General features: G+C 45.3%; 1 long non-coding RNA gene across 1 annotated transcript; it reads right to left on the reverse strand.

Moving 5' to 3' along the window:
- Positions 1 to 21,130: 21,130 nt before the first annotated feature.
- LOC131582044 (uncharacterized) lies at positions 21,131 to 96,046 on the reverse strand. Its single transcript, XR_009278256.1, has 3 exons — positions 95,933 to 96,046; positions 56,179 to 56,566; positions 21,131 to 21,338 (listed from the first exon to the last, which is right to left on the reverse strand). It is a non-coding gene; the product is annotated as an uncharacterized LOC131582044 (long non-coding RNA).
- Positions 96,047 to 144,179: the final 48,133 nt, after the last annotated feature.

Genomic DNA, 144,179 nt, shown 5'->3' on the forward strand with positions numbered 1-144,179 from the left:
TTACTTGGGGTTTACATGGCATTTACTACACCATGGCACCGTTTCTAGGAATTCGTCTTCAGTGATAACAATAATATTCTTGGATTTTTCTTTTTTTTCTCTAAACACAGTGCCCACACACAACTCAAAGCAGTACAAAACTGAGGAACACACCAAACAAGGCTGGTTTAAAGAAAATCAGCAGATTGTTTTTAAATTTACAAATGCTTCAATGGCCAAAAGCCTGAAACAGTCTCAAGTGGAAGAAGATTTTTATGGAAAGTACACAAGATCTTTCATGCTCATGCATAATAAATGGGTTGCACCCAAACAAATCCTGTCAGACCTAAAGATCAAATGTTGAATCATCCCTTTCAGAACCCTGAACCTACAATTTGGTCCTTGAAGGTCTACCTCTTTTCCAGCTGAAGCTTTGCTTAAACACAAAGTTGCAATAAGGCCATTTTAGATTCTACTCTAGTTCTACATCCTTACAAATTCCTGCCCTGTTCAGAACTAGGAATTTAATTTGCCTAATCACAAAATTTCAAGCCAGACATAATATTTGGAAGTAGTAACAGGCAAGGATGTCCCCAAAGAGGAAGCTGGCCAACTTGTGGCTTTGATTCAGAGCCACGTCTCATTGTAGTTGGCATTAGAGCAAGGAGTAACTGCTCAGCACCTCAAATCCTTGTGCATGAAAATGAATCCATAACTCTGGATTCACAATCCCTAAGAGCACTAAAGAATGTAATTTGAGAAGCTTGAGATCTGCAGAGTCAAACAAACAAGGGGCACGCAGGAGCATCCTATCTGGGAGATGCTGGGTTCTGCTGTGGAGCCAAGTTGTCACCCTCACCCTGGCATTACAGATTACAGTCAAGAACCTTTCCTGTTACATAAAGAGTAAGCAGATGTTGTATGTCCTAGTCCAAAACCTGCTTCTTAGTCCTGTCTTACAGATGTCATACTTTCAACCACGTAGCCAACGGTGTGGTGGCTGAAAGACCAATTTTTTGCTGGAGACCAGCAAAATCCACAAAAGATATGCACAGTTGGAAATGCAGGTATGTCATTGTTCATAAAACAACTTCTGAGGGGGCTTCAGAGGACAGGGCAGGAGGGGAGGAGAATCTGCAACAGATGGTAGCATCTGGCTCATGGGATATTGAAGTGGAAAAACTTCACTTTCTGACAAAAATCAAAGGCTAGCTTGGTGCCTTGACCAGCAGCCACACCAAGTCACCAAAACCTATGGCCATGCCAAGACTAAAACAAAGACATAAGAAAAATTATCCTATGTCTAGACATATTTTAATAGTAGTCCTCTTGAAATAGATTTAAATTGAGCCTACCAGTCTCTAGACAACCTAGACCCAGCCTAAATGCCCAGTTTTCTCCAGGGGGACAGTCAGTAAATAAACCCCATGGTGTCAGGGAGCAGTGGAAGATTCTGCCAGGCCAGATGGAGTTTTCCAAAAGGCTTCTGACTTGACGATGTTAGCACAAAGAAAGCCCAGATGTTTGTAACTGTTCATGGGCCGGAAACTCACAGAACAGCCCTCCCAGACAGATCTTCAAATATATAAATGCTCAGCCATCACAGTACTTTTGAATGTGCTGGATCACAACAACTGGCTGGACTGCCAGCAAATAATTCCCATCACTTTATAAAGCACATTAGGCTGCCCAAACAGGAGTACTGCTCTGTGCTACAGCAGCTTTAATCCTGTTGAATATCACACATGACTCCTGTTAAGACGGGCTGCAAGGACTTCCATTTTCCTCCTCCCCTGCAAATGCCCATAATGTTCTTGAATTTTCTGAGCTGCAGCTTTTCACACTGCTTTCTCTGCCAGCATTGGCTTTCATTATTTTTTTTAAATATAAACTTGGAGCAAAACCTCTTCAGATGTTTCAAGTTACAAATGGGTGGAAAAAATATAATTTTCTACATTAAAAAGAAAGTTTTGTGTGCAATGTGAGGGAGACACACAGAAGGAAAGAAGCAGGGAATAGCTCAAAAATGGCTATACTTTGAAACCTGAAACTTGGCATGGGAACAGTTCCTGACAAAGTGTATGCTCTGCTAAGTTTAGAAAAAATTGTGGTTGTAAAATAAAGCGACGAACGCTTGAGTACACCCTGGTGCACAGACAGCAGAGGACACTGTTTGGATTTAGCCATTAACCCTAAGGACCATTCTCTGCATCATAAGCAGCAATCACAGAAAAAAAGAACCCTCCAGGTCTAAAGCAAGAATGTCTCAGAGTTTAAAAAAATAAAAATAAAAAAAAAAAAAAAAAGAAAATAAGATAAAATAACATGCCAATGGCCTATCCTTGCAGTGCATACTAAGATATTTGAGCAATTTGGAGTGAACTAAACCAGACAGCAAAGCCTTGAGTTTGGGCCACTGAACCACTAATTGCTAATTAATGGCTCCTGAACAAAGAAGCTAATGCCTCTTTCTCTTAAAAGATGAAAACTGAATCCAGTCCCACCACTCTGATCCACCATGCCACAGCATGGCTCTGTTGGCAGCTGGTGGGAGCAGCCAGCCTGTCCAACAAGAGCAGAGCTTGTCCTTACACAGTGCTGGTGAAAGCTGTGCTCACACTTGGGTCTGACCTCTCACACTGCACAGAGGGTGAGCAAGAGGCTCTCAGTTCCAGTGGCTGTCCAGCAGCCAGCTCCCCAGCACATCAACCTGGTGTTTGCACAAAGTGCTGACTCCCAGCAGTGCTCTTCATTCCCAGATCTCACAGTACTGTCACAAGGAAAGCAGGTAGGAAAAAAAGTAGATTTTTCCCTGTTTTAGCAGCTCTGAGATTCCAGCTGAGCACTGCTCATTGCTACTGGTACCTGTGATCCAGCCTCAAAATGTCCCAAACTGCAGAGGAGCCTTGCATGCAAGAATATTCCCATGAAAATTAGAAAAACAGCAGCCTCACGTTTTTGTATTCAAAATTTGCCCACAGGCCTCTCACAGGACTCTGACAGCCTCCCTCAAATCTAACATAGGAGACTTCATGGGAGGAGTGAGTCTGGAAAGACCCCCCCCAGCTCCTGTCCTGCTTACTGACATTTCCAACAAAAGGTTCAATTTGTGTAATTTGGGAGAAGAGCTTTCTATTTAAAATTTGGACTACAGCAATCAAAGCCATTTCATTGGGGAAATTCTGTCTGGACACACAGAGGCAAACAGAGGAGCTGAAGCCCAACATGCCCCTGCAAACACCACATTTCCTTCCTCATTCACACATGCAAAAAGGTGGGATGGTTTTGAACACCCTCTGTTCAGAGAGACCTTTCATTTTAGCTATCCTGGGTCAAAGCAAACAACATCACATGGTACCTCAAGGTGGTTTCTTTTGGCTTTTTATACTTGGAAAACACAGAGCACATTTTTACTGATCCAAGTATTGTCCAAACAGGCACTGGCATCACTTCATATTAGTTCCATCATCCTCTGTGCTGTAACCATGGAAAATAAAAAACCTCAGGCACTGGGGAATGACCTGAACTTTGATCTGAAGCAAACCTCTGCAGAAGGTTGGAAAAAAATCACATGTGCAAATTATTTTAGCATTTGTCATTTTTCAGCATATTTTTCCTCTTTTTTTTCTGTCCTGAGGAAAAGCAAGAATAGAAAATAAAAAAAACCCAAGAGAATTACTATAAAGTGTTTTGAAGACAGCTTATTTGGAAGGGAAGTCAGGGACAAAACATAAAAGCCTGGTCTAATGAGATTTCCAGTCCAATTTTGCCAAATATAGGACATTTGCATACTGGGAATTTTGCAGGCATCCAAATTGTGGGTAATTGAATACAAAACTTGTGCAATGAAATATGAGATACAACTTGAATAAACTGAGCTTACACAGTATTTGACAAGACCTTAAGTGCAAGAATAGGAGGTTTTGGTGAATGTTTTGGTGCATCAAAGAAACCGAGTAAAATGACTTTGAAAACAGCTGCAGAAAAGCTTCTCTGGCATCAGGATGCTGGCAGGATCAAAGAAAAGGTTTATATATATTTGTGTGGATAAAGAGGAGACACACTTGGGAACAAATGGCATCAGAATCCTGGGAGATGCCAGCAGGAAAGTGTCTCCTTTGAAGACAACATGGACAGCACCTCCCAGCCTATGCACTGTAAAGGAAATGGCCCTTTCAGAGGCAGGAAGACAAGAGGATCTTCGTTGTGGTGAAGAGAGTTGGAAAACAGAACTATCTTGCCAATAGTTTCAATTCTACATCAATGATTCACTGAGCATCAATCCCAACTCTGAGCTGCCCAGGGCAGGAGTGGGCCTTATCCTACACCTGGTGTAGGATTATCTCAGCATGACCATAAATACATTTAAAGATACATTTGAAATTAATGTGGACCCAAAATGAGCCCAGGTGGCTTTTCAACAGGAAACTGTGTCGCTGGGTGATTTTGCAGGTGATTCCTTTGATTCTTCTAAATTCAAGAAAGCCAGGTGGCCACTAGCAAGCCTGGAACAGCCAATGCAGCCTTGAAGCAAGGATGAATTTCAGGACTGACCCAGAGAGCTGGGACCACACAACGTCTCTCTTCTCCCAAGGAGGACCAAACATGCCTGGCTGTGCTCCAGCTTTAAGGAGAATCATGTAACTGAGACAATACCAGAGAGACGAGAGCAGCCTGGATTCACACCATTGCAGCCAACGTGGACTTTTGTCAGGGGACCATTATCTCAAACTCACACCCCATTTATCAGTCTCGGCTCTCCCACGGGAGCTATTCTGTGGGTGAAGCAGAGGAATTCACAGCAGGTCTCTCACTCTCCATTTCCCATCAGCAGAGTCCTTTTAAAGAGAAAAATCAGGCAACAACTGTGACGTACATAAGAGCATTTCTGCCAGGAGAGCTCTGTGAGGCAGGGACATGGAGAGGTGTGATCCTTCACTGATGGAGTTGTGCTGGAAACAATCCCATGTGTGGATACAGCCACACCCGTACAATACCACCCCCCTTTCCTTTTTTTTTTTAACAAAAATGGCTTGTGTTATGCTTTATGTCTGTGTCTTCACAAAGGGATATTTTTCTCTTTATATTCTGGCAGTACAAAGCACATCTATATCCAGATGAGGCAGCATTTGGTGGGTGTAACAGCCTTTGGTGTCCTATTTTGGGCAGGTGTTCACAGTATAGCCAAGACCTCACATTTTCTGGAACAGATGAACACAACTCAGGATTATCCCTTGACACATCTCAAAACAGCTTGGTGGGAAGACATGAGGAAGGGGTGTGAAAACAGTGAAGACTTTCAGAGGTCTGCTCACATGCATGAAATGAAAAGCAACTGCATTTTCAGACCGTGTTAGTCTGAAGAAAAAGCGAGTAATAGGTCTTAGTGGGGGGTTGGTGGATGGATGGAGACAGTGCAGATGAAGAGAGAAATAAACACAGCTGAAATAAATTCTGATTTCTGATCAAGGGAATTTATTCATGGAATACGGCATGTGGTGTTAGCCCAGCTGAACACACAGCAGCAGCAGGCACTGCGACCCACAACCGCAAAGTGAGCGAAAGCTGTTGGCAGCAGCAGTCCATAAAAAGGACATAAATAATTAGAGTTCTTCTAAACAAGGTCAGGTTTTAGCTGCTGTTTCTCTTCCTCCACTGAACATTCAAGGGAGGTGGCTCAAAATTATTCAGGGAGAGTTTCGTCCTGCTAAATCTCCGAACAAGGTAGAAGATTTGAAAAGATTCAGAGCCTACAGTGTTGACCACAAACTTTGCTGTTCATTAAATGTGAGCTGAGCCATGAACTCTGCAAGTCCTGGAAGATGAATTTGCTGCATCCTCAAAATAGCTTTCCTGACAGGAACTTAGTCACTGACACCTTGAATTAAGATGCTGCTGAAATTTTCATGTTCTGTCCTGTAACAAGACACTGGACCACTGAACCCCAACATTAACTGTGCTGCCCCTTCCACCTCTCACAAAAAGGGAAAAATACACAGAATTATCTGCAGATAGGGACTGAAATAGGGTTTATTTCTTAGTGATTCAAGGCAACTTAAATATCCCTCTATTTGCTGCTGCTACATGAGTGGCTGATTTGAGCTGCAGGGTGGGGTGGCTGGAGCATAATCATCAGCTCTTCAATACAAAGGACACACTTGCACATTGAACTCTGCATCATCTCCTTAACACAGACAGCCTTGCCTTCTACAAGTCAATGGAAATACAACACAGCAAAGAAGTCAGAAAACACCATGTAAAGAAAGCAGCCAAGATTATTATTATTATAGGATTTCTACTTTGTATTTTAATGCAAAAACTCTGGAAGCATCTGACTGATCACAGACTCTCCCAAAGGAAGAGATTCTTGCTCTCATAATTCTACTTCAGGTACAAAAACATCCAGGAAAAATAAGTGCAGTGCTCAGTGGCTGGATCTTCATCATCCACCTTCAAGCCTCCATGCTCCTCTAGAAGACAGCACAGACAGGGTCACTGTTCCAGCTGGTGGCCATTTCACACTGGAATCCCCACAATTCCCCTCCAGTGTGAAGATATCTATCAAAAGGAAAGTTACTGCAGCTCTGACAGGCAGTCACGGGCAGAGGATTGTTACATAAAGCACCAGTGGGAGTAAACAGGAATATTACTTACAGGCACAGTAATGCTTCCATCTCTGGGGTCCCTCACTGAGCCACACAGGCTCTGGGACTCCTCCAGGTGATTAAATACATAGATCAGCTTTCTGGCAGCTACTCAAGGCTTCATACCACACACCTGCCTTTTCTCCTGTATTTTCTCTTAGTGTGTATTTCTGCTGGTGCTCTCTCCTTCCATGGAATTTGCACTCAGCACGAGGTCTCTTCTGTCAGTAGCCAAAGGATGGAGCAGCAGACACCCCTTGGCTTCTAAGGAGCCCTTACAATGTCTGGGTGAAGATTTCCCCACTTGAGCACGTTGTCCTACTGCATTGTCACACAACCATCACTGCTATGTACTGGTCTGGAATCACTTTGTACTTTTGTAGATTTTGTACATTTGGCATTTTTCTAACAAAACTGTGCAAGGATAAGTGACCATCAGCACCCAATTCTGACAATTTCTGAGAGACACCCTCAACAGTCAGCACTAACTCACAGAATGATGGCTGTGGCACAGTGTAGACACAGAAGAAACTTTCTGCCCTTTGGCCATGTAAATTTTCAAGCTTTTTTGTCACTCAGAGTATGACCTCTCCTAACAGCACCACGTGAAGGAACCCCATCCTCACCTTGCCTGGCTGTCCAGTGTTCCCACATTCTATTCCCCTGCATCCATCATCCAGACAAACTCAAGCTAGAAAGGGACAGCACATGGTGACAAACACCCTCTTGAATTGACATTCCCACAGGCAACCCTCCCAGAAGAAAACTGAGCTCTCCCTGGGTTCCAGAATTAATACGGGCTCCCCCCATTATTATGGGTCCCGAAGAACCCACTGGCAGTTTCCTAAAGAACACCAGGTTACCTTCCCTTACAAAGTGTTGTTCTCTCTCTGGGCACAAGAGCAGCACAGAGAGAAGTGAAAGCTACTGCCATGGCCCAGACAGACTCCATCCTCTTGGGAAATTGCTTTTCTATCCCCTGCTCTGTGCCATGTGTCATGGGTGACTACCACCAAACCAAATCACTGCTGGAACTGCCAAAACTGGATTTTTTTCCAGGACTTCAGCTGATGATGACTTCCTACTGCTCTTTTGGGAAACATTGTGTAGCTTCTTGATTCTTCTCACAGCTCCTGATGATGACGAAAAGCAGGAGCCTGACAAAGCCCTCTCTCCCTTCCAAACCTCAGTGCACGGGATACAGCGGGGATGGAGTTAATTTTCATCCCAGCAGCCCATATGGTGCTGGGTTTTTTATCTGTGATTTTATCAGTGTCCATAACACACCAGAATTCTGGCTCCTGCAGAGCATAAAGACCCCTGCTTCTCACTCCAGCACCCAGGGAGTGGAGGGAGATGTGAGGGGATGCAGGTGGGACCAAAGGGAAGGTCAATCTTTCTAAGGTAACTTGCTCAGAGACTGTCTGGGCATTGGTCATGGATGGTGGTAGAGACCATCTTTGCAGCACTTACTACCCTCTTCAGTTATTAAAGTGTCTTTATCTTCACTCAGGAGGTTTTATGACTTTCATTCTTCCAATGCTCCCCCAACTCTTCCTAGGGGAAGGACAGAGCAAGTGGCCAGGTCAGCTGATGGATGTGGTCAACCCAACATACCCTAAACCCCTCAAAAGTACATAAAAGTACATTTTCAGGCTAATCTTTACTGGGCTGAACTTTTTTTCTTTTTTTTTTTTTTTTTTTTTTTTTTTGCAATCACAGCTGAAACCATCCTGTATCAATAAAAAACCTTCTTTTAGCTGTCTCAAAATGTCCTGCATTCTGCATTCTGATTTTTTTCAGATGTCACATTCACTTCAGACTTTAGGTCATGTTAATTCAAACAAACACTAATTAAATCCATACAGGGACTTGGGAAACACTGTAGGCATCACAATACTCAGAAGATTTCTGGACCTCAACCCCTTGAGCTTTAGAAGGTAGAGCCATGAATCTGGGGCAATGGAATTTGGGCAGGATTTGAAATCCCAGATCTTTCCCTTGCAGAAGTCAAGTCTCCCTGAGAGACTGAGGAAGCAGAAAGAGGAAAAAGCAATCTCAGTTTGTCAGTTTTGTGCACAGCTCTCAGCCATGCCCATCTCTGGATTTTGTTCTCAAGTGCTGAAACGTTTCAGGCTTCTCAGACAGGGAGAGCTGCACTTTTGGAGGCTGTCCAAACTATCCATTAGGCTTCTCTTGGTGAATAAATTGTTCTGCTTGATTCATGGGCATCGCTCTTGTCTCTGAAGGGAGTTAACCAAATGTAACCAGGACTAGAGCACAGTGCTGTGCAAACAACTGGGACCAATTTGATCAATACTGAAACAAACAGCAAGAATTTTATCCCATCTGACATAGAAGCTAATTGAGTCCTGAAAAGAAACTTTGTAGAGGCAGGGAGAACATTTCCACAGGTATGTGACCATCCCCAAATTCCTCATTTTACACACAGGTGTCCCTATCATTCTTTGCATCACTTCTTTTCCTAATTTTCTCCATCAGCTTGTCAGAGCCACTGGGTGATTGTTGCACATGCTCTCCCCACTTTTCTCTGCACTCATCAGTGGCTGGCAAAATCTCAGTGCTTGGACCAACTGCAAGAGTTTCTGCACATCCTACTACTACTAGCCTCTTCCCATTGCAACTCCACTGCTGCTTTCCTCTGAGCCAGCTCTGGGAGAGCAGCACTTCACAGAGTTACACCTCAGCCCTGTGGCTCTGAGCTAGAAGGTGAAACCCCCAGCAGCTGCTGACTGGCCAGCTTGCTACAGAGAGATCATCACCAACAGCTCCAGTGACTAGAATTTTAACTTAAATTTTTTTATTAGTCATTCTCCCTCACTGGAGGTACTGAATTACACTCCTGAACAACGTCTCCATCAGGCTCTCCTGCTCTTTCTCCTGTCTTGGCCTTGCACGTGACCCCTTCCTGCCTCATGGAACACCATTCAAGACTGCTGACACTTCACCTTGTCTGAAGAGTCCACGATTCAGGATAACAAAGTTAGTTAAAATTAGCAGTTTTCTCAAAGGTTACAGTGATAACCAGCATGACCACAGCAGCTGCAGAGCAGGCATCAGTTCTGTCTTTGCTTCTCCCCAGGCCCCAACAGCCCAAGGAGCACCTACGAGCCCTCGCAGGAGGAGCTACACATGGAAGTGGAGCAGGAGAGATTTCATCCCAGCACAAAAACCAGCCAGCCTTGCCGAAGTATTTATGAGCAACTACTGAACCCTCAAATGGCAGCTTTAAAAGCCAACCTCACTTCACTCAGTCAGAGGAAAATTTTGAGGGCTTCTATTAAGGTTATTCAAGGTACACCCTTTTGCCTCCAGAGTAACCAAATGCATCTCTGGCCTATCATCTGCAGTGCAAACACTACCCAAACGCTTCCAGTGCTGACAAATATATTCTTCCATCATTGCTCAATTGCTGTTTGCCCAGTTTAGCTCCGTGTATATTATAATAGCATTTAAAGCCAGAGCCAGGCTTCAAAAGCAGATGAATCTGAAATTAACAACAGAGGCATTTTCACTCTGAGGTCTGGATGAGAGCATAAAATAACTGAACTTTGTTCCTGTGGCTTATTACATCATCCAGCCCCTCTTTGACTGAAAATATTTCTATTCCTCATTCCAGCCCATCTGTTCTTCAGAAAACTCCCTCTCTCTATTTACTTAAAAAACAACTCACTGGAGGCAAAGGCGCTCCCCCACCCCCAGAGGAAAGTATGTTTGTAATTAGGCAAAGAGCACTCCATGTTTATTCCTGCTGGTGCATGTGCATGCAGGCACATGTGTGTGTACATGCCTATTTTTAGCCACACTGTCAAAATCAGCCTAATATTTCACAGCAAAGGAGGTCTTCTTGACCCAAAAAACACATCATTACTTCTAATTAGGAAAAAAAGAAACAGAATTGTCAAAAATATCTCTCTGCAGGGAAGACGTGCTGTGAGATGATGGGAGTTTTCCCTGCTGTTGTGTTTTCTTTAGCTTTAATTTGCTATGGTGTAATAACTGAGCCAAATGAAATCCATCAGCAGGGAAAGGAAGAAGGGGTTTAGGACACCTTTCTGTGCAGGTTGAGAAAGACATTTTGTGCCTTCCTTTCAGATGGAAAAGTGCACTTGTCCAATAGAGGTTCACCTCACTCAGCACAGCCTCCCCTGCCTGTGCTGTGTTCAGGCTGTTGCTGCTGCTGTACCTCTCTTGCCCTGGAAGAAGACCAAGCTGAAGTGGTACAAACACTGGTGCAATCCACACCATCAGTATAAGAATTATTCCCACTAAGACAGTTAAGCACATCTGTAACAAGAGAGGCATTCTCCTTTTGCCATCTATAATGGGAAAATTACACATTCCCCTTTGTCTTATTCTTTCCTTATAATCACTTCTGGGAAAAAACCCACTAATTTACCACTTGCTGGGACAGTGCCTGCAATGAGGTGGGTCTCCAGTGAGTTTGTGGCCTCAGGACACAAATTTATACACACAACAGTAGGAGCATGGGAAGACATTCATTGCACCATCCCTGGGAACAACCTGCATGCCTGCCAGGTCACCGGGACATAAACACTCTGAAGAAATCCTACATGAGTCAGGGCTGAGCTCCTTTCAAACAATGACTGCAAAACCACACTGGAAATGGGTGAAATTCCCTCTAACAACCTCGCCAGTGAATTCTCAGCAATGGTTGGTGAGGGAAAATTAATTTGTAGTGTTTGACAGATGGAAATCCTTTGGACAAGGCAGCAATTCCCTCCCCTGGCAGAGCAGGGAGGCTGAGCAGACCTCCAGGATGTGCCTCCAAGGTGGTAGGGCCCAACAGGGTGCACAGGCTTAGGCATTCCTTAGGGCCTGATTTATTTCTCCCAGGACAGAGGAGAGGCTGTGTAAGTTTGACCAGTGACACTTGGTCAGGTTTGTCTGTTCAGCCAAGCTGGATAAGAAATTCCACCACACAGACACGACACACACACACACTACACAGCAGCCCAAGCTAGCAGGATCTCTAGGTAGTGGTGGAGAACACAATTCATACTTCATGCTCACTGTCTGACCTTGGTATCTCTGTTTAAACCCTTAACTTCTACCTAATTTGGTTTCTGATCCACTTAGATCTCTACCTGGACCATGAATAGCTGTATTACAAGGAACTCCACTGATGAAAGTCCACTTCACTGTTCATGATGTATCAAAAATTGTATTTTTCTAGATACAGGGTCTATTAATGTGCTTCTGCATTGTAATTCACACTTGGTTACTTGAAACAGAGAGGTTTCTGTTCAACTACTGAAAAGATGATGGTATACAAGACTGTAAAGTATATAAATCTGAGCAGCAAACTACTGAAGACAGTTTTCTTTTCCTGAAAAAACAAAAAAAAACCCCACCAAAAAACCCACACAAAACCAAACAAAACCAAACACTCCCCCCGAAAAACCCAACCCCCCAAAAAACCCAACACAACAAACATAAAAAGAGGGAAAAATAAAACCGAACCAAAAAGCAACCAACCCCACACCAGGCAACCTGTTTTAAGTCTGCACTCCTGTTGAGAACAAAATGGGTTCATCATGTCCTGCTTTATCCACAGGGCTACAGAGTGCAAGTGCTTTGCCTTTCTTCTCTTACCTGCTTCTGACACTGTCAGAAGATTCGGTTATGCCTGAGGAGTGCATCAGGCAGACAGCAACACTCAGGCCATTTAGCTCCATAAAGCAAAGTAGACAAGCTTGCAACTAATTGTATTTCAATACAGAATGAATCAGATCTTGCAAAGTGTATTATTTCAGAGATCAGACTTTAAAGAAAGTATTTGTCTTCAATCTGTAAGTATCACAGGTACAGACAGCAGTTTTGTTTCTATTTCATGGTAATTTACTGGTGTAAAAGGCAGAAGAACCTTTAAATTTTTTAATCTCCAGATATATCCAGTTTTGAGATTATGAAAATTATTTGCAAAATTATTGAAAGGACAGAAATTACTGTCTTTTCCTATTGCAGTCCATAGGAATACAACCCTTAACTTTTCCAGGAGCAATGTGGTAGTCAAGGAAGATGTTTTTCTACAGATCCAATTTAGACATACACAATACACTTCTGAGCCCTCATCCTGAAGTCTCTAAGCCCTTCCTCTCTTGTGGCATTGAAGTACTGCAGTGATTTGTCCAATTTGCTTTCCCAGCTCACTGCACCCTGCTGGAGGGTGTCCTGCTTCACACAGGAGCCCCTCCATGCACCTGCACAGCACCTCTGTGGATCAGTCATGTAGCCCACACCAGAGTGAGAGGGGCTATTTTCTTCCTGCCTGCCTGTAGCTTCACCTTTCTACTTGCCTTTGGATAGCATTACTAAACACTGACTGTTTTTCCAAGCTTAGCCAGAGTGGGTACAGCCGATTTCCTGATGTCTTGGCATCCATCCAAACCATCCATTAGCCACAAGTTCACAAACTGATATGTCTTCCAAAAGGCACATGGGCAACACTATTGTTTCTAAAAAGAAATTAACTTCAGGTAAATGAAAATAAGATTTACTGCTTGGGGCAGGTTGCATGCAGTAAATAACTCAGGATTTATGAATTGTCATCCATAAGGCTCCATTCACTCTCAGCGACAAAAGGTCCTTGCATCGCTAGTCTGGGCACTCCCCATTAAATCATTATATTCAATAAATAAATATATGTGTGCATCAGCTCTGGATGTGGATCACATCTCCACAGGGCTAAGAACTACCCCAGCACCATGGCAGGCCATCACAACCACATTATCCTGGCAGTGCTGCTAGATACAGCCCTGTAGGATCACTCACCAGCACCTCCTCCTCCCTTTGCCCTGCCCTCTGCTGCATCAGCAGCATTTGTGAGCCAAGCAGGCAGCTGGGGCTGGGGAAGGGGCTGCTGAGGATCCTCAGCTCCTTGTCACAAGGCTGAGACCTCAGCATGCTGCTCTCCAAGGGACACCAAGGCCACAGTGGAGCCTCAGGAACGTCCTGCCAGGCAAGGCTTCCCCTGCCACTGCTCCCTCCCGCTGCCTGCTGTGGGTTCTTCCAGTCCAGGGTTGTTGATATCCAGTAGAAAGCACAACCCTGAGATTTAGAAACTTGCTCTTACCCCCTCTGGCCTTGGTCCCAGACCCCACAGTCTTCTCAGCAGCATCAATCCGGAGCAGTGAAAGGTCCCTACCATCAGCACAAATACGGATCTGCAGAGGCTCCTTCCTAGCTTTGTCTTCTGTCTTTCCATCCAACTGAATTCCATCCAACCACACAAACATTGTAATACTGCACCACCAAATGTGGAGTAGATTTCTCACCCCTAGACAGCTTATCAGACCCTTGCAATTTACCAGTGTTGCAAGTACCAAATACACCTTCAGCAAGGGCTGGTCCAGCACACCTCGGGCTTCATGTTAAACCAGAGCCTGAGGGTTTTGCTGCTTCAGATCCCTCAGTTTGTCCAACACCTACGATCTTTTAGCAGTTTCACACACCACTTCCAGAAATATATTCTTAATAACACTGTTGCAAAACAACCTCAAGGGACCCAGTGTCACAAGCGACAGAGCCACCATCACTCCCGAAGTGTGCAGCCCATGAAGATGAGCCATCTGCTTCTCAGCACTCTGAGCAGAGCTGACCCTTCCCAAACCCTCCCCTAGGGTCTGCTGGTAGCAGAGGGTAGAGGGGAAAATTTAACTTTATGCCTGTGGGATTTAACATCATGGTAAAAAAAACCCAAATCTGAGTCCCTCTCTGTTTTTCTGTGTATAAATATTGATTTTCTGTGGCAAAGGAGGATTTTAATATGGGACAGAGATATCCCTATGAAACAAAAGCTGTTTATGATTATCCAATATTGTGCCATATTAAGGACTGTTAACACCAACAGATCAGGGTTGGTTGTGGTTGGCTTTGTGACACTTTTCCCTCCTCTTCCTGGGGGCTTCAAACCTGACTTAAACCTTGTGTGAACAACTCAAAACATATGAAAATCATCATAAGAAAATGTCCTCTGAGAAGGCAGTGGGAAAAAAGGTTTTACCAATACCACCACAAAATGGAGACTGCAGAAGAGAAGCAGTTCAGGGCAGCTGGCAGCATCCCTGTGAAAATGCTGATCTTGGATGAGTAAAATCTTCCCCTCAGTTACCAATGCTACAGCACTGGGGACAGGAATGGGGAAACTTCACCAAGGCTCAATTCAGACAAAATTAAAACCCATAAAAAAATAAAATTATTGATTTGAATTCACATTATTTTCCTGAAGTCAACAAGTTTTAACTAACAGGTTGATTCTGTCACCAGCTTTGCACACAGAGCTATGGAAAATGTCAGAATTTCACTCATCTTTCCAGCTGTTATTTGCAGTAGCTGGTAATTCTTAATAATCCCTTAGAGCCATGCACTCTCTAATTGTAAAAATAGATTCACAATTTATGTGAAATAGAAATAGCTGATTTAATAGAAATAGAAAATAGCTGATTTCAAACAAATTTTAAAGCTGAAATTCAGTCTGACAGGAAAACTCCCAGAGTTATCCAGAAGGAAAAATGTCTTGTTGGGACAAGCTTTCCATGGAATTTCAGCCATGGGAGTACCACTGTACTCAGGGGAAGAGTACTGTTCACAAGCCTTGAGGGAAAGGAAGGATGACTGTGAGTAAAGGGTCCATTTCTCTCCAAATTTTTTTATTTTTAGGATTCATTACCATAGCAATGTGTCAGGCCATCTCTCCAGGTTAAGTTTTTTTATTCTTTCTCCTGGGAAACCATTTCTTGTATCAACAATGCTCAAGGCTATGTCAGCATCTGGCAAGAATTCCCACAGCCTTCAGTGGAGTTCCAGCTGCCGGCAGCAGATCCACTAAGCCCACCCTAAAACTGCTCTCAACTTCCTTTGCTGCCTCTTACCTAGAGCCCCTTTGGGCTAGAACTTCTCTTCCTTCAAAGTGTCTCATCCTTTAAAAGTACACTCAACTTTTCAGTGTTTCAGCAAGGAAAATTTAGCTGCTGTAGCTGCTCTTTCAATCCACCCCACTCACACGCTCAGTCTGGTATGGAGCCTCCTCCTACGCATTTTTGGACACTTACGTGAAGCAAGCAGAAACCCCAAGCCTGCTGAGGTGGGAGCAGGTCTGGTACAGGATGTAGTCAAAGAAACCAGAGGATTAACAACCATTAGGGAACCTCAGCCAGGCTTCAAACATAAAACCCAATACTTCCTGCGTGGCTGAGGAGCACATGCCTGAGGGACAGTGCCCCTTTATGTGCTCCCAGACACGCTGTGTGTGCCTGGGTCTCCAGAGGCCAGTGAGCTTCATTCAGCAGGGGCAAAAAATAGACAAAGATGAAATCAAATATCATGACATTTTATCAATGTTTCTAGTCAAACAGAAAATTAAACAGGCTCAGTTTTATTGCCAGAATGTTAATTTATGCACGGCTTTGGGGAAAGCAGACTCAGGCACACACAGAAGGTCAGGTTTAATGCTGTTATTAGCTGTCCCTTCCTCCTAGAAATGCTCACAGAACTACTTCCCAATGGAAGGGGAATATTTAATATAGGGAAGATGTGGGTGAGGGGCTGGAGATTTATACAAAGGAGGAAAGCAAGGACACTTTGAGTCACTTGGTGGCAGACAGGCTGGGTGAGCATTATTCACCTCCAAATGATCTCTCCCTCTGCCCATGAGAGACTTCTGCTGTAACAGGGTTGTGGATGCACTGTACTGGGGGAGGTTTGGTTGGTTTGATTATGATGCAGTGATACTAAAATCTATTATTTTGTGACCATGAATTATGGAGTGGGAGAGTTTACCCTCTTCAAATACCAAAGGCTGGATTAAGAAAGAAAAAACTGATACTGAATCAAAGTTCTGATAAAACAGGTTAAAGGAGTAGATACATTCCTATATCATGGCCATTAAAGCACTTTAAGGGAGGGTAGGAAAGGTGGCTTAAAAATAACAAAGCATTCCTAAGTACAAGTGTTGTCCCAGGCTTCTCAAAATCAGGATTTGTTCCGTGTCTGTACATGGATGTGTATGTGGGTATCCCATACACTCTCTGAGCTGCAGATTGAACCCCCTGTTCCATGCTATGCAGAACACAGCTGGCAATTCTCTGGCTGGCAATTCTCTCTCAGCATTGGATTCTCTGGCACAGATATCATATCCTCATGCATATAGGAGAGCTGGGCTGGGCACAGAAAGGAGGGGAATTTGGAAAGAGTGCCAAATCATCCATCTCCAAAGGTGCCAAACACCAGCTGCAGTTGTGAAAATGGATCCCCAAACCCACCAACATTGTTAGAGGAACAGGGAACCTCCTTCCTTGAAATCACACTGCAGAGAGCCTGTGACCACGGTGTCACCAGCTCACTGTGGACAACAGCTGGTGTGCAGGTTTCCACAGAGCTGTGGTATTTCTGAACTGATTCTGGATCATCTTTCCAAGATCTCTGGCAACTGAAGGAGCTGGATTGGAAAAATGGGCTGACTGCAGATGAAATGTGAACCTGGAGCACTGGCTGGAATGGGCGCTCATTACATTCAAAGGCTCACAGGAGAATTGAATGCTGCAATGATTTTTTACAAGTTTCAGTGAACAGATGCATTGTGAACCCCTCACAAAATTCCTCTTCTGAATTCATATTTACCAGCCCTAGGAAGCCTCTTTTTCTTGGAACATCAAACACCCTGACTCCTTCCAACTAATTAAGTGTATTTCCCTGGGAATAAATTGCAGTTGTCACCTAATCAGATGGTGCATTTTAATATGATGTTGACTTTCTAGCACTGAAGTATCTGAATGCCACAGTGTTTTGGTTAGGCTATGTACCCTGATTATGACTCAAGTCCAGTTTGTTAACAAGGAAGTTAACAGCTCACTGGAAAAATTTGTGCCACCAATTCAAGGACCATTTAAGGTTTCTTTGCCTCTTCCTTCATGTTCTTACTAGGGTCTTGCTGTTTTCCTTTACTTTGAAAGCACTGAGAACTTAGCACATCACCAACATTCCTCGTGTCTTCTTGGATATTGTTTGTGGTCATACCAAGAAGCTCAGCGTCCCTTAGCTCTGGCTCAAGCCCTCTCCAAAATTAGATGTAAATTCTGGGTAAAAGTTTCATCAACATGCTTAACAGCTCATGTTTACAAAACAGCAGTGCCAGAAAAAGAAGTCCAAATAGAGCAAGCAAAGACACAACAATGATTTCTGAAATCATTCGCTGGGAAGGACTTAAGTTGTCCTGATGTGTCCCAAAGCCATCATCAGTGTCAGCCCTTTGTCACTACTGCAGGTGATGGAAAATGCAACTCAAGTTAAACCAGGTGAAGAAATTGATGCACTTAGTGAAAGACTGCTCATTTACTTTTTAAAACCAGGAATGGGCTGATCCAGAAATTCGGTTTTCTGATTTTAGTAGCAATGGGACCAAGTGCAGAAGATAACCCTGGAAGAGATGAGAATGTGGGCTAAAACAAACTGAACCTTTTGGAATGGTGGGATTGTTGGGAGCAATATCCCATAGTCTTCCCTGATATAACTATGAAGCAACTCCATCTGGTAACTCATATCCCTTACACCAGTGAAATACTTATGCCCTGTGTGACCAAGCCCTGAGCTGCACCTGGTGACATTGCATTTGTTCCCCAGAGAAGCTTAGAGGGATGCAGTTCCTTGCCAGGAGCTGTTCAGGGTATCACAAATCATGTGCCAGCTTCTTACTCATAGTCAGTGTCACAATATGAAAACATTTCCAGTCTTGTGGTGGTGCAAGCCATTAACACATTGAAGTCACTAAAGGTGACACTTGCACTTCTGCTCTAGGTACCAGCTCTGTAGAACATTACTCCCAGGCCAAGCAGGAAGACATTTGAGTAGGAGTCAGGATTTGCAGGGCTCTTGTGAAGAAGCCTCCTTGTGCACGTGAAAATACAGGCCAGTTATGTGAGCTTAGAAGTGAACATTGAGCAAAGAGGTTTGAGGGCACACCAAGGGATAGGAAACCTCACTAGAAGAACTCTGCTGAAGTTGCAAAGGCCATGGAACAAGCCATGAAAGACACTAAAATGTTTGCATGACCAAAAGGTCAATCATACAAAGTATATGCCTTCGGTAAACTTTTTAGAAGTGGATTTTTGGGAAGAGGAAGCAAATTGTCTCTCTCTTCTCCTTAGATGCCTTTTCCTCAAAACCAGCATGACCAAACTTTCTGGCTCTCTGACAAAGAGTGATGGTGGGTCAGCAGGGACACAAGAAGAACACTTAAGTCCCTCTGCTACAGAAAATCAGGCTAGTAAATTGTCCTCAGATTGGACAAACTTGGTGCGGTTTGTTTGGGTTTTTTTTAAGTTAAGTGGGGTTAATGTTTGGATGAGAAGCACATTCCAGTGTGATTTCACCACTGAAATGCAGCCATCTCTGGGGTGGAGTCCTGCAGCTGCTGGTGGTGCATATCTATTTTGTTCAATACATCCAAAGAATAACCAGAGATATACCACTCTTGGTGTAGGATGCTGACTTGAGCATTCTTGGTCTTGCTATGTGTGCCAAGGAAAGTAAAGGACTTTTGCTTTCCCTGAGAACTGCTGTATTTTTCAGCTGGATCAACTGCAAGGGGGAAAAAGAAGATATCTCCCTCCTCAGAAAGGCAGAAGGCTGATGCTGGCAGCACAGAGGGACATCTCTCTGCAGCAACCTCCTCCCTTTCCTGGCCCTCATATCCACACCTCTTCCCCAAGGACCATGCAGCACATCTTGCTGGCTGCCAACCTGAGAGACCCTGAGTGCAGATCAGGGACCTCTGAGGATCACCAACACGTGCTGGTATTCACCTGGCAGTCAAGAGTGGTACCTCACCCCTTCACATCCCCCAGGTGATTACTGAGCAGCCAAGAGCTGTGCAGGGCTATTGAACACATAGAGCAAGATGCCACCTATTAATTGCTCACACTTTCCCCCCAATGTCCCCTCTCCTCATGCCTTGCCAGCTCGCTTCATCCTTCCTCAGAGCAGGCTGAAGCCACCTCATATCCTGCTGGCTTTATTCCAGCTGTCTTGACACAGCACAGTTTCTCCAATTTCTAATCACACATTTCCTGGCAAGTTAAAAAAAACCCCAAGTTCTGATAACATTCGATGATCTTTCCTTTATTATTTCCCACAGGGCTCTTTGGTCCCCAATAGGTTCTAAAACTGGGATTTGCCTTCCTGGAAAGCCAGACACTGGGGGTGAATGACTCAAGACCTTGGCATGAGGCTTCAGCAGCCTGGGACACTAAAGCAGTACCTCCCCTCTCACAGAGTGGATCCAACAGTAGGAAGTATTATTTTGCAGGGCTGTGCTCCGTGATTTCCTAGAAAAGCAACAAAAATGCCACATGTGTTTGTGTTTCCATGTGAATTCAGCACAAGGAAATCCACACAGGCCACATGTGGTTTAGAAATTGTAGGTGTTGTGAGCCTCGTGTCTGCATAATGTCTTGCCCTTGGTATGCAGTAAACATTCCACATCTTTAGGGGAAACTCCCACATAGGCAGGGGAAGGAGGGGCTTTAAAACCCCAGATCTGAACTTCAGCACAAAGGCACGAGCGGACAATAAATTTTCCATTTGCAAAGGAAGCGTCCAATTTCACCCGCTGATTTTGATACGCTGCTTTAGCAAGGAGATTGTGCAAGAGCAATCACAAAGGGACCAAAAAAACCCTGCTTGGCCACATTTAAACTCTGAAGAGAGAAGGATGCCTGAGAGTTAAGGGTCTGCCAACCACCAGGTCACACTGCAGAAGTCAATGGGGCCAGATTTCTACCCAGCTTTGCAGCTCACAATCAGAGCCTTGTTCAGAAAGAAAAATCAGCTCTTATCTCACTACCAACAAAGTCAATATAGTAGAGCACTCAGCTTGGAGCAGGATTCTGAGCAGTTGCTAAATTATATCCTTCATATCAGAGGAAACCTGGCTCTGGATAAATGCAGAGTACTGACTCTGGGGTAAGTTTCTGCCCGTCACATGGGACCATAAGTGTGCCTTTGTCCCTCAGACAGTCCCCTCTGACATAATGGTGTCCCAACATTGTTTTATTTTTTCCCCACTTTATATTTTAAGAAAATATATTATAAAAAATAATAATGGCAAAAAAATCTGGTTCTAAATGTAGCATAATTCAATCTGAAAGACAAAGAACATGAAATGTATTTGAACTGAAGCAAGAATGTATCTACTGAATCAGGCCAAGTGTTTCCTTAGATTTTCTGCAGAAGAAAAACCTCAGATTTTGATTCCAGTGTGAATTGAGATTGAAAAGATAACATTCATAGAATCATTGAGGTTGGAAAAATCCCCCAAGATCACTGAGCCACCATTCAACACACCTATGAAGAAGTTGTGTGGGGAAACTTTGTTTGAGGAATGATTAAAAAAAACAAAAAAAAAAACAAAACAAAAAAAGCCATGAGGTCATTTTTATTGATTCCAGGTTGAACTTTGTAGCTTAATTATGGAGGAAAAAATAGGTACTGACAGCTCAATGTTGACTTTTAAGCCGGTTATTAGAACAAAGCAGGCTGAGCGTGATCTTTAGAGGAAATAGCTTCAGATAGGGTGCTGGTGCTATGTTTCTTAGGTAACTGGACTGTGGCCAAACCATCTGGCTCTTCTGCATTTTATTCTAACAAAGAGGACTTCACAAAGCCTGGAAGAAATTCCTGTGCACAAGAAATGTAAGAAACATGCTCAGAAATGTGCCATTCAAGGAGATATTTGATACAGTTCAGAAGGATTTGGAGGAAAGAAGGTACAAAAATTAAAAACAAAACCTGAAGAAAGAGCTTGTACCTGAGAAAAAAAGCAGTACAGTACCTGCATTGTGGGATTTTGTATTATTTGATCCTTTGTAGGGAACAAGCATCTTACTACTGAAAGACAAAGCTTCTTTCTCCTGGGGCAGAAGAGAGCAGCAATCTCAGGGTCCCTAAACAGACCTTGGATCAGGAAGCCCCAGAACGTAGTTTTCCTGCCTTCTTTCCTCCAAAGCTCAAGAGAGCCACCTAAACCTGACCACAACGATGGTTTCCTCTGATACAGACAACCACGCAAAACAGCACCAACCCAAATCACAGCCTGCTCATCTCCAGCCTGTTCAGCACCAGGGAGAAACACAGGTCTTCCTCAAAATCTCCTGAATCCACTGCCTTTCCTCTTGGTAGCTAGAGCAGATTTGGATTCACAGGGCTGCCCATTGTGGAGAACAAGAATGTAACTGTGTCCTCATCTCTCATTTGGAACAGCATCAGCACATGCAGACTCCAAGTCTTATATGACAAACCTGTGTTGAGCTGACAACCACAAAAAATTTGGCAGGGAAAAAGGGGTAATCAGGACTCTCAGCAGATGCTACTAATCTGCTCTCCAAGGCAGATGAGAGTTTATTGACAAATTCCTTGTGTTCATTTGGGTGTCAGAGGAGTTCCTCCAATTTCAGGCCAGCCAAGAGCTCTGTCATGTCCTGCACAGTGAACTTATGCTGTGTCCCTCCTCTTGGTCAGCCAGGTATAGGAGCAAACAACAGTGGGACACAGCAGAGAGAGACTGACCTTTGCCAGCTCTGGGACATCCTGTAACATCTCATTTCTCTGTTTTCATTCAGGTCCCTACCTGCGCTGCATTTCTGCCAGATGTCCCCATGAAAACAACCCTGGCTCGTTGAAGTGACCTGTGACAAGGTGAGAGGGTCTGTTCCACACAGGACAGGCAGCAGGTGGCAGGACAAGGTCTCATCGTTCCAAGGAAGCCACAGGTTTGTCCTGCAGGTGAAGGAGTAGAGCCTCTCTGGGCCACAGTCTAGGAGGGTTAGAGATCTCCCAGCTCTGAGCTGTGTATATGTGTATGTAATTAAACAATTATATCAATTTAAACAATTATTAACTATGAAATAGCACCTTTTGTGCCTGATAGTTATTCTTCGAGCTTTTGGTTTTCATTGTCCCAGGAATCTTTTATTGAACTGTGGACTTGGAATGCCAATCCAATGGTTCAAGTTAAGGAAACAGCTCTGACCCCATCATCAAGCTTCCCTCTGGTTTTTCTGCTCTTCCAGGCTCCCAGCAACACCAGGGATTACCCTCTGCTCCCAGCTCCTCAGGCAGTTTGACAGATGGCCCTGCCAGCATCCAGCACCCTCTGCACCAGCAGGGATGGCAAACTGCTGAAACCAAAGGAATGTGAGATCGGCAGAGCTCATCAGCAGAGATAAAGCCAAGGCACCCTAATCCATGGGGCTGTGCTCCTCCAGAGCCCTGGGCAGCTGCCAGCCAGCACTGCCCAGGCAGGGCCACACAAACACACCCACCTCTCCTCTTTCCCATGTCCCAGCTCCTCACCTGGTTGATTTCAATCTCAGCAAAACTGCGCCTTCACAGCTCACTTTCATCATTGACTCTGCAAAGATCTGCAAGGAACTGAGTTTCTTCCACCTCACCTGGAGTAAGGGTCAAAATCCCAAGGCAAAACTTTTTGCCTTATCCAGAAGCTTTTTCTCTGCATGAATTGAATCAAAGGTAATGCAGTAAATGCATCAACTTTTCATTTTGCACTTTTTCAGCTTTGACTGACTTAAAACTACTTTTCCCCTTAAGTGAAAATGTGCATATACATCAAAAATCTTTAGTCTTAGTATAAATGACAGCTGTAGAGTGAACCATTCTAAAGGGTGCCAAAAGGAGCTGGTCCCTTCTCTCATGTCCCCCCACATTTTTCCTCTTTTCCACAGCTGTGGTGCTGAGCAGAGCCTGCTCTGAACCACCTCTCCATGTACAGCAAACCTGCTACTGGCAGGTTACCAAGGTGTACCTTCCCAGCACAGGACCTGCCAAGCACCAGGACCTGTGCCAGGGAGAAGATGGAAAGACACAGCTGGAAGCAGGGAGAGGATGTAACAGTTCAATGCTGCCAGGAAGAAGAAATCAGCTGCAGCATCTAAAATTCACCCTCGTGACTCTGGCTACCAAGGTGTGACTGAGAGAAGCCAGTGAACAGAGCTGGAACCCATGCACCTCCTGACTACAGCAATTCCACTCCCCCTTGAAGCCCCACTTTGCTTCCCCTCACCAAGTTTTTCTGAGAAACAAGGCAAGAAACTTCATCTTTTCCATCCTATCTCCCCTCCTGATTTGATTGCAGAAATTTCACAAGCACCCAAGAAATTAATTTTCCTGATTTCTAATGGGAAAAAACATATCAAAAACCCCTTTGGCTGCATCACCATAACAGCCCATATATGCAGCCTGCCATAAAGAAATAACAGCTATTTACTGAGTGATATAAAGATTAGCTTAATGCTATAAATACTTCCAAACATTGTTGAAACATTAACTAATCCACTCTCACAGCAGCTCCTTGTGGCAAATAAAGACCATTCTTTCTGTGTGGAAGAGGGTTTAGAGCAGAGTTTCTCTATATGTGTAACAGCATCTCCTGGAATTGTCTATGAAACTGCCAGTGCTATCAGTGACCCCCTTCAGGGATGGACCAGGTTTGGGTGTGGGGGCTGATAGAAACACAAACCTCAGCTGGATACTCTTTAAGAGGAGGATGGGGACCTTCTCACACAGATGTAAGTAGTTACCTTCCACTGAGAGGAAACATCTACTTAATCACAGTCAATTATTCTGAAATAAGCATAGTTTTGTTGTTCTTCACTAGATGGCTCTGATTAAAAGATGAGAGGGACCAACAACAGAAAACAGGATCCTGAACTCAGCCAAAATATAGGTTACAGAACTTGATGGCAAAAAATTGCTTTCCACAGACATTTCAGACCCTCACAATTATTTTGGTCTGTGATGGTTCAACCACCCTGAAACGACTGTGGTGAAAGGGGTAGGTATAAATACCAGTGTAATGCATCTTCATTAATGCATGCTTAGATTTTAGAAAACAACTGCCTATAGAAAAAGCCTACTCTGTATCTGGAAAGAGAAAATAAATGTTATATAACTGTTCCACCCAACCAAATATTTTATATATCTGAAAAAATACATAAAGTCACACATAAAGCTCAAAGGACAAAGCATGCTACCACAGTAAATCAACTGGGATCAGTTTGTCCCTTTCCAGCTGGCTATCACACATGACCCTGAATTAGCTCAGTTGGTCAGAGCACGGTGTTGATAATCCACCAAGGTGGGTTTGTTCCCTCTATGGGACTTTCACACAGGAGTTGGACTTGACAATCCTGGTAGGTGCCTTCCAATTCAGAATGTTCTGTGAAATCTGAGTTCCATGAAAATTCCTGGGCATCCTGGTATCCAAGGGCAGCTGCCTCTTTGCTCTGAAGCAAGACCTGCCACGCATACATCAGCAAACTGTCCTGCTCCCTCCTCGGGGGCTCCCCAAAGCCTCCGCTGTGGAGAGCTTGCTGAAGGCAAGAAAGGGAAAAGTGGTGGGAAAGGGGATGAGGAAGCAGTGAAGGAAGCTGTTAGCAATACCTCCTGTGGCTGTGGACAAGCAAAGGACCTCTCACTTTGGGCCTTCTGTTTGACCTCAGGAAGACACTTTTTGTGCCTGATAGTTTTTCTTCGAGCTTTTGGTTTTCATTGTCCCAGGAATTTTTTATTGAACTGTGGACTTGGAATGCCAATCCAATGGTTCAAGTTAAGGAAACAGCTCTGACCCCATCATCAAGCTTCCCTCTGGTTTTTCTGCTCTTCCAGGCTCCCAGCAACACCAGGGATTACCCTCTGCTCCCAGCTCCTCAGGCAGTTTGACAGATGGCCCTGCCAGCATCCAGCACCCTCTGCACCAGCAGGGATGGCAAACTGAAGCACAGTGGAACCCACAGACCTGGGAAACTCTCTCCAGACCACCTCAGCTACCCCAGCAATTCACCACGTTCTCTGCAAATGCATTGTGGTGTGTGACGAGGGGTCTGCCCACGTGCCAAGGGATCTGGGTTTCACCACAGCTGGGGCTCTCAGGCATCTCCAAACCCCTCATGGCTGCAAACTGAGCAAGAGCAAACAGAGCCAGGCTGGAAGAGGCTTGGGGCTGATGGATACCTGTGGACACCTGGCCTGCCGGGGTGTCTGTTCCTGCCAGCCTTGAGAAGGAAGCACAAGGAAAACACACCAAGAAAAGCTGCATGACAAGTAAAATCAAGCTTGGGGGCAGTCCCCTGTAGTGTTTACCCTTGCATGACTGAATAAGACCATTTTCAAACATAATGGTAGAGGTGAACAGTTCTGGGGCACTCTGTCCCTCCTGGGCCTGCTCCTCTCACTCCTGCCAGGACACAGCCACCAGGTCCTGGCAGCAGGACACAGCACAGTTTCACTTTTGTTCCCTACTTATAAAGCAGAAAGGGACTCAGCTCCTCACCCTGGCAGAGATTTGGATAAACCACACTGAGTTTGTGTTGGGCATGTCAGAATTAAAGGTGGCAAACATGGTTATGTTGCACAGACCAGAATGAATATCTGCCCACACGTCACCCCTCTAATATTTCTTATTTTGGACCCAAACATACTTGGGGGTCTTCTAAGCTGCCACTATCTCCATTTCCTTGTGGAAATTACAGACTGGAGGTACAACCAACACCAAGCTAAGGCTGTACTGAATGTTGCTCCCACACAGGGTAGAGGAGATTCCCACTGCTGGGAACATCTGTTATTTTGGAGCAGTTACAGGAATGTCTCTAATCGTTCCTGTGCTGGTCACATCAGAAGGTAAAGGCAGGGGTTATGCAGAGAGCAAGGCTGGGTGGGAAGCACCTTGCCAGTCCAGCTAGGAGGACACTGGTGCTTTTTGCTCTTCCCTCTCTGAGATGGGAATTTGGTGCTAATCCCAGCTGAGCAGCAGCAGGATCCTGGAGAGAGCATCTGCCACACTCCAGGGAGCGAGTGACATCCCTGGGACAGGCTCAGCTGCACGGGACAGAGACAGGAGGAGAGCAGCTCAGCTCTGCATCTTCTCTCAGTTGTCCCAGTGAGTACAGAGCAGTGGAGGGACCATCTCTGAGTGGACACAGGAACCTGGCCTGCCTTTGTCCAGGCCACGGGTCACAGTGGGAGCCCCAACACTGAACTGTCCCCACAGCCCGCTGGGGATATGCCAGCAAGAACAGATATGCAAAGAAATCTCCTATTTTAAACAAACACATAATTCAACAAACACACTGAAATATTTTTGTTAAACACTGAATGGGGGAAAAAAAAAGAAGCTTTGAAATTCCTATTTTGACATTTTTAAAGTAACAAGTTATGAGGAATACTCTGGGGTATTTATAAGAATTTTTGTTTAAATGCAGGTTATATAGAGAGCTAAGGTTTTTATTTGAAGTGAGGATGAGTTTTGGGATCTCAAAGTTCTTGTTCTGCTATGTGGGGTTTTGAGGTGGGAAATTTTGAGTTTGTATCCAGGTTCAGGAAAGAGAGGAAAAAAAGACAGCTCTTAAATTTTTTCCACAGACCAAAGCCACTATCCCTGAGCATCTCTACTCACCGCCTCCATTGCTCACATTTCCCCATCAAAACCATCATGTATCAAGCAAGGTTACATCCACAGTCAGCTAATTAAGGCAACAGAGGCCTGGGCTCAAGGAGAGAAAGAAAATAACCACACTAAAGGGTGCAAGCAGTGAAACCCCAGTGGGAACAGAGTCTGGAAAATTCAACCTCGCCCTGGCCAAGAGCTTTCCCCCTGTGAAATATTTCTGGAGCAGCTGAGGCAGTAAACAGCACACAGAGCTGATGTGCTCCATATGACAGAAACCTGTGAGGAGAAAACCCTCCCAGCCCCTGCAGGGACACAGGAGCTGGGAAGAGGGGCAGTTTTTGGTTGTGCCTCTGGCTGTAGTCAGGCCAGTTTCTGGTCCTCTGCTGAGAGGAGATGCTGGTTTACTGCATCACACAGGGCTAGGAAAGCCAGGCTGAGGTCCATGGCACCACATGGGGACAGTGGCTACCAGGGATGACAGGGTCACCACAGCACACCCAGGGAGGCTCACCAACCTTCTGTCTGACACCAGCTTCGTTTGCATGCAAAATACCCTCCCCAAAGAGCCCACCCCAACATGCCTGGTGGATTTTGGATCACGTTGGTCTGAAAGGAACATTGAAGTGGCAACAGAGGCAGAAATCAGGTTATCTCTTTGGGGGGTGGGGTAACAGCTAACACAGGACTCCAGGCAGATACATCTGCTCCAGACACAACCAGAGCCACCAGTCTCTCAGCAGGGTGTTCTGAAATCAAAGCCCATCTGTCTGCAGAAGGTACTGTGTTATCTCTGAGGAGCTGAACTCCAGAGCTCAGTGATGCTCCTGGGGGATAGCTGAGGGATGCAGCTTTGGCACTTGTCACTTCCATGTGGCAATTATAAATCCAGTTGGTTGATTTACATATGCCAGCTGGCTCTCTGGAGGTGAAGGGATGGGATCATGTCAGGATTATCAGATGGGAACATGGATTTAGGTCCAGAGGAGCAAGCAAACATTGAGCTGTGCTGCCTCCAGCCTTGGAGCAGTTTCAGCCAGGCCCCCAAAAGCAGTAGGAAGTGTCAAAGTCCAGCCCAGTGGAGAACACAAACGTATGACTGAAGCAATCCCAGGAATTGAGGCAATAGGCTGGTATTAGAGCAGGGCAGGAAACAATGTTATCATCTAAGGAGAATGTGGTATTTTGCAATGTTTTCTTGTCCAAGATCAGTGCAAAAAGTCTTAGTAAGAGTTTTTGGCAAACCAAGTTTAAAAAAAATAAAACCCCTCAAGGTATTATTTTAAGCATTCAATCTGTAAAGGCCTCCCTCCCTAGTTTGCTCTTAAATTTAAAGGACAAAAGAGCCATTTTAACTCATAATTTATCAGGTTTCTCAGTGTTTAACAGTATGAACCAAAAAGACAAGCCAGTCCTGGACCCCCATGCAGGGTATCACCTGCATCCTTTAGTATCTGGCTCTTCCTGGCCATGGACACCCTTTTGCACCCACCTAGGGGCAGAGTCCCTCCTTCCCTCCACTCTGCTCAGTCAAGGCAATAACCAATTAGAAAATAAGCAGGAACCATGGGCTTTCTGCTAAAACTAAGCCAAGCAAGCCAGATCTGTAGCACAGCTGGAAATAAGTCCATGGTTGTACATCTGCAGATTTACTGTTGCACCCTAATCCAGAGGCCCCCAGCTATTGTGATTTAAGTGCCCATGGGACCAGCCAAGGAATGTAATAAATGCATGGACCAAAAAAAAAAAAAAAAAAAAAAAGCAAAATAGAGTATCTGGAACAGAAAGGCCTCATAATAAAAGCTGAAACAAGGGTGTTGAGTTTTCCCCTCTACATACAGCAGAGCCCTCACCTCCCCACCTCTGTTCCAGGAATTAAAACACAGAGCTACGTCATCGTCTTTGTACAAAAGGGGCAATAATGCCCTCAAGGCCAATTCAAACTTTTCTCAGGCATAAACTCCGGGGTCTGGTGATGCAGGACCCTCACAGTGTTGTTAACTCCATCATTTCAGGGACAGAGCACCTATTTCCATAGGCTGGAACGGGCAAAACAACGAGGGTGAACAATGGGGAAGTCATGGTTTCACCATGGTGAGGGGGTTTACACCTGGGCTGGCAGCAGGGGCCGAGGCAGGGGACAGTGCTGCCAGGCTGGGACATCCATCAGGGCCAGGGCATGGACTGGCCCCTGTGAGTGATGGCTGTGACAGAGCTGCCATGGCCACGTGGAGCAGGGACTGCTGCTCAGAGGAGGCAAGCGAGGGTGACAAGACCAAGGCAGGGGCTCAGGAAAGAAGTAATTCTGCAGTCAGACCAGGTAACTCAAGGAAAGCATTTTCAAGAGAGCCACTCACAAGCACCCTTTCTTAAGGGGAGAGGAGAAAATGATCCCAGTTTAATCCTATGCAGTAATAAAGCCTGCAGTGACTTGCTAAGCCGTCTGTGCAGACAGCCAGACTGACACAACAGCAGAGACTGCCCGAAATCAAGGAGGGGTCTCTGTCCAGGGAGCTGACTCTGCATGCAGCCAATACTCTTGCTCTCCATTCAAGCCCCAGGGCTTGGGCTCTTACCACGGTGTCTTCTCGAGAAAGAAAACAGATTTCTCTGTTTCACAGCCACAGAGACAAAACTCACACCTATCCACCCTAAAGATTAGTCACAGTAAGAAAATTAGATTAAAAGCTGTAGGCTGCTGAGGGCCCCAGCTCGAGGCTGTTGGGTGCCTGTGAGCTGCAGCCATTGGAATAGAAATAGGAAAGCACATTGACCCCAAAAATGCATTTACTCTTTCTTGCACATAGACCAGAACCTGCAAAATGAGCACAGAGCTGCAAAATGGCTGTTCTTATCCCACTCCTGCTCCAGCAGACCTGCAAACAGGCAGAAAGACACACTGGGAACAGAATGGGAAGGGGTACAGGTGCTTCAAAAGTGATGAAAACCTGCTGATGCAAAAATCCAGCCTGCACCAAAGCACGGTGCTGGAGCAGGCTGCTGACATTCCCTCCACGAGCCATGCTGCCAGGGTAGCCTTTTCCAAATGAGATTTCCACCCTATTCATTTAGATAACACAGCCTGTACCCTTGGGAAGAAGGGGGAAAATGAAAAAACGCAGGAAGATCAAAGCTCTGCAAGTCCATAATATTTTATTAGTTCCTTCCATCTGTCATGCACCAATGACTCCTCGGGAAATAAGCCCCCTCTTGAGAACTGCTACCTTTTCCTTGCCGGCTCCGGCTCGGGAGCAGTCGCTATTGTGCTCCTTTATTGGTATTTGTTCCGTCTGAACGAGCTCCGGCTCCTCATTCACAAACCAGCCTCTGCTCCTTGAATCGGAGGCGAGGGAGGGGGAGGGATGGAGGAGGATCTTGCTGTGTCTCTGTTATCTCTTTCACATTCCGCTCGGTGCCTTCTGCATCAATGGAGACCTCGGGAATCCTCGGGCTTTGTTCTCTCCTGCACGCGGGGGCTCTTCCTGCTAAAATAGCAGGTAGCAGCAATAACCCCGAGCACACACAATCATACAAATCCATCTGCCAGGGCGAGGGAAAGATGCAACATGCTGCTTTTGGAGAAAGAAAAGCGCTTTGGGGGAGCAGAGAAGAGGAGGGGAAAGAGCCAGATTTCCTGAACACCTCTGAATAAGGCGGAGCAGAGGGAGAGTTTTATAATAGAGAAAACCGCCTTGGTCTGCTATTATCAGGATGCAAATGGAGGAGTTTGAAAAGCTGATTGCAGTGAGTAAACTCCATGAGATGCTGTGCTATGGAAATGGAAAGGCTCCCACCCATCTGTGGCCCTTCCCACTCCAAAGGCACTGTGAGCAAGCATGGTCCTGCTTCCTCGCTCTTTCACAAACGTGTGATGGGGACAGCCTTCAGTTGCCCTGACTTTCACCATCAATTAATGATGCCCTAAGTGGAAGCATCTTAAAATGTTCAAACTCCCAGATCCCCCTCAATGGAATCAACTCAAGCATTCAAAATTGCCCTCAGCTCCTGGTTTTAGGAGGGTTTGACCTTGTTTCACTGAAATCAAGCTCCTTGACTGAACACAGGCTCAAGCAAACGGAGAAGCTTTTGTATGGGAGCCCTGAGGACAGCAGACCCAAGCAGGGCAGCACGCCCTGGGCACTCATCCCGCAGTTACACGGGTGGGTGGGTGCAGACACGTGCTCCCATCTGCGTTCTTCATCCGTGGCTCTTTTGGCAGAGCTGCAGCTCCTGGGTGAATGATAACCCCGCTCTGTTCTTCATTAGGGCTTTTGTTAATGCACTGCTGGCAATTTCGCAAGGACGGTGCCCACTGTGCTCAGCACCACGCTGGGTAACGGCTGACTCCGAGAAGGAAATTGCTCCTGCTCCTTCGCCCTGGAGAAAGCCGCCTGCACCATCAGCTGCTGCCTTCCTCTGACCCATGCCTCCCCCTTACCCCGCTCCATCTGTCTCTGTAATTCAGGGCTTGCATTTCATCCAGCCTGGCATTGCCTCTGCCAGCCACTGCAGATGTTCGGATGTGGATATTTGGCTGGTGTGAGTTTCTCGATGGCAGAGCAGGTGGAGTGGCCCCTGCCATCCCCAGACCTCTTTCTCTAGGGCCCCAGAAGCATCTTCTCCTGGTCCCATGGTGAGCCAAGAGCACATGGAGCTTACAAAAGACCTTAGGGTCATATCACCTGCTTCAGAAATTCTTGTTTGCAGTGCCCTGGTTGCACATGGCAGAACAGAACCCCTTTTTGTCCAAGGGCTCATGCACAGAACCAGAGTAGCTGGGTAAGCTCTTTGTTCTGCCTGAGAGACACAATGTGAGACACAACATGCTGGAATTCCTGCACACAATCTCCACCTCCAAAACAAAAGGGAACACCTAGCAATGGGTTATGGGAAAGAAAAATATTTTCTTTTTTGATCCTAAGGGTATGTTTCCCCTTATTTAACAGGGCACTAAACCCAAAGCATATCATTGGATGTGTTTCCTTTCTTGGGGGGTATTTCACTCAGACTAGTACCACCTGAGCATTAGGATTAGGGCCTCTGACACTCTTTCCTCCATAGAAAGAAGCCATTCCATTTTCTCACACCAAAGGCCATGGAAGCCAAGCAATTAAAGCAAAGGAGGATTTTGAAACCAGCACTTCACTGAAGTCTCTCTTCACTAAAGCTTTGCCATTCTCACTCAGTGATCTCAGGAATCAGTATATCTGGATTTTGAGGTGCATCCCTTCCTTCAGCAGAAAACAAGCAGGCAAACTCCAGCAAGAATTCTGCGTGTCCTGCAGATCTCAGACAAACATTTTGAGCTGTAAAGCTATTCATAAAAGGACTTTCAAGCATTCTCTGGCCTACAGTGCCCCAACTGCAGTCTGGTTTCAGAAGAATAGCTGGCTGGCCTAAACATCAGAGTGGATTATTGTCCTGAGGGGAGAAGTCGGAGATGAGGCTGCTGCGCGTCATTAAACAAACAGATGGAGAGACAGCCCCAGAGGCTCCGACAGAGCCTGATGCTTTCTGGCTCTGAGTGAGCTCGTTCCAGGGGCAGGAGTGGCTCCAGAGCACTCTGTGAAAGGAAGAGATACAGCCATGGGCTGCAGCCTTAGAAATTCGAGCTCACTGATGATGGAAAACAGAGGCGAGAAGGAGACAGAGGCCTTTTCCTTCATGAGAAGCAAGCATGTCACAGGGCTCTGCTGGGAGTTTGGAGGGAATCCAAACTCCCCAGAATGTGCTCACAGGTGTTTTGCTGAAAGGACCACAAAGAACACCCTCAGCCACCGTTTCTGGTACTGGGAGCTGCAGCTCCCAGGGGATGCATTTCTTAGCATTTTGCTTTGTATGTTTCTAACATTTTAAAGACAGAGTTTTAGAAGAGAAAAATGTAAACTACAGATGTATTTGTAGGCATGTCCTCATTTCTCATTAGAGTTCACCTCTATTTTCATAAATATACAAGCAAATAGAGCAGTTCTTCCCAAACAGGGTACTGCTTTCACTTGGCACAAACCTGCTGCAGCTCCATCACCATTCGGTCATGGAATGACTCGGTGCAGCATGTCCTGCTGGAGATTTAGGCCCTTCCCAAGCCAGCCCATTCCTGAGCTGCCACAACACACTGCTCTTCCACTGGCCCTTATCCCCATTCCTCCTCCCACCATACACTTGTTGGACAGCAAGGGCTGCAGTTACAGCACTGTTTCCCAGCCCAGTTTCCCAGTCCAGTTTCCCAGTACAGTTTCCCAGTACAGTTTCCCAGTACAGTTATAGCAGCAGCTCTCCATCCCACCCCCAGCACAGGCAGCAAGACAAAGCAGGACTGCCTCCTCTACAGCGGGGCCTTCCCTTTCCCGAGGGAACTGGAGGAAGACAAATGATAAAAACCAGGCAATTTCTTTTCTATCCTGAGAAGAGCAAGTTTGCTAAGGAGGATGAAATGTGTTCCTTCCAAATGTTTTCCTGCAGCTACCTTGTAGTTTCTATGCTTTTATGCTACCCAAAGGTACAAATCAAACAAGAAAGAATGAGGCAGCTTCCTCTAAACACTCACATTTATCAATATTATCAACCAGGCAATGAGCAGGGGGCTGGACTAAAAGACCTCCAGAAGTCACTTCCCATCTCAGTAATTTTCTATTTCTTTGACATTCCAGAACCAGAGTCAAGACAAAAATATAAAAACAGTCCCCACATAATTTTTGCTTCACTTCTGACTACTATCACTAGCTAGGACAGTTCTATGAGTCCTCCTGGACTTCCCTGTTTTGACCTTCACTGTTCAATCCCAGAGGATTTGAAGGAAATCTGGCATGGTCTTCCAGACAAACCAGGCTCTTGAAAGAAGATGAATAACTTGATTTATGACAAATCCTGTTCCATCTGCAGAGAAATGTAAGCCACCATCCCTTACTGAAGCCAGACCTTGTTTCTGGTATATCTGGGAGCCTGTTCAGATCAGGACTTTGTGCAGATCTTACAGGTATAAAAGCAGCCACCTGACAGCTCAGTGAAATGGAACTGAGCAAAGATTTCTTCCTATCTTTTATTCAACATGAGTAAGTGCATGACCTCCTGAGGAGGTCATTCCCAGAGGAATCTCATGACTGCACTCTGAAAAATCCCTGCTTCAATAGATGCTGCAATTTTAGAAACAGAGGAACAGCACAGTGCTCTGGAGGTCTCCAAATGGAGATGAGGCAGCCCATAACCTACCAGAGATATTTTTTTAATGGATGCATACTGTTTACCTGGGGGAGAACTATTTCATCCACCTACCCACTTCTTAGCAGTTTTTGTCATGGTTAGAAACCAAGAGGTATCTCTGGGATGGCAAGAACTTCTCACAGAGTTGTTCTGGCTGAATTTGTGCTAAGCTGGTATTAATATCAGTTCCTTTATCTCCATTTCTGGAAAAGGCTCCAAGCATTAACAGCTTCAGTAATGATTCATGGGTTTAAATTCCTAAACCTTTTGAGAACAGGAAATTAAAGCCAAGATGAACAATACACACAGATTAAATATATTTAGCTGCTGTGTTTCTTGTTGAGAAACTCAGAGAAGTGTTTAGTGGTGCTTTTCATGTGGCTGTTCCATGTGGAAATGATGGCAGCTTGCATCTGAAGTCAAAATGACAAACTAAAGGGGGGCTACAGGAAGATATTTTATTGTTTTCCTTGTGCTTTCTGCTCTCCAGCAGAGCTCCTCTGGGCAGGGCCTTTCCTCCAGGCTCCTCAGCATCAGATAAAAACCACTAAAGGAATGGCCCAGATTATCCAGTAGGGCACAAGGCATGAGGGTGGGAATCCACCCTTCTGTGGGCAAGGTCTTCCAGAAGGAATACTCTAGGAATGCTTGCAGAAGGGCTCACCTTCTTTCCAGGTGAGCAGTGGCAGACCAAAGCTTGTCTCCAGCAGCAGTTCCTCCCTGAGAGAGCACCAGGAAAAGCGCACATTTCCCAGCATCTCCCTCTTCTCTTTGGGCTGAGGCATCCTTTTTGCATTTCATCTATGACTGTATTGAGTCAGGAATCAAAACCATCCCTCAGAGCCCCGGTTCAGTGCCCTGGCTGCTCAGTCCCTGCCCATCTGCTCTCTCGGGGCTGCTTGTTGACAGCTGTTTCATAGAGCCAAGGATCCCAGCCCTTTGTTTTTCCCTACCTCATTAGCTAAACAAACAATGACACCATATAAAATACCACCCGGCTCGGCTGTCTGGGAGATGCAAATCCATGGAAAACTATCTTGGAGACAATTTTAGAAACAGGCTGTGCCTCTGCCAAGTGCTTGGATCAGTGTGGCAGTGGAGAGCTCTCCTCCAGCTCTTGGAGAGCCAGGAGGACACTGAGCTGAGCTGAGCCCTGTGGGACCACAGACCATGGGCAGGGAGATACCAGGGAGCTGAGATATTACACTGCCAAGGCTTTCAATTAAAAAGGCTCTTGATGACCAAAATATCAGCACCAAATAATTCTTTGGGAATTACTTGAGTTACAGATACTACCTCAGGCTGAAGCCTTAACAGAAGATGTTATGAGGACATTTAAACACCATAAAGCTGACTGACTGGATGGGAAACACATTTCTACGTGACTTACAGCACCAGATGTTTAAACCTAAGCTGCCACAGAAGACAAAGACTTCAGAAAAACTCTAGAAGAAAGGAGCTATTGGTGGTAAAGCAGCCTTCAGTGTCCTCAGAGACAAAGCAGAAGGACATGTCTGATGTGAGTTAGAGCAGCCTGTTCAACTCATTCAGCTCAGCACTTGTGTCAGACAACAAGCTCAAATCCTTCCAAGAACAGTCACCCAGGAGCACAAGAGAAGGTGAGGTGACCCCACGGGCAGCCGCAGCCTTGGTGAGCAATGAATTGGTTTCAAGTGAGGTCAGTCTAGCAGTACCCATCCTGCTGGAGAGGAGGAGGAGGAGTGTTCTTCAAACCCTTGAGTGGGAGGCACAAGGATCACACAGAACAAGGACCCTTTGCAGTGAATTTCAGGAGAAATAAAAGGTGAACTCCAGACAGGTGAGGACAGTGAGGCTGAGTTTCACCCTGCAGCTGTGCTGTCCCTGCTCCCCAGCCTATGCAGCCCCAAAATCATGCTGTTCCCCTCCCCAAAACAAGGTAGCCAGGATTATGTTAAGCATTGTGCTTTTGTGGAGAAATCAATTTTGTTTTTTCTCTCTTAAGCACTTTGTCTTTCAGTTTTGGCTCTGCTGCCAAGAAGCAGCACCCATACTGACCACAGCTTGGCTCTGGTGCAGCTCTGTGGGACCCAGGAGAGGACACCTCTGTGGCACGAGTCTGCTGGCACCCAGGAGCAGCTGGACCTGCCCCACTGGTGGGTGAATGGAATGGCTGTGTTCTTCCATCCTAGCTTGGAGAGGCATCGGGTCCTATGAATTTGGTCACTAAAATCCAAATATGCTCAATTTTCAACTCTTTTTGAAATGTGTTCTAATAACCCCTCCTCCTCAATAAGTCTTTGCTTGCACAGTGTGATGTTCAACAGGCTTACAGAGGGAAAAAAAGACAGCTTAAACCACTCCAGATCTGACTTCCCTCCATCCCTACAGAGCATCTCAGGAATTGTCCCTTCCCATGTTGTGAACAGTGGGCAGACAAGCAGGATTCCTCTGCAGTCAGGACACCAACATCCAGCTTCACCATTCCAACAAGCTCCTGCCAGCCCAAAGGGTGTCACCCTGTGTTATTAGCACAGTGCTGATGACACTGCTGAGCATCTCTACCCTGTGCAGCAGATTCCAACTGGATCCATGCACACAAGCATTTCCTACTGCCCTTCACCTCCCAGAGGTTTGGGCCACAAAGCTCAAACATCTTGGCAAAGCTAAGGAAACACAGAGAAACCCAGTTACAGAGAACACCAGTCTACTTTCTGCCCTTGCTGACTTGCTGTAGGAGCAGGGAGTGTATTTGGGGGGCAGAAAAGGTCCAAACAGTTAAACCTGTGGATGCAGGAGACTGCATTTCTTCTCTAAATCTTCCAGCCCCTTCTACAGCCCAATGACATTGGCTTTTTCTGCAGTTCAGCTACCCAAGGCACCTTCCAAAAGGCAAAGTGAGTTCAATAAAGCCACAATTTTAAGAAAACCAACAGCAGAAGTAAAACACTCACTTTGAAAACGAGAACCAAGAAACCAGTTTCTTATGGTTGATATTTCCACCAACCACTGATCCCACCTCTTAGCTGAAACTGTTCCCAAATCTGGGTTTGAGCACTTTGGTCCTTAAACACAAACAAAAATGTCTCAAAAAATTGAAATCAAACCCTACAAAACTATTTACAGCATTAGGAAAAAACACTACAGAACAGAAATATGTCCCATTTATCACTTAGCTCCAGATTCTTGGCCAGCCATGGAGACTGACCTTCAAAGTTTAGAAAAAATTCTTTCATTCTCCATGAGAAACCAGCACAAAGTGGATCAACCCACTAAAAAGCTGTAGTATTTTCCTCCCAGTGACATGCAAGGCCAACTGTGAGGGATGAGTATTTACAGCTATAAAGGTCTTCAATGTTTCAGAAAGATTCACTCGAGAGAAAGAATCATCTGCCTCTTCAGCTAACAACTCAGTGCTTTGTCACCATCTTAAAACTTCCAGGTTGGTCCATACACCTAAGAGTTTCATTCTTTAAGTGTGTTTATTTAGTTTGGCTGGGGTTTCTTGTTGAGTTTTGTTGTTAGGTTTGGGTTGAGGGTAGGGGTTTGCACTAGAGGTATTGCATTGTCTCCTCTATTCTTCCAAAGGACAGAGAGTACAAATACAGCACTAGGGACACTAAAGACAACTTAATATTCCACATTTTCTTTTCAGATCAGCCATATGGGATTCTCTTGTGTTCACACTGGAGTTCTTTTCCTCATGCCAAATATAGAAGTATCTACTTATGTGCAGGAATACAAATTACACAACGAATTCTCAGATTCAGATCCTGTAGCCGCTTCCACAGGGGTTGACTGCATGTGTACGTGAAGCCTCCAGTCCAGCTCACCCGCACACTCCCTCACTTTTTTGAAGTTTCAACATCCTTCTGACCCCACACAGGCAGGAAAGCCAAGAAACAGTTTGGCAAAATTTCACATTTGCTCCCATCAAATACTGGACTGTCTCCCCTGCCCCTTTTTCTGAGTCTCCAGAAGATGGCCATAGGAAGCTGGCTACTGATGGCCACTCCTGCCGGCACACAGCTCCCTGCCCTGCTCTCCAGCAGCTCCCAGCCCTAGGCAAGCTCTGCTGCTGGGGGATGCCCAGCCTGGGTAAGGTCCTTCAGGGACTCAGAGTAATGCACCAGAACAACACACCCCAGCAGCCTTCTGCTCCACTGAGCAGCCAGAGGCCGCTAAAGCAATAAAACGTGTCACACCGAGACACTGCTCGAGCCCAAATGCACGTCAGTGAGTTAAAGGCTTGTTCCTCACACTCAGCATCATCCCCTGCAGCTCCTAAGCTCTGCTAAGAGGAGAGCCAGCTGCAATGCAGGGCACCTGCACTGAAGAGCCCTCATTAACACGGTGCTCCTCCCTGTCTGGGATGCTGAGGACCACCTTGTGCCTTCAGTGACAACGCTGAGACAGAGCACCTGAAACACCCAAAGAAACAAAAACCCACTCAGGGCCAGATCCTCTGCTCCCCAGTGACTGTGCCCTGGCCCTGAGTATGAGGTAGGAGGAATCAGGGAATCTCAGGGAGTTTTGACAAGTCAAAGTCACTTGTACACCATTTTCAGTAGCTGAGTATAGTCAAGGAAGCAGCTCTTCCTCCAGCCACAGCTCGGTACCCATGGTCAAAGTTACAGCAAAGGAATCATTCCCATGGCTGATGGACAATTTGGCCCCATGCAGTTCTGCATGTTTCCTTATGAGCCCACAGGCTCGTAGGGATGAGCACAGAGCAACTCCATCAACTTCCACCTCCTCCTTCATCCCCATCCCTGTACTCCTTTGCCTTAATAAGCAACACCCAACATCAGCCCCCCTGCCCCAGCAGCAGGATGTGGAATAAGCCCAGGGAGCTGAAGTTAAAGCAAGGCTTTCCAAGAAAAAGGTAATGGCCCAAGTGGTGCTGAGGCAGAGACTGCCTTTGGCAAGGTTAATTTCCTCAAAGCCTTACCAGGCCCAACTGCCTGGGCAGGACAAGGTCAGCCACCAGAATCTTGGAAAAAGATGATTTTTACATTTTCAGTTGGAAAACTGGAAGCTAGTTGAGTAGCCATGTACAAAATCTGCATTTTTGTTCTTTAAAAGTACATTTAAATTGTTGGTTTTTGACAGTTTTCTAGGAAAAAATGCAATTGAAATAAGGGCTGTGTTTTGATGGCCTCTATTATTTTTGCAATGCTCTTCACCTGAAATTCAGCACTTGGGGTTTGTTTTGCTTTAAAAAAAAAAAAAAAAAAAAAAAAAAAAAGGCAAGCAAGCAACCAAAAACCCTGAACTCTCCAAATTCTTCAGAAAAGAGAAAATGCAGCTTTTAAACCTCTTTTAAAAGGTACCTTTTGCACCCAAAGGGCTGAAAGCTACGCCAGGACTGGGCTGTTATGTGGTCTTTCCTATCCATGAGCAGCCACCAGGAGACTCTGGGGAGACCCTGGCTGCCTCAGAACAGGATGATCTTGGCAGGGGCAGGTTTGCAGGCTGTGGCTGCAGGTACTTGTAGTGACCTTTGACTGCTGATGTAACATGATCCTGATGGAAAATCAAGGGTCACTCTTGCAAAAATAATGGGGGGAAACCTCAACATTTTGTTTCTGATGGAGCAGTTGAGAGGTTTGTCAGCTGCTTGTCTCAAACCCAACACTTCTGTTGGTGGGGCCACGCCTGACTTCCATTCCACTTTTAACCCCCACAAACACTTGATGGTCTCCTCCTCCAGCAACAACTCACTCCTTGAGCAAGGACAAGGGCTCTTCTCATGGCCTGGGGTTAGTCTGGGAGGAGTCTGCCATTCCTTGAGCACCTTTGCATCTACCCCATGGATATCCTGTGTGCATTGGACACACCTCTGCAGTATTCCCTCTTGAGCAGTGTTAAAGTACATGGACTCACATGCAGGTTTATCAGAGGGCAGACTAAGGAAGCCATGAGTTGATTCAGGAAAGAGCTGGACTCATCCCTTAAGCTTCGCTCTCACCCCAGGTCTTGGCACCACTTCACATTTCCCTTCAAGTCCTCAGAGGATTAACTCAATGCAAGGCTGATGAAACCACTGGGCCAGGTTTCCCCCTGGTCCATCTATTCTCTTCTACAGCCTGGCATCAGCTCCTGCAGAAGCAGGAAAACACTTTGAGGAAGAGATAGTTGGTGCAATTCTACCTTTTGCACATCCTATTCAGGAACTATGCATTAAACACTGAGGCCAACAGAAGCATAAAAGAATGGCACAGGGTGTCAGCTGGAAGGGAGGGATTTTTGTGCACTGATTTACCCTCATCCAAGGGAACAGCCTTTTCTGGAGTCAGTGTTGCCCTGAGCAGACATTTCAAAGCAGAATACAGGGGAGACAGAGCTTTCCCCAGCAATGTTTGGTGGCAGAAGAGGTTGTCTCTCCTGACACCAGCTTCCTGCACCTCCCCTACCAGGCAGGGATGGTGTGACCTGCGAGACCATTCAGCACTGGGAAGCAGAGTCTGGGCACACTGCAGAGGATCTCCAACATCCTCATGTGTAAGATGAGACCGCAGCACACAAAAGGATAAACCAGAGACAACCAGTGCTTAGAGAGAAAAAAAGTCTAAAATTCTACCCGAATTTAGGAACTTCAGATGTGTCCTTGGCTTTGAAGAGTGATGATAATCCAGCAGGATTTGCGTAGAGCCACCATGAGAGGTGAGAACAGGTTCTAAATACAATCCTACATGACTGAATTTTAAGCACTCCAGTTGGATCTTTTTGGCATTACAGTGACAATCTTGGCATCATCACTCCCACAGTTGTCTGCAATTAACAGTTGCACCATTCAAGCCTCCTTGTGTTCATTAATGTCCAGGTCCGGCCTGACATCCCACCAAGGTGGCAAGCGAGGCAGCAGAGCAGGTTACGAGGTGTTCTACTGGAGCACTCCTATCCCATCATCTCTGGACACCACAATTTTCTCTCTAGAGTGATTTTCTAGCCTTTTCCCCTGCTCTGGTTTTCTCTGACAGCACTGCTAGTGCCATCAGAAATAACAGCAGTAGGTCAGACAGCAAAGTCATTCTGGCACCTTTTTACAGCCCGATCGATATGGCATGAGGGTAGCAGCCCTTCCCCATTCTGCAGTCAAAATATGTAATAGCTTCAGATGGAAATTAAAAGTTTAAATCAACAAAGAAAACCCCAACAGGGTGAGAGGTTGACATTCTGATTCACTGTGTATATCAACAAAGAGGAAAAGCAGAACCTGATCCAGTTTCAAGTGCAAAGTACAGGAGTCACTTCAATGATGTGAGAACAGTCCAGGGAAATTTGTGCACTAGATGTTTCAAGGGTGGTTTCCATTCTTGCCCATTATCTATTCCTGGCCTGGATCAGGCATAGTGTGGCCAGCAGGAGCAGAGGGGACATTCTTCCCCCGTACTCAGCACTGGTGAGGCTGCACCTGGAGTGCTGTGTCCAGTTCTGGGCCCCTCAGTTCAGGAAGGACACTGAGACTCTTGAGTGTGTCCAGAGGAGGCAAAGAGGCTGGAGAGGGGCTGGGAACACAAACCCTGTGAGGAACGGCTGAGGGAGCTGAGGTTGTTCAGCCTGGAGAAAAGGAGATTCAGATGTGACCTTATCACTCTCTACAACCTCCTGAAAGGTGGGTGTAGGCAGGTGGGGGCTGGTCTTTTTCACCAGGCAGCACCTGACAGAAGACACAGTCTTAAGCTGTGCCAAGGGAAATATAGGTTGGATATTAGGAAAAATTTATAAGGAAAGAGTGATAAAGTACTGGAATTGTCTGGCCTGGGGGGTGGTGGAGTCACCATTTCTGAATGTGTTTAAAAAAAGACTGGATGTGGCACTCGGTGCCATGGTTTAGTTGAGGTGTTAGGGCTGGGTTGGACTCAATGATCTTGAAGGTCTCTTCCAACCCAGTGATTCTGTGATTCTAAGGTACCACTTTAGCCCCACCCAGCCCAGAGACCTTGGCAGAAAGGGAAGAGGGATTGTCCAGTCGACAGACTGGTGGTCTGACTCTGCTCATCCCCCCCAGCCCAGTGGAAGCTTCAAGTCAAACACAGAATTGCTTCAGTTCTTCACGAGATCATCTTCACTCCTTGACAGCTGAATAATTCATCCGGTGGTAAGAACCAGGAACCAAGTCCCAGAACCACTGAGGTCAGAAGGGTGCTCTGTAGATAATCCAGCACAAATGTCCTGCTCAGAGCAGGGTCACAGTGGGCAGGTGGCTCAGGATCATGTCCAGTCAGGTTGTATCTCCAACTACTACTGCTCTGGACAGCCTGTGCCCATATCTGACCACCCTCTCAGTGACGTTTTTCTTATATTTAAATACAACCTCTTGCATTTCAGTTTGTGTCTTTTGACAGGATCTGCCTCTGAGCCTTCCCTTTTCCAGGCCAAACAACCCCAGCCCTCTCAGCCTCTCCTCTTAATCTTGAACCTGCTGTTAACTCATTCCTCTATATCCACATCTCTCGTACACTGGGAGGCCAGTGCTGGACACAGCACCTCAAATTTGTCTCACCAGTGCTGAGTGGAGGGGAAGGATCTCCCCTCCCACTGGCACTGCTCTGCCTAAAGCAGCCCAGGGTGTCAGGTGCCTTCTTTGCCATGAGGGCACACAGCTGGCTCTTGGACAGCCTGCTGTCCATCAGGGCCCCTGAGTCCTTGCTGTGCACAGCTGCTGCAGCTGAAAAGCACCCAGAGAGTACCAGTGCCTGGGGCTGTTCCTCCTCTGGGACAGGATCTGGTAATTCCCCTTGTTGAGCTGCATCAGGCTCCTGTTGGCCCATTTCTTCACCTGTCCAGGTCCCTCTGGATGACAGCACAACCCTCTGATGTATCAGCCACTCCTCCCAGTTTTGTACCCTTCAGCAGAAGGATACTGACTAATGTTGAAGTAGTTATGTAAAAAGAGAGTATATTAATTATTATTTTCATAATTATTTTCATTAGTTTTCATCAAATATATGATCTTATACTGTCCCACAAAGCTGTACCTGAAGCCTGCAGATATGTTGACGGAAATTCACATGTGCATGACCAGCTCATAGCTTAAAGACCTCAGATCCAACAATCAGTCTCCTGCATGCATGCTGGAAAAGGGATAGAGCTATGGAGAGACAAAGATATTCATCCTATCCCATCATTCCTTCCTTCTTTTATTTTATTGGTAAATTAAAATTATATAATTAAAAACTAGCAGCTGCAACTCAGAGAGGCCAATATCATCTATGGATGACTCACCCTCTTGTGGGGTTTTTTTTGGGATGTGTTTCTGAGGAAATGAAAACACACTGGTGTCTTTTCCTCTGCTTCCTTACAGAACATACTCCTTGTTCCACTGCTTGGATGCTGGTGTGCATCTCTGTGGATCCTCTCTCTGTCAGGCTACAGGGGTGGCCTGATTTTTGGGATCATGTGCACAAAGGAAGGAAAGGGGCATCATATCACACCTGCCCCTGTCACTGGTGAGTCAGAAATGAGAAGGATGAAAATACCCCTGAGACAGGCAGGGACTGAAAGGAGCAAGGCAGAGAAATTCAAGAAAGCACTGTCCTGGACAAGAAGAGGCCATATGGTGCTACAGCCAAGGGATGACAGCCAAGTGACAGATGAGTTTTAGTGGAGGACCCCTGGGCACACACAACGCTGTATTACATTACTTTGCAAAACCATGAGAAACTGAAATAAGGAAGTCAAGGCGTCCCAATTCTCTCCCTTTTTTTCTACAGGATGCTGGGATTTCAGAGCTTTTCCCTGCTGGAAGGAGCTGTCTGCCCTGGGGGTTCTCCTGCACTCTAGCACAGCTTTTGATGTGCATCAGGCTGAGTCCTGGTGTCTCAGAGCTGACTCAGGCTTGGCCCACTGTGCTTTGCACACCAGCCCTGAAAGGAGCTGATCCCCCACTGCTGGCAAATGCTGAGCTTTTCTGATGTTCCATATTTTTAAGTGCTTTTGGGACTTCTGCTCTAAAATGCTTCCCTTTAATTTCCATTTAATTTCCTTAAAATTGTCACTGGAGCTGTTGATATCTCTGACGTGTGTCAAATGCATCCTTTTCTCTGCTGTCTCTTTCTCCCCCACTATGCAGTACATATAAAGATTTAAAAAAAGATTTTCTGCTCAGCACTTCACTACCTCCTCCACACTTTCTTGAACATCCAGCCTCTTTTTTTTTTTTTTTTTTAATTTAAAAACCCTAACATAGTGCACCCAATTGAACACATAATTGTTTCAAGTAGAGTTTCCCTGGAGAATTATATAATCTCAACCTGTCTCCTTTAGGCAACGTATAATCATGCAATCTACTGGCTCTTTGTTTCTCTTCTTTCTTCTTCCCTTCTTCTTTTTTTTTTTACCTCCCCAATACTTGTAATAAGCTTTCCACCTTGTCTAGACATTTCTGACATACGCTGCATTTACCTCATCTTCAGCTGCTGCAGCTGGGAGATGCAGCAGTACTCCTCCTTCCAAAACTACATCCTGGATCTCAACACCCCCCACCTGACAAGTCCTTATTCCAGCTGCTTCTCTGCCAGTGCTATTTCTATCCCTTGTAGAAAGCTGTGTATTTCCAGCTGTGTATTTCATCTCGCAGAGGGATTTTTTTTTAATGTTGCAACTGTTACCCTATGTGGGTAAAGGTTCCCTTTTAACAGGAAAATATTTGCTGTGATTGAAATTGGCCATGTTTGATGAAGAATACTCCCTCTGGTAGTCTGAAACACTGCTGCAGCTCTCAGTGGGAATTCTGGGGGAACCTCTGGCCAGCTGCAGTTCCTGTGGTGCTGCATTGCTTCACGCATTCAAACAACCATCAAGAGCCCTGGGCAGCATGCTAGCACTGGAAAAGCTCCATTTTCCATAGGCAAAAGGCCCTGTCTTCCCCACCCCAGTTTGAATAAGTCCAGACCTTCAGCTCCTGCTAAGACAGAAATTAAGTCTTTGAGTTTGACAGGAAACTCCTTCCCAGTGCACAGCTTCCACAGGAGCAGAGAGAGCAGAAAGCAGAATTATTTGCAGTCACGTATTTGAAATGTGTAAACAAAATTACCTTGGAGTGAGTTCACATCCCTTCAGATCTTGCTTTCACCAGCAATCTAGCAAATATGTTCCCTGGCAGGAATGTTTGCTGAGACAATGGATCACATTTTTCAGCCCTTTGTTCAAGGTAACATTGAAATATGTAGTGGTGAGTACCTACCTCTCCAACCTGATCATCAGAACTACCCTCATCCACTTGGAGATTAGGAACATACCACATACCTGATGTGTCCAAACATCGAAACTTTGAGTCCAAGCAACAAGTTTGAAGATTGTGTTTGCACACCTTGAGGAGTCCCAAGTGCCTGCACCAACAACCACCCTTCAGAGCAATGGCAAAGCCCCAGGGCACTCCGGGCAGTGAAGAAAGGAGGAAATAGCTTGAAACGGATAGATTTCCATCCAGGTTCCCTCACAGGTAACATGTCCCACGTTCACACAGGCACTTGTCACATTTTTGAACCTCCTCAGGCCAGCTAACCTAAGAGTTCCTACATTTCCCTCACAACTTGCTTCTCCCTGGCTTTCCAGGCTCTTGGCCCACCAGAAGCAAGTTATTGCCAGTGACACTGAGACACATTTAAAGCATCACATCCAGATCCTTCCCAACTTTCTCACATTACCCCAGTCACACTGGTGTTAATGTTACACTCTTCAAGCTTTTCTTTACTGAGAGGGTAGTCAAACACTGAAACAGGATTCCCAGGAGACAATTAATTCCACAAGGCTGTCAGTGTTTAAGAGGCGTTTGGACAAAGCATGTAACAACACACTTTAACTTTTGCTCAGACCTGAATCAGTCAGGCTATTGGAATGACACAATCATTGTAGGTCCCTTCCAAATTAAATAGTCTATTCTACTCTACCATATGTTTCCTAATTTAGCCAGCCACTGCCACTTGCAACCCATTCCCAAATTTGCATGGCAGCCTCTGCAATATTAGTAACAGTCTCAAATATTCCAAATGCATATGCAAGAAATCTAAAAGCAATGGTTAGTTTCTTTTTCAAACATATGTCTGTGTTTCTCTATTTCCCTTTGAATTTCAGAACCTCCGAGGACTGCATTTACCAGGTTGTTTCAGGAACTGTGCTGCTGAAAAGAGACATTTCCTTGATCCAGGACCTTGGTTTTCAATGAAACTGAGTGTAATGTTGCAACAGACAGCTGGAACCCTGATACACGTCTCATTTGCAGCACTTGTACAGAAATGCATCATTCCTAGATAATGATTTGTGGGATTCTGAAGTAGTTGTGAGAGAACAGCAGGCTGCACATTCTGTGTCTGTCAGGTGATACCAGCAATGTGCTGTGCTCTCCAGAGAGTAGAGCTGAGTACACCAGACAGCCCCAGGAGCCAGGAGAGCTGCCCTCTTGACTTGCCCATTGATTCATTCACCAGTTCCCAGCAAATCACCGGAAATGATTCATTTTATCCTTCACAGAATGGGCTGTGAGGGTTGCTCCTTGAGGGGAGCAGCAGCTCTCTGTGACCTGTGGCTGGGACTCATAACAAGCACCCTCCCATTATTCCTTGTTTGCTGTGTTATTCTCATGGCTGGACCACAACACTGACAACAGCCAAGCAAACTTCTGCAATTCCATACACATGGGCTAAAGGGAAACTAACTAAAGCTCTTCTCCCCATTCAGATGCCATAGGGAGGTCACAGAGCAGCAAAACAGCATGAACTCTTGGTGCTGATCTTTCTTTTGGTAAACATCAGCTGGAATTATGTTTAAGGCAAGGGGGTCTCCTTACATTGGTTAAATCTCTGTAAGGGAATTTTCTCTGGATCCCTCCCCTCTCATCCCAGGTGGAAAGCAACAGGATTGTATCTGTGTTACTGGGAAAGCTGGGCTTGTAGCTCAGTTATTCCCTGGTGGTACAGCTGCATTCTTCCATGGGGATAAGCAGGGGCTGTTCTGTGGCCACCATTTGCTGCTACCAGTCCATCTGCAATGGCCAGGGCCTGGCCACAATGTCTGGCAGCAGTGCCCTGGGCCACGACTGTGCCTTAGAAAATAGTTTAATTTCCTAATGTTTTTGTGAATGTTTCTTCTCCAGTGGCAGCCCCAACCCACCAGAACGTTAATGAGAAACTAACGAAGAGAGCCAGGCTAATGCAAAACAGTAATGAAGATTAATCTCTCCCCAGAGCCGAGGCTGACAGAGACCTAGTGCACCACAATGGCATTTGGAGGGTCAAAAGTGGGTCAGTGAAAGCTAATTAATAGCAATTCTCTCTCTTATTCTTAATTACAGAGTGGTGTGTAGGGATTTCAAATAAGCTGCTTGCTCCGTTCTAGACACTGAATTCCCAAACTGGGAACCACAAGCCATGCAGGAATTTGATGGCGTATCTGGGTATAGATCTCTCAGCTGGGAAACAAGCAGAGCCAGGAGACTGGGCCCACTGGGCTTCATCCCCTGATAGCAACCAGAAGTTTTCATTTTGGAAGATGCATTTGTGTAACACAGCACAGGACCTCAGAAGGGTCATGCTCATGCCTGAGCAGGAATTTCAGGTCAGGCTGTGGTTTCTCCTCAATGATAAGCTCCTGGCACCCTCCAGCAGCCTTTGGAGCCAGTAATCCTTCAGTACAATTCCCTCATGCACAGCCTATCACCAGGGGGGTTAGATTTGTACATGGCTTCCAGGCATGGCCTTAACAAGTCTGTCGGAGGGTCTGATCAAGGGCTGTCACCTGCAGACGTTGTTATTGGACTGCAAAGCTCCTGAACGCAGAAGCAGCACAGGAAGGCCCTGCAGCTCTGGGGAGCCTTGCCATTTGGGAATTTGACTGAGTTCCCAAGCCTGTTTCTCACTTCTTCTGTGACCTTTCCTCATTTCAATTCCCCCACCTTTACTCCTGGCCCCCCAGAACTATGAAGACCCTTTGGTGGCAGACGGGTTAGCATCCCAGGTAATGCTCCTGCCTCAGGTGCTTGTGTGTCTGCGCTGCCTTGTGCAACAGCCTTTGCCAGGCCTTCAAGACATGACCATCACACCCACAGGAGGAAGATGCTTCCATTCCTCCTTTTCCTGCCCTGGGTGAACCCACACAAGAGGGATAAATAGCCAACGATTCCCCAGGGCCACCCTGTGCTGAGAGGTTGAATTGGAGAAGAAAGCACCGAGGTTGGCTGCTCTAGATGAGCCACAAAGCAGCACTTAGGATTCCTGTCTTGCCTGGCTGGAGCCCAAGTGGAAGCAAATCCTCTGCAGGCAGGGCTGTCCTGCCAGCTCCATGATCTCACAGAGGGAAAATACACTGGGGCTAAAGAAAAATCAATGACTTTGCACATGTCTTTGCAAGGCTGCATTCAGAGAGGTGACTGGCACTGAAATTGCCCTACTTACCACAAAAAGCAGTGACACTGCCACCACCACAGCAGGGGACAGACAGAGTCCAGGCCTTGTTTCAGTCCTTGTGTTGTAATTGGAGCAGGCTGTGCTGCCAGCAACAGGATCCTGAACAAGATCAGAGCTACATCTCCTACTATGCTTTCAAAGGTAAGACATCAGCATTTAACTCTTGTCTTGCTGACATCCACAGCACCAGTCCATGCACACTGCCCAAGGGAGCACAGAAGCGAAGTGGGGAGGAAATCAATAGACTGCAAAAATTCCCACTAGTTCTGTAGTCAGGGATGCTGCAGCACCTGGAACATCAGTGTCTGGGTGAGCATTTCACCTTCGAGAAACATGCAGCTTTACTGCTGGATAAAAAAGAGTCACTTCACACCTCAGCACAGCAAATAGAAACCATCCTGAGCCTGTCTGACCTCTCACATGGTGAGCATCTCATGTCCTTCTTCTCCAGCATGAGCAGAGACTGAAGTGAGCATAATCAGGGGCTGGTTCAGGCTGTAGGTCTGCATCTAGAGGCAATCTGTGCCTCTTGCTAGGAATGTGCTGCCCAGGCACTCAAGGGGAACTCTGCTCTCATTTAAATATTTAATTAAAGTTACTTAGGTATTCTGCTAAGCTGAGTATTTAAAGGAACCACGTACCCACCTCCCAGTGATAACAGAAGGACTTAGACACTTAATTCTGATGGGCTCCTTTGAAAACCCTGGATTTCAATGCTCAAAGGTCTGCTCTGAATAGCCAGATCACTGTCCATATCATGTGTGTGCTCTTAAATGATTGGCAGTGGAGCTACCTTACACTGATTCACCTTCTGCTGATTCACAGTCATTTATTTGCACTGTTTCCAGCACCAGGAATTGAAATAATGATACATGTTTTCCATATATTCACAAAAGAATTCATGAACAGCATGAATGCACAACCTCATGTCCAGCCATGCCAGGCTCCCCCTAACTTCTCAGCCAAATAAAACCAAACACATCTGTTCTGAACTGTAGGCATGCTGAACCAAGTCTAAGGAAATATTATTCCAGAGAAAACCTTTTTCCCCATTTTAAGACAAATTCCAGCAATGTGAAGGCTGCCAGGCTCAAAGACAAAGCATTTCCTCTTTACTACAGAGCTAGTCCCTCCTGGCTGGTCTTGGCTTGTGCCTCCACACTGTGAGGGAGGGAATGCTGAGAGGGCTGAAAAAGCTTTCCTGGCCCTATGGTGCTTTTCTAGTTTTGGGTTTACAGCTGCCCAGCAGCTGGTGCCAGCCATGACAGAGCTGTGCCCCAGCACAGACTCCAACAGCTCCCAGCAAGGTCCACCTGAGCCACATCCAGCTGTGACACAAGGCTCTGAGCCCCTCAGTTCCTTCTGTGCTGTCCAAACTTCAGCCTGGTGACCGAACCCCCCAGAGCCCAGGAGGGGCCACTTTCCTCTAACACTTGGGTGCTTCTGCAGGGATGTCTGGCCAAATAAAAACCAGCAGAGGATTGGTTTCACTTTCTAATTCCATCTGTCAGCTTGGGTGTTAGGCATTGGAGGGACCCCAAAGCCACTGAAATTGCAGGACAGTGTCATATAGCAGCCAAGGTACTGGGCCAGTAGCAAATTTGGCTATGTTTGAACTAAACCATGTCTGACCACTTCCTGAGATGAGCCAATGGAGATAAAACTGCTAATTTGAGCCTCAAGCCAGAGCAATGCCCTTAGGTTTAGCTGAGTGCAGAGTTAGGGAAACTGCTCCCAGAGCCTGACTCTGATTCACTCTTCAAACTCTGAATCACTTGGTTTTAGCTCAGCCACCAACTCCAGCTAAGAGCAAAATGACCATGTGTAGTTCCCCCAGAGGAATACTCACCGGCTGCCTTCCCACAAGAGAGGAACCGAGATTGCTCCAGCTGTGCTGCCCCTGTGGGAAGCAGGGGTGGCAGGGGCAAAGAACAGCCAGCCCCAGGACAGGATGGCTTTTTGGGTTTTCATTTGGTGTTTTATAGGCTGAAGGGAGACCTTCAGACTCAGTGAAATTCAAGGGGATGTGAGCTCTGCATTGGGCGTCTTGGGCATGTTAGCCCTTACAGCAGCCAGTTTAACTGGGAAAGGAAGGAGGGTTTGGTGCTAAGCAGATCATTTTCCTTGAGCAATGACAGCAGAAAGCTGGGCAGGGGTAGGTTCCATACAAATCCAATCCAGAATCAGATCAGGATCATAAAGCGGTTCAGCTCAAGACAGGCTCTGTCAGAGCTGTGCCACAGCTGTTCTGTCTCCAGCTCCCACTGTCTTGCATTTTCTGCAGTCCTTAAAAGCAATTGGATGGTCACAGCTGGAAGCTGAAAAGAAGCTGCTTAAATTCTTCAAGCCCCAGCTTTGGGGGCACTGAAAAGAAGCCATGCCTGGGTGGAACAATTCAGTGAAGCCATAAATGTCTTTTCAGCAGCACATGCAGGCAGTGTGGTCTGCTGGTTGCTGTTGTGTTGTAGGAGTATGGGAGCACCTTACAGCTTCCTGTAAGCTTCCAGCCAGGGCTCTATAATCTGTTCTAACATTACAGATTCACTTTGGAGATTTTGACTAGCTGAGCTCTGCTAGAGGAATGCAATGTGCCACCAACCTGACATGAAGATCGTGTCAATCCTGTTTATTGAGGGTTTGTCTGGACCACCCCCACTAAGGATCTTGTGGATCTCACCTATGGAGCTGAAACAAATCTGCTTCATCTTTAAAGAAGGGGAAGTGCTAAACAGACTACTTTTGTCATCCACTTGCATGCCAGAGACTCAGCTCCTCTAAAAATTAGGACCACTAGAAAAGACTCTGCAAATAGCCTTTGTCACATTAAAAACTGAGCAGTAAGCCAGGCTCAAAGAACACAAGGCAAAATCGTGCCATGCCTGTCCCAGCTCTGCAGTCAGGTAACCAGGGAGACTGCACTGCTGAGCAGGGACAGTGATGGTGTGAGGCTGAGATGGAAAACAGTGCCTTTAGCAGCTCTCAGCAATGTGGTCAGCACTGCAGCTCCTTGGAGAGGCTCAGCAGAGAGGCCAAGGCTTGAAGCTCTGCAGCAATTGGTACTGAACTCTCCATGGACCCCTCTGAGGTGTCAGGCCCTGATCAAAGCAGGTCACAGCAAGGAAGGGAGGACAGAAATAGGTCCATGATTTGTGACCAAGCTCTGACTTTATTACCAGGACCCAAAAAGCACCCAGTTGTGCTCACAGGACTGCACCATCCCTATGCTGGGGCTGAACCCCAGCTCTCTGCTCAGCTCAATGCTGAGTTCATCACTCTCCAGCTACCAGCTCTCAGTGCTCTGATGCCAAAAAATTTAGTCAGACAGTTTGTGGCCCTTCAATACTCCACAGAAGCACAGCCCATGGCCAGACATGGCTGACTGTGTGGGGAGGGTGACCTTGAGTCCCTACAGTCCTTCACTTGGTGCTGCAATAATAAATACACCCCAAACCATTGCTGACTACTCTGGTGGGTGCATAAATCAGACCAGTTCTGAGCTATGGCTCAGGCTAAGGTGAGCCATAGCTCACAGGAAGCTGTTCTCAAGGTGGTTTGAAACTCTCTGCCTTCATTTCCTCAGCCTTCTAGGGGTCATTACAGAAGATCTGTGAGGGGCAACAAATGCTTGTAAGGTACATAATTGAAAGGAATAAATAACAACTAGTGAAACTTGATGATAGGTATTAAAACTGACTAAAAGCTATCCAAGCTGAAGAGAATTAAAAATACATGAAACCCAGCCACAAGCCTAATGAACAATTGCTTCACAACTGTTCCGAAATCATCTTTAAAATATATATTTTTAAAAAGAGCTTTTAAAATTACAGATTTTTTTTTTAAAAAAAATAAAAATGTTAAGAAAAAGGAAATCAAATAGGGCCTTGTAAGGATTCATTTAAACTCTACATGGAAAATAACTCTGGGTTCCTACTTCCCTCCAGTATGGACTGTAAGAAATCCCCAATAACTTTTTTTGCCCATTTAAGCAGGTTTTCTCTCCCTGTGCCTCCTGGACACTGTGTGTTCTTCCAGTATTAAGGACAGCCAAATGCAATTTAGCCAAATTCACACCTTTCACTCCATAATCTGCGATCTCTGCGTCAGCCTTCTGTGTGGGGATGGAGGGCCACAAAAGGTCAAATGCACCATTTGGTAACAGACTCTCCCTTTTCTGGGCTTCCTTCAGATTCTTGCTCTCCTCACAGTGGCAGCCCCCAGCCCTGAGACCCCATTGACACGGTGAGTGCACGGCACCTCTTGGTCAGGACACGGCTGGAGCTCCTTGTAGGCACAAAAGCCTCAGTTTAGCACAAATCCAATTTTAAATGCAAAAGCCAGTTCTTAATAAAAGAAAATAAAAAACAGAAAAAAAAGCAGCAAGCCATCAAGGTAGCAGACTGTGTGATGGATATTAGCCATGCACTTAAGTGTCCTGCTGAATCAGGGCCGTGGCCTATCGATTACAACGCTACATTAATGACGTAATTTTCTCAGAAATGATGATGGAGTCTGGATCTTGGCCAAGGTTATCCAACACATACAGCAACAACAGACCCAACAACAGCCTGTGGATCAGCCCCCTGGCCTGACAACGCACCTTTACATACCCTGTGGGTCCAGCACTGTGGGTCCCTAGGGTTGGCAGCACCTTGTCTTGCCAGGGGCAGATCTGAGCTGGGGAAATTTGTGCTGATTGCAGGTGGACTGTGCAGAGGTTTATAGCTGGGCCTGTTGTGGTTTAACCCAGCAGGCAACTAAGCACCACACAGCTGCTCTTTCACTCCCCCACAGTGGGATGGGGGAGAGAATTGGGGAAAAAAGTCATTCCCCCTTGTTCTGTCACTACATGCCCTTGTAAAAATTGTCTCTCTGTCTTTCTTATCATCAACATCATTCTCCTCCTAATTCCAAACCACAACACCATACAAACTACTAGGAGGAAAATAAGTTCTACTCCTGTTGAAATCTGGACATGAGTCACTAAATGTGACCTAATTAATAAAAATTAATTAGCTAGCATTAATCAAGTAAATTCCATTAGCAATCACTCTAAGAGCTGAACAGAAAGGTTGCAAAGGAAAATCTATTCAAGGTTCAAACTACGGCTCCAGCACCATCCCCACTATCTATATTTAATACCACCAATGCCTTGACATTCCAGGCCAGTTCCCCACATGGAGTGAATCTCCAGACTAATTTGGTGCCTGCCAAGCACCAAATGGCTCTGCCCCCACTGCTCCAGGCAGAGCTGTGGACAGAAGCAGCAGCCATCGTGCAGAAGATGCCGTTTTTCTCTGCAGTTCTCAGCTGCAAAGGGCTGAACCAAACTATAGGCACTGGCAGCTTGCTGTGTGGTCCCTATCCCTGCATCCCTTTGGCCAAGCCCAGGAATGTCCCGAGCCAGGACATACCAATCTCATCTCATTCATGCTGAGCACCATCATGCACTGCTAACAGGCTCGGTGGGCTCTTCGTGTTCCTGCAGCAGTGCTGCAAGGTGCAAGCCTGTAGTTACAGCACCTGGTCCTGACCCTGTCCTGGGAAGCTGCAATCTGTGTGTTGGTGTACCTGTCCTGGAGCACCTCAATCATACACTGCTGCATCTATTCACAGTACAGAAGATTTCCCCTCTCCTCCCTCTTGCATCTTCACCCCGAATTTGGAAGCCACACAGTTTTCTGTCACCCACCCACCCATAGGAGCCTATTGCCGGCGCGGGGTTTCATTTGCAGCCTATGGGGACAGCAATCTCTCCCCCTTTCCCCTGGAGCAGTATGGATTTCCCCAGGAATTAACCCAGAGCTCCAGAAACACGGATCACAGACACAGCAGAGTGCCAGCCGTGCCCTTGTCGGAAGCGAGCAGCTTCCCCATTCGCATCCGCTGCCCTGAATTAAAGCTGCCGCACGCCCAGCTGCATCCGCGGGCAGCTCTCGAGTTAATGATGCAGGAGAGCAGCCGGGTGTGACTTCGAAGGAAGGGGAGAATGTGCTTCCAGCTTTTCCATAACAGTTAATCATTAACACCTTTCATGGTCACAGAAGGTGCTGGCCTCCTTACAGCTCCCCTTATCAGCCATAATTATTTCCTGATCGGCTCTCGCCTGACTACCTGGCAGACTGATGCACAACACCCCTGAATCACCTGACTGCATTTATTGCCCTATATTCCAAGCCAAATGGGTCTCTGCTGTGTCAGCTGCAATATTTACAGCATTATAGTTATTTCTCCCTTCCCATGCCCAAACATAAGAAGTTGTTCTGCCCCCCACCTTGCCCTTTACACCATCCCTCTTCCTGTGACAAAGCAAAACAGAGCAGTCATCTAAATACCTCAGCACTATTTTCTCCTCTTCTTCCCCAAAAGCAACAGCTCCTCTTCCATACAGCCCAGGGAGGTACTGCTGCTATCTCCTTAAGTCCACTTTAAGTTTTCAATCATTTTAATTATATTGATATTGCCTAAATAAATATATTTCTATTTACACTTTTTTTTTTAATATATATATATTTTCTCACAAAATAGCTCAACTTCATAGAGGAGAGAGATGTAAATCCAAGTGATAGATGTAAATGTGTCACCCAAATGGTGTGTTACTTGCCTCAGGTGGTGAGTTCAGAGTCACCAGCTTAACTCTCTTATTGAATAAAAATGGAGAGAGTGCCCTGGCCAGCAAGGTTGGTCTGAACAAATGCAGCCCTATGAGTGGAAAAGTCGAAATTGCATGAGTGGGAGGATGTCTTGTATTTAGGTAAATAAAAGAAACTTAAATAAAAAGCAAAAACTGGAAATGCAGCCCTTACTGCAGCTGTGATGAACAAACCCATTCTCAGTGAAGAAGCTGTGTATTCTGTAGGTAGCACATGCCCATGTAACACACGTGCTGTCCAAAAGTTTTATGTCAAAACACATAAAAGAGGGAACAGAGATCTCCAGGCACAGAGAGGAAGAGTGGAGCAATGGGAACATGATAATCCATGATCAAATTTATTTTTTCAGTGAGACAATAGCATCTATAAAAAGGAATACAAATGCAACAAAGGGGGATTTCATCTTCATTACCAAAGTTTACGAAAAAAAAACATTTTTAGGGAAATTCAAAACCACAAAAGAAGCAGGGGATGTACACAGCATAATCCCAGGGCTGGATTACATTGCTGTTACCAGCAGCAGTGCCTGACACATGGCTTGACTCCACATCCAGGAGGTTACAAGGCCACTCTGAAACACTTGCAATCTAACAGCTCAGACCAACACTTCCTCTTTCTTCCTAGCACATCATCCACATAACCCAGCCAGAAACTAAGGGAGTTCTCAAATATGACCGAGAATTTGGAAATGCCTTGGTCTGCTTGTCTCAATTGCTGAAGTCAGGCCACTTTCAAGGCTGACCAAGCAGATGTACACCGTGTTCCAAGGGCATAAATAACACACTGGCAAAGCATAAAATCAGAAATTGTTCAGAGCTTACCTGCACATGCAGCTCTCTACTCTGAGCACATGGTGCTTCCTTCTGCTTTCATCTCATCTATTATTTTGCTTGGGGTTGATGCTGGTAGTGCTTTAAAAATTCCAGCTTGGGGCTCAGGGATGGTCACAAACACATGTAGGATCTCAAAGGATTACTGAAAGGCTGAAGCAAAGGAAGGTAAAACCTTCCTTTTTTAAAGCCACCATAAGAAAATGATCCTGTGGTTTACCTAAGTCATGACTTGTGGGGGGGAGTGTCTCACCCCCTCTCTTAGCAAGGATAGACAAGGCATGAAGGAGAACAGGTTGACCAGTGATTTTGCAGCTCCTTTCTCCATGGGAGGATGCCTCAGCTCAGACAAGAGGTGGCACAGGGAGGAGACCAAGATCTCTTGTAAAAAAAAGTTCAGAAAGGTGATTAAAGCAAAAGTGTTCAGTATTTCTCATAAACACCTCCCCGCCCCCTCCCCCTGCCAAGAAGAAAACCCCTAAACCACCAGGCCAAAACCCAAATTTAAAGCCACTGCAATCACAGGATGCACCAAAAAAACATCAGGATGCTGAGGCCAACAGATGTGACCATGGGCTTGAGGTTATGCCAGGGGATGGATCATACTACAAACAGTTTCTCTTACACTCCTCCTACACGTTACTGGTTCCAAGCCAGGGAGAAGATAAGGGTTAAGGTGAGCCTCTGGTCAGAGCCAGTACAGACATTCCAGTGATCATGGTCTCACTACTGGGTCACAAGCTGAGAGCTGATCTTGGAAAACAAGCTATGCTTCACCCCAAGCAACACTCAGACAAGCAGCTCCTGGAAAACTCTCATTTGATTTATTGCAACCTTTTATTTCAGGCCTTCTGCCTGTTGCTTTCTTTTGGCTTATTTTTTTTTTCAGCATTAAAAATACATCCAATTTTAACTTACTGTGAAATACACTGCAATAAGCAGCCCTGAAAGTTGATGTCAGCTGTCTGTCCACAAATAATCCCAAAGTCCCCCTTCACTGCTGCCTGTCCATGTGCCCTGACCCATACCTAAAGAGGTGTCTTCTAGAGTGAGCCCAGAGCTCATTCCCCACGGTGCATTCTCTGCCTCTCTGCCAAGACAGCCAACACCAGTAGCTATTATGGAAGTCACTCACTGTGACACGATGTCCCATCCATGGGCCACACAAGTCAAACCACTTCTGCAAGACCCACTGGAGCGAGGGAGTCACCAGGGAGCAGCACAGGGCTCGCTTTTCCCTGCAGAGCACGTCTGGCTCTTTCATATATGGACACCGCAGCTTGACCTGACCACTGAACTATCTAATGCAACAAGCCCTCTGTAATCAGCAGCTGTGGAAATTAATAGCACCATTCTTTCCATTTTCAACTCAGTTTGAGAGACTTTAATCAAATCTGATGAGGGACAATGTAGCCAGCGATGAATTTATGCATGAAGCACATTACCTGCACTGCAATTATGCCTTGTGCCAATGCTCCTATGAGTCTGCTACTAGAGAAGCTTAAACAACTTTTAAGGGTATCTTGGCACAGCCACACCAAGCAGGGCAAGTTATGGCTGTGTATTCTGAGTTGCTCTTTTACTATAGCTCACCTCACTGCTTAATTGGCATGTATGGTGTTGGACCTTCTCTGTAAAACATCTAAAAAGGATGCTACTTCCTAGGTTTTTAGTGGATTTCTGTGCAAAGTTCCACCTCAAGACATAGTTAGGATCCTGACCTTTAGCAAATACTTGTATCTTCTTGTTCAGGGCTTACTGAGCTGTTTGGGACACATTCCCAATGCTGCAGTTCCTGGGTGACTGCAGGCGTAGGTGGGAGCTTGTTGGCTTTTCCCAGCCTGGAGCCCGCCAGCCCCAGGGCATCCAGCACCCTTCACCCCCATCAAGCTCCATCTTGCCCATCCACTGCTCAGCCTTGTTTAACCACAGTAGAGGGAGGCAAGAAGTTATTTCCTGCCTTCTGAAAAATATTTCATGGAACTGCAAAAGGTTTATCACTCTATTTTTCTGAAGGAGGTTTTGGTTCCCAGGTAAGATTTTTTCCTAAAATCTAAGTCACATATACATCCCCTCACAAGAAATCCTGCAGTAGGGATGTAGGAAAAATTGGGGTTTGGTTGCAAAACTGGGCTTTGGTCGCAAACATGCTCCTAGCACCAAAAGTCCTGAAAGGTCCTGATGGAAATAACTGGGTTTGGAACACATGCATCTATTAGAAAGCCCCAGCTTCCAATGAGCACAAAAAAATATAATAAAATAAAAAAATGCTTCTGAGTTGCTTTATGCTCTGAACCAAGACAAGACACAGGGCTGGTGACTGAACCACAGCAGAGTGCAACTCACAGACCAGTGCAAATCGCTGCCCTCTGCTCACAGGGGTGCCCCAAAGATGCTTCCAGGAGTTCCCTCCTCCCGTCTGCCGGCGCTGCAGCTCCCGAGCTGCACCCTGTGCTGAGCTGCCAGGGCCACTCACTCCCTGGAGGGGATCCCCACTACCAGCACGGACAGATGCCACCAGTCACATCCATTCCCCGTGGCACAGGCAGGCTGTCAGCCCCGGTGACAGCTCCACTGTGACGGCTCTGGCAGCCAGTGCCCAGAGCACAGCCAGCGCTGCTGAGTGCGGACACAGGGCTGGGCCTGCCTTTGCACCCCTGCAGCCACAGCGGTCACTTTCTTATGGTTAAAGAGCTTTCACTGCATCTTCCAGGCCTGGTTTTTTCCATTTCCCTGTTTGGCTTTTTCTTTTCACATAAAAACCAACCCATCTTTACTAATAACTATATATGTGTTCACATGCAAAGCCCTGGGACTGGACTACAGTTCCCAGAGGAGAGCACTGGAAGGCAAAAACAGGGAAACAAACTGTATTAATATGATTTCTGTTTTGCACAGGGGCTCCACCCTCTCTTTCAAGACCATGCATTCAGTTAATGAGAAACAGGGTATTCCCACCCCACGTGCACAATCCCCTTTTTATTTCGTACACAGTGAGGAATTAAGACATGAGACGTTCTCAACCACTTCCCACAAGAGCTGTCTCTGGCTTTGACTTTGATAATCCAGCTTGACTGATCTTTCCCTGGCAGTGGCACTGGCATCAGTAGCCCGAGTGATGGATGGGCCTTACAGCTCAAACAGCCTTCGGGATAGCTGGTTGAAGAGAAGTGCCTAAACCCAGCAATTTATGCTTTCTCATGTTCCTAAGCCACAGGATGTTTATGGGGACCTTTTTTCTTTACTGGTGTCTTCGAAACAGGAGCAAAATAAAAAGTGAGACTCTGAAGCAGCTGTGCTGCACCCATTGCTAGAGGAGAGTGAATTATATGACTGGGAAGCAGCGGCAGCTGCCCAAATTTTACATCAGCCCAAATTCTGGATGACATTGGCTCATACACTGCTTCCTAATTTCCCTCCTTGATCTGAATTTTAACTCCAATCTCTTGGGCCAAGTGTGACAGGAGTGAATGCTGTTGTCTGCAGGCAGAAAATGAAAGTGGGAGACATGAGAAGACAAACAGCCTAGCTACCACAAAAGACAGAGTGGCATCAGTGCAGTCTCTGTGCATCCTGGAAAGATGAACATGAGTAATTTTAGGCAGTTAGAGACATTGCAGTTGTCAGGTCACAGTTTCAGATAAACTCATATTCTGCTAAATCTTTCCCAAGTTATCTTTGCCATCAGAGGATCTCTGATCACTTGGGTAATGTAACAATGGCTGAAACTTTAAATGTAGTCAGATTGATAGGCCCCATTAAGATGCTCATCACAAGCCACTAAAAACCTATTGATTTATGGCTAGCAGCAGGAAGGTTTCCTTACAGGCAGTTATATTTTTCTTCTTCAGCTTTCAGAGCTGCTTTTGTAGAGGTTTCACTGTTTAAGCACTTAGAGCTTAATGAATACTCAGACAATTGTCTGATGTTAAGCTCCCTGGATGCCAGTGATGACTGAGGTTGAAGATAACTTAGAAAAGAGCCCAATAGCAAACGGTGAGCACCAAGGCTCCTACTGATAAGCACAATTGCTTGGTGCCCTTCAGAGCTTAAATTCGTGACCAAGTTACCACAAAATGAATGCAAATGAACTTCAGATGACCTCTCTTAACCCCTAGCAAAGACAGAAGGATCCAAGTGACACAGACATGCATGGACATAGCAAACGTGGGGCAGAGCCAAGCTGAACACAGCCTCAAACACCCTTCAAAGTCAGAAATAGGAAAAAAAATTGTTCATTTGCTTCTTCCACACTGACACAGTGTCCAGAGCAGGAACTGAGAGAGTAGGCCAAGATGTTTCTGTCTGACATAAATATAATATGTATTTAACATCTTGGAGGTATAAACCTGTGTTGGCTCTCCTGGAGGTTAACAACCAGGAGATTCTGAGCACAAGCAGACGGTAAAACTGAGCTGTCTCAATACCTGAGAAGTGTTGGGGCTGATACACAGCTGTGTTTCATCAAGGAATGTGATATCAAACCTACTTTCTCATTATAAAAGCAGCAGGACTACGTTTTTAGGAAGATGACAGTTTCAACATTCTTTGTACTTGAGGACTTTCCCAACTATCACACAACCATAGAGTAAACAGATGTACCAGGGTGAATTCGGGTAAAGAGTGACTCAGGATTTCTGAGGCATCATCAAGTGCAAACAAGACCTTTGAGATCAATTACTGTCTGCTTAAAGGAAAACAGAACTGACAGATGCAGTCAGTGTCACAGGGCAGTCACCTTTTTCTCTTTAGAGGTGATTTTTCCTGGAGATCAGACCTATGGAAGTGGTAACTTCACAGAATTGATCTGCAGCCATTTCCTCACGATACAGAAGGAAGGCAACTCCTCTATGTGGTTGCTCCATGTGCCCTATTACCTCTGGGAATTGTCCTATTTCAACCAGGAGAAAAGCCACCAACATACTGAGTTCCTAAGAACTGTGAGAAAACTGGGAGGCAGCAGAGCAAGAAGTCTCTGCTGGTGCCCTGCTAAAGGAAGAACTGAGCTTTCCCTTGATACCAAAGAGCACCCAGAAGGATGTGTTAGAAAGCAGATCTGACTCCTGACACTGCTTGTGACACTGCTGGCTCCTCCTTCCATTACCCTCTGATGCTCCCTGATGTTCTTCAAGCAGCTGAGGTCCTGTCTTGTAGGACACTTCCAGCTCCTGACCACTTGTGCCAGCCTTGCTGGGCTTGGCCTTTAAAGATACTCTGCCTTTACCCAGAGCTTGGGGGCAGCTCTGGGTTCATAGTTCAAAGTCTGTTGTTTTCCTCTCAGAAGAAGCAGCAGTTCCTGAAAAACTCTACTGGCTTTCAAAGAGGACTTTTTCTCCTCATTGCTTGCAGTGACTGAAACCCTCTCAAGTCAATTTGTTCCTGTAAATGTTTAGGGATTCCTCCAGCTTCCTAGAGTGCTCTGGGATCTCATCTACAGGATCCCTCTGGAGCAGGTCTGGAGGACACCCAGCTAACCAGCCACTTCCCAGCCACACTGGGGGATTTGATTCAAAGCCTGACTGGGCAGGAAGCTGAGTCCTGATTTCAGCAGGCCTGCAGAACAACTCATCTCTACACTGTGTGTGAGAAATTCTTAAACATTTGTTCACAGTGAGTGGCAGCTGACACTCCTCATATCACAGAGAAGAAAGAAGGGGATGGAAAAATGTCTGCCTCCCAGCTCTTACTGAGGCTTTAGAATGAGAACTTTCCTCAGGGGGGCTGGTTCTTCTCCAACTTTCTACATTGTTCCTTTGAAGCATCCTGCTCTTAGATCCCTTTGAAAACAAGGTACAGGTAGTTTCAGTGGGTGAGTTATACTCTTCCCCAGGCAACTAAGAAAACTGCAGACAATCCAAGTGAGAATCCTTCCCATATCTATTATGAAATGACCCTGAGAGACTGGAAACACTGAAGCAGCCTAACAGTAGGATAGTGTACCAGCACAGTATCAAAGCCTCTAAAACAGAAGTTCCCCAGATTTTCCAGTACTCCCTTGTTGTTCAAAGACTCCTACTCCATCAAAGCTCAAACTGTTGCAGGACCAACAGATCACGTGAGAGGCATCAGAGGATTATTAATTTGAAAGAAATGGGTGGAAAGTGTGTCAAGCACGCCCAATCTTTGAACTGGGTACTTTAGAAGATCATTGCAAAATAAAACACAACTGCACATTCATTTCTCTTTAGGAAGAACATATTGCACAAAGCCACAAAAGCTACATGACCTTCATGTGAAGGAGAACAGAAAGACCAATCTTCACTCATTGCAAATTGACTTGGAAAGGCAACAAAGCAATGCCAGTTTCCACCAGCTGACGATACGACCAAATGTCTGCGGTGCTCAGAAGATGAAACTGTAAGGCCTATTCATTACAAACCCTTCTGGGCATATGCTAATCAGGGAGAGATTTCTTTCCAGAGATCATTATGGTGCAAATAGAAGTCTGTGATTTGGGCCTGTTATGAAGATTGTGCCTTTCTCTGAAGCATGCAGTAGATGGTGGCATCTATTAACTGCATCTGGCTGCAGAAAATCCTAAAGTCTGTGCTTCTGTCTGGTAGCTTGTGTTTATCTGCAACATCACCTTTGCTGTGTTGTCTCCAAATCCTTGTGCAGAAGACAGGCCAAGAGCAGAACAAATGTTTTCTCCATTGACACTGTCTGGTCCAGCAGCACTGACAAGAGGGATCCATGCCTTGTCCCTGTTCTGGCATCTCATGGGAGAGGTACAACCCAGTGCCTCTGAACTGAAGGTTGCTGTTAATGCACCCTTAAAGGATAATGGCACTGGCCATCTGCCTAGAGCCCACAGCACAGGCAGGGCTTTGTTTAGGATCATTTCCTTCCAAAAGTGAAAGAGGATGCTCTGCATTTTCTACAGTGACACAGAGACCTAAAAGAGGAACTTCATCTTTGTAGAAAAGCCCCGCTGCTCCTGTTTGTAGCAGATGCCAAATGAACAAATGGTGAACACCCCTAACATCCCAGGCTGTGCCACTGACACCTTTAAAACACCCCAAAACGTGGTGGCATCACCAGTGAAGTCATACCCACCATTTTCCACTCTAAGACTGTTACAGCACTTTATATTATGCTGGTCTAACATTCATGAACAGAGAAATGAAGATATCAAAAAAGATATCTATGACCGGTATTCAACTACCCAGCAACCAACAAACACCAAAAACCAAACAAAACCCCCCCTCCAAAGAAACCCCCAAACCATAAAAAAAAAAAAAAAAAGAAAAAATCCATCTATGTGAATTCCTCCCAGGTCTCTTATTTGAACTGGAAAAACTCTTGGCAAGAAAATTGTACTGGCCTGGTCCCATAAAATTGCAGGAGAGAATTTGATAGCCTCCAGTTTGGATAAGGAACACAAGCAAAGAGATATTTTGTAACCAGAATTACCCACACACAAACATTCAACACAGGATAGTCAAAACAGCAGTAGGAAACAGATTTGTAAAGTGGTTGTTTTTTTATTATTATTATTAACAAAAGTAGCCAGTACATTTCCTTATCCTTATAAAGGCACTGGGCCCAGTGGCACAGAGACCCTCCTGTCCCCAGTTTTTAGGTGAGCTGGATGCTGGCTGAGGCAGGACAGTGCAATATTGGGCTGAAATGTCAACTTTGTTACCTCTGGCTTTAAGTCTTCCCATGTCCATCCGCTAAGAGTCATTCCCAAGTCACTCCTTTTTCGTTAATTAACAAGTTAATTAGCAGCAGACTGAAAGAAGAAAGGGCTGTTACTTGTGGATACAGAGATGCTGAACTTCCCAAACTCCAGCAGGGAGGGGACAGCAAATTTGTAGTTACCCTTGACTCCAACACCTGCACAAGAGCACTGGGTATAGAACAACACGGACACAACTTGTGCTGCCCAAAGGATCCCAACAGCCATGTCCCAGCTGCTGTGCACACTCCTCAGGGGTCAGAGCATGCCAGGGAGGCTCTTTTGGTGTTTCCAAGCAGAAACAGCAGGGAAGCAGATATTAAACCCCCAGCTGCACCTCCAGAAGTACAAGCTGTAGCACACAGTGCATCCATGGTCTAGAAGGCTGTTGTGAGGCAGAAACAGTAAATTACAGGTGGTAGGGCAAGAAAGGTGTGAAGCTGGGAAGGCTCTGCCAAGCACAGTGGTGGAGAACCCCTGAAGAGCTGAGCAGTGCAGATCTGGCTACAAGTAACAGTAGCTAGCACATACCTAGATTTTAGGTCAAAAACCCTCATGTGCTCAAGGAGGTATGTCAAAACCAGGCACAGGGTTCATAGCAGTTGAACCCTTCCACCTCTGAGTCCGTGGGCTCTTCCCCAGGGGCCTGAAATCAGATGCCTCTGAAGTGGAAAACAGAAGAAGGCTTGGCTGGGTGGATGTGCATGGACAGCCTAACCCCTGTGCAGGGGACAGCAAGAGCTGCAGCCAGCAGCCCTCTACAAAAGAAGCCTTTTACAGTGACCTCCCAGCTTCCCTGGTCTTCAGCAAGGCTGTGAGTCCAGGAGACACCAGCCTGAGTCACATTCACATCTGGCCTCTCTGCTCACCAGGACTGACCTTGGGTTTTAAGTCATCACACGTTGAAAGTAACCTCTTCACCAAGGCAACCCATCTGACTTGCAAAAGATGACACAGAAAGAAGATGGATCAGAAAAAGGTGGCGAGCATGAAAGAAAGGGAAAAAAAATATGAACAAAGAGAAGAAAGGGAAATATGGGACAGAGCAATCTTCTACTCTTCATTCATGTCATGTTCTGGCACACTTCATAGCTTTCCTCTCTGCAGCCCCCACACTGATGCAGACAGCACAGAAATCAGGTGCCTGGGCACAAGCTCTGGAGTGAAGTCTGACACTGAGTGCCCTGCAGCCACCCCCCTCCTGCCTGCCCTCCTCTTCTACACAACCTGACCAGGGGGCAGGGGCTCTGATGCCCACTGTAATTAAGCCCTGCTCATATTTTCTCCCTAGGAACTGTCATAATTAAGTCAATGAATTATGGATGTGTTACTTAACTGAGACTATGAACCAGCTTGTAAAGAATTCACTGGAAGTCTCGGTCTTGCATTACAAAAAGGAATGTGACATTCAAGAGCAGTATCATTAGCAGCATGGCAGGGTCATGCCTGCACTCCTGGGTTGTCCAAGCCTACAGATTTCTTTGAGCATCAGAAGAAATGACAGGATCAGACCTAGGGCGTTAGTGTCTTCCTTCCTCATTAGGTCATTGAACACTCTGTGCTCCCAGAAGTATCACTATTTACAACATTGCTCCAAGCAAATGCTTTGGATGGGTGGGAGCTCCACATGTTAAAAAAACAAGGATCTTCATGGCTATGGGGAGGTTCCTCTGAAGGCCATGCTCAGTTCTAGGACAGCAGTGACTGGCACAGAGACAGGCCATGTCCCAGCTGTATTTTCCCAGAGCATCTGTACAGCAGGATGATATGGAGAGATAACAAATCACATCTGCCAGGTAACACTTAAAAATGCTATTTCCCATACAGTCATTGCTGTAAAGTGCCAGGGAAATGGGGTCTTCAAATGAAACTGTTCCCAGACAGAATCTGTCCAAAGCAGTACTACACATTTACTTTTAGATTTTTTTTCAAATTAATAACATTCAGTAACCAAATAGAGTCAGAGATTAATCATCACACAGATCCCGTTAAGATAAGATGATTATTAAAGGATAAACCACAAAGCTACTTTCATTTGAACATAGCTCTTCTTCCCATCTACTTTCAGATTAATATTGAGCCACAACTTTTTTCATATCAGAGAGCACTGTATCCTTCTCTCTCTCTAAATATCACTGATCTATCTAGAACAGAGAATGGAGCATAACTGATTTTTGTGTTTGAAGTCCCAGGTTACATATTCAGTTCCTTCCCTGTTTCTGATGTCAGCTCTGCCAATAAAACTCTTGTTGGGCTGGACTGTGTCCTTTGGAGTCCCAGAGCAGGACAACAGTCTATCCAATGTGAGCAAAGGTGGTGTGGTATATCCCATACTCTTCCTCACATTTTTTTCCACAATCTCCAGAAGGCATTCTGTTGCTAACAGATTGTGACTCACTGAGACATTCAAAATTACGTTCCTGTAATTTCCATCTTTATTTCACTCACTGTTGTGGCTTGTCTATCTTCTGTTTGGCAAATCCTCACTGGCTGTCCTCGTATGGCAGTAGAATATGTTTGAACATCAGCTCAAAGTAAGTTCTAGCCAGGACAGTATTAGAACAGACCAGATTCTTTAGGTGGTGAAAACCAAAATAAAGCAAGAACCTGAAATGTCAGTGTCTCCTCAATATCAGTAACAGTCTCAAAGAAATTAAAAGCAAGAGCTCATACCCAGGAAAGAGAGGACCAAATAGAGCCCCAAGTCACCACAACATCAGTGCATTATCAAAAGCACCCTACAGAGATGCTGTAAAGTCCCCAGAGTGTGGGATGCAGTCCCTGCTCTGCTCAGGGGGGAATGGGAAGGAGACACCTAACAGTATGCCAGAGCTGGGCAGTGGCTCCGGGACTGAATGTGCAACAAGTGAAACTTAACATCCCAGTTATTATTCCACATTTAGTGGTATTAAGACTCCAAGAATATCAGACAATCACTCAGGAGAATGCCACAGGGCCTGGATCATCCTTCCTAAAATGCAAACAGCTCCCAGAAAACGGAAGGGGAGGACAGGCATTGCTTGGGGTGGCTGGGAGCTCAGACTCTGCTGAGGTGTGACAATATTTCAGTGCCTACTCTGCTACTCATACAGTTATTGATCACAGTATTTGAATATGGGGCTTTTTAATAAGAGACCTGCTTGTTTTTAAGGACTACAGCATTCATAGAACATATTTACGATGCTTTGTTAATTCTTTCCTCCCAGCTGATTACAGGGCTCTGATCAGAGCTCTGCTCATGCTTTACTACCATGCCTGACATGGAAGCTTTCCCAGCTTCACTCAGGAGCTTTCACTGGACAGTGCAGTCAGAGAAAAACAATGTATTTCACTTTCCTTGTAGTAACACCAATCCTAGTTAGCATTTTAAAGCTGATGGGACTGACTTAAGCCAGGCAGCCACTGCTGATTCCTGCCTCTGGTTCCAAGCAATTCTGCAGAAACTTCATTACCTCACTACCCAGCTTTGCTCCCCATGTCAATGCCCCAGGAGAGCCTTGCTTAGATGATCATAGCCCTGAAACTCCTTGCAGAGGCTCCTTCCTCTCCATTAACCTGCTCTGGAGGATTACTGTCTCTACAGGCAGAAGAGAGAGCAGAAACCAAAGTGGTGCCAAAATACATGGTCTCAAAGAAATAAGTACCCCAGAAGTTATTTGGGGAACAAAGATTTCTATTCATGCTGAAAACATTAAAAAAACTATTGTAACCAAATAACTGCATTTTAAAGGAGTCTTTGAGGAACTGAAACAGCCAAGATAACGTGTTCAGCTTGATTTGATTTTCCTAGGACTCTGATGAGCTATATTCTTAGGTAAAGCAGCCTGTGGATCTGTGTGGTTTTCTTTGTCCTGCAGGTTCCCAGAAGAACATTATCTAAATGTCTGAGGGTCCTGGCATTCAGAACTGTAGAATCTCTGTGTTGTAAGGGACTCAAAAGGATCACTGAGTCCAACTCCTGGCCCTGCACAGGACACCCCAACAGTCCCACCCTGTGCCTGAGACATTGTCCAAACATTCCTTGAATTGTGTCAGGCTTGCTGCTGTGACCACTGCCCTGGGGATCCTGTTCAGCGCCCAACCAGCCTCTGGGGGAGGAACATTTTCCCTGATATCCAGCTTAAACCTCCCCTGACATAGCTTCATACCATTCCTTGGGGAATTTCAGCATTTTCAACAGCACTGCTTATCTGCCTGCTTTCCTAATCTAAATGGCATTCGTGCAGCAGGTTCTCTAACATCCGTTTGCAATTTCTCGAGAGTAAACACACCAGAAGCTGCTAAATGTTCCTCTCTCCCCATCACACACTCTCAGCTATACTTCACATTACAGAAAATGCTATGTTTACATAACATACACTTTGGGTTACAGATTGCATTACCGTGCTCCTGGTACAGCCTGCCCAGGACCTTTCAGCATCCAGCTCTGTTCTCTTTTGCACATAACTTGGCTAAGTTTTAGCTCCTTGTGTTGCAATTTTCCATAACAGGCAACTACCTAAAGCTGGATTTTTAAGCTATTTCTAATCTTACATCCAAGAAAATACTTTTAAATAGTTTTTACAGCCTAAACCCCTCTCTATGCCACCTAAACCATATAATCACTTCAGAGAAAAAGACTCCTGTTCATATGTTCGAGTTTTTGAAAAAAATTTGTGATTTGGGAGCACTCTAAGGTTTCCCTGAGGCACACAACTGTAACAGGTTGCCATTTTTCTTGCTTTCCTTATTCCTCTTGTTGCATATTTAAAGTTTTTGCTTCTCTACATGAGATAGAAGAGATGAAATATAATCCACTCCAATGATTACTGGCCAAAGTTTGGGAATTTTGTAAAGGACTGAATCAGTTCTGAAGAATCTTAAAATGCTCCCTATATTGGCATGACCCCCCTCACATGGAGCTGTCCCTCTAATGGAGGGGCATCATAGAATGGTTTAGGTTGGAAGGGACCCTTAAAAATCATCCTCTACAACTCTCCTGCCATAGGCAGGGTTATCTTTCATTAGATCAGGTTACTCAAAGCCTCAGATGAGCAAATAAATCTAATAAATCAATAAACTGAACCTTTTATATATGGTTATACACTGGTCTGCAGATGCACCTCAAGTCTCCATCCTGTTTTCAACAATGCCAACTCTGCATTACCTTACTCAACAGAATTTTATTAAAAAAGGAGAAAAGAAAGACACCCTCCTGTACACTCTAGGAGTTGTTAATAATCATTTAAAGCTGTGACCTGAGATTTGAACTTCGATATCCAGAGGATATTCACCTTTTAAGCCACAGTTTCTAGTTCCCTGCTTACAACTCATTCTTTAATGCAAATACAATTTGACCGTATCTGGTGCATAAATCAATGATGTGGCTAAAGTCTCGGTCAACTTTTCTCAGAATAAATGTTGCCATTTAAAATGTGGCAGTCAAGCTTGTAAAGGGAAGGAAAGAAATGTCACTGGCAACCCAAGTGGTTCTGTTAACAAGCTGGGTTCCTGCTTCAGGTTTTTGTTTGATAAAGCCACTTATTTGACGGTATGAAAGGTCATAAGTAGTTGTTGGAACAGTGGAAAGTCCACAGAAGGCTTTTTTGCCATCCTGCAACTTTTGTTTAAACTTTTAGTTGAATCATTATTTCAGTTCCTGGAGCTGAGTCATTTCATCTGCCTGGCACAGGAACACGCACAGAGCAGCTCTGCAATGCGGAGCAGGCACAGGGCGAGCGAACAACCTCGATCTTACAGGAGAATTTCCCTGTGTGTGGAAATACAATGAGCTTCTCCACTCATCTCAAGATGCTTTTGTGAGGATGCACAACTCTCTGGGTGAGAGAAATACATTCCTCATCAAAGCTCACCCAGCAGATCCCAGGGCAAAACCTCAAGCCTTCTCCTCGGTCCCGCAGCACAGACGGAGCCTCACAGAGCGACCTTGCACAAGATGTGTTGCTACAAGGAGAAGGGTTTAGATATGACCAACAGCTGCCAAAGGTATGGAGACTCAGTACCAGCCTTCTGTACTAAAATCATCTGCCTCTGGCACATCTGTGAACATCCTTTTATAGAGGCCAAGTAATTAATTCATTGAAAGACGTATCAACTCTGAATTTTCTTCTACAACTGAATTTGCCTCAGTATGGCATGCGCATGCCATTTGTTGAAATATCATAAGACCTTGTAAACCACAAGCATTACTAAAATATTTTTTCCCACTCACACTCCCTCCCCCTTCTTTATATCAAGTCTATGTAAAACCTTTTACTAAAGATCCAGATTCTCCCACTGAAACCAAGTGCTGCTTGTCTGGAAATAGACCTTCTCTGTGCCTCAAAAAGCACCCGGAGCAGATGGCCAGAGCCAAGATACTCTGGTATCACAATCTCACACTGTCTCTCCCCTTACATATCAGAGGAATGGTCAGAGGGAAACATTAACTATTACAGTCCTCTTTACTGAAGAGAGCAACATCTGGCTGCAGTGGAGAACAGAACAATTCATGCCAGTATTCGGGATGTCAAATGGAACTTGAGTTCAAGTCTCCTAAATGCTCAACTTCAGTGCCAGGCCAGGGCAAAAGAGAGTGGTGGCAGAAAACGCTGCTCAGGAGAGCTGTCCAGAAACAGGGATCCACACTAACAGGAAAACTTCCACATCTTCTCGAAAGAACTGAGGGGGAAAGGTCCTTTCAAAAATCTGGGGGCAGCAGCCCTAATTTCAGTGGATACAGGACTGCTTGCATCAAGCTTTATTTTTACAGAGCGTGAATCATTTCTCACTCAGTGAGAATCACTGGGATCATTCTGCTGTCGGTATCTCTGACACCAGCAGTGCTAAAAATACAAAAACTCCAAAGTCAACCATGTGCTGTCAGCTCTGAACCTGATTGCTGCATTGCTTGCATCTACTGACAAAGAGCAGGAGCAGGTGCTGACACTTTTCAAATCCGTGTGTTTAAGAGTGCAGGACCAGGCCCACTCTCAAAAAACCCGCCTCCTTTTCCATTTGTCCCCAGCAGTAAATATTTGACTTCTCCTCCTGGTCTGACAAACAATGGCAGCCTATAATTATAGCTAATACCATACAGGCTGCTGAGCTGTCACTCACTTTTGCTCTCAGCCATGCATGAGAACTGAAGGACCGTAAGGGTCCCTACGTGGCACTAAACTGCCTGCATAGTTCACACCCAGCTCAAGAAGTCACACTGTCGTGACTCCTTTCCCTCTGAAAAGGATGATGTGAACCAGAAAGCAGCAGAAGAACCTTTTCTAAAACCCCTTTGCCATTTTATAATTTAAACTACAATGATGGCTCAAAAATGTACGTTATCCAATTTTGCCTACCATAGCCAGAGAGCAACACAGTAGTGATTCCTTCATTTTAATTGATTATTTACATAAACTTTACCATCTACCCCCTCCGGAAGAGAAATTATCTTGCAACATATGAAGATAGCTGTGCTAATTATGATTTCAGTTGCCATGAGACAGTCTGCAAATGTGGTCCCTCCCATTGTGTTATAAACAAGGTCTTGGGGTGTGGTTGGCTTAACAAGGAGCAATACCTGCAGCTTAACTAACTGTATGTTCTCATGTATGGTAGGATTGGGCAACCACATGCCAAGAGCTGTTACAGTGGCCAGAACTGGATTTTGCACCAGCTTAGACAAATTCACAGAGGAAAAGTCCATTGGACATAGCCTCTGGTTGTTAAAATCATTAAATTGCCATCCGATGGAAAAAGTGCGTTCAGGGTGGAAGTGCTCTGAATGAGCCTCTTCCTGGATCTGATTGCACAGCTGAAATTTGGGAGATAGGCTTTGGTGCCACCTCCATTGGCCACTGTAACATGCCAGCTGGAAGCTGGATTTCCTACCAGGTTTGATCTAGCAGCCCATGGGATGGCCTGTTCTTTCTCATCCTCACTTCCATGATAAGTGCTTTGTTTAGGGGAAATGGAAAAAAGGAAAAGCTCTTTGTAGTGCTGTTGGATCTGCTTTGAAACAGCTGTGGTTTGGTTGAACATGGAGGTTCTGAGCCCTCGTTTTGGCTGGTTCACACAAGATAATATTTGGTTTGGTGGCATGGGAATCTCATTTCCCTTGGCAGAGTTGCTCTTTTGTGTCTTAACTCTAACGAGGTGACAAGTTGATATCATAGAATCATAAAATAGCTTGAGTTGGAAGCAAACTTTTAAATGTCATCTAGTCCAACTTCCCTGCCATGGGCAGGGACACCTTCCACTACACCAGGTTGTATCCAGCCTGGCCTTGGACACTCCCAGGGATGGGGCAGCCACAGCTTCTCTGGGCACCCTGTGCCAGTGCCTCACCACCTTCATTGTAAAAACCTTCTTGAAATACATTCCTCAAGTATTTAAACATAAAGGGGCACTCTCTGCATATTAGCAGGAGTTTTGATAACCAGCGAATTTCAGCTTGTTGTTGTCTCTTAGAAGAATTCGTCTGGCATCAAGAAATGAAGGCAGAGCAGAACATGTGTCCCTCAAAAGACAAAGTACATGACCCTGACAGTATTTTCACTTGCCCAACCAAGCAATGGAAAGAAAGAAATGGGCTCAAATCCATTGTTGCTATACCACACTTCTTCCAAATGGAAAAGGGGTGCTTCTCTTTACCATGCACCAAGCCTGGCTTCCAGAAGAGAATGGAACAGTGAGTTGCTAGCCCAGTAATGGCTGTTTAATTAAACTATTTTGTTCAACTCCAATCTAAACATCTTTTTTTTCTTTCGTTCTTTTCACAGAACAGATTTGGAGAGTTAACACTCAGGCTGACCCAAAGCAGTGCCATGGTTCATTAGCAAATTAGAGTTTTAAACCCAACAATTCCTACAGCAGTCACAGCAGGGCAGGATATATTCTTTTGAGAAGTTTAAAAGAAAATGCTGTCCGGACTACTGAGATTGCTGGCCAGACCTAGAGGGCTCTTGTACCCTTGCTATCATCTGTGCTGATGCACAGAGTTCTTGTGGCAGAACTTTGTTCAGTGGAGATAAACCAGGTGTACTCTATGCCCAGCATTCAGGCTCCTGAGTGCATTGCCCTTCTTTTTGTCCCTTGTCTTTGTAAAGCTTTATATAATAAATTTTGTTGGATCACTTTCCACACTGCAATAATTGTGAAATCCCTCTGTGGTTGGCAAGACACAACAGAGAGACCACTGCAAAAGGCCTGCCATATATTTTGCCCAATGCCCCATATACCACAAACAGAGTTTATTCCAGGGTAACTCTGCCAAGCCCAAGGGAGTTTCATTTTGGAGGAACTTTTCCAACAAGTCTCAGCTCAGTAAAGAGAAGAAAGAAAAAAAAAAGAAAATTATCTTTCCTTGATACCTAGAAGAAAAAAAAAAACAACCAAAACATGTGGCTTAAGGCCAATACAGGGTTCTCCCAACCTTCAAGCTAAAAACTAAAATACTTTGAAAACAAACAACTATTGGTTTCTGTATTTCTCCATCATCTTCCAGACAGATAATAGAGCAATAAAATGGGAGGACTGCAGATACAAAGGCTTCTCCTTACATCCCTCCTTCACAGCCACTTGCTTCCTCCTCTCCACACACTCTTTGAAAGATAAAGTCCTACCTTCAAAGCTACCTCTTTAAACCATCACCACCAGCCTTATTGATTTTGGTTTTTCTAGACAAATTCTCAGGTTTCAATGCACTGAGGTCTCTGATCCAAGCTGGGTTAGATACCCTGAAGGAAAGCTAAGACTTCCAGTGCCTCTTTTGCCCTTCTCCTGAGACAGTGCACAAGAACAGGCTGCAAGGGTGCTGGGGTCAGTGATGCTGTAATTACCACAGAGCTTGATCCTAAGAGACAGAAACTCACTCCACAAACACAGTCAGGATAATTATAGAACCACAGAATGGCTTGGGTTAAAAGGGATACTAAAGGTGATTTAGTTCCAGCCCTTCTGCCATGGGCAGGGGCACCTTCCACCAGAGCAGGTTAATAACTGAACAGCCAGAGCTGTGCCACAGCAGATATGGCATGAGATGAACTCGTATCCCAAACGCCTTCCTGCCACCTATTTTGGTTGCAAGAAAAGGGCTGATGGTTACCAAACACCACTTTCTTGCCAAGTGTGGGCTGCTCCTGCTCCAGGGGCAGCCTTGGCTAAGCTGTGAGCCCCCAGAGCCATCAGTGGTGAAGCACACAGGCACCACAAGGAGCTGGGAATTGCACGCTGCCGTTCCTATAGGATTTAGTCACCTGTGTGCTTACAGGAGTCAGCTCTGAATGCATAGGCAAGATGGAAATACAGTCCTACATTAGCAACAACATCTCCTAGAAAAGGTTTTTAAGAAAAGTTTTGCTACTAGATCCTGAACTCATTCAAATCAACACAACCCATTGACACCAGCTGAGGTTCAGTTCATATCAACAGGGGATGGACCAATTTCCATTAAACTTGCAATACTCTGGGATTGCATTGAACGGGGCTGATTGTGCCCAGACTAATAAGTGCTTCTAGAAGGCTCATGGACTGATGTTATTGATTGGGATGATGTGGTTGCCAACGGAGAGGCTGCACAGTGCATTTCAAAGCTCAGTTTTGTTGCAATACTAAACTGTGTTGTCCTGTAAAAGACTTTGCAAAATGCTGTGAACAGAGCTTTGTTAAAGTTGTAGTCAGTGTCCCCTTAGAAATGCTGCCAGAAATTACTACATGTGGCTTTCTCAGGTAGGTCTTGCTTTTCTCAGGTAGGTTTTTGCTTTTGTCTTCACTTGCTATTGCCTGAGGCTGGCTTTTCTCCTCTAAATTTTATCAGCTTGTTTGAAACCCTCTAATCCCTCTTGCAGTCTCCTTAACCCCCTCCACCACCTCTTCATGGAAAGGACAGGGCTCTGGCATGACCACAAACACCCAATCCAGCTTGCCCCCCTCAGCACTGCTGTTATCTGGGGGCTGCTGGCACAGGCTATAGGCCATGTCTGTCACACTTATGAATTATCTCCTTGCAGTTTCCTTATTAAAAGTAGAAAAAGCTTATTTAATGCTTTCCTGAGTTTCTCATGGGGGCTGATTCTTTGTCCTTGTCCTTAAAGAACAGAAGTGCAGTTGGGGTTTCTTTCAGGCTGACACTTGAAGGTATGTAGCAATACAGACTCACATTATGTTCCTTATGGAATCCCCCCAGCCCTTTACAGACTGCACAAGTCTAACAAAACAAGACGATAAAACATGAAAACATGCTAATTGAAATATTTACCATTAACATTTCAAGCCTAGGTACTTCCCACTAATAGTCTGCAGTATAAACCGGTGAAATCAGGCCAGTGTTACAAAAGCAAACACTACTTTTAACCTTGTAGTCAAATGAGCAGGAAATGGGAGGACGGTGAACCAAGCCTCCCCTGGTGTAATCAGGTGCTAAGCCATTCAGGCACTGGCTTCACACCTGTTTACAAAGCCCAGCTCTGACCCAGCTCCTCAGCATGTATCAAACCAGACTCAGTTTGTGGAAAAGTGAAGCAATGATCCAGTCCCTGAGGCTCAGCAAATTTTGCCCCTCCCCAGTTCTGTGGGAAACAGCTCCCAGCTGGGACCACTGGCTGCAGCTTCCTACACAGTCTTGGGCACTGTCAGCTGCTGCAATGCCAGCTAAGCTGGATGGAGAGGGCTGAAAGGGACTGCATATCACATGAATACACCAAATCTAGCCCTCTATTAAGGAATCATTTGCTATAATGCAAACAGGTCCTTGCTCCCAGAAGGGAGCAGTTACAGTGCAGTCCTTCACCCAAGCAGGAGCAACAAAAGAAAGGACATAGATAATCATTGTGGAAAATGCATAATCCAAACAGTACTGACTGCTGGAGCATGAGGCCACTGCTCTCACTGGCATTCTCCTGGGCACCTTGATGAATTCTCTCTCTTGCTCAGGCATAGAAAAAGCTGCCCTGAAAATAACATTCTAGAGCACAGCAGAACAGCTGGCACTGAAAAATGTTTGTATTCGATTGTTCTTCAGTTCTGTTAGCCTTTTGGCCATCTTCCTAAATTTGTCAGCAATGTCTGCCATGTAAAATCAATTCAGGATTATTATTTTTTTTTAATGTCTTTACATGAGTATTCTGCCTTTCATAAGGTAGAAGGCTGATGAGAGCCGGGAAACAAGGGACTAATGGATCCCAGTGAATTTACAGAGAAATATGTTGGCAAACGCCTCTGCTGCTGTTGTTACAGCAGTGTTGTTGTAGCCAGAGTGGCCCAAGGATGATTAACCATTTAATACCTCCCTAAACTTCATCAGCTTCTGTTTCAGACCCAAAAAGGATCTCCAGGGTCATTTCTTGTCAGCTTTATCCCTGGATGTGGCAGTTGGTTTATTCTCAGATATTCTTCCCAGAAACCTTGTCTTGTTGGTGCTATTAGAGACAGGTCTCTGTTTCCCTATTTTCAACATCTTGAATTTTATGGACAAGTTTTACCAAACATAAGCCCCTGGACAACCCCTCAGAAACAGTTACACAACTGGAACAGCAGACAGCGAGGGCAAGGAACTTCCAACTGGAGTGTAACTGCACAGGTCCCACACTTGAGCCTGTCTCCACCAGGGCAAGGACAGCACCTTCAACAGGAGCAAGGTGTTTGCCAGTGCTGGCCCCTCTGCTCCTGCATCCAAACATCTGAAACTCCATGATAAGAACTGGGAATGGGGATCACATCACTAAGCGAGGATCTCAGTTTCCATTCATGTGGCTAGAAAGAGAAAAGGGAAAACCTCTTACAACCAGATTTTTGACTGCCGTAGGCTTTCGGTTCTGCAGATCTCAATTAACAGCTGTCCAGCAGAGACACCAGTTTACTCTGGTCTCTGACTCAGCTGTGCATACAAAGCTGTCAAAACTCTGCCTCAAAGCTGCTTGCGGGGAAGGGGAGGGCAAACACAGCCAGTGGGACAAATGTAAATGCCTGCCCTGCTCTAGCCCAGCTCAGAAGCCATTCAGAAAGACTTTAGGAGATTAGTCCTTTAGGCAGGGGTGAATTTTAGATATCATTCTTTGATACCACAGAGACATACACCACCAGTTTCTATCACTGTCAGTAGAAGGTAATGTCAGGCCTCTGCAGGCAGCCCTGTGACCTTCTCTTTAAAGATTTGTCAGCTTTACACCATAACACTGATATCAGCCAGCTTTTAAAAACAGCCTCCAAATGCACAGGCATGAGCCTGCTCACAGTTACCCTGATTAAGCCAAGAACAGAATTCATTCCTTATTACTAATAGGGGAAACAGAACAAAAATGAAGCTGCCATAAATAAACCAAAGTAAAGGCCAGCTCCTGCCCTCAGCTGTAGGCGAGCTGGAAGGGGTCATTCAGGGAAGACAAGACAACTGAGTCTGGGGAGCTGTGCCAGAATGGGGATGCATACCTGCCTCTGCCTCCCCCAGAACCATCAGCATGGCAAATTCTGCTTCCTTCTTATGTAAGCAGATGGACTCTGGTCTAGACTGCAGTCAAACAGGGACAGCCTCAGCCAGACTAGACACATCTGTGCCAGTGGCACAGGAGCTTGGCTGGATACCCATAAGCAGGGTGGCTGCAGTAGCTCAAAACAGCGTGGAAAAAGTAATTTTGGATGAGGTTTTCAACAGGGGGGTATAATCTGTGCCAGATGCTCGGCTGACATCGGTAGGCAGAGCTCCCCAGATGTCAGTGCTGTGATAACCAGTGACTGGCAGATAATGGTTTGGGTATGAATGGCTTTAACCACATCAGCTGCATTTCAGGTTGGGGCAAGATGTCTTGAGGTTCCCCAATGCACCTTTCAGACATGGTGAAAGGAAGCCAGAATGCAAAGCCTGATGCAATTAATCAATTTACTAAAAAATCCCCATCTTGAGACATTATCTTTCCCTTCTTAAGGTTTTAGTTCATAGCTGTGCTTCTTTTTGGTTTATCAGCCTTCTTTTCCCCCTGTATTAAAACTGAAATGTTCAAACCCTGCAGTTGATTCAGATGGGAGGACTGTAAACATCAGATACACGCTCTGCACCAAAACAAAACCCTTGCAACATTTCCTTTTAGGAAACTATATTGCCAAAACACAGGAGGGGAAGGATCAATTTAGGCCATGTTGGGATAATCCATCCTTCCTTTTGCTCCTCCAGGCATGGGTGTACATCTGTGTCATTCCCTCTTTGATGATTTACATCTCACATAAACCTGGCCTGGCTCTTAGGTAGTCCAAAACCTGAGCCAGCACAGGAGTGAGGTTGTCTTTAGTCCACCTTTGTGCCATCACTAGTCCAGAATTGTGACAGGCTGTACCTATCTCAGCACAACTGAGACCGTGATATGTTTCTCAAAACCGTGGCAACAGAAAACTAAGTGAATTCAACCAGCAGCAACAAAGGAATAGGAGCAGGAGCAAAATCTAGGCTTCCAAAGAGAGCTCCAAGAAGTTTGTTCTGTGGAGACTCTGTCCTCTCTCTCTCCATCTATTTATTCAGCCAGGACTTATTGAGCCACATTGTGAGGGAGAGTCACCCCTTCCATCTCACTCATTTTCATAAGAGTTCAAGTTCGCTGCAGCTGAAGGGAGCTGTGCAAAAGGATCCTGTTAAACTGTAACCAGCGGTCGGATGTGCCAGTTAATCATCTACTTTGAAGCTTGTCCCTTTTGATAATAATTTTCCATGGATGCAGAATTAAAACTTAACTGGCCATTGACTTCGAAAATGACCTTGTCTGACAGGGAATGTGGAAGAGGAAACAGCAGTAACATGACCTTCTTGTGTAAATTCTAGATGTGGACAGTAGGAAGAAAAATACTGCTGGCAGGTTCCAACTGACTCAGTGATTTATCTCAACCAGTCTGCAATGTCCCCCCAGTCATCTCCAGGCATGGAAGGAACACCAGCTCCTGCCTCCAGGAGCTGCAGGGCAGTGTCAGAGAGAGTCCTGCCAACAGGGCTTATCAGACAGGAGAGATATCCTTGGAAAGCACAGGAACATCAGAACCTCTGGACCTGATCAGTGAGCTGAGTGCTCCCTTCCTGCAATACTGTCTTGAGGAAACATGATAAAAACATAGTATTTAAAAATCCAGGCAGGAGAGCTTCTGAGAAGATACCAAGTGTGACAATAGGTCCTCACCATATTCACGATCAGTAGGCACAAGTGATAAAACCAGTCCAGTTCCACTGGACTCACAACTTAGAGCAGTAAAATTGTGTCAAACTCCACTATCATGTCTAGAACTATTTTAGCTCTTTAAGTCCATGATAAGATGGAAATGAATCCTGAATTTTCCTAGGCAGACAACCAACACTAAAAAGCAAAGTGCAAGAACAAGACAAACATCACCAGATGTGATGATATGTTAGGAAACCCATGCCAGACTTCTCCCAGTAGCCAGCACTCACTCAGACAAGATGCTGGGGAGTCAGGGCTGGTCACACACATGGTTACTACAACATTTTTTGGAATGGGGCAAGAGGGGACTTAATTCATTACCAGATTTAAGGGAACTTAGTCACACAGTAATGAGGGTGACCAGACAGATTGTCAAAGCAGAAAAAGCTCTTAGCATGAGTCCTCTCTTTCCAAAAGCACCTTGCTTAAGATTTACAAACCCACATTCCTGACTGGGAGTGAAATTTAAGTTTAAAATCCTTGAAAACATTATTCAGTCCAATGAGATGATAAATCAATGAGGTGGAGAAATATCCATTCATTTATGTAATTACTTATTTACCCAAGATAAAATGGAATTTATGTTGTTCTAAAGCACTGGGAGAGTTAAATTTCTAAGGGAATACTTCAGTAGTAATAATTTTTAAAAGATTTTGGATCAAAAACACCAGAATCAGAAATTTCCAGAACTCCTCACAAATCCAGACCTCCCCAGCCAAAAGGGCCCTTCTTTCCCTGATTTCCCACTGGTGGTCTTGGCTTCACTGGACAGCCTCAGTGTGCAGGCTTGGGAGAAACTCCCTGGCAGGGCTGCTGAACTGAAGCCTCCAAGCTTCCTTGGTGCTCTTCTTCAAGCCAGCCTCTCTGGCTAAATTGCCCAAGAACTGGAAACTTGGTCTCTGCAGATCCACTCAGCTATTTTGCCCAGAAAAATAGGATCTCAGGCCACCCACTCAGTAAGATCTTGCTGTTTTGGAGATCGCCTGTGAAGAAACTTGGAGCTGTACTTTCAGATACTGTAAATATTCAGAGCCCGGAACACCTTCCTCTCAAAGGCCTTAGTTTGATGGAAAATGCACCACCCAAACCCAATGACTTGGAAATACAGCTTGAGATCACAGAAGGAGAAAACCCCCAGCAAAAAAAGGAAGATGGGGCTCTTCTAAGAGTCCTGCAGCTGTCAGGCATCGAGTGCTTGTTGTTGTATAGCAGGAAAATTCTGCAGTGCCACAAAGAGCACAAAGATGCTGTTTATATCCACTGCCTGGTTTCAGCAAGCTATTTTGTACTAAATTTCCCTGCTGATCCAGCTGCATTGTGATAGCAGGTGTCTGCTAACATCTATCACATGTTATTGCATTTTTCCCTTCCACCTTCAGGTGTAAAGGACGCAATGCATCACTGCACAACAGGAGAGGAAGAAGAGGCTGCCTAATTTCCCATAGGATGCAATATTTATCCTGTAAGTGCAGATTAACTGAATAACTTGCTAGATTTGTGTCAAGGCTTGTAAGGAGCGGTGACTAATCCTAGCTAGTGGGGATTAACAATGTTTGCCATGGGAAATGTGCCAGACTTTTCAATTATATCATGTCTTACAAACAGGCTGCAATGGTTCTACATGAATACAACTGTGTTCTTGCCACAGCACAGTGATAACAGGATAAGTCCTGTCTAGTTTTTTTAATGCCACAGATTAGAGCAAGCCTCAGCAAGAACATCACTTGGATGGACAGCAGTACAAGAGCCTGCTCTTCTCTTAAAGTAGGGCAAAAGGAGCAGGAGGATCAGATGTGCTGTTAGAAAGCCCTAAAGTTACACCTCAAGAAGCTATGGTTGAGAGTGCACCAGCTGTGTGACCCTCACACACACACTCACACAGTTCCCAGAAGGAGGGAGTGAGCCCTGGAAGGCCACGGAAGGCAGCCTGAACAAGTGGTGCTGAAGACTCACAAGCAGCACCCGAGGCCACTCTCACAGTGGTGGAAAAATCATCAGCAAGGGAAAAAGCAGAAAGAAAACCAAGAGGTCCAGCTGCCAACATGAGCATCCCACCATGTTATTACACAGAAACACCTCCCCATGCAACTGTGTTGTGAAAGGTGCAGCTCACTCAGTTTTTCCTTTTGCTGCCTCAGCATAATGGGGAGACACAGGGCTCCTCACGGTACAGAAGAAAGGTCTGAGGTGTGGCATTCAAAGCAGGTTGAAGCAATACAGCCCATTCTGACCACTCCAGCTCATTTCCATATACCCATAGTCAGACCAAGAGCTTGACTCAATGCCAGTTTGCATCTTCTATTTGGTTTGAAAAATTTCTGGATATCACAGAATAAATCAGGTTGGGAAAGGCCTCTGAGATCATCGTGTCCTACCTATGACCAAACTCCCCAATGTCAGCCAGACCAGGGCACTGAGTGCCACAGCCAGCCTTTCCTTGAACACCTCCAGGGACAGTGACTCCACACCTCCCTAGGGAGCCCATTCCAGTGGGAATACTCTAGGTGTGCCCTCACCAGTGCTGAGTACACAGGAAGGATCACTTCCCTAGTTCTGCTGGCCACATCTGATACAGATAGCAAGCAAACCACAATAAACACAAAAATAAAATGAACTACAGAGGCTCAGCTTGTCAGTATCACTCTCCCATTCTCTGATCTGACAAGAGTTCAATTCCCAGGACCAAACTGCTTGTCTCCTGAGTGTAACCCTCCTGCCAGTGAGGCTTCATTCAGACTCAGCCATGGGAGCTTAATGCTTTGTATGAGACAAAAACCCCTTTCTGTGCTCCTCCTGGAGCTCTCTTAACGAGCTGTGTATTAACACTTATTTCTCCCACAAGTATCAGTAGTTATTACTACTTAATAGTGTTCCAGCGTGCTTGGGAGTAACAATAGCACCGAGGTAATTAGAGGAAAAGGAACATCTTCTTATGAGTAAGGCATGCACAGCTGAACAGAGTGTTTTGCAATGGCATGACTGCCCAGTGACAGCTGTTCCAGCACACCTGAGATGGACTAGTCATTTTTCAGATTGGTGACAGATTGTTCCCACTGACTGCACCCACCTCCACAAGGACTTGGCTAGAAAGGCAGAGAAACCCATCATGAAACAGTCCACAGTCACCTGGCAAGGCCCTTCTGTGTCACCAGAGACATTTAAATCCAGATTCTGTTTCTAAACACAGAGAAGGGATTTGAAACTGGGTCTTGAGCCTCACCTAGCAATGCCTTCACCAGCTAACTACAGAGAAAAACACCACCACACACTCATTTTCTAAATATTTCCATATGCAATACTGAATTTCTGTTCTATTAGTTTAGCTGTAGTTATTTGTGAAACAAACAAAAGCTACATGGAAAGGTGAGCTTAGGCCTCACATGTTTTTTTCTGGCTACTGTACATCACCAGTCCAATGTGGACAGACATCATCACCCCATTTTGTAGTCAAGAGAGCAGGGGGGAAGGGGAGGGGAAGGGGAAGGGGAAGGGGAAGGGGAAGGGGAAGGGGAAGGGGAAGGGGAAGGGGAAGGGGAAGGGGAAGGGGAAGGGGAAGGGGAAGGGGAAGGGGAAGGGGAAGGGGAAGGGGAAGGGGAAGGGGAAGGGGAAGGGGGTCTCCCAGGCATAGTTGGTGCTCTGTCAAGCCACACTCAGCCAAAAGACTGACTCTCCTTGCTCATCTGTGGACATCTTGCTATCAGCAGAGACATGTTTCTCCTGTTTGTAAGCAGTTATTTAAGCAATAACATTAAATATTTCCATTTATTTCTTGTTCCCACATCCTTACAAACTTACAGGGCCTCCTTGTGATTTTTCAGCTAGCTCTGAAATTTGCTGGGAGCTATAGGAAGCCTCTCTTCTCAGTAGGCAGGTCCCCAGGGTCACCTAGGCCAAAACCAAAAGTGAAGCATGATGTGGAGCAGGGCTTAAGCTGCTGCATTCCCCAGGTATACCAGCTTGGGATCTGCATTTGCCTGACTGCACCTGGCAGCAAGGCTGGGCTAGAAAGCTTAAATCTGAGGTGGGAATAAGACAGGAGCAGTTGTGGGGGAGTGGACAGCAAGGGCAGGGAGACTAGAGGTACGAAAGGCTTGGGGTAGGGGGGAAGGTGATGGCAGTGACACCCTATTCAAAAAATATTGGGCTTTTCTGCTCCAGATCCTTCAGTAAAACACATAACAGGAAACCTACTGTCAGCCTCAAAGAGAGCTTTGGTCATCTCCAGGCTGTTTTAAACAGCTGCTCCCACAGCATTTGGATGTCCTGTCTCCACCTGCCCGCTCCTGCCTTCCCTGTGCTGAGCAGTATGTAAATGAATCACGCACCAACCTCCCTCCTTGATTTATCTGCCAAAAAAAGATTTGTGTGGGGTGGCAATTAAAGAGGTAGAAGGTGATATTCATCAGCCTGTATGCCTCTGAACCTGACCACATCCTGGAGCAGCAACTCCTCACAGGTGTTCGGATACTGCGGTAATAGGTGTTTGGACAAAAAATACACCATCAAAAACAAGAGCTGGGAGAAAAAAGAGGAGACTTCTCAGAGAAAATTAAAGAAAGTGTAGTGGTTGAGGAGTTTCATTTCTCACCATTTTTTGATCAACCTTTAAAGATTTCAGTCAAATGCAAGATTGTAATGAAAATGTTAGAGAGAATATTTTACAGGTATAAATTGCATGCATCATGTACTCAGTGTGCATACTACAGAAAAATATTTTAAATCCTTTTCTACTTTCCACACTCTCCTGGTGGAAAAAAAAAAAAGTGCTCATATTTGTTTAACTCATTTTCTTATGTAAGGTTCATGTTTTCTTCTAACACAGTGGTAGGAGAGTTGTGAAATACAAATAGCTTCTCTTTTTACTCTTCATCATCATGTACAATATTGACTGCTCCCACTCAGTCAGATTAGCTATATTTTGTAAACAGCAAACACACTTTAAAAGTCCAGATTTTTTCCAAGGCTTTCTCAATTCTGCTGACGTAAAACTCCACATTGATCTATTAAAATTGCTTTTACATCCAAATACCTTCTACCAGGCCATACCCCTTTCCATGGTCTCTAACCTGTACTTTTTACCACTGTTAGAAAACCGCAAAACCAAGACCAAGACTACATCACATTTCTGACCAAGATTTGGTTGAGAATATCTGACTTGTGGTGACCCAAACACTCTAGAGAATATTCCCTAAACCTCAGCTCTTTCCTCATTTTCCATGCTTGATGCTCTAACCATGCTGGCACTTCTTGTCCAGAAAGATAAGAGCTGTAAAATTGGGGAACATTTCTAAGGGGTTGATTGCACACTTACTTTTCTAGCATTGTGATAAATACTTCAGTAATATCAGATATTGTTTGGAACTCTGGTTCTGTACACTATGAACAGTATCTAAAAGTCCTTTTGCAAAAATTCTACATGAATTTCTGCCTTTCAGGTCCACCTTAAACACCTAATTTCCCAAAGTATTGATTTTGAGCATGTTTTAGTACAAGGACCTCTTTGCTGCTTCTACTCAATCACAGTCACCATTAGTGGAGTGTTCAGCTTCTCAGGCAAGAATTGAACACTTTTTTTGGCACTAGAAGGGTTAACAGCTGACAGGATATTTTTAAGTCAGCTGTGTCAATTATTCTGTCAATATTTCAACTTTTCCACTGTCTTGGGAGTTCAGTGCTGCTTTTGTTGCTTTTCCACTCTAACGTTCCAAACCCTCTTGAGCAACATTCCCCTCACCCAACCTTCCATTTGTTCAGCATTTTAAGAAACCCTTTCCACTTGTATTGTGAGTGTAATCTATGCCAGAAATATTAACTGCAGGTTTTATAGCTGTATAAAATCCGGTATAAATATCACAACTCAGCCTTAACTACCAAATTTTTGCAACATACCTTTAGTGTCAATGATTACAGTATTTAAAATATGAACAAGCTGCTGGTGGCACAACCTTTTCTCATTTGAAGAGAAATTTAATGGAGGTCCTTGGACTATAGATGCTTTGGAGGAAATTAGTATTTGAAATTTGGACTGTCCAACTGGACTGTTTCTTAATTACAACAAAGAACAGGCAGTTTCTGACAGCTGAGACTACCAAGAATAGAGTTGCTCTCATCATCATTGCTTTGATAAGCAGATGGCCTCAGCCACTTCTTCATTGTGGAGCTGGAAATGGAGCTGGTCCAATGCAAGAAGTGGCAGAAATGAGTTACAAGCATCAGGTTGGCCTTGACCCTTGTCTTGTGCTAGGAAGTGGCGCCTCTAGAGCAGGACAGGTCAGAAAAAGGATTCTTTGTTTTGGAGCTGATGCTTCTTCATTGCATGACACAGTATAAAGGTGTAGGATGATGCTGATCCTGTCACATCTTTGCCTAACAAGGTTCCTTCTTTCATTCTGATTTAGTATTGGCCCCTTACTACAAGAAAGGCGTTGTGCCCAGAGAAGAGCAACAAAGCTGGTGAAGGATCTAAAGGAAAATTCCTGCAAGGAGTGGCTGAGGGAGCTCACAGAGAGGCTTGGCCTGGAGAAAAGGAGGTTGGGGGATCTTATCACCCTCTACAGTTCTATGAACCTCTGCTCCCAGGTCACAAGAGACAGGACAAGAGGAAACAACGTTACATACTACATACTTGCAGCGGTTCTCTGTTACCATCACTGCACAAAATAAGCACCCAAAACATCTTAGATGGTGTTTCCTTATGGAACTTTCTCCTAGTGAAAAGATGGCAAAAAATACAAAGAGTATAAGGACATTTCTTCAGGTATTGGAAGCACTCAGCTGAAAAAAATCCTGAGTGGGGCACTGGAATAATGGATAATGTTTACACTTACTAAGGATGTTCTTCCTAAAGGCAACTTTCAAGCAAAAGAAGTATGCCATCAAAAATGTTGAAGACTACAGCTCTAAGGAATAAGATTTCAACACCTGCCCTGGTTATTTAAGGATATATTGTCTTAGCTTGTATCAAACCATGTGTCATTGTTCTTTTTAAGATGACACCCTCTAGAGAAGGCAAGTGGATTACTCAGAGGCAGGTCCTGACCAGTACTGCTGTGTACAAGCAGGCAAAGGGGATGGAGGGAAAGTCCTCTGGCTGCTTTTTGCATGGGAAAGCATCATCCTGGTAGCCATAGAAACAAAGACCATAAGCACAGCTTGCAAGCACCTGGCCCCAGGCTATGCCTTGCCCTTCTTGGAGCACAGCAGGACTGGGTGTGGGCAGTGCTGAGCAGACATCCCGCAGGAGAGCATGAGCTGGGGTCTGACTCAACAAGGCAGAACGCAGGCAGCACAGGGGCACTGCACCGTTCTAGGGACTAGGACTTGAAAATAATTTAACACACGGAGCCCAAATCAGAGTCATCACCAAGAACTTTGTGGCTGTTCTTGGAAACGGGCCTATTCCCAGTGATTTGGTGATAGGCAAATTGCTGCTGTTTGTGCTCCCAGAGCTTAGTCACTTTGGAAATTTAAGTAAGTAGTAAGCATTCTTCACTTCCTGTCCTGATAAACCATTCAAAACAACATCACCTGGTTTATCAGCACTGCCTCAGAGAACACCATTCCAACAGAGAGATAAAGCTTGTGAGCATATCATTTCTCCCTTTGAATCTGAAGTGCTATTGAAGTGCAAGATCTTATCTGTGCATGGTCACAAACTATTGGTTTTGTAGCAGGCTTTGCCCAACATCGTGCCAACTCTCCCAGCCTTGCTTCCTCTGTTGTGCCCTGTTCCAGAGGGACAGAGCAGATACTACTTTGGTGACCCTCTATAATCCATGTAAATAGCAAAGAGCTTCATCTGCAATTTGTGTGCGCATAGATCTGACAACAGCATGTAAAGCAAGCTCACAAAAAAAGAGAAATAAGATAATTTTTTACCTCATTAGGTGGGACTGAGTCTCCACAAAGTGGCTGTGGGATAGAAAAGGGTATCTCCTGCATACAAACTCATTTGTCCCTTCCCTGACTTGTGAGTGCCCACTGTCACCAAGTACCCTGATGCCTCCAAACCCAAGGTAGTTTCAGTGTTGTATCAAGCAGCTTCTCTTTGTGAAATATTCATATTCAAGGCCCATAACTCCCAGTCTCAGTAGCCTGGGGATAAGTCTGTATCTGATTTTAAAAGAACCACCTCCAAGCTGGGCAGAAAAATTGCTGTTCTCTTTTATGGGTGGGGGGGAACAAAGGAAGAGAGAAATCCTTGAAGTCTTCCTGTAAGTGGAGCTTTCAGCCTTATCTTCAACCTTTAAAAAACTCTGTTCAGGGCAGAAACACTAAAGCCAGTGTATCCAAAGAACTTTTCTTCTATAATGATCAGTCAAGTCCAACCAAAATATCTTTCAACTTCAGGCTGGATTGAGCCTTTAAACTGAGTAGATTAAGGCAATGGGCACCAACTGAACAAACTAAGATGTCATTATTGTTGCTGAGTTGTCAGCACATGTCATGATCTAGAAAAGCACTAGTGTTAACAGCTTAGTTATGCTAAAAAACCACCAAAAAGTCATTTACTTAAACTTCCTGCACAGTGATACTGATCAGAATAGCCTTTAGATTATGGCCCTATTTCCTGTAGGTATATATGAATTTATATAGAAGACCCCTGTCATGATTCACTGAGTGTTTATATCAAAATGATTAGCTAAGTACTGACTTTTCAGAAGAATCCAATGAAAAACAAGGCCAAGTGCCAAATATTTAGGAAATAGAGGTATTTAGAAATGAGATTACAACATCAATGTCAGAAATATCTAGAGTTGGAAAAGAATCAGGTAAATTGCAACATCAATTCTACCAAGTAACCCTTCCTCTCCAAACTCACTTTGATGTTCTAGTCAAATATTTCAGACTGCAGATCAAACTCAGGTCTGGTTTTGGTAGAAGTGTTTTTACAAAGAATTTCAGGAGTCAAGGACTTGGGTTTTTGCATCTGTAGGCCTGCAATCAGGCTGCCAAAAGAATAACCATTACTGCCATAGAGCAGGGGCTCCCCTTCCTAGCAGTGCCAGAAAGACTGAATGAGTTCTTAAACTACACATATATATATTCCCCAAATGCAGATTCCTGGTGCCTGTGTGTGCTTTCAAGCACATCCCCCACATCACCCACATCAGCCAGCATAGCAAGTTCCTACACCTATGGCTCAGAAAAAATTGATTTGCACTAGAGAGAAAGTTAGACTGTGGCAGCTTTACAGCTTCTTCCAGCTGGAAAAGGATTTACTTTGCCAGGACAGATTTTCTGCAAGTAGAGCTTTCTTCACTGGATGCTACAAAAATAAAAAGTACTAAAAACATAGAACTTGGATGTAAAACTTCAAAGGATAACTGCCCCTGTCTTATGGGGAAGTCACTACCCCAAAACACACACATAGCCAGGAACATCATGTAGCTTTACCCTGATCTCCTCAAGGTGCACAGCTCAGGAGATGACCTTGAGTCAACAGGTGGCTCTAACTCTCTTTGCCTTGGTGCTTGCAATTGTTGCAGGGCATTGAAGAGCAAAACTCCAATTTTGCAAAATTTTGCAAAAATTTGCAAAAAAACACCAATTTTGCCATTAAATGGCAATGCCCCATGACTGGATTCCTTAAGGGCTGAGGGGAGTTCAAGGAACTAGAACTTTATTTCTGTGAGGGCTGGAACCCCACCAGGAATGTTTCATTTCCATGAGGTTTCTGTCACAGCAGAAGAGACTAAACTGGACAAAAATGAATAAATAAATTGATTGTTCAAGGTATAGGCATGGAATGGTAGAAATGAGGCCTGGAAAAAGCAGGTTTGGTCTTGGAAGACAGGATATGGCCTTGGGGGGTTACCACAGTGCACTCAGGTCTAGTATTCCCAGAGAATATCAGCACTGTCCTGCAGGGATCTCCTCATCTTGAGATCCTACACTGCAGCATGTGACAGCCCACTCATAAATTCTCTGCAGCACGTCCCAGGCTCTGCTCTGGAAAACCAAGGACTTATATAGGAAAAGAGAAATAATGACACTTTTTCAGTTCCCCTACAGTGTTGCAGACAGATCATTTGCAGAGCTTCTCTCACAGCAGAGTTAACTCCCTCATGCAGCACATCTCCTGTCACTCACCCTGAAAAACAGGCAGCAGAAACAGAAGATAATGACTGTGTGAAAGGGTACAAAACACCAGGGTCAAGAAGGGGAGTGGGAGGGCTGAGGAACAGAGATTCATAGCCAAGGGCTCTGATCATTCCATGGATTCACCCTGGGGCCTCAAACAATGCACTTGGCTCCTGTCCCTGGCCAAGGTCAGGTAGAACCCTTCATATAACCTGTGCCAGAAGCAAAACACTTAAGCAAAACACTTAAAGGAAGGTAAGGGAGAGGTGCTTTAAGACAAGCTAACACCATTTCCAAGCTACAGAGAACCTCAGATGAATAGAGTTCTATCTCTGCATATTCTTAATTATCTCAGTTGTTCCTAAGATAAACAGCATGAAGAATAAATAACTTTATGGCAATGGATCAAACAGGACAAGACAGTCAAACTGCTTCTCTCTCCAGGCCTGCTAATTCTGTTCCAGGCTGCCTCCAACCACCAGTCCCTTCTGAAGAAGAGGATTTTGGAGGAGTGAAAGAATGTAGATGGAACAGGAGTTCTTCTGAGAGAAGACAGGAGTCACAGGCCTCATGGGGTGTCTCTTGGAGATGGCTCATTAATCATGGACCACTTTAAATTCTTCCTGTCTCTCAATACCTTTCTTTGGGTAAAGCATATTGATGGAACAAGCTTTTACAGCAATGCAGCAGGAAGCAGAGCACCTGCTGCAAAACTTAGGTCACATATAATCCACAGGAAGCAAAGCAGACTTCCCTTCATGGGGAAACAAGGCACAAGAAAAGCTGGCCTAGCCCAGGCCAGGTGAGACTGGAAGAGGTCACATCCTGGCTATGGAATGGGAAAGCAGACTGAGAAAGCCAGGACTGAATAGGGAGATCAGTCAGAGGTCAGGAAAAGCATCATCCATGAGCAGGGTGAGGCTGGTATTCCCAGGACAGCCTCTTTTACAGCTTCCAGGCATGGATCCAATGCAGTTCTCTGCACAACATAACCTCACCTCCATTTCAGGCTCTTCTTCCTCTCTCTCTCTCTGTCCCCAGTACAAGGGGCAGCACTGCCTCTGAACTTCCAGGGGGAAGCAAGAGAAATAATCCAAGCATCTCCCCAGGCTGCTTGGTCTGAGCAAGGAACAGTCTTCTTTCAGGATCAAACAGGGGCTCCAGCTGCCCCCCAAGAATTAGGGGACAAGTTCTGGCCATGTCAGCTTGTCAATGGCCTCATCTTTCTCCTCATGCAGGATCTCTCACTTCCTACACTCTCTCTAGTCAGCAGCGAGGAAGAACTTGAGGAGGTGGATTCAGCCCCCAAAAGCCAAAGCTAAGGGCACTTAGCTCACTGTGGGCAAAGGGAGAACATGTCCCCAGCACAGTTCCATGCTGAGGACCAGGTAATGGGAACCTGCCTGGGAGAGGCTTCTGCTCCTTTTCTCCTCAGAGAGGAACAGTGAAACTGGGCAGAGCAGTGGTGGCCTGATTTGACTGCAGGAAGCTTCTGCTTAAAATAGCTGTTCTACAGCTGCCACAAAGTATTTTCTTTATAAAATATCAGGTAGAAATAGACGGTAGCAAAATTGAGGGGAGAAAGAAGAAACCTCACAAAAAACTTAAAGGCTGTGATAAGTCTCCAGTGAGAAGAAGCACTCTATCTTACTAAATCAAGTTCAATCTGCCAAAATTTTTGGTGTCCTGGTTCTTTAAATGGATACATTTTGAAAATTTGTAATCACAGAGCAATGATTTAGGAGATGGAGTTACAGAGACTTCCCTGATCGTTCAGGCATCTGTGTGGTCTAGAGCAGAGAACTTTCCTGGGAAAAGGCAGACGTTTCTGGCCAGGCTGTGGGGCTCAGCAGCACCCTCCCCAAGCTGAGGGGAGCACAGCACAGCTGTGGCTGTCAGCGTGGCTTTGTTTCCTACCCATGCTCAGAGTATGCATTGAGATGAGAGTTGTTTATTAATATCATCATATGAAACAAATTGTATGAACTTATTAAGACAAACTGGAGTCTATTCCTAATGTGGTCTTTAATTCTGAAACCAATATTTATCTGTGTGTGACATAAGAGAAGAGATTGGTGGACTGCAATAAAAAGGAAACAAAGGTTCAGGACAAATTCCATTTCCCTGCTGCAGACCAGTTACAGTCAAGATACCAAGAGTACGCAAGGAAAAGTGGAGAACAGACATAACATAGGAAGTTCAGAGCATCCCATCCTGTTCTCAGCTACTCCAAAGGAGATGAAACCCTTTTCCACATCCTGCTGTGTTATGCTGTTGACAGGTTCCCTCTTACTTGCTTTAACAACAAGCCAGAGTATCACAAATCCCTCCTGATCTGTCCATGCCCTCTCGCAGGATGGGCAGCCTGGGAACACTCTCAAAAGTAAGAGCAGAAATGGACAAGATGCAACCACAACCCTTTCCCTTGTGAACCCTGATGCCCCAGGGAACAGCAAGAACTTTGCCTTTTGGCTTCAGAAGCATGTGGGTTTCATACAGGTAGCAGCTGATACATTCCCAAATTATTAATGCTTTTCCAGATTTTTGCAATGAGCTGCAGGAGATCTTCTGCACAGTGGCAGCAGCAGTTCTGGCAGTGGCAATGTCATTTAAGCCATGCATTATTGCAGGCTGACAGCGAGAGACCAGTGCCAGTGGGAAGTCAGGCTGGACAGATGAGAAGCCTTTAGGCTTGTGGCAGTCTCAGGCCAGGAACATCATCTCTCTCAGGATGCACCTGAAACCATTGAGCCCAGGGGTGAAGGAAGCAGGCAAGGGACATAAGCAAAAATGAGGTGAGAGTTTACTCAAACTCTGCCACAATTTTTGGCCTGTCAGTGTGTCTGCAACCACGCCAGAAGCAAGGAGAAGTCCTCTCCCATCATTTTAAGTTCATCTGTCACTGAGACTGGATCCCAGGCCAGATCTGTCCAGGTTTGCAGACCCTACATGATCGGGTCAGTCACCATGGAGCAAAGAGGGGCTCATGTCTGCAAGTGACAGTCACAGCCCGTAACCAACTGACTCATCTGCTCCTGTTCCAGAACACAACTGTCTGCTCCTAACCATGTGGAAAATCTGGGGATGACTGGGAGAAGGCTTCACACACCGAGTGACTCACACACACATTGCCTGTGCTACTCTGAATTTTCTCAAGCCCTCATATCCTGGGAAACTGGTGAAAGGCTGATTCTGAATGTTAAAGAGACAAGGTAAAACTTGCTAGTGCAAATCTGGCCTACACAATGGATCCATTACATTCAGCAGGAGCCTTTTCTCTGGCTTCAGCAGGGTGATTATCAGGCCAAAGTTTAGGAAAAGGAAGAGAAGATCACCAGCTTCTTGAATTCATAGAGTTTAGAGCTGCTTTGATCTAGCCATGCTCCCTGAAGCTGAAGAGGGCAGGACAGCAGCCATAAATCACATTAATTTTTTCCAGAAAGCACATCATGTCACACAGTGACAACTGTCAAATGTTAAAAAGGCCACTTATGCAGCATGGTAGGGGGTTAAATCATGCAGCAAAACAAACCCCTCCTGGAGTTTGCTCTGCAGTCTTGGAATCTACCTCCAGCACCTGAGACAGGTGGGAAAGCACATCCAGGTAACTCAGCTGTTCACAGTACTCATCCCAAGGGCTGTGTGTCCTTCCAGCTCCTGTGTCCCCTACATGACTTAAGGCAGCTACACACTCTTTACCTCTCCAATGGCACAAGGATTGCATTCACAGGGCCCTGCCTGCACTCCCCTCCCTGCCCTGGCTAATATGCCACCAGTGGCATGACCTCAGTGACAGCTCAGTGCCCTGCAGTGCAGCACTGAAAGGGAGCTGGAAGCAGCCAGACACACAAAGGCTTGACCTTTTCCTCTTATTTGATTGCCATTTTTTCCAGGAACTTGTTAAATCTTCGAATAAAAGTTTCATTCAAATGGATTTTTGTGCCAAAATGGGAGATGGACGGAAAAAAAAAATAAAGTCCCTCCTCATAAAAAGGGAAACATATGTCCAAGACTTTAAACTTGTTTTCACAACCACTTACAGAACAGGAAATTTGTTAAATCTGATCCTTTCACACAAAGGTCTCAATTTCAACAAAATTTTTTAATGAAAACGCTTTTATGGAAACATTTGTGGCCAACTTGCATTTTATTCTGTTCCTAGGACATGCACCTTATGGGTCTGGAAACAAGATGGTAATTGCAGAGGGAGCAGGCAAATTTTTTATTCTAGTGAGTAACCGTTTTGCTTAAGGACCTTTCACCCAACAACTGGAAATGCTCAAATTCGATTTCTGCTGGCAAAGATATCCAAAAATTCATGGGGAACAAAAGCTTAACAATACCTCTGCATCCCCAGCTTCAGAACAGAGTCTAGGCATGATTTCACCATTTCACCACTCAAGCAAACCCCAGTCCTGTCAACATCCAGTCTCTGGAGTTATTAACAGTTCCCTGTTGCTATGGGCCTTCTTTGCAAGTGAGACTGGTTAACCAACAGCTGCAGGTCTCTGTCATCATTCTTCTCCTCCTCAACACCCTCCCAACATCTTTGTCTTCAGCAGCATCTCAAGAAGCCAGCACATAAACAGACGTTGTGATCAAATTCATGTGAGGAAAGAAGGACAAAGTCACAGATATGAGAAGATGGGATTATCTGCTTGGCTGCTGCTTGCTCTGCAGAAGTTACAAAGTCCATGACAGTAAAAATTTCCATTGAACTTGCATTTTCTGTGATGTAACTCTCTTAAATGATTTAGGGAAAAAAAAAAAAAAAAAATCCAAAACTGCAGACCTGCTGCTGACAAAATGCTATGCAAACTGTTCCACTTGTGACCAGTCCTGTCACAGTCCACTAACACATGGAGGACTGGAGGCTTTTGTGCAACAAATAGATTGAGCACGTGCCTGTTTCAACAGGGGTAACACCCTCGGGGACCCTCTGAGACCCAGCTCTTCCTTTGCATGCTCACCTGCTCAGGAACTTCACCTTCTCTGCATTCCAGGTGCCTCAGAAACAGAACAAAGCAAATGCTTCTCTCTCAAGAGCCACCAGCAACTAATAGGGCAAGGCAAGCACCCAGATAAGGAGCCAAGATGCTAAGGATCCCAGGAGACTCAGGGGAAACACAGGCTCTGCTGCTCCAGCTCTTCCCTCCAGGCTGCATCTGCCACACCTGGCACAGAGCTGTGTCCAAGCAGGAGCTGTAGACAAGTCACACTCCTGCTGTTAGCAGCTCAGCAGGATGGAAAGAGTTCAAAATAATCAGTCTGCAAGTTATTCTTGGGTACCAGATTCCCATTGCTTCAATTCTCCATTTCCAAACTGCATCCCAGGCTCAGAACTCGGTGAAACTCAGTTCCACTCAGGATGCACAGCCTGGATGGAGGGAGCATGGTCACTGCTGAGTTTTCCAGGTCAGGGATGGAGAACGAGCTTTCTGATCCACCTCTCACTGGAAACACTGGCACCCCCAGAATTTCTTTCGGTATTTCCTCCCTTGGCTCTCTGCTTCAGGACAGCAGGACTCTGAAACCTTGCCCTAAATGCAAGCAGTGTTTTGTGCCATCCTTATTCCTTTCCTCATGCTCTGTTAGATCTAACTGGAAAAAAGGGGCTTGGGATCTTCTTTTCTAAGGATGAGGCAAAGCACTCAATTGAAATGGCAAGGTTTAGCTGAACAGGCCTCTCGAGGAGAGCAAAGGGACAAGTACTCCCATTCAACTAAACTGGAGTGACAACCAAGGGGAGTTCCAGTTTCCCCTTTAATGGGACACAGCCTTGTGAACTCTGTGACGGCACAATACAGCTCACAATGGCTTGATCAAATACTGCAAAAATTATTCTTGACTTCACTGAATATTCCAAAAGTCCATAAATCCTGATACAAAATAAAAATTAAAATGTGGTGAAAAAATACATTCATATTCTTCTCCTTCAGTTCTTTTTCTGAATCTTAGAGAGACTAAAACACTAGGGAAAAAATTGAAATGTATCCATACAGCTACTAATCCATGGATTTCTCAGCTGCTCAGTCTAAAACTTGCACAGCCACACTTCCTAGGAAACACATCTGAACTTAAAGCAGCAAGATCCTAACACAATCCAAAGTGCAAACTGCATGCAAGATCCATTCATAAAACTAATCTATCCTAGAAATTTTTGCCAGGGCTGTAATTATCATGAAGTTGTGTAGACACATGTTTGTTTTAAATACATCAGCAGGAAAAAAGCAAAGGAACACATTCTGCAGTGGGAAGGAATGGGATCATTTTCCCAGGTAATACTTGTTTTGTTCACTGATAAATATTCTCAAAGAAAAAATAATTTGTTTTTCCTGCTGGAAAGGTAGAAGGAGCTGCTCAAGCATAGTGTAACTGAGCTGACCAAGAAACCAGATCTGCTCCAAGCGAGCCCCAAGAGCCCCTCAGAAAAACAGGAAGCTCACACATTTGAACTTTTGGAAACCCTGCTGTCTTTAGCAGTAGGGATACACCAACAAACACACAGGCCATGATGTCATTCCTCAAGAGCTGGTCCCCTGGGTCCCTGCAGTATTTATCCCAACAGACAGCCCCCATCCCTGACACCTGAAGTCCTTGCTCAGCTCACAAAACAGAGATCCCTCCCAGGTCCTGCCCCAGGTGTAGGCTGAGTGTGGCAGGGTGGTGACTGTGCTTTGGGAAGAGCGTGGTAACATCAGGCTGGTGCTGACCCAGCTGCCAAGCCACCAGGACAGCCCCCTGCCCATGCCAGCCATGAGGATTCATTTCCCCACCAACTATTTCTGCAGCGCTTGGGCTCCTCACTGTTTACCTTAAGCCCCAGCCATTTCTGCTAATCCAGGGAAGGTGTGGAAGACTCCTTCAAATATCATGTTCATCAGCATGAATGCTGCTTGGCAACAGCTTGTCTTCAACTCCCTGCCTGGCACAAGCCTCCTCTTATCTGTGCTGGTCTGGCAAATAGGGCACTGCTGGTTCTTCCAGGCTGGCCTTTGCCTCCACCACCTACCTCTGTTTATGTTACTTTCCCAACACACTTGCAAATATGATAAAGGTTAATCTGGTACAAAAGGTAAATAGGGTTACACAAAGCTGGATTTAGCAATTTAGTTTTATTGGCCACTAAGGCAGGCAATTCTTCGATGCAGGTAATGAGGAGATAGTCAAGCCAGATAAAGGATCTGTGCAATATAAACATCCTCCCAAAAGCCTGCTCCCCGCTTGCATAAGCGCTGTAATCATGAAAGCAATTCTTAATGGAGCCACTTGGCAGAGGCCCTGGCACAGCAAGCTGTGAGCCTCTCCCCAGCCCATGGAGCAGCTCCAAGAGCCTGTTACTACAGCCCCCAGCAGGCAGGAGGAGGGGCAGGAGGGGAAGGGACACACTGGCTCCAGTCTGCAGCCATTGGCACTGGAGCAGGGCCAGGTCTCTAACTTGTCACCTATGCTTGGAGCAGGCCAGTTATTCCCCTGTGCTCTGCTCTGCGCCTGCAAATGGAATTCATGATTTCCCCTTTGTGCCCCATCTTTCACAGGTAAACTCTTACAATGAGGGCTGCTCCTTACATGCAGATAAGCGCTTCTGGCTGGAACTGTTGTCACTCAGAAACCTGCAGTATTATTTCTGTGAATAGCTGACTAATTTTTCCTGACCTTGCGATTTCTGTCCCTTACCTTAGAGAAGGAAAACCAAACCAAAACAAGATCGATGTTTCCTGACATCCTGCCCTCTTTCAGCTCTCTGTACCAAAACCTAGGACAACCCACAAAGCTGAACAGGAAGCATTTTGCACCTCACACCTTGTGTTTTTTGGCTTTGCTTTCTTCTTGGCTATCATATTTAGGATGTCCCCCAAGGAGCACAGAAGTGCCAGACCTGCTTTTTCTCTCAGCAGAGATCACCAGTGTCTCCCGCTTTGCCCCTGCATGGCTTCCCAAGAGGCGATGGCTTGGGCACTGCTTGGTGGGACACCATCCCTGGTGGGCTCAGTCTGCTGCTCAGCTCTGCCTTCCTGGAAGTGCCATAACAAACACACTCCAGCCAGGGGGAAGATTCAGGAGAGTCTCTGTCCCTACATTTTCCATGGAAAGTAAAAAAGAAAATGAAGCTTACTTCACCCTAAAAGTCCCTAACTGCTGGACAGGTCTAACAGCCACTTGCTCCCCATGACGTGCCTTTCTTACCCAGGCAAAAGGGGCCTCATTCCCACAACAAACAAGGCACATTTCCCAGCTGCAGGACTGAATCAGAGCCCAGGCATCCACCCAGATATCCATAATGCTCATTTCCAGTGCCATACATTAAGAATTTCTCCTCAACTGAACTCATTTAGCTTTCAGCACAGATCCTCATCAGACTGACGCAGGATTTTTCCCGATCCTACGCACTCTAAATAACAGCTGACCAGTTACCACATTAGGAGTAACTATTGGAAAGTATTAGTTTAGAACCAGCAAGTTTTAATCTAATAAACTAGATAGGCTCAAAGGTTTAGCCTAAAAGAGCTCATTTTCTAGTCTACAGGTTGCCACTGGCACACTTCAGCAGAGTAACTGCCCTTTGTATGCCTTTCCTGCCCTCTGTGAAACACAAATGTACTTCTGCAAAGTGCTGCAGGACCTATGAATAGAAAGTGCTGCATAACAATTTGGGGTTATTAGGCAGAGCAGGACCCACAGTGGTCTACATAAGTGACCATTCACCAGCTGTATCAGAGGCCAGTAGTGATATATTGGCCAACTAGGAATTATCTCCAGCTGGCAGGCAGAACACATTTAAACTAACTGTGCTTCTGGACATTCAGAGTTTTTCATTAGTCAGGTTAACACTGACCTTGTGCAGAAGTATAAAACATATCTGTAAAGATTACAGGCCTTTTCTCAAGCCTTCTAAAGGTAACACACCTGTTTGCATCAGCATTAATAAGTTATCTAGCAAGAATAGCTGAATCCAGCAGTCCCACTGGCATAATAAAGGCAACTGTCTGCCAATATAGGACTGGGACCATAGGAAGGCTGCAATTTTATTTTTCATTTCTGCTAAAAACCTCACTATCTCCATTAGCATCCATGTCCCAGCTAGGACACCAGGAAGGCAGTTGTTTCAATTTACATTCTACAAGGATTTATTAGGTGAGGTGATCACACAGGTATCCTCATGGCACAAAACCTACTCAAAAGTCCTTGTTTTTCTCTTTCCCTGTTTTGCAACCCACCTTCAAATGACCCATGTCACAGGTTGTGAACAAGCAGTTCTTTATTCACTGAAGATAAGAGAAAGGCTGCCAGGCTGCCAGCACATTGGGCTTTGGTTTGGGCTTGTTTGTTTTTTATTTTGGAACCACCCATTTGGCTTCAGTGTCTTGATTCACGCTAAAGAGGAGCTACTAAAGACAGGCAATTTCAGATTTGAGTTTTGAGACAAATCTGTGATTCTTATCTTAATCAGCATCTTAAAATATAGCTAACCTGCTTTCTTTCATGTTCCTTATACTTGGAAATTCTCTGACAAACTATGAGCTTCCCTTACCCAATGTTCAACCTCTTACCATCTTTGACTACAGAAAACATAACCCCGTTTGATGTTCACTCATTTTACAATGTCAGGACTAGAGCTGGTTTAAACTGACTAATCTCCACTGGCATTTAGGAAGCAATGTTAATTTTTGGGTTTGATATTTCTAATCAAATGATCTGTTTCTCTAGGTGGTATAAAATAATAGATGACATAAGAAAAATCCTATGTGTTACTTAACCGAGTGAGCAAAGGAGAAGGCATTCTTCTGAGAGATCAAATAACAAGTGTTCTTCTGCTGATAATAAAGGCTAACTTAAGCCACCACAACTAATTCAGACATGCAGGCTTGACACTTGTTTATCTGGACAAACAATTATGAAATGTTCTTTTGTCCCTCTCAGTACTGCGTAGGCTAGTGTCATGACTTTCTGGGTTACTTTAAAGGGCCACTGCTTAGGTACTTATTCACTGCTCAGGAAACAAGAGATGCCTTGGGCAGACTGACCAAGCTCAAGGACCACTTTTTCTTCCTGGCTCCCTTCACAGGACCTACTCCAATCTGATACAATTGGAGGTTTGGGCTGTGATTTCCCAGAAGTGGCAGAGTGTAGCAAGTAAATAAAGTTTTCCCAAGGCATTTAGATCCCTTATGGCAAATTGTGATCAGGCACACAGAAACTCTGAGTGGATTTTAAAAACAAACTTGGGAGTGTAAACAATTTAAACACTTTGGTAATTTTTATGTGTATTTCTGAACTGGGACTTTACAGCAATCTGTAGTGTTTGCCATTTAGAAATTATTGGTAATAACAGACTACCATGTTACACACTAGACCAGCTGCACACAGATACAACGGTCCCCTCGGCATTTTGCCTGGTGCAGATGATTGAATCCCCTTTTCTTGGAAGGGGAAACAACCTGCTTGCAAGACCCCCATCCCAGGCATCAAACTGTGTGACACAGTCATGTGTGACTGCAGTCATGGAGCCAAGGGCAAAGGCATCCAGGCAGCAAAGCCCCAGCACATTTCCCTGCTGTTTCAGGCTGAAGGTGCTCTATATTGCCTGACTACATGGCCCAGGGTGCCTCAGCTCTGATCAACTCTCTGCTGAGCTTCTCAGAAGGACCAGGTCCCCAGGGTAATCCCTTAACAGGGCAAGGAAAGAAAAATCCAAAGCCAGTGCAAAATGGCATCTTATCAGTTTTTCTAGGAAGCAAGAGCAGAGAAGCCATGGTGTTACATCCTTCATGATGTGGTTGTGGGAATGCCATTACTTACACCCCACATCTCCTCCATTGCCCTCACACAGAGATCTCTCTTTCAGTCACTGATGAGATAAGGAGGCATTTAAAATTTATTTTGTAAATGAGAAATTGCATATTTAAGTCAATAGAGCTGGTCAGATACAGCAGTGACTTACAAACCTCCTGCAATACATGTGCATGGAAAAACCTTATCTGAGTGTTCCCATGCTGCTAACTCATATCCTTGTTCCTAAACAAAACACTCCTGGCTGACATTGTGCATTTCACCTTTTTCTAACACAAAAGAAGAGACCTGCTAATAAGGAGACTCAAGAGCGCAGGCTTTGCCAGAAAACAAAGCTGATTAAAGCTCTCAGAGTAGGACCCAGCACCAGGACAACAAAGTATCACAGACACTACCACCACCTCTAAACTTGCTAATTGCCAGAAGATGACAAGGATATCAAGAGCTTACCAAGGATTCCAAAAACAATTTTACAATTTCACAGGAAAACCTATTGGAAGCTATTAAGCACAGGACACATCTCCACTGCAGAGCACGTCCCAGAAGGAAGTATCACCAATATTCTTGGTTTAGGCTCTGTGGCCACTGTCAAGAGACTGTACCCAGCCAATGTATCTGTACCAGGTTAGGATGCCCACAAAAAAATTGCTTGCTACTATCAACCAGGCATTAAATGCATTTTTTAAGGTTTATGCCAGTTCATAGCAACTGAGAAATCAACTTTATACCTTCTTACCCTTTGTGTGTGTGTGTGTGTGTGTGTGTGTGTGTGTGTGTGTTTTGCATGGTGGGAAAAATTAACCACACAAGGTCATGTTAAGCCAAGTGTAAGGGCACCCTCCATATCAAACCAAAAAATCTATGGAGATACTTCTCTCAAGGCAGGCAATTTATTGTAACTGTGCTTATCATTAGCAAAGTGGAAGGTGATGAAGAAATGCCCTTCACTTTAGATACACATCTCACCATAAATAGACTGCCTAATTAAACCACTTGTTTTTAAATAGGAACTAGAGAGATTTAGCTTTTTCATAACAACAAACCAGCCACAATTAAAGTTCTGAGACTCAGCACTGTCAGGACAACCTGCCAGCTTTTCCTACCAAGCTCAGCCCCTTGTACAGCAGGTGGCCACAGCAGTGGCTGCTTTAGAACTGCTGGTGGTTGCAGCCACCACTGAGACCTCACCAGGGCCAGTGGACTTAGCCAGGCAACATCTCTCTCTTTATTGCTGAATAGTGCAGCTGCATAATCATGGTAATCCATTAAAATAATAAACTCCACATAATAAAAATGTTAAGCACTCACTATAAGCTGGTGGAAGTACAATAGCTTCTCTCACTGTTAAATGACATCCTGATAAAGATTTATGTCACGTACCACATTTTCAGGAGCACAACACTATTCAAGGTGACTGTCCTGCAGGTTTTTGATCACCATAATCTTATTTTTGAGCAGGCAGTGCTGGTACAGATTGAGAAATGAGCAATAAGGCCTTATCACATAAATTAGCTCTCTTCAAGGCAGCGCTGCTGTTGATAAGATGTCTCATGATAGCATGTCATGCAGAGGGACAAGAAAAGCAAGTGATTACGTGGAACCCTGAGTGTAAGAAGGAGCAGGGCCCGGCTCTAAGAGCTGTCCTGGGCCTGCTGGAAAAGGCTCTACCTGAGGAAACCAGATAACTCACACGAGGACATGAAAACACCATCCAGACTGGCAATTTCATGTTTTTAGGTGAGGACATCTTCCAGCAGGGAGATGAAGTAGGCACCATAAGGAAGAATAGAGCAAAAGCAATGCAATTGGAGATAAAGCTTCTAATCACAACAGGAGCACCCACACAACAACCCAAAACCCTGTACTGCTCTACCAAGCTTGTGCTTTCTTTCATATCTTCAGCTCAGTCCAGTTCTGTTGAGCCCATGAAGTCAAAGTTCAGCTTTACATTACCCTTCCCTGGCTGCCTTCTGATGGCTGAGGCTCATTAGGCAAATGAGCATGAGGCAGCACTGCTGCTGCACAGCTGGCTGGGCCCCAAAATTGCAAGGCAGAGGCACTGAGAAACCAACAGGACCTCACAGGCTATTAACCAAAATTTCTTGTACTTGGGATGCACTGATGTCTTCTCTTGCAAGGGAGAGCTGAAGAATCACAGAAACATGCTGAGGGTGCACAGAAATGGCCTTGTCATCACACCCACCCTCATGAATCTCCTTTCATACCAGGGAGCCAGAGACCATGTTGTGGGGTTTTTTGGTAGCCCAGGCCACCAATGGAAATCCAAGAGCCCAGGCCATGATGGACACACACGCTCAGCCCCACTGCCCACACGGCTGGTGGTCTGTGGTGCAGGGGCAGGGAGGGTGCTTGTGCTTCCCTGAGCCTGTGGTCACTCACCCTTCTCTCCTCCTTCTAAGGTTGATCTCATCTCTCTCTGCCCCAGGTTCCTGGCAGTACCATGCTATGAACAGGATGAGCCATATCTTTTGTAACAGGACTGGCTCACCCTCCTCCTCTCAGGGTCATTGGTCCCTTCACTCATCATATTATCAACAATGACACACATTTTTTTTTTCCCTTCCTGCTGTTTATTGCTGGGAATTAGTTTGATCAGAACCAGTGAATCATGAACCCAGCAATAAAAAATAAGTCACAAAGCCAAGAGGCTCAAATCTCATGGCACTTGTAGCTTTCCTGTGTGAAGGGATACGTGAGTTTTAACCTTCCCTTCAAACTAAATTGCTGCTAACAGCCCGTGCTGGAGGGCAGTGAGATCAGCAAAATACACCTGGAAGTCCAAGGTACAGAGGTCTACAGCACTGCAACCTAGCCTAGCTAACAATGTTGTAAGCAAGCTGTTAGAGGTGGAAATGGGAGGAATGGCCATTTTTTACCTACATTTCAAAACTAAATCAATATTTGATCCTTCACCTCTGCTCAAAAGACGAAGTGCAATATTCAGAAAGGATACATATTTCACACCACCTTTGGAGGGGGAAAAAAACCAAATCCCAAACAAAAAAAAGAAACCAGCAAGAGCACCAAGCAAAGCATCAGCAAATCTGGTAACAAACCCACCTCCCTCCTGCACCCCAGCCCAATAAGATATTTTGGTGTGACATCCTGCCCCCCTATTATTTTTAATTTCTGAGTGTTTTTACAATTTCTGTTCACCGAGGACCAGAGCTGGCTGCCGAACCACACTGAAAGTCATCCCTTGCAACATTCCTGAGAAGCTTTGCCTTTGGCATGATATAGCTGACATTAGATTTACTGTAGCTGTAGCAGCACTGAGTATAAATCTGCTTCTTGGTGGCTGCAGACTCTGCCCAGATCCCCTCAGACAGCAGGAAGTCTTACACTAGCCTGACAGTTCATTTCAGCAGCCATTTCTCCAGGGCATGGTATTAATATATCTTCATTGTTAGTCAAATACCACACAGGCCAGAAAGATCCTCTCCCATAAAATCACAAGCCCAAGTCAAAGACTGGAAAGGGTTTTGTGCCCAGAGAAACTGCACTTTTGGGATGTCTAACCCACTCCAAAAGACTTTTATAACATCAAAAGCCTAAGAGTAGAAAGATCAGAAGAAGAGATCCTATAACCTGTGTTCTTGGCCACCTCCAAGCACAATGCTTTTAAGTAAGAAAAGCAAACAGCAGAGTAATGGATTTCATTACTGTTATTAACACTGAATGGAACTTTGCTTCCCTAATAGTTTGACAGGCAAATCGATGGCCAGCCCCAGTGGGGAGCACTGGGGAGGACTGGGAAGCAGAGCTTTCCCAACCCCTGCTGATTTCATCTTACAGCCTGGGGCTTCCAATTTGATTACCCTTATCTGAACTTGCATGCTATTTGTATCCAGAGTTGTATGGATGCAGAAATCACCTGGATTACTTTCCATAATGCTGGATTCCACTAAGCTTGAGGCTCTGAAGAGGCATTTCAGATACTTGCCCCAAACTCCTTAGCAATGTTCATCAGCCTAAATCTCAACACATTGACTTGACACGATCCCTTTTCCATGAAAGCTTTTTTTGAATGAGACAATTTCTGATTCTCAGTCTTCCACCAGGACTATTAACTTTTTCTTGGTGCTGTAGCTAATGGAGCCATGTTGTTATGTAAAAGTAACAGCTATCACTGCTGCACAGAAGGTCACTTAACAAATGGACCCTGAAGTCTCAATCATCAGAATGGAAATGAAAATTTCTATTCATTTATTCAAGCTATTGTTTTCACAAAGGATGTTCTAAGGGTAGAGAAGTGCTGACCTATGATTTGCCAGACTCCTGAACTGGCAGCATGTGAAAAATCTGGAGAACAGGGAAAAGGCTAAAATCTAGAGCTCCAGTAGACAACAGGATTAGGTGTGACACCACAAAGATGACCAGAAAGCTGACCTCAAGTCCAAATTCAAATGAAAATTAATGGGAATTCAGGTTTCCTTAATGCAGGGGTAGACACCTTGGAAAAGGTACAGCAGTTACCATCTCAACCACCACAGCAAATGAGTTATCTACACCTCATGATAAAGAGCAAAACAAACATCTGAAAAGCAAGAGATAGAGGTTAGCAAGAGCAGAGTCAGACTTCTCAGGCATTGCTTTTACCAGACAGACACTGCACAAAACACAGAGATTGTAAATCCATTTCCTGTGGGTTGTCTCAGGTTAGACAACCCAGCAGCATGGCTGTGGATTAAAACAAAAACAAAGTGCCTAAGTCTATCCATATCACCTCCCACATTTCTCCATTTCTGGGACTCCTCTAGGCTAGAAAGCAGAAAACTTTTGCTAGACCCACCACTTTTAGCACAGTGTTTTTGTAACCCTCTTCTTGAAAACAGTTGATTAAATATTGCTGTCATAAATTCAGCCTAGTAACAGCTGGGACAGATTTACAGGGGATATGGCTTTTTTTTATGACTATCTATTATTCATGGTGTGTTAGTCCTTACAATGTGTTTAGCCAAGGAAAAAAAAAGATAAGATATCCTGTAGTTGATTATTGACAGATTCTTGGCAGCTTGTGTCCCCAGGACTGCCTGGTCACAAATAAAATGAATGCAGCCTCTAAAAGCACTGATTCGATAACTTGGCTATGTCAGACTGGAAAATTATATGGACTGAAGAGGACAGGAGCAATCACTTGTAACAAACACTGTATTTTTGCCTCTTAAATCTCAGGCACAAGTCTGTCAGAGGAGCTAAGCTGTCAGCCCCAGGAGTGTGCAGTAAATGCTTCCCCAGAAACAGCCTGACCTGATTTCTTCCTCCTCAGGAAAGCAATGTCTGCTCTGAAGGTACTGATGGAATGTGCAGGAGGATTTCAGGTGACAAGTGGGTATGCCAGGAGCTGTGTCAGGTGTCAGTCAATCACAAATGTCCTTGTAGGACATGGACAAGGAGCCAATCTCCCCTCAGCCCGGAGAGCACCATTGCTAACACATGCTGTTCTGGCTGCCCTGTCAGCTACATGGGCACGTTCACCTGAGCCACAGTCAGTAGAGATCAGCCCCTGGCTGCTGTGATTTACACCATGCCAGACTTCAGGAGACATGGGTATCAACTGTAAAGTCACTAGAGAGAACAAAAGTCAAGACTTAGCCACAGGCTGTTCAATATTTTGGTGTCCCCAGAAACATCAGAAGATCCAAAGACATGACACTGTGGTTTTGTTCAGCAGCTGAAATCTGATTTCTTCCTCAGTTTTGTCTTGTGAGCTTCCACAATTTTGAACAGGAGCTGCTTCCAAGGAATAGGGGAAACTGCCACTAGCATTCCTAACACCTGCTTATATGGCCAGTACCATCCCATAAAAAGAGGTGACAGAGATGAGTTACATCCCCCACTTCATTCACACACTTGCCATTAAAGCACCATCCACAGGTTTTCACCTTGCCTCTATCCTACAGAGTTCACATGTTGCTCAGAAATGATACTCCTGTTGCACTTTAAGCATCTCCAAAGCCTGATCCTAAAACCACTGTATGCAGGGACTGTATCTTTCAGAAGCTGAACTTCCCAAAAGAAGAAAGCTTAGGGATAAATCTGCAGAAATGTGCCGTGTTGAGCCAAGGCACCAACAGGCTCATGAGACTGCCCTCAACCCCCTTGAATGTGCTGTGAATCCTCTCCCAGGACAGGTTCACCCCCACTCTCACAAAGAATAAAAACACTGCTGAGTACATCCCAGCAGCTCAGTGTGTTCCTCTCACTGAATTTTACTGTCCAGGTTCTTTGCACACCTGCATCTTGCCTTAGTTTGGTTTGCTGCAGTCCTCTCTGAGCCACCACTGCTCATGTGGGTGTATAAGTACCAGGACAAGCTTTACAGAAGTAATTTCTTTAAAATGAGGCATTTGTATTCTGCTCTGAGCTGAGGATCTTTGCCAGCAACACAAGCAAGAGACTTTTTTTCGGTCAGCTGGGCAGGCTCCTTCTGCTGGGAATTACAAGAGCTGATTTCAAGCTAGGTTTATTTCAATCTTGGTCAAGTCACTTCAACCCTCCAGAGCTTTTCTTTTCAGATCTACTTGTCTGCTGTTGACTATTAGATAAAGATAAACCTAGGCAAATTAAATAGCAGCTCTTTTAATTAGCTTTTTCCTCTCAGCAGTCATGGGAAATACTGTTTGCTTGCACAGCAGATATAACAAAATCCAAGGTGAATGTATTTTATTATTGATCTTGCACAGTTCATTGTGGTCACAATTCCCTCACTTAGAAATGGCAAGACAATCAAGGACTGGAGACAGCTTCTCAGCAGAGCCTCCCTTCTGGTTATAACCTGAAATGTTGTTTTAACTCATTCATCATTTGTTTGCTTTGCCTCTTGGCTAAGTACCTCACCCCACCCCTCCACATGACTTCTTCCTTTGGTTGACTCCATGCATGACTTGCCTTCTAAACTTCCAGAGGTCACCTGGCACCCAGGTCAGTCAAACATTAACTCTCAAGCACCCTGGTGTCACCAGGACACCAGCTGCTCACACATCCTGGCTCACCAGTCACCAAGGTAGGTCATCCCACCCAGCACATTCAGGTACTGCCCTGCTGACTGCTCTTTCTGCTCCACCAGCAGGAGCCATGTGCCTTTGGGAAAAATAAAGGAGAACTACCTGCTCATCACACCAGTGAACACATTCTAGTCATCCTCCTGCCACTGATAGAGAAACCAGGAATCCCCCTCCTAAATAATTAACAACGACCCTGAAAGCTCAGATTGGTTTCTGTTTGTATGTCTTTACCAGGCATTAGTGGCCAAAGCCTGAACTTAAACAGCAAATACTTTACTACAGTCAGCACTGTTGTCATTGTGGAGGCTGTGTGGCCTCCAGAGATGCCTGCAGGATGCCCTGACCTCGGAGCAGTGTCTGAGCTCAGAGGACAGGACTTTGCACCTGCCCATGCCTGCTGGGGACAGCCAAACACACGGGTGAAAAGCTGAAGCCAAGACAGCTCCAGAAAGCACAGCTCAACAACCAGATCTGGGGAGAAGAGCTGAGACCATCAACGAGCTGGTTACATGAAATAAAGCCCAGATTGTGCATGGGAGGGAGAGACTCATCATCCTCACTCCTGCTAAGACCTTCTGAAGGTGCTAATTGCTCTCTCTAGGAAACCACGTTCCCCAAACTCCAGTTATTTCAAGACACGTGAGGTTCAGCTCTGTTTTATCTCTGGTTGCGATACCAGGTGGGTGAAACTGCACCAGCGAAAGGATAAAACCAGAGAAGGTCTTGTGTTGTGTGACGGAGGCAGTGACGCATATCAAACAGAAAACTTCAAAAGCCCTTATCCAGCTCAGAGCTGGGTGATGATGTGTCTCCTCAGAGAAAGCCGATAGCCTTGAGAGACAAAGGGCCCCCTGAGAGCCAGGAACGCCTCCCCGCCTGCCTTCATTAAAGCTTTGGGCCAGTTCCCAAAGAGCTGAGCTGGGCTGAGGCTGCTGCCAGAGGGGTAGATAAGAGCACAGAAAAGCTGCATCTGCAAACCCCTTCCTGCCACTCCCCCTCCCCGGGCCTGCCAGTTGCACCAGCACATTAACCTTTTGTGCTGCCCACCCTTGGTTTTTTCTTCCCATATCTGTTTTCCCCCATCACAAGAGCCCCCAGATACAGAGGCTGCACCAAGGCACAGCAGCTCCATTTCAGGCTTTGAACACCATCCCAAAAGCACCACTGTGTCAGTCTCAGTGGTGGTTTCATCCAGGACACACAAACCCAACGAGCACAGATTGGAGAGAAGGCACAAGTGGTCCAAGGGCAGGGCCAGCTTCAGGCAGAGACCTGTGAAATAATCACACAAGAGTCATGCTGCAAATTCAGACAGAAAGGGAGAGGTATGAGATGCCACCACAGCCCTGAGGAGGACTTGGACAGGCTTCTCTTACTCATCCTGTAGTTCATCTGGGAGAGAACTTCCTTTGCTTCCCATTGCACAATTATCACTGCCACATCTTCAAGTATCTTAACCTGTGTCTTGGAAAACCTTCCTTTTTATAATTACCAGGATTTTAAAATAATTTATCCATTTGTCTTTATCAATATCATGACCAAGGAGTTTTTGAAACTCTGATTTGGCCTGGAATGGAGACAGAGTATCAAAGAGTCGATACAGTAAGAGATGAGAAAATACACAACCACCTGTATCTTGCACAGTTTTTTCATGGGAAACCCACCATTTTGTATTGCTGGATCCTTTGCAGCCCAGGGTAGAAAGGACACACACCAACAAAATCCAGGGTGACAAGTTTTGACCTTAAACTTGCTTCAGCATGGGCAGATTACAAAGCAGGCAGCTGTGACTCTCCTGAGGTTACCCTTCCTGATCACCCTCTCACCAGAGAGTGCTGCTCCCTCAGGCACACACAGAGGTGTCACAGAAAAGCCAGCACTGCTGGTAGACACAACTGAGGCACAACTTTTGGGCTCTGGCAAAGCCTCATGAAGATGTGGTGCATTCCCAGCACAGTCCACAACCCTGACACCCAGTGGCATCACACTTCAGCAGCCTCAGGCACTGCTCTCATGTGTATCTGGGAACTTTCTTTCCTTTGGAGGCAGCAGCTTGATGAAAACTCGAGTGGCTTAACTAAATCTTGTGACTGACAATGTTCTGATGCCTGATGGGACCATGTTGCCTGTGACCTCTGCTTTCCTACCTGAGCCAGAGCTGCCAACACACTCAGAGTGGTTCCCCATTCAGAGGGTTTAAACCAGAACAAGAGTAGGGTTAGATACTGGGAAGAAATTCTTCCTTGTTTGGGTGGTGAGGCCCTGGCACAGGTTGTCCAGAGAAGCTGTGGATGCCCCATCCCTGGAAGTGTTCAAAGCCAGGTTGGATGGGACTCTGAGCTACCTGGGCTAGTGGGAGGTGACCCTGCCATGAGCAGGGGGTTGGAACAAGATGGTCTTTAAGGTCCATTTCAACCCAAACCATTCTATGATTCTGTGATCTCCAAGCAGAGCTACAGGAGGTGGCTTTCTTCTCTTCCTGCATTTTGGAGACAATATTTCAAAGAAAGCTGCTTAAAGCAGCCAAACCAGCAAGCTCTTCTCATTAAAAGGGAGCTGCTGCTTTACCAGATACAGCTGCCATACCCCTGGCAAGCACTGCCTGCAGCAGTGCCAGGTCTGAGCTCGTGGTAATTAATATTTTTAGACAGGTCACACTTCTGATGCATTTTACAACAGAGAAGGATAACTGTCCAAAGCCCAGGTGCTTTGGGACTTACAAGGAGTCATCCTAGAAAGCCAACTGCATCAGGTTACTCTGGATGCTGAGTTTTACATGAAAAGGAGACCAACTATTCTCTAGGGGGTTATCTACAAGCCCTTTCCATTAATTGCTTCGTTAGGGTCTTGCAGAGAGAGTTCTGGGCACACAGGCATTAAAATCTAAGAAATGCACCCTGCTGGCAGGTGGAATTGCTGGCCAGAATCTGCTCACTTTGCATTTGCTTCCAAACTTGAAGCTGTGCCCTAAAGAAACCACAAAGCAATCATTCTTCAAAGAGAACTTCAACAGGGGGACAGGATTGGTTTGGCTTTCCTTGTTGCTTTCCAAAGTCCCAGAAAAGAGAGGATATTATTTGTCTATGGAAATCTCATATGCAGAGTTACATCTGCAGAAAATAATAAAGAGAGCATTGATGATATAAAATCCAAGAAATAGCTCCAAAAGCTGTGTGGTCATGGAAAAACTACTATTTTTCTTGACTGTAAACACATTTAGGGAACATAAAAAATGCAAAGAATCAGGTTACATTACAGATCTGTGACTGCCCAGCTTATTTTACACACATGCAACTCAGCCTTTCAAGGTACAGCTCAAATTGTGCAGTGATCTCCACAAAACTGAGAAACTTCCAAGCCTGAAAAAATCCTGTCTTTTGGTCTTGAAGCCAGCTGAGACCCTTCACAAGATTTTCTGACCAGTTAATACAGCAGCTTAAAATTAACATGGAAGCAACTGAGTAGTTTTGATGGAACCTGACAAGCTGGTACAAAAATAGACTGGTGAGTGGGTTTTTAAACTTTAAGTCCGAGGATTTCTTTGAATCCAAAATGAAAGCAAAAAATGCCATGGTTGTAAAATCCCATAAGATGTTTTGAAATTATTTGAAGGGCTCCTTATAAGCCAAAGACTTTGAGTTTCTCAGAATCTAAGTTTCTAGCCCTTTCTCATGGTAACAATCAGGTTCTGGGCATGACTGTGGAGAGAAAGGGGATTCCAATTCTTAAAGAAAATACCCACAGCAAAAAAAGATGGTGCAATCCAGGTATCCAGTTTTTTGAAAAATCAATCTAATTTTTCTTTTCTTTTTTAAATATGTAGGGCCTAGACAGAAAGCTTGAAAGCTGGAAGGGAAAACAGTGCAGTGAAGAAGAAGGGCATTCCATCTTTCTATTCAGATGTAGCCCACCACCAAGTTCTTGTGGTAAGCACTCATGACACTAATTTTTAAAAGTCCCTTTACGTATTTTGGAGAAAAAGCAGAAATGAAAGCAACGTGAACTATTGGGGAAAACCAGCTGGGAGGGGAAAGAGTTATAAATTCTTGGTACAAGCCTTACATCCTATTCAGCAAGGGAGCTGCCCAGAGGAACACAAGCTACTTGTATAAGAGACAGTTTCACCCACTCAGCTCCAGGTGATTTTGAAGCACAAAAAATGCACCAGTAGAACACAGAATTTCCTATACTCTGCTCAAAGGAGCAAATGTTCAGCCAGAGGAGTATTCAAGCAGAGTGAATGGCTGCCAAGGCACAAGTTACATGGGTACCCAAAATAAAAATACCTGCAAGGTGCATTTTTGAAAGCAGACCTCTTTCTGGAAGACACATTAAGATGCAGCAGTAGTTTACCAAGGCAATCTGTTAGAAGCATCAGGCGAGTTAAAAGAAGTGACTTCAGAATTATTACACTGAATATAGTCAATACATATGGGAGAGAGAATTCAGCTCTGCACCTCTCCTAGAAATTATGTTTTTTGATTTTTCCATTCCAGGTCCCTTTTACTTGTATCCACTCATTTTCCCAGCATAATGGCATCTATCTGAAGAGGAAAAGCAACTTATAAACCCTTCAGATTTTCCTGGAGTTTTGTTGTTGTTGTTGTTTGCCATTACTTTGTTCTTAAATAGTCTTCTAAAAATTGTTTGCTTACATTGCAACCTCTTCATAGTTGACATTTCTGCCAACAGGGAAACGAGAAAGAAAGGACTTTGCTACTAGAGAAGAGGGAAAGGATTCAGGTCCAGTTACTGGCTACCCTCGAGGAGCCCTTTTTTGAGGCAAATCAACTTGACAAGGATTTTCAAAATACTCCATGTTTCAGAAATAGATCAATGACCAATATAAAACCAATATTGTCAGGAACCTGAAACCAGTATTTGGTATTTATAGGAACATCACACCTCACCATCTATCAGCCCCTAAGCTGCTTGCAGACTTCATCTTACCCACCCTGCCTTCCTGGGAGGGCTTTAGGAGCATCCTTGGTATCAAGGGGATCATTTTACCATTACTACACATTAATTTTTAGCAATTTCCTGAAGCCTATGGCTTTGCACTTCACAAACATCCCTCAAAAGCAAAACTGAACTCCATCATCTTTGTGCAAGGCCAAAATCCAAACTGGCACCTACATGATATGAAGGTGGCTTAAATGCAAACTCTTGTTCCCACTGAGGATGCTCAAACAAATGCAATAAAACTGTCAGACATCCCCTCAAAAGGAGAAACAAAGTCCTCCAAACACAGATCCAGTACAGCATCATGTGGAAGTCAGAAATCACCACTCACCACAATGATGTGACTCATCACCTGATGGACAAGGCAAGGACAGCAGAGCTAAAAGAGGAGCAATGAATGCTCTTCACATCAGCCAGAGACAAAATCTGGGATGCTGGGGGAGACAGCACAGCCTGTTTGCCATCACACCCCACATGACAGATCTTATATGAATCCTTTCCATTTAAGAAAGGAGGTGGAAAGGTGCATTTTCACTCCAATGCAGAGCTGGAGAGGAGGAAGCTCACAGCCCCTCCTGCTCTCTCCGCCCCAGTTCCTTCACCTGGCTGTAAGATGCGCAAATGTCACAATGCACAGGCTTTTGCTCCAGCCACTTCATCCTCTCTGTGGCTCTGGATCTATGAGCAGCATTTTCTTGGTGAGGCTTTTAAGGCATCTCCTGCTGCACAGTCCTATTTACCTTGTATTCCTTATGGTCTGACATGAGCCCAACTTGTGCACACAACTGGCTCCTTTCAGCCATGATGCTTTTAGAGTAATCATTTCATGCTTTCCCAAGGTGTTAGTTTAGCAAACACTGTGTGTTTGTCACTTAGCCACAGCACAAATCACAGCACACTGCTCACACTCTTTCCTTTCAGATGGGGAGATGCAAGCCTTGCCAGGAAGCCAACAGAGGGTGCTGGGCAGACGGGAGCTGCAGGGAGAGGCTGCACCCCGGTCCCTTTGCAGATCTGGAAAAGATCATTCTCCCTTTCGAATGTCTGAAAAAAGCTTGCAGCTCCACCACAGAATAAAACAAAAAACACTTCAAAACCAGCAACTGCATTGGAGCAGGTGGATAGTGAGCCGGATGGGATGCCCTCCCACAACAATTTGTGAGGTTTTAAATATCTCTGCTCAGAGAAACTAAAAAGTCAAAAAAATCTCACAATTTCTCCAGAAATAAGAATGCTGGGGGAGGAAAAGAGGAAGAGAACATTTTGTTTCTATTCATTTTCAGGAATTCCATTTCAGTTCCAACATTTTTTTTTAACCTTCAATTAATGCTAGCTATCAAAATGAAGCAGCATTTGGACCTAAAAACATTGAAACTTTGCCATTTAGAAAAGGTCAAACAGTTTTCAAAACATTTTCGTCCAATATTTTTCAGCAACTGAAATTCATCAAAACCAACATTTTCCCACAAAATTGTTCTGTCTCAGGCAATTGGCATTTTCTGAGGCACGATGCTCTTTGGGGGATCTCCTTGCCAGCCCAAGGGGCTGTTGCCACCAGCTGCTCCCTTCAGCAGGCACCTCCTGCTGTCCTGGCAGACCTTGGTAACAGGACAGGCCCCAGCTCAGGAGATCAAGCCAATCAAAGTCTGACACCAGGCCTGGATATGCACATCCACAGGGGTCACTACATTCCTCCCTATCTCAATGTTTTATCTGCATTTTGTATCTGTTTCATCACCCAAAATGCAGTCACCAGGCAGAGGAGTAAAAGGAAAGATCCCTCCCAGAAACCTGCAAATCTCAAACGCCTGCTTATGCTTGGATGGGATTTACTGACAAATGACTGTAAAACAGGAAAGCTGCACAGCAAGGACTTCACTGCAGCTACAGAAGGTACTTCCATGGGTTGTGAGCAGTTACACAGAGCCTGGCAGGCTCTGACTCCATGCTAAGAGGTGTCTGGCTCACAGTCAACTCCATCTTTGCATAGGCAGACAAGCTCAGGTTTGTCTGTGCTCATCTGTGTAGACATAAGTAACATGCTGGGGCCAAAGTCACAGTCCATAAACAATCTCCATCAGAGCACAGCAAACCACATCAATTAAAGGAGAAGAGACTGAAGCCTTCAGCAGGAACTTACCAGGGGCTGCGTCAACAGGAATGCAGACATACACCTGTGCTGCCAGTGTTGGCTGGCATGGGAAGCAGGAGAAGCACCAAACAACAGCCACAGACTTCCTCAAAATTATGCAGGACTATTAAAATCAAAAGGCAGAAATGCCTGTTCTCTTCTCCACATGCACTTCTCTCCCCAGCCCAAGCCATTTAGAAAACAGTACTAGAAAAGAGCAGTACTGAAGGAGTCTTCACATTTCAATAGAAACTAAACAACATTCCCTCAAGAAACTATCAGGATCTGGGGCTGCAAATTCAGCTCTCTACACCTGTCACTCTGTAATACAAACTGCTTCTAAAAATCCTCTTGCAAACACAGCCCTGAGGAGCTATTACAAGTGAGCAGGGCTAGGAACTTGCAAGGTCATCACCTGCTCATTGATACACACACCCACAGCACTGTCCAGTTAAAGCAGCCCCAATTTAAGCCTTGTTCTCCAGATCTGGAGCCTCCTTGCCAGACATCTACAAAAGAACTGGCTGTCAAAGGCTTTTGGACTGTGCCAGTCACCACTGCCTGTAGGTGGGAAAAGTGCGAGAAAGGTTTTCATCAAGGACCTGTTTCCAGTAAATCCAGCTCTAACACAGAATGCCAGAGGGGTTTCTCTCGCACACAAAACACTGGACTCCTCACAGCACTTCAGCCAGAGAGCTGAAAAGGGCTGTGGCACACAGCCCTCCCTTACAGTACCACCACCATGGCCTCAGCTCCAAGGGGGATACAAGCACACACAGTTTTCTTTTGGCCTGAAAAGGGAATAGAAGTCAGAACTGCAGGAACCCAGTGTGGTGGGAACCAGGGCAGCAGATGGGAACTGGAGAATCTGGGCAACACCAAGGTCACTTCTGCTTCCTTCAGCAAAATCCTAAATATGTGGCTCCAGCTCCCCCAAATCTAAGTGAAGAACTGAGTGGACAGGTTATATCATCACCTCTCTGTGCTTCAGGTGATGATGGTTCATATTACTGGGCAAACAACTGCTGCATGTAGTATGGGATGGGTGTCCTGTGCTCTTGCAGAAAAATCACAGTTCTTCTATGACTCAAAAAATTCATCATAGGGCTTTTCCAAGTTTCCAGGTCCTCCTTCAAGAGAGGTCCAATTCTCAAATCTAAGTCCAAATTGTGAAAGGGCTCAAAAAGCTCATCAATCCTTCATCCCACTTTAGAGACCGGGTTTTTTTCTCTAGTCACATACTCCCTGCAGAAATAATTGCCCATGGTCCTACACAAGTCCTCAGGCAGCTCCAGAGAAATCCAGAGGGAAAGTATCAAAGCCTTCTTGTAATAGATATGCAGCAGAAACAATCAAAAAACTTTGTGAGTTTTCCACTGAAACAAGAACTGCTCAAGCCTTTTTCAACTAAAATATATGTGGCAAATATTTACCTATAGCCTTAGTTTCAGTTTCTTGAATGCTTCTAACAATGTAAGTTCTTAAGCAGCCACAGAACAATGCCCCAAATCTAAACTGCATGTTGGATTTAGAGAAAAAAGCAGTATGCTTTTCTAAGACAAAGGATGGCCAGAACTCCTGTCCTAGTTTAGGGCAAACTAAGTTTTATGTCCCCCTCTCTTGCTCTCAGAGTCAGTCTTAAAGGTGCAGAACTTAATATATAACATAAACCAGACGATTGGGGATACCAGTATCATAAAGTCACCCCAGGACAACTCCATTTCCAAAACCTGTTTCTACCTGATCTGTCAGATGCTGGTGTTCTTCTACCACTCCTGAGCCTTTAGTAGTCACCTTAAAGAAGGGCACAAGAGTTACTCAGTCCCAGTTCTTCCTTATGTATTTTTTTCACAAGATGTAGGGATTACCAGTATGAGCAAGAGCTGGTAACCTCACATCCCTCTTCCCCTACAACCCAACCATTTGGATGGTGTTTTTGCCTCAGCTGAGGTAAGAGCAATCCTTTTCCCACTTCCAGCAAATCCATGAAGAGGCAGAGCTGGGTGCAGGTCCACAGCACAGGGATGCTGGAGGCAGAGCAGGTAGCACTGGGCCAGTCCCACCCTGCCTGGCCCTGGCCAAGGCTATTTGCTTTGGTTTGCTTGTACACTGCAGGTGGAACAGAGAGGCAGCAAGAGGGGAAAGAATTAATTTGGAAGAGCTCTTGGCTCCTGCATCTGCACCTCATGCTTGACAGGATGGGGCTGGATGGAGAGAATGACTGTGTTTATTCAGCATGTTTACACAGAGACTCTCTCTTTCTGGGAAACATTCAATCTGTGATGCCACCCAAAAGTACCTGGCACCTGGAGAAATGCTGGTCTGGGCTGACACTCAGCTGCTCCTGTGCTGGATGCACACCAGTGTTTGTGGAGGTGGTACTGGCCAGCTGCCTGCCACAGGGCAGCTGCAGAGAGGATTTATTTCTCCTCAGACTTAGCGCCTTTTGTAACTGCTGGGCCACGTTTTCCTCCCACCTGCTCAGGTAAAGAAGATAAAAGGAAACTGAAAAAATGAATGTTTATGAATTCTACAAAAGAATTACCCAATCTTCCCCTCTCTTCTTGGTCAAACTCTCCATCCTTGGAGGAATTTTGGGCAAGTCATTGAGTTGGTTGGGGTTTTTTTAGCAAATTTACACCTGAAGCATCCTGCAGGAAAAGGTAATTCCAGTTCTGAGATGCAAAATGTCATTTAAATGCTCTGCTTTGACCCTCATACATACAAGGGACACCAGAATACTGCACAATCAATGTCTGAACAGTTTTGCAGGAACAGCAGAGCCTCAGAAGGGGCAGGGATTTTGTGACACTGATAGCATTTTACTCTAGCCTGTTTTACCCGTGGGACCTCTATCAAGTCTCATTCCTTGCAAACAGCAGGGTATGCCAGTGTAAACTGTTTGCTGAGGAGGTAAGAGTCTCCATTCAAGGAGGTGTTACTGCTGGGAAGCTGAAACAAAGGGATTTCTGTTGAAGTCCTATTTCTCCTCCAATACTTGCTCCACGCAGATAGTTTAGCTCTGCTGCACTAAAAAGACACTCAAAAATCAGTGTGAGGAGTGCCCAGGTTGATGAGCAAAGTCAGCTTTGGGGAGGGTAATTGGGAGCTGATTTGATGAACACTAAGAACAGGTTCATCATCTTGGACCTTGCATGCATTGCCCAACCAAGCACAACTGGCCTTGGAAACCAGGGAGTGAAAGGATAAAGGCAATGGCACAGGGTCAGCTGCAACCTCTGGACAAGGGAAAATGATCTGAGACATCCACACAAAAGTTGTATCAACTGGTTATTGAATAATGGACCTTGTACCACCAGAGCATCACCAGCTGCTCTGGTACCAAACCATGCTGGTGGCTTCTGTGTCTTGGACCATGGACCAAACAGGGAACAGACACACTCAGCTGCACTCTTTTGCCAGGTACATCTCAGAAATTGTCACGAATTTACACCCATTGCATCAAAGCCCCTGAAAATTCCAAACTTCCGCAGTTATCGGAAGTTCATTTCATTAAAAAAACTTAATGTATGTTTTACAGGGTACAAGTGAGATTTCTCCTTCCCATATGGCAGGAGGGGGCGGGGGGTTTCCAATGCACAAACTATTCCTGGGAAGTTATAAAGCCAAATACAGATTTCCTGGAAGAAAATGTACAGCTCAAAATCAGTATGTGCAGAAAAAGCCCCCACAAACACACGCTGCTGAGTGCTGCAGGCAGCAAACCCTCCTGGCTGGGCAGGGAGCTGGAGCCCTGATGGGTAAAACACTTGTCCAGCTCTGCTCCTTTCAACCAGAGCAACTTTGCCAAGCATTTGTCTCCTTCATCTCTTAAAAGCTGTTTGGGACTGGGCTGAAACAGGCAGACTGGGAGGTGAAATTGCCACATCTGGTCTTGGAGGCAGTCAAGCCAGAAGTCAAAGGCTTCTGGCCCCATGGCTGGGTTTTATTAGACCACTAAAAAGGTACAAACAGGACAAGATAATTCCAAATAGATAAAAGACAGGCATGTCACATCAGGCAAATCAAGTTAAAAGCTCAAAAGTAAAATCTCTCTGCCTGTGTCTAATGGCTCCTGGGATGAATTCTGCTCTCCAGTTTATTCCAACAACTTGTGGTGAGCTCCTAAGCACTACAAACCCCACAGTCTTTTCACCTGTCCTCTGCAGCTTTGTGGCCAGTCTACACCCCACATCCAAGAGGGTTCCCAGTGTCTGGGAGGCTGCAGGTATGTATTTTGGCTCCCATCCTCCTGCCTGGTGCCCCACTCTCTCAGGCAGCCCAGCATCCACTGACACTCCTGGGAGAGCAGCAGTCTAGGGCTCAGTGTAGGCAGGAGCATAAACGAGTGTGCTTTCATCCCAGATCACCCACAGAAGAGGGGTGAGCTCCCTCACATCCTGGGGAATTTGGGGGACAAAAGTGGTGCAGGATGGGACAGGGCTTTTCCCCAGCCTCCAAGCTGTGATCCACAGCTGGGCTCCAGGATGGCACAGCAAGGCTTTGACCCATTGTCCTGCACAGCAACACTACTTGAGGAAGCTCCCAACTTAGTCAGCAAGTGATGCTGAGGTACAGCCTGCCAGGAATTCCCCAAGGAGATTTCTCAGAGGGCTGATTCACTGAGGTCTAATCCAGCCACGGGAACAGAACAGCTTCAGCAAATCTCCCAGTTTAACATTTTGGGAGGGGGAGGCGTCTTGGAACAGGCCAGAACTGTTCTTGTTTTAGGTTTGGGTACCTTATGTGCCTTTTCTGCTGTTGCCAACCAGTATGGATTTTTTTTTTTATCAATTACCAGGAAACACAAAACTACAACAAAACTCACTGTAGTTTGGGAGAAAAATACTGAAAATCAAAAACTTCAAACAATCTTACATCTTGAGAAAACTTCCTCTTCACTTCAAATCCATCCCTCTGATCCAAAAATGAGAATGAGACTGCACAAACGTTTGTAACTCCCAGAGAGACTGACTCTTTCCAGCAAAGTCTACAGTCATGGACTGAAACATGTAATGACAGAAGATAGGACAAAGGATATGAAAGTAAGGAAATAAGGCTCTGAATTTTCTAAGCAGCTGTTTATGTTGGTAAAGTCCAAATTCAATCAGACTGCTCCCAGACCAAAATTTTGGGTTGAAGCTGAGACACTGGGTCAGAGTCTAGTCAAAGATTTGATCTCTTTGAGCAGTTTGCTGGTGGCACGTGTTAGAACAAGGGAACAGCCTCAGGGCTACTTTAACTTCATGTGGTCACTGTGGTCTGGACTGAGGGATTAGGACAACACAAAGCCAGGCTTCACCCCAATGGAGGCAGTGTTCAAGGAGAAGCAATTCCAGTCTGTGTCATCAGCAGGAGGAACAATGGTGCAACGGCCTCTCCCCAGACTTCTCTCTGCAGGGCAGATAAAGCCAGCCTTAAAAATTCCCACAGGAGGTTTAATGGCCTGATTACACTGGGAAGTCTGGCTTTTGTGGCTACAGTCTCCAAACAGGTCCAGCCTTCACCAGCAGCAGCTGATTTCCTAAGGAGTTCCGTGCCCTGCATAGCAAAGAATATCAATGAGGAAGCTGTAGGAAGAGAAGGAGAGTGGAAGGGGAGAGACCACTGAAGCGGCTCAACTTTCCTCAAGTTATAATGAGGGTAAAACTCAGAAAGGGAGCATGAAGCAATCTGAAAATCAACACAGATGGAAAAAATGATGTTTCTGCCATTATGATCTCTGGCAGAATCCTGTTTCTCTGCCACAGATTTCTTGTATGCTCCGGGCAAGCTGTTACTATTATTTTGCCTCTGTGCAGTCTCAGCCCAGAGAGACAGGAGCATAACTACATTATTTGTGGAGGAGACAATCTCCATCCCAGTGCAAAACAGACAGGCTGTGGCATTGCAAAGGAGCAGGTACCACGACACCCCTCACATCCAGTGTCATCCTGCAGAAACAATTTGACTGTGATTTCTGACCCACTGCCCATTTTTCCCACCCAGCAAAACTGTTGATTAGGAAAGTAAATGTGGATAGCCTGGGTGGATGGTAACTTCACACCAGGCTGTTGTAAAGACACAGGAAAATAAACTCATCAACAGAAGGTACAACTGGAACATGATACTTCAGTTTGATGGTTATCTAGAGCTACCTGCACTAGGTAGGTCCTTCCAGGGACATCGTGCCCTTTCTGGCCCACAGCTGTCACACACTGAGCCTCCTTCACCCTGCTAGCACAGGCATTTCAGAGACCCACAGCCTTGTGGATTTGTGCCTGCCCACAAGCAGCAATTCTGTCTACTAGTGTGAATAATTTCAACTCTCAAGGAAGCAGAGGAAAAACAACTCTGTCCCTTTCTCAGAACTGGTGTGGGAAGTACTTCCAAGTACACCAGCTAAGGAGTCACCTCAAAACATTTCTGTGAGACTCAATGGAAATGCATGCTAGAGACCTGCTTGTAACAAGAAAATACACATGGAAAGTTCTGTGCTCAGAGCAATGAGGTTGGTTGAGTCCTGCCAATCCCCCAAAACTAAAGGTCTGCTTACTTCTAGCAATTTTCTCCCTTTTTATGGAAAAAAAAAAAAAAAGGGGTGGGGAGGGAGATTAGCAAACTATGGAAAAGTCTCCAGATGATGAGGGTCAAGGGGAGGTATTTGTCAGCAGGGACAACTAAACAACTTGAGTTTCTACTTGTTTGCTTGTTTTAAACAGGTTAGTTCTGCATAAGATCAGTAAATAAAAAGCCTACATCCACCATCTCATAAATTGCAATCAGCTAATTAAGTCATAATATTTGTGATTCAATATACACCATGCAAAGGGAAACATTAATGAATTTTACAATTATACAACAAGCAAGCCAAGAACATTACTTGTCAGATAGCCTCAGAAATTCATTAAACAGTCCTTTAAGAGAAGTGGCTCAAGTGCAGAGCATTAAAATGATAACAAAACCTATTAAGGAGCCTGTTTAATTAAGCACATACTTGCTGGCACATCTGACACTTATACAAGGTGTTTATGCTAAGACAAATAAAGTCTTTAGTTTGCTGTACAGCCAAGGAGATGGTAGACAAGTCTATTCTTAAAACACAAAGATAACTCTGTGACTAAGCAGCCAAATACCATACTGTGGAAAAATCTATACAGGCACTAAGGGAATTGTGGATCTTTTCTGTAAAGGCCTAGATGAGCCTTGTGTGTGCTCTGAAACGGCTGAGTGACACAGTTTGACTCAGAGTCATGCCACAGATATCTGTGACATCCCACAGGAGGATGGAAACAGCTCATGTTGGGCTGCTCGGGTTTAAAAGGCTGCTCTTGAGGAACACAAACACCAGCAAACACCAAGGGGTGGGCTGGGCCAAGGAGGGAGCTCCTTGCACCCGTGCAGAAGGCACAGAGAGTCTGGGAGACCTTGTGTCTCCCTAGGGCACATTGTAGCCTTGTTCTGCACCTTCACTTTCTCTCCTGCTTGTGTTGCTTGAACTGCAACACACTGAACCCTGTGCAAGACACAGGATTTATCATTTTAACAGACATGCTAAGGGTGGCTCTTACACAGATCTATCACACAGTGATGCCTGTGAGGAACAAACTGCCTGGCAGCACAGAACACCCATCGCTCACTCCCTCAGAGCCATGACAGGGACAGAACTCTAAATACGTTCCAGTCAAACCACCCACGTGCTCCACATGCTCTGCAAAAAAAACAACAAAAAAACAAAATACCATTTTATACTCTTCACCAGAAACATTTCTCTTCCTCTCCTGTCCTTCTCCTGCTGCTCCTCTTTGTTGTCGATCATTACGTAAAGTACACACATCTTAGTTTATTACAAGCTATTGCTTAATCATCATCTCACCAGTACTTTGGGGAAGTTTTATTGCAACTGACCCACCAACACTCAAGTCTATACAATATTCTCAGAATACACTGTAATTCATCCTTGAAACAAGGCAGTTGAGCCAGCAGACCCCAGGAACTTCAATTAAAAGCAGTCTGATCCCACCTCCTGCCCACGGGCACAAGTCATCATCTGTCAGCTAAATCAATTTGTGTTGGAGAAAGTCGTCTCATTTGCTTGTTTGGATGCAATGAACTTGGTTTAATCCCTGTACATTCACTTAGGAGTTGGACTCAGTGATCCTTGTGGGTCCCTTCCATCCCAGAACATTCTGTGAATTCTCTGAACTTCCCTCTTGCTGCTGAGCTTCCTGGTCAACACTTTGGCTGCAGGGTTTTCACACAGGTTTAGCAGATCTCACTGCTATAAGCAGATTCCTGTAACAGCCTGTGCTTCTCTCCTGACTGGCCCTATCCTTGATCTCCTGGATTTTAGTACATGAGTCTGGGACTCCTGAGTGTGCAATTCCCCTGCTGACCTGGGCACCACCCTCTACCTTTCCAGTTTCTTTGTAGGCAGCACTTTACTGGGAGAGGACCAGAAGCTACCTGAGAAATCATTTTCCTTCCTCAAAACATTCTCACAGGGCAAGTTTTCCCATCTCTCAATTTCTGCATTTTGAAAACTCCAGCTCCCTTATAGCTTATCCAGATGACACCTGTGTCTCCACAGTTTTTCCCAGTCCTACAGACCTGTGCATCCTGCAAGCAAACAGCTCCATAAGTAACTCAGAGTTTGGGATCCAGCCCCTAGTGCTGTGTTTGGACAGGAGCTTGCACAGCATTCCCTGCTGCCATGTGGTCTGTCTCTCCAGCATCCAACACTGCCCTCTTCAACACCTCTGCATGACCTGACATTGTAGAGTTTCCTGAAGCACTTCACACAAAAGCATGGCCAGAGAAGCTCTGACCTCCCATTAACCTGGGCAGCACTCAGGAACAAAAGGCCAGGAACGGGCCTGTCAGTTGATCAACATGGGCAAGAAGCCAAAAGGCAAGCACCAAAGAAGCGGAATTACACCTGAAGAAGGGCTGAGAACTGGAGGGGAAGGTAGAGCTCTTTGCCCATATACAGATAAAATAACCAGTCAACAAAATCCAAATCACTGGTTCACTCTCAATCAACATTTAACTCAGGAGTTCTCAGGGCTTTGCTGATTCCAAACAGCAACCAGGACAACACCATGGCTTGGCCACAGCCTTTGGGATCACACACAGGTCCAGAGATTCAAACTGTTTAGTGTTTATCAGTCTGAGACGTAAAAAAAAAAAAAAAATAGTCTGAATACACCAGTGCTGACCGAATCACTGCATTTCAAACACCTCTCTAAATGGTTATTTACAAACCTAAGGGAAGTACCCTATTGGTAAGCATTTCAGACAACCCTATTTAAATGCACCTGGGTCTAGGGTCACCATCAAGGAGAGCAGGGGAAACCTGATCCCCCCTATAATTCCTGAAAGTATGCATGGCATCCTTTTCTCTCCTGGCATTTACAGCCAAGAGAGAGATGCTGGTAGGCAATCCCTGGCAATGAAAGGTGGAGGTTTCTGCCCAGGATTTTGCAAAGCAGCTCAGTTCAGTCACCCATGGCTTGTCCCCTTCTTCCTGGCTGCTGGGCTGGCAAAGCCAGGTATAGTCATTGCTTGGGCTCACACCTTCTAAGCCATCTGCTGTCACTGCTGCTCCCTGGTCTCTGTTCTGAAAGGAAAGCAAATTTCTGTGCAGTGGTTTTTAAAACCAGAGTGCAGCTGCAGCCTGAAAGCAACCCCAGGCTGACCCCACTCAACTGAGGGGTAAAATTTGTACAATAGTGACAGTAGCTGGCAAGAAGAAAAGTCCAGATGAGGTTAGGCTAAAAGCTTAGGTAAACCTATTTTACAAACATTAGTTGCCATCTTCCTTGAACACAATAGCTGAAGGGCTCCTCCAGGGATTCTGGTCTTTATCTCAGTGCAGCCTTCTTATCAGGCAAGACATCAAAAAGTCCTCAAAGTCCAGAGGATTCCCGAGTAATAGTTCCCTGCATTATCAGAACTCTCCATCTCTGCATCACCCACACTGATGCAAAGTTAATTGAATAATGAAAGCAATTCAAATTGCCCACAGCTTGTTCCTATCTCTGCTTTCAATTTCCTCCCGATTGAGGCTGATTGAGGAATGTCTCACCTGTCCCCTGGTGCCAAACTTTAGGCCAAGAAGGAATTTTCCCTGGAAGACATTGTCCAGGAGAGCTGCATGTCACCCCTTCCTCTCCAGTGTTCAAGTGTTTTCCAGGACAGTGGGATGGATTTTTCTTCCAGCACTCCCAGCCATGAGTGCCCTGCGTTTCTCCTGCTCTCCTTTGTGTTGCAGAATTGCCCTTTCAGACTTTTTTTGATCTAAAGATTTTAAGGTAACTGAAGTGCTTTGTGAAAGAGGCAGCTCAAAATGAAGCATTTTTCTCGCCTTTCCACCATTTCCACCAGTTTCACTGAGAGAATAAGTCCATCAAAGTGATTTTAGACTGCAAGCCCCTGCTCAGCAGAGCTGGCAAAATACATTTTGAAAACCAAAATTCACAGGTCCTGTGCTTTTCACCACTTGAATCACAGGGGAAGAAAATAAGATCATGATGATCCAGGGACAAAAAAGCAGCTCTGCATGGTGGATGTTTTCCAGAGCCAATGTCCCAAGCTCACAGAAGTTGTAGTTTAACCTACGTTTTCCCAGAAACTCTCTTAACATAATTCAATAGTACAATTATCTCTGAGTGTGTTAACATGGGTGATGCACTCAGTGATGCTTTTTGGTTATTTGGGGTATATTTATAAATTTTGAGCTCTTGTACAGTTTCAAGGGCTACACAGTCTTCATATGACAAAGAAAAACCTAGCAATTAGCTTCTCTGGTTTTGGAGCTAGAGGTAGTATAACATGCCATGCAGCAACACCTTATGCATTTAACATCTCCTATCATCTAGAAGCCCAGTTCTGGCAAAAATGCAATTGTCATTTTCAATTTAACAGTCAGCATTACAATAAAAATTACTTGCTAGCACATTCATTGAGTAAGAAACAACAAAATGTCACTCCAGAACTTGTGCACTTGTGTGTTTCTAATTAATTCTGACAGAGCTGGTTGGGCTTCAAAGGTGAAAATCTGTTTAGTTCTCAGAGCAAGGAACTCTGGCAAAGGCGCTACAACTGAGGCCAGGATCAGGTACTGGCAATTCCACTGGACACATTGACCTAGGCTGGTTTATCTGGGGTCTGGGTACAGAAACGACCCTCAGGTGCTTTTGAAGGCACAGATGGCAATGGAGCATCTCAGAACAGAGGGAAAAGTAGAGATAAAAGGTGATATACAGAAGCAAAGCCATAAAAGCTACAGGGGAAAGAAACCCTGACCTGAACAATTTGCATTCCAAACAGTACAGCTTTAAGAGATGAAAACCACATCTCACTTCCCAAAACTCTTGATGAAAAGAAAACAAACACAGTGAAAAAAATGCAGGGGGAATTTTGACACGGGTAGTTCTTATCAAAGCCTGGTACATAGATAAGACTGCTTTGGTCTTTCACAATAACCAAATTACAGTCTTTCCCTATAAACCCCCAGAAACATGGTTTCTTGCCAGTGATAAGTCTCATCCCTATTTGTACCTTTTTCACCCTGTTTTCCCCCTGTTATACCCCCATAATGTTGTTTCACTGGGGAAATACTCTATAGGCCCCTAAAGAACAGTGTCTCCCCATGACCAAAGCACCAACCATAATCCTCAAGACATTTTTCCCATTTTCTACACACTAAAACTTCAGTCCATTATCTCTTCTTGCACAAGCAAACACAAGCAATCAAAGCTCCCTCTCTTCCTCCTGTGGGTGATGGTTTGGAAATCTGATTTCCATTTCAGTAGTTCCCCTGAACCTACACAATGCCAAAAGGGAGCGTTTCAATCATCTACTCAGCCTTTAAACAGGTACAAATTTCTTGTGGGACAGAGGGAAATGAAGGATTAAAAGGTCTATTAGCACATCTTGCTCAGCATCACAGGATGTGGTGGGTAGTCCTTCCCCACCCAGGAGGGATCAGAGAAATCAATTACTATGAAACAGTTTGGATTTTTTAAGTGTTTTCTCCTGTGATGATACCATGGACAGTCCAGGCTGTAGGAATAAATCTCGACAGAGGAGTTCTGCAGTGCCTAAAGAGCTGAAAAATATTTTCCCAACACCAGAACAGCTTCAATGGCTTCCCCACATTAGAAATCCAGCCTTAGGTAAGCTAGGGATAAATTTAGGATCTTATTTATAATCAGGGCAGGGATATGCAATATAAATTTGACTTGGGCAGAATAACAGCAGTAATAATATAGACAATATTTAAGATCTTTAAGGGAAGAAATTGCTAGACAACATGAAAGAAAAAAAAAAAACTAGGAGCAGAACATATTCTGGTTTTAAAATAATTAAGTCACACAACACCCATTATCTGGGTAAGTGAATTATGATTCACAAGGGATCACAAGAACATTTTCTTCAGCTTTGATTCCAATTGTTCACATCTCCCCAGTTTCACATGTCCAGTTTAATCCAGCCCTGAATTTCAAGCAACACAGCAGCACTCTTCCTTTACTGTGTGGAATTTTTATTTTCTTTCTGTAACAATAAGATTCATCAGCCCTGATTTGTCTCCACAATAGCTAGAAAAGCTTCAAATGAACCCTGTTTGAATTATTACTTTGACAAGTTGTAGGCTCTATGCATAGAATACCTGTAGGACCTATGTCGAGCACCCAATAAAGCTGCTCTGAGCTATAGCTGGGCTGCTGGGTCACCAAATCCCTTCCTTTGGGAATAAACAAGAGCGGGGCTCCCAGAGACAACAGTTGCCTCACTTTACCCTTCAGTGACAAATGGGGATCTCCAAAACATCACGGACATCTCCCAGTCATCCCCAGGAGCACTCCTTATACTCTGCCCTCTGAAGTACATAGCCTATGTGGGAGGATTTTTGCTATAAATCTCTGAAGGCTGGCAAGAGCTTGCAACCTTCAATATCTGCAATCATAGGTGAATTTAGGAGCTTATCAGAAAAGAGGAAAAAAAGGTTTCATGTACCATCCCCTCTCTACAGCTCTCTCCATCCCCCTGAGACAGCAACAGCCGGCAGGAGCTGCCACAGTCAGCTAAATGCCTCCGCATTTCCCAGCCCTTTGGGAGGAAACAAACGGCAGTGTCTGGAGCACCAAGGAGAGGGTGATGTGGCAGTGCCTCTCCAGGGAAACCTCTGCTCCCTCCCTTGAGGCACTGCCCTAGGGCAGGAGGTATCGCTGTGCTTAGGGGCCTCCCATGGGACAAGGCTGCAGCAATTCTCTTTACACATTTTACAGCCTTATCAGGAGGCTTCACTTTCACAGGTGGGCTCTTGCCGTGGTACATCACAAAACTTAGCTATCTAACCTGAGCATTTTTCTTCCCTTAGTCTGGTTCTTACTCTCAGAGGAACCATTTCCCCCTGTCTGTTGATGTTTGTTATTATTTCTGCTCTGTAAATGCATCTATCATGATCTTTTCTTGCAAGGTGTGAGCAGTCACAAGTTCCTCATTTTTCAGGGAACCTGTTTAGCAAGGATTCTGCAAAAGAATGGTTTCTCTTCTTGTCCTGGAAGCATCACAGTACAGGGCAGCTTGCTGATTGCAGCAGAAAACACTGGAACTAATAGCAGCTTAAAAAGCAAACAAGAAATAAACCCCCAAATCCCCAAACCTCCTTTCCTGAGGCTGGACAGAAGTTCCTGCCTGGCCAGCCTGCTGAGTTGAGAAACACATCACATCCCATGGCTGGAATGCTAATTAATTTTGCAACTAATAGGCTGATGATACACACTGGAGATGTGAAGGAAGGCACAGCTTTGATGCACAGTGTCACCTTCCCCAGTGGGCAGACAGGATATCCCCAAGGCCACATGCTCTTGTTGTGCTGTGCTGGTAGTTGAGGAAATGTTTCACACCAAGACCAGTCTTTCCAAAGAATCAGCTCTCCATAGAGACCTCTCAAGGGTCAGGGATCAGGAAGAGCTGTGAGTTCCCTACAGGATGAGGAGCCAAGGACAGCTCAGTCAGCAGGGCAGGGCTCCCCCATCCCACAGGACATAAGTGAGACCAGCAGCCAAGTCTGGGGATGGCAGCCAGGGTGGACTCAGAGCCCAGATCATGTGTGGTGATAGAGCAGATGAAGGCAGGAGCTCAAAGTGCAGGTCAGTCAGCTCCAGTGACAGCAACCACAGTCAGACACAGTCCAGTGGTCACCAGGAAGGTCTGATGCCAAACTGGGAGGGCAATCCATGGATCAGGGTCCCAGTGTGAGGCCCTGTATGGAGCAGTATATGAGCACCACAGCTCAGGGGGCGATGAAAGTCATGGACTGAGTTTAAATGGAGCCCCTGAGCCCACGGGCAGGGCAGCGGCTGGAGGCCCAGGATAGGCTCATTAGGCTAATTACATCCAGGCCCCTGTCACTGCATCTCCACAGCCCTGGCCAGTATCATGGGCAGACACTAAGAGAAATGCCTGGACATCCCATGACATCTCAGCACCAGGGTTCATACCAGGGAGCCCAGAGTTTACAGATGGATTTTGCCAGGTGTCCCCTCTAAGTTCGAACTCCACAGCCTTCACAATTGGCATGAATGCCCCATGACCTCCTCCCTCAGAAGAAGGATGATATTCCATATTACAGAGCAGCCTGTGTCTACGGCATCGCAAGAAGGTGAGGCAATAACCGGGAACTTCTTTTCCTCCCCACATGCTGATGTGCCTTGGGGCAGGGAAAAGCAGCTGCAGGAGCAGCAGGGCACCTCCCAGCCCATCAGTACAGCAGCAGGGAGGCGAAGACAAACAAAGATGCAGGAAGTGATTATGCCTTCCGATAACAGAGCTGCGGAGCTGAGTAAGCAATTGGTGATTTGAGCTGGCTCTAAGCGTGGGGCTTTCATTACAGACAAACAACCTAAACCCAACAAGTTGTTGATATCAGTGAGGAAAGTTAAATAACCTCCCCCAATGGATACTGCAGAGGTGGAACATGTGGGATAAGAGTGACAGTAGCATTAGAGGCTGGAAGCTGGCCAAGACACGACTGGAGCACACACACTGACACCCTCATCATTCAAGAGAAGTTCAGTGTTCCAGGAGCATCATGGAATGTTCCCTTCCCGGTGACATTTAACTCAGGCTTCAAACACCAGACGAGAATACAATCTGCAATAACTGGAGGTGCCCAATAATCCAAACCAGAAAAAGCTCTCCATTCTGTTGCTGAGCTGTATCCCTGCCATGGTACTCTCTGACCCTGGGTCAGAACATACAAGCTTACAATCAGAAAGATTTAATGAAAAGCATGCAATAGCCAGAGATCCTGCTGGCAGGGGAGGAGGGGAAGAGAGAGCAAGAGAGGAAAAACACATCAAATGGCTTATAAAGAAAGAAGCATTTGCACTTCCCAGCAGCGGATACAGTCTTTTAAGCCATCCAACTTGGGGGAGCTTCCCCTAACTCTGAGACTTCCTTGAAGGCAAAAGATAAACAGATCATGGGGCCAATATAAGGGCTGTGCAGCTGCACAAGTCTCTTAGAAGGTCCCTTTTGTATTGCCTTGGCTTGTTCTTCAAGCTCAGAGGGAAGGTTAAGTTGAAGTCACCTGCTCTCTGATTCCCTATGTATGCACTTGAGCTGTCGCAAAGGGAGAGGCAGCCTCTGCCAGAGACAAGATTTATGCACTAAGTCCTTTTGAAGTGAAAAATAAAGGAAAAAGTCCTGCAGTTCTGCTTTCAGAAAAACAGCTCTGGGAATATGCATTTCCCTCACACAAGTTCCATGTAGACATGACATTTAACAGTCCCCAAAAATCCCTCTGAGGGGTTGTCAGACTTGCTGATAGCAATACGTGGAAAGTAGAGAGTCTGGCTTCCCATTCTGAGGAAACCAACAGCCAGCACTGCTCCTTTGGGCTGGTTGTGCTCAAGAGCAAATGGGACAGAGATGTTCCCACACCTTCCAACACAGAGCTGCTTTTTCATCACTAGCTCCTACCCTGTCCCAGTACAGCTCTTACCCAACTCTCTCAATCCACCTATCCACTTACAGGCAGCTGAAATTTCTCAAGAAAATACAGCTTGCCAAAGATTACGCTTCCAAAGTCCCACTGTAGCGCCTTCCCCTAGACTTCCCCTTTGCCTACAGGCCCCTCTTGTGTCTTACTCTTCCCCAAAAGTCCCCATTCCTCAGGAGATGCTTCCCTGAGCAAGCAGAGACCTTCCCATTTACTGTTTATATGGTCAGGGAAGGCATTAAGGAAATCATAATCACTGAGACTGCAGAAAATTTAGGAACAGCCTGGAAACAATTTCTAAGGAGATCAGTCATCCTTGGGATGTTCTAGGAAGCTCTAGTTGTGCTGATGCTTCTTTTGCAGGACTGAAAAAATAACAATATTGTTTCCAGACTTAAGTGTCTCAGAACTCCTACAGCAGCCATATGAGTTCACAGCAAGGATCCACCCACCACCACAACATAAACTATGGATGGACACCCAGGAAAGAGGAAGAATAGGTCAAAAAATAGGTCCCTTCTCAAACACAAATTATTTACTTAATCTTCAATTCTTTTCAGCTGAAGAAACTTTTTTTTTGGCCTTAGAAGGTTTGTCTATTCAGTGATCCCTAACAGTCTTGGTTTCAAACACTATTGTCTTCTTTTGAGAATACACCTTGCACTCACAACACACTCTGATGAGAAGTTCTCTGTGTCTCCTACCTGGTACATCCAGAACCAGCTCCCACCATTTGTTTGAAATCTGCCCACAGTGGTTTGCCTCCAATTCTTGCATGGGAAAAGGTAGGAATAGGCAGTCCCTACCCATTTGCTTCATCATGCACCTCCAGATTTTGTCAGTCTCTGTTACATTCCCCCTCAAATCATCCCTTTTCCTGGCTGAAGTATCCCAGAGTGCTTCACTGCTTCTTTTATGGGAGTTTCCATGTCTGGACTCAGAAGGTCACCCATAGCAGATGGGACAGGCTATGGTGCTTTCCCACTTTTGGAGCACCCTGCTCTTCAGAAGTGAATTTGACTTGTGCTTTCACAAGGGTTTTACAGAAAAGAAAGAAAACGTGGAAAAACATTCCTTTTTTTATACTCACTTTTCCTTCATTTGAAATCAAAGGCAATACTTTAAAAGCAGAACAACTTCTCTTCTAAAAGCACAAAAATCCCCTACTCAGAAGAGCCAAACAAAAGATCATGACTCAGACATGGAGCTTTAACTTCCTCATCCTATGATCCAAACCTTTGACCTCCAATGTTCTCTGCTTCTCTGAGGGCATCATAGGTCTGCCTGATCTCCAATCTGTTGGATAGATCCACAGCACTTCTCAAATACATTTTGGTCAACTCAACAGCACTCAGAAGTAGCACCTTGGAATTTGAATGTTTGGCCTTGCAATTGTGGCTTTGGGAGAGTAGGGAGGGCAGGGTAATGACTGGAGGAGAAGGTGCTGTGCTTACAGAATACAGCCATCAAGACCTCCCCAGCTGTTCACGGACTTCAGGGACCCCTCCCCTCCAGGGCAGGCTGGAGGGATTTCCTGGCTAATGTCAGGTAAGGAAAGATTTCTGCTGAATAGCTGCATGTTAAGATGTATTTTATAACCCCCTGGTTAGCCCAGAGGAATTCACTGGCTGTCGAGAGGATCAACACATCCATAGCGCTGGGATGCTTTGGTATTAAGTTACAGCTTTGGCATCACCCTCAAGTTCAGCAAGTCAAAGGAAACAGTTGCAGGTTGTTTTATTTACTGAGCACCAAAGAGGTAATAGGATTACAGACAAGTAAAATTAAATTTTTAAAAACTACAAATGAACATTGAGAGTAATTTGAAGACGTCTCACATTTTTAAGGATTCGGCAAACAAAATCTTGATTAGTTTAATACAGTTTTTCACAGTAAGGTTGTTTTTGTGGTACAGGGCATTTCAAGAGGTCCAGATTTCCTTTCACAGCCTATGGGCATTCCAGGATCACAAGGATTAATAAACACTAATTTCCCAAATCTCAGGTCAAATCAAGAAAGAGCTTTGGACCTTCCTGTCACTAGATCAGTCTGTTCTAAATCCTTCGGAAACATCTGTGCCCCTTGCAGTTTTCCCAGGCCCAGGCTGTGAATGCAGCAAGGTTCCTGCTGCCCAGGGCCTCAGCTGAGCTCAGAGTTAATCTCTGACTATGACCATTCTTTCCCACCTTGTAGAACAGCTCCCAGTGGGTGCTCTTGCTTCCAGCAAGAGTCAGACGATTCCCCGGCTCTTACATTCCCAGACTGGTCTGGAGACACAAATTCACACAGCTAAGGCTGAAAATCAGTGAGGAAGCTCTCCAGATGAAGCCTGTGTGGCCAAAAGGAAATCACATTATGCTTTATGATGGCATTGGGAACTTTATTAAAAACAAAACAAGCAAACAAAAGGAGCAGCAGTGGAAGGAGAAGCTTCTGGTCTGCCAGAAGAAATGCTCAGCAAGCCTTGACCTCAGCATGAAGCCTTTTCAAAGACCAATCCCTGTTAGACACTGGGCATGAACCACCACTCCACACTATACAGAGGTAGCAAGGCATTTAACCTGTTGTAATCTTAATTGCCATCCACCAGCTCAGAACAATGTGTTAGGAAAGCAGCATTAAGGAGAAGGAAATATGGATTGCTGCAGAATAGCAATATTTACACTAAAGAATACTGAGTGCCTTTAAAATTACAATTTTTACATTTTTAGATATAAAGAAGGCAGCATGGATTATCATATTGGTCTCCTGCATAAAAATGTTCTTAGACTTCATTTGATGTCCCAAATTTCTTTTGGCTGAGATAACAAGACATGGATTCTTCAGAGGCTTCAAGAGACAGAACCACCACTGTATCCCCTGGTAATTGGTGCCAAAAATTATTTAATTGTCGCTATTTAGTCACTGTTAAAACCACGTACCTTCTTTCTCTAGCTTACATTTATCTAAGTTGAATTTCTAGGTGCTGGATCGCATTATGTTTTCATCTGTTTTTCATCCACACACAGGCATTGCTTTACCCAATGAAATTCACCCCTGCATTTTAGGCTGACACAGCAAATGACATTCAACAGTTTTGGTCAGGAAGGAAAGGATCCTGCATCCTGCTGCATATGTGAAAAGCTGCCACTGAATTCAGACAACCGAGTTAAAAGGTGACATCTGCTCTGTAGTTAAGGCTTGCTTAGAGCAATAAGGACAAGCATCACCCCCTTAGATGTTTCTGGAGCTTTCTGAAGGGGTGGCCTGAAGCAGCCAGTCAGCAAGGCAGGCAGCAGCTGACTACTTTTAGCATTGCTGTTGAATTACTGCCATCATCAACTAAAGTTATGCCTATATGGGGGTACAATAAAATTCAGCAAGTGTCATCAAAGTTGCAGAGAAAGTTTTGTAACCATTCCCCAAGGGGAGACATGTGGGCAGGAACATGCACCCCTCAGCTGCTCTGCACGATGTGGCTGTGCTGCCATCCACGACCCCAACCTGCTACTGCTGTGCTTGAGAAACAAGGGCAGATTTACCCCTTACCTCAGAATCTGGGTCAAGCTTGAACAGTGGCTGACTTCTCCAGCTGGAAGGTCTCCTGTCCCATCACACAGGCTCTCTAGAGGCTGATGCAGGGCACAGCACAGCCAGCTGCAACCAAACTGTGAAAGGAGAATTTTGAGAATGTAAGATAGAGTCCCATGGGTCTGGCAAGGGCCTAGACAGGGAGAAAAGGAGAACTCAGCTCTCTCTATGAGCTGTGGTACAACCATCCATCTCCAGGACAGTGATCAATCACAGCAGGAAAACATATTTGTAACAGCAACACTCAGAACAGTCTGTCCCCCCCCGCCCAGTAATAACACAATGGAGGAAGCAGCTGGTACAGCCAAGCAGCACCAACTGGCATTATCTTAACACTCTGGGCTGTAAATTGTGTCAGAGCTGTTTTCTGTGCAGTTCAGTCATCCCTCCATGAGGCCACGAGCGCCAGGGGTAGGGGAGCACAGATAACCCTGGCCAGGACCTGCCCCTGCAGCTCCATACCAGATCCCTGAGGCAGCAGCTCTGTGGACACCAGCAATGGATTGCTATGATCTTAGAAAACTAGCTGCCAGGCTTTTCTCTCCCAGTCACAGCCTTGACACAAGCCACGTGGACAAGATGAGTCTTGGCAAAAAGGGCAAGTCTGAGTGTTGAGATTAGAAATTTCCCCACTCTGGGCCAGTGGAGAAACGAAGAGCAAAGGGGAACCAGCCTGCTACATTTAACTGCGTGGTTAAACCAAACAAATCTATTTTCCTTATGTCTGTTGTCAAGATGTGGAGGATTTTTTCCATAAAAGAACTGACAGTGGGATATGCATGTGAGATATAGGGAGCAGGTCACTCTCTCTCACTATGATGATTAGTCTTTCCCAAATGACATTTTTTATTTTTAATTCCAGGTACTTCTTAGTGTCTGAGAAGTTCCAGACAGGACTGATGCTTGGACAGCTGGGACTCGCCCCCGCAGCCCAGGACAAAGCCAATCCTCCAGGTAGACTGTGAGTCACAGCCTAGGAAAATTCCTGCTTTCCCTTGTGCCTGAGGCATGTGCACACACACACACACACACACACACACACACACACACACACACACACACACGTCCCAGATCCAGCTGCAAAGTAAACCTGCTCTAGTTTGGAGTTAGCAGGCACAGGAAAAAGGCTGAAACCTGACTCCAAACCTCCAGTACTGACTGGGCCCAAGTGGTCCCCTTTCCATGACTTGATACTTTCCCCCCTCTCACACATGCACCCCCTCAGTCACAGGATCACCAAGCTGAATTCACCAACTAAGCACCCCCTGTTTCCCAGCCTAGCAGGATGGAAAACCTGTCTGACAGCTGAAGTTCCTGCAAGAAGCATGATGAGGTGCTAAGAAAATAATTGTGCTTACAAATTCTTCGGGCTGAAACAGCTGCTTTTGTAGCTGGATGGTTTTTGGCTGGCAGACAGCTCTCCCTACAAGGCATCTCTACAAGACACTCCATTTACTTCCTGTTCCCTAGCAAGTCCCTGCAGGAAAGCAAAGAAACTGGGATTAAACATATATGACAGAGCCCAGCCAAGACACACAATCTGAATTCCCAGACAAAGTGCAAGACAAATATAAGCATCACAGAGGAACAAACGTAATATGGGTTTAAGTCTTACATGAGCCCTCTGTAAATGTGATCTAACAGCAGGCTGCACCTTCCAGCCTGGCAGATTCCATAAATGCAAGGTCTGCAACACATCAGAACTCATGAAGAGAAACACACGGAATCAGGGATTTATAAAGAGACCTCAGGGATTCACCGTAAACTTGAAGGACATAGAACCCCTACACTCAAATAGTTGTTCGTGCACTGACTTAAAATGAATGGGTTCTCTGAGTCCCAACACAGTTCTGCATAACTGGAGTTGCAGGGCTCCAGGTTTTTGGTTGGGAAGGGAAGAAATTAGAAACAAAAGCTTATCTGAACTCTCCTCTCCCTTTCTGCCTGGGACAGGCACCTGGTGGCCTCTAACACTATAAGAGCACCTGATGTCTAAGTGACATTATCAGTGTACCTCCAGCTGTACTACAGATTAGTCAACAGCACATTAAAGAAGGAATAAAGGAGTGGAGCAATACTACCCAGCCACAGCCAAACTTATACTCTTAATTTTCCCAAAATAGTTTTCTGATGTCCCAGCACAATACTCCAAAAATTAAATTTCCTTCATAAGAGTAAAAAATCCAAAGGCTGCCTTCCACCCATGAAGGATTTAACATCTAGTAAAACCCTCAAGTGTGAAAACCTTGAGTATTTAATTTGAATGTGGCTCTTCACAGGTTTCTCAGAAGGAGCCTGAGATTTGGGGTACCGAGCAGACACACCATGTCCCACTCCCCACAGGGGAAATCCCACTGGATTCAGCAGCATTGGCAGCCCAGCAGGAAGCAGAAATCTCACAGGAAAGGCTATTCTAGTGATGTTTCCAGGATGGTTTTCCAGATCAGAGACATTTTGGGATCAAAGCCAAGGCAGAGCTGGCCAGCACCTCCAAGATGGTGGCTAAGTGGAAAATCTCCATAGTGGTAGAAAGAATAGAGGGTAGACACTTTTTCTGAAGTTTCAATTACTAAAGAAAGCAATGGGAAGTTTTCCTCTCTCCCTAAAATGTTACATTTGTTTTGGCAGTGGGGAAAAAGAATCCTCTCCCCATCATACAGGCATATTTCCCTATTCCTGAAGTGAAAGTGTTTACAAAAACTGAAAAGGAAAAAGAATTCTGCCACCAGGGTAATGATTTTTAACAAGTATTTTTAGTATTCACCATGAATAGGGAATATCAAAGCAACCAAGTCCACTTGATACTGTTGACACGTTCTCAGGAAGCAACCATCAGTGCAACAAGGACATTTTCTGTCATGTTGGCAGGGGGGCAGTGAGCTGCACACTCCCTCTGCATTCAAGGGCTTTGTTGAGCTGGGGTCTAAGCGAGGAAATGCTAAGAGAAGCCTGGAGCCAGAGCACTTCCCATGAGACAGTGAATCAAGACCTCCTGTGAGTCAGTGTCACAGGAGGCAGATTGCAGAGGCTTCTGGAGCAGCAGCCATGGCACTGCAGCAGCCTGGCCCCTCCAGATGCACAGAGACAGACAGAAGCAGGACAGGGAGGGCCCATGTTGCAGCTGCTTCTGTTCCAAAGGCTGGCTAGCATCAGTCATACCTTTGAGAAGGTATCAAAGGGGTAGCAGGCACCTCTGGCCTGTGCTTCATGCACAAAAGTGGAAGAGAATAAGGAAGAACAGCCCAGGAGACTCAGAGGAAAGTGCAAGGGATGAGAAACACATGGGTCACAAAGGACATGCAAAGTGCACAAAAACCATGCAATTACCTGCTGGAGAAATGACAGCAGGATCGCCTCATTTCACAGATCCCTTGAGAAAAAGCAGCCTTTCTGCCACTCCTCAGCCTCCTGACTGATCCTCTCCACCCAGCTCTCCTCTGTCTACGAGCAGAGCAGGGACACTACTGGAGAGCAAAACAGCTCATGTGCTTCTGAGAGGCCTACATTCCTCTCCAGTCACCAAAACAGCCCAAAACCAGCAAGAAACGGTGACTTCATGAGAGAAAACATGAGCAGGGAGAAAGGAAGATGGCTTATAAAGCCAGCCAAATATTAGAAAGTAAAGTCATTGCATTCACATATAACACAAAAGCTCCGGTTCAGTGTGACCACATCAGAGCCTGTGAGGATTACTAACAGCCTCTGCATGGCTTTGCTGCCCACACCCATTCAGCAAAGGGTACCCACAGCTAAGAGAACACGTCTTCCTCTTGCTTACTTATTTGGAGCTCTTGTTTGGAAACTCAGACTCAGAAAACTAAGAGCAGCTGTTTCCAAATACTTCTCAGGTGGTTATTCACACACTTGCAATATTCCATAAGCATTTGTCACTGGTGATTATCTTAGCAAGCACTGTTTGCGAAGCAGAGGTGAAGAAATGGTGCAAGGACACGCAGTTCCCATCCCATTTTAAAGCAGGCCCCTCTTTTGTGTAGCATGGCTGGAGCACATGGACAACCTCTTCCTAAAAAGTTCCAGGGACAGACACCACAAGCTCTCCTCTGATTGAGAGACAATCTACCTCTTGCTTCATAATCCTCAACTATTTAACAAAGCCTTCCCTCTCCAAAGTTTTATGTTGTATCAGATATAACAGCCGGCCTAGAAGAGGGAGATGTGATGAAACATCAGAAAGAAAAAAAGCATGAATGCAAGGAAACCCTGCAATTTCAATCCACCTCATGCAGTCAGCCTGAAGAACGAGAAGCAAAACCCCAGCTCTGGTGAGAACCACAGGAGTCTGGCAAACAATTTAAGAGCTGCTTAAGGTACTGTGCTGAGGAGGTGCTGCAATCTCCACCCCAGGATGGAGAGAGCACAAACTGAATTTAAAAAATCTGTGGAAATTAAAATGGTGAAGGACTGTAAGTTAAGTTTTCATCAATTCCCACTGCAGGGTCAGCTCCTGTGAATAGCCCTCCAACACAGGAGACACTCCTTGTTTTCCTCTTGACTTCAGGAGCTTCTCTCCAGCTGTGAGCTCCTCACTTCTCATCTGCTTTCTCCTGAATGTCTCATCAGCAGCAAACAGCACTGCATGGATTGTGCTGGAAAGTGTGGTCTCCACCTCTGTCACCAGGGAGACTCCTGGAAATTGCAGAAATTCAGGGATGCCAGGGCCCCACCAGCAAAGGGAAGAAGGGGCACCAGGATGGAGTAAACCAGAGTGACTGGATTAACGTAACAGCTGCCCAAAGGGCCAGTCTCAATTCCACTGTTGCTCTATAGTCTTCTGATGTTTCCAGCACTGGGGATGCCTACATGAGCCAAATTCAGTTCACTGAACTGACTGAAAATTAACAGTACCAAAAACCACTGCAGCAATGATGGGCTCAGTCACCTGGCCTGGCTGCATCCACCCAGTGCATGTGAGACTATTGCAATGAGTGCCCAAAATGGGTATTTTGAGCAGAAGGAGCACTGGACACTTACTCCCTTGAGAAACTCATTTTGTGCATGCTGAACAGACTTTGTGTGGGCTGAGCTTATGTGCCACTAGTCCACCAAAAGGCCATGAAACAGTCAATAATTCTGTGCAGCTTTTCCCAACTGATATATTTTATTTTTTTTTCCCTTATATATTTTAACATTTTTTTTGTGATTTAGAACAGTCTCTTCCTACCTCTGCATGCCTCACACAAGAAGATCCCATCTCTGATGGGAGGGCTCTGCACATCCTGACAAACAGCAGCAGCAAAGCCCTGCCCTCCACTGAAAAATCCATCTCTGAATACAAGTGGTCACTCCAGCCTCACTGATGAGTGAAGATGTTTTGTTCCTTCCACAAGAGATAAGCAACAAGATCTGTGCAAGTCACGCTCCCTGCAAGGCAAAGCAGCAGCAGGTAAGGCCAGTGGACACTCCTTACAAGGAAGTGGAACATTCCCTCACTTACACACGGAACAACCCTAAAGGGTGCGGGGAGAGATAGAGATAGGACTGTGAGGCAGCACAAGGAGATAACGGAGAAAACCAAGAAATATGTGGATTCGTTGTATTTTTCAGGCCTGAGTTCCTAGAAAAGATTTCTTTCTCTGGTCTTCAGCAGCATGAAATGTCCTTCAGATGACAGCAGCATTTCCAAAACCCTACAGCACTTGTGGAGAGCTGGCAGAGCAAGTCCTGGCCACTACTAACCAGGCACCTCTGGCTCCTTGACTGCCACACTGCCTGTCCCATCTGACCACAAGAGAGCTGGGTAATTCATTTAGTTTTACAGAAAATTGTAAATTCACAGGGAAACATATGAAACCCTGAAATTCCCAAATAATTCTAGCAATAAAAAGTCTGAGGGTTGGAAACCATCCACTATTTTGAAGCAGCCATATTAAACCACACTTGATGATTTCAGTTGACAAGATTACTTGGAGATGATCTACTGCCACTTGAACAAAGGCAAAATTTGAGGTGAAATCACTCAAAAGTACTCAAAAGGACAGTGGGGAGGAGTTTCTATTGGCACACCTGCAAAGGCAACTGAAAGAAGTGACAGAAAGCCTCAGCAAACATCAGCCCCTGCTCCCACCAGTCCTCCCAGAAACTCATACTGAGAGATAGAAGTCACACCTCCTGGCTCTACTGTTCCTGGCCTCTGGATGAAAAGCATTTCTGGGTAAAAATAAGGACACAGCTAGGTCTTCCTTATATTTCCAAGTTAAAATAAGGAAGGCAGGCCAAGGGCATTGTCACAGCTGCCAGTCACCACAGAATTACATCAGCCACAATGCCACAGTTCCAAAGAGAGGTGAGCATAAAAGTTAAAAAGGGGGCTGAACCAAACCTGAGATACTCCCAAAAGATATCCTGAAGCTTAATTATTTTTAATCTGGGGCGGACTGTGTCGTCTTGGACCTGAGTCAAATGAAAAGTAGACATTCAAAGCACTTAACTCTCAGCCTGCTGCCCCTCTGCTCTGTGTCAGTCATCACTTCTGGGTTTGTAAAAGCTTAGTGGGATTTGCACAGGGCCAGGCAAATCAGACTCCTCCATTTACTGCTATACAACAAATATATTCCGGTAACAGGCTGTTCTCCTGCCAATGCCTTCTGTTTTCCAACTCATTTCATTTTCTTTAGTGACTTTATTTCAGACAAGTGGATAACCAGAGCCTTGGGTCGACTCCATATGTGGATTCTGCCTCTCAGCAGTGCCAGTTAATTCTCTGCAGAAATCCTACTCATGTAGGATGCAGGTACAAAATCTCTCCTCTCCATGCCGGACCCAGTTTATTTGCTCCTGTTTCAGCTCCCTTTTCACCATCAGTCAAGCCCACAAAGCACTGACTGCTTCTCTGCCTGAGGCTTTCCCCAGCTGCCTCCCTGCCTTTCCTGCCAGGCTCTTGCCAAGGAAACCTGTCCACACCTATGCAGGCTGGGGCCGTGCCTTTGTTTTGGGCAGTGACGTGTGCTTGGGGTGGAGGTCACCATTGTTTCAGCTCCATGATTCCACAAAGGAGTGTTAATAATTTCTCACAACTGCAGTAATAGAAGAGTGGCAGCTACACCCAGTCTATAACCTTAGACATCGTTGCTTTTCCTCTCACCTGCCAAAAAGAGGGATTTCTTCTTTCGTCATGGGAAGGTGCTGAGGTTGCAATGTCATCTAGGCAGAAGCCACTAACTTTAATGGGCTTTCTCTCAAATATGTCAACCATATTGATGCATAAGATGGGGTCAACCCTGCCCTGAGCCAGGCCTAAGAACTCCTGATCCTGTCTGGATGAGAAATCGGAGCTGGGGTTCCTCCCTCACATTGTGTCTCCCCCCACAAGGAAGGGATGCAGTAATGCAGCTGCCATCTGTGGTGTTCAAACAAAGTAGTTTGACAGCACTAACACAAAAGTACAACTGTGCTGTGGCAGGCAGATGCATGATCACAAAAATTAAGTACCTCTCACTGAGCCCATAAAAGGTATTTCTTGCGGAGAAATTGTACAAGAGTCAGTCAGAAGATCTCTAATTTGTCTCAAGAGGTACCCAACTTTTAAGGTGCTCTCTGACTTAAAGAGTGCAATTATACACCAAGCTTTGGCTTCTTTGAGCGTCATATAAAGAAAAGAAAACAGTAGGAAACATCTCCCGTGCCCCTTCCCTGCCTTGTGTAGCACAAAGGTTTTGTACAAGAACTAAAACATCAGAGCCAGAAGCCCTAATTTGCAGAAAATAATCTCATTTTTTATATTCAGTGCAACATTAAAACCATCTTCCCAAAACTCAGCTGTGCCAAGGTTTGAGAGCTTAGAGTGAAATTATCCCCAACTGAAAAGTTTCACTGCCCCAGCAAAAAATGAGGAGCAGTGGAAAACAGGAACAAAATTACACAAGTGGTGAAAAGTAAAAGGAGGTGATTTAGACACATCCCATCTTGATATGCGATGTTTCAGCAACCAGGGTGAGGAAATGGGTTTTCCTTTTAAGCAAGGGTGGGCCAGATCCTTGGCTGGAATAAATCAGTGCTGCCCTGCTGAAATCAATGGATTGTTGCTCATTCACAGCAGCTCAGGGTCTGGCACATGGTTTTCTCCTGACAGTATCACAGTAATGTAATTCTAAATTAAAATCATGTGGAGATGTTGTTTTGATAAAATGTTGTTAAATGCTAAATGTATGAAATGTGAACTGAACTAAAATGAACCTAATATGAGAAAGAGCAAGGGGAATGCCTTTCTGTTGTAATGTGGACTCTGACAGTAGAAAGAATTACAGGACAATTTGATTAAATCCCTTGAAGCATTCTCACTGACTAATTAGTCTCTACATTCTGGAAGGTTTCAGGGTTTAACACATTTCCTCACGCTCACTAAGAGCTCCCTGTAATTCCTGCAGCCAAAAGCACCAAGGATGCAGAGCACATCTGGACCAGCTGGCAGAGAGGTGGCTATAATGGTGATCCCCTCACTAGCCCCCAACAGCCCAGAGGGACCTGCTGGGCTTGCAGCTGGTGAGTCCTGCACAGCGTCCCGCTGCTGACTGAACTGCTGCAACCAGCTGAGAGAAACTAAAGGATATTCTTCAGCTGCAGACACAGAAACAGCACCCTGGGAACCCCTTGAGCATCACAGCAACCAGACAGGGGAGACATCGCAATCACTTGTGCAACTCTGTCTCGTTTAGTCACGGGGTGGAAGTGAGCAGCACTGTTGCAGCCACACAAGTAGGGAGTGATGGGTTTTTCACAGAGCACCTCAGGCACTCTCCTTCCAGCTGATGTTCTCCCTCCTAGATCCATCCTTGCAGCCACAGCAGTGATGTGACAGTGACCCACCTTGCCAAACCCCAGTTCCCCCTGATCCCAGGCAAACAGGCTCCTCAACCTCCTTTAGGACCAGCCGGGAAGATGCCAATTCCCCGCTGAAGTGGGTGGCAGCCTTTATTATGTTTCAGGCCTGAGAAATCTCACCAGTGCACTGAGAACCACAGGGCTCCTTCCTAATTACACAGCAGAGCAGCACATGATTCATGTCAGCAGTTCCCGGCCCCCTCAGCTCCATGCTGGCTGGTGTGACACAACAAACCCGAGTGGAAGTGATTAGCAGGTTGCAACCAGGGCCGCCCGCTCGGCAGCACCATTAGCAAACACGGCGCCCCAACAGCCGCAGCCTTGTTGAATCACTGCTCCCCTGCATTGCAACATCGGAAGTTGCACTTTGAAACACATCGCCTGGGCTGCTCTCCGATTTCCCAATGCAGGCTGGAGGAAGATGGAGAACTCAGGCTGAGTACATTATAGATGTATTTTTAAATTCCCAGGGGAGGTTCAAAAATTAGCTCTAGCTCTAGGGCCCCTTTTGTTTTTGTTTTTCCCTTCCCTCCTCTCTTTCCTTTTGGTCTGATTAACTTTGGTGACTGGCTTGCACAATTTTATCAGGTTGGGCTTGATGAATCATTCATCTCCAGCAAGCAACAGTGAGAGATTGCAGGCCAGGCAGGGTCTGTGTTGCAGTAACCAAAAACAGCAAAAAAAACCACCCCCACCAAGAGACGGGGAATGGGGGCAGGGAAAAATAAGACAGTGGGCCAAGAGCACTCATGGACAGCTTTCCGATGTCTGGTCTCAGACATCTAGCAGCACATTCATTTGTAAGCCTGCCAGACCTCCTAGGAAACCTAAAAGGCTGCTGTTATTTATAAAGCTAGATGTAGTTACTCTGCCTGTGTGCAAGACTAGCTCATTGTATTTATAGGTACCTGTCCCATTCACCTACTTCTGGGCCCTCATTCCCATAAATCCATGAGGCTGGCAGGATCTGCCTTCAAACACTGAGATACCTCTCCTTTCCAGGCAGGGCCATTTGGAAGTGTCTGTCACCACTGCAGGGCTCAGCAGCATGTACATGTAAATATATACCTGAAAGCCCCACATTTCTGTCAACATACAGGAAGACAGATTCAAGAATTTGTCTTCCACGTGTAGAGCACCAGATTTTACATTTCATTTGTAAAAAAGCTACCGGTAAATCTTAATGACAAAAGTTTGATTTAATGATGGTTTAAAACTGTCAGCTGGCTTCGGTAGAGAAGATATACAAGCTAGTCCCATCAATTCTGGCAGCCTGGAATCCCAGACTCCTTTAAATAAAGTCAGCCATCCTGGATTTTACGCCTGAACCTCAAGCAATCTTCCCATAAATCCAACTTGGAACTCGTCTGGTCAAGCATGAAGGGCTTTGCAGACAGTGAAGCTGGGGCTGTGGGCAAGCAAAGGCAGCTCCCTACAAGCTGCACTGGGGACAGGAAAAGCAAGAGATTTGGCGTTTGCAGTTTGTGGATGTTCACACACAAACAGAAGAGAACTCAAAAGTAGTGTATATTTCAAACAGAAATTTTGAAGGTGAAAGACTTACATGTCAACAAAAAACAAGTAAAAATGGCACAGACAGCTGTAAGTCACATCTCACTGTTAAGACCAGCTGGGCTCACTCCTGCCATCTAGAAGCCTTGCCCAAAAGTAGATACAGAAACTGAGGCAAAGTGCTACTTCCAGTTGCCCATACATTCAGAAATTTTCATGAAGAACCATGTTCTACCAG

The sequence above is a fragment of the Poecile atricapillus genome, chromosome 9 (genome assembly GCF_030490865.1).
Source record: "Poecile atricapillus isolate bPoeAtr1 chromosome 9, bPoeAtr1.hap1, whole genome shotgun sequence".
Lineage (NCBI taxonomy): Eukaryota > Metazoa > Chordata > Aves > Passeriformes > Paridae > Poecile > Poecile atricapillus.